The sequence below is a fragment of the Cnephaeus nilssonii genome (genome assembly GCF_951640355.1).
Source record: "Cnephaeus nilssonii genome assembly, chromosome: 6".
NCBI lineage: Eukaryota > Metazoa > Chordata > Mammalia > Chiroptera > Vespertilionidae > Cnephaeus > Cnephaeus nilssonii.
The window spans coordinates 47,742,383-47,882,616 of record NC_137077.1 but is presented as its reverse complement, the minus strand read 5'-3'; the positions used below and the strand labels follow the sequence as shown (position 1 = coordinate 47,882,616).

General features: G+C 51.3%; 5 protein-coding genes across 9 annotated transcripts; 2 read left to right on the top strand and 3 right to left on the bottom strand.

Annotated features, from left to right (window-relative positions):
• Positions 1–1,693: 1,693 nt before the first annotated feature.
• Positions 1,694–38,567, top strand: RACGAP1 (Rac GTPase activating protein 1). Of its 4 annotated transcripts, none has more exons than XM_079774998.1 (17): positions 1,694–1,769; positions 10,186–10,274; positions 22,162–22,364; positions 23,575–23,711; positions 24,655–24,724; positions 26,358–26,411; positions 28,716–28,796; positions 29,187–29,304; positions 30,973–31,103; positions 31,839–32,003; positions 33,224–33,319; positions 33,406–33,604; positions 35,026–35,131; positions 35,285–35,417; positions 35,527–35,662; positions 36,321–36,429; positions 36,708–38,567. In XM_079774998.1, exons 2-17 carry the CDS (start codon positions 10,190–10,192, stop codon positions 36,781–36,783), a joined length of 1,899 nt encoding a protein of 632 aa, XP_079631124.1. In that variant the 5' UTR covers positions 1,694–1,769; positions 10,186–10,189; the 3' UTR covers positions 36,784–38,567. The 4 variants fall into 4 exon arrangements, with proteins under 4 accessions (XP_079631124.1, XP_079631127.1, XP_079631126.1 ...); XM_079775001.1 differs by having other exon boundaries at positions 1,724–1,769; positions 10,190–10,274; XM_079775000.1 differs by having other exon boundaries at positions 1,757–1,773.
• A 9,423-nt stretch (positions 38,568–47,990) lies between these two features.
• AQP6 (aquaporin 6) lies at positions 47,991–51,302 on the bottom strand. Its single transcript, XM_079776008.1, has 4 exons — positions 50,818–51,302; positions 49,992–50,150; positions 49,690–49,770; positions 47,991–49,089 (listed from the first exon to the last, which is right to left on the bottom strand). The coding sequence occupies exons 1-4, from the start codon at positions 51,208–51,210 to the stop codon at positions 48,877–48,879; spliced, it is 846 nt and encodes a 281-aa protein (XP_079632134.1). The 5' UTR covers positions 51,211–51,302; the 3' UTR covers positions 47,991–48,876.
• Positions 51,303–58,075: 6,773 nt separating this feature from the next.
• On the bottom strand, positions 58,076–61,628 carry AQP5 (aquaporin 5). Its single transcript, XM_079775276.1, has 4 exons — positions 61,117–61,628; positions 60,024–60,188; positions 59,536–59,619; positions 58,076–58,793 (listed from the first exon to the last, which is right to left on the bottom strand). The coding sequence occupies exons 1-4, from the start codon at positions 61,477–61,479 to the stop codon at positions 58,608–58,610; spliced, it is 798 nt and encodes a 265-aa protein (XP_079631402.1). The 5' UTR covers positions 61,480–61,628; the 3' UTR covers positions 58,076–58,607.
• Positions 61,629–67,285: 5,657 nt separating this feature from the next.
• Positions 67,286–119,897, bottom strand: AQP2 (aquaporin 2). Of its 2 annotated transcripts, XM_079774330.1 has the most exons (5): positions 119,893–119,897; positions 73,855–74,288; positions 70,658–70,822; positions 70,223–70,303; positions 67,286–69,581 (listed from the first exon to the last, which is right to left on the bottom strand). In XM_079774330.1, the coding sequence occupies exons 2-5, from the start codon at positions 74,212–74,214 to the stop codon at positions 69,372–69,374; spliced, it is 816 nt and encodes a 271-aa protein (XP_079630456.1). In that variant the 5' UTR covers positions 74,215–74,288; positions 119,893–119,897; the 3' UTR covers positions 67,286–69,371. The 2 variants fall into 2 exon arrangements, with proteins under 2 accessions (XP_079630456.1, XP_079630455.1); XM_079774329.1 differs by lacking the exon at positions 119,893–119,897 and having other exon boundaries at positions 73,855–74,390.
• FAIM2 (Fas apoptotic inhibitory molecule 2) lies at positions 110,817–138,277 on the top strand (the record flags this gene model as incomplete). The annotated part of the gene is made up of 12 exons (XM_079775470.1): positions 110,817–110,831; positions 114,010–114,205; positions 116,886–116,989; positions 117,393–117,457; positions 117,854–117,907; positions 123,804–123,854; positions 124,193–124,232; positions 124,963–125,000; positions 125,526–125,613; positions 125,817–125,912; positions 127,540–127,593; positions 137,886–138,277. The coding sequence occupies 12 exons, from the start codon at positions 110,817–110,819 to the stop codon at positions 138,033–138,035; spliced, it is 951 nt and encodes a 316-aa protein (XP_079631596.1). The 3' UTR covers positions 138,036–138,277.
• Positions 138,278–140,234: the final 1,957 nt, after the last annotated feature.

Here is a 140,234-nt window from a genome sequence, read left to right as displayed (position 1 = left end):
GAGCCAAACCGGTTTCTGCAAAAATGTATTTTTATTGATTTCAGAGAGGAAAAGAGAGGGAGAGAGAGATAAAAACATCAATGATGAGAGGGAATCATTGATCAGCTGCCTCCTGCATGCCCCTACTAGGGATCGAGCCCACAACCACAGTCATGTGCCCTTGACTGGAATTGAACCTGGGACCCTTCAGTCTGCAGGCCGATGCTCTATCCACTGAACCAAACCGATGAGGCTTTAATTATGTTTTATACAGTCTCTTGTTTTATCTGGGAAAACACCTGCGCGATAGGGATGGTACTATTATTTCTGTTTTATAGTTGCAGGAAGTGAAGAACAGAGGGGGAAAGAGTGATAATGTAGATGGTTCAGTGGCATGCTTGCCACGCAAAAGTGCTCCATCAGTATTTGTTTGCATGGAATCAAGCTTTCTGGTTATAAAATCTGTAATCTTTCCACTAAAGCACACTGCTCTTTCTAAGCTGTAACCAGTATTTTCTCCAATTGTGGGTAGCCAATCATATTGACTAATAAACTCAATGAAGTAGGGACAACTGAAATGGGAGAGAAAAAGAGAATAGAAAGTTCAGAGTACAGGATAAGCAGAGTTCTGTGGTACTTGGTTGTAATGTATTTCTTACCGTGGGTCATGGAAGAAAAGAAAGTATGAAAGCCCCATACTAGCCCAATGCCAAGTTCAAAATGAACGTTTATTGAATGGAATTATAGCACTTTCACTTTGTATATATTTTTGTTAACCTGAGCTGTCTCCTTCATTGGTGGTTACTGGAAAGCAGAGATCATATCATCTTTATTTTCCCAATTCCTTGCTACTAGAGTGCTCGTTATGAATTCGGTACACTTAATAAATGGATGTCAAATTAAAACCTGTATGAATACATGAATAAATGAAGGTATTATATAGATCAATAAATATGGTTGCTAATGACTACTGTTATATCTCCTTCCAGATTTCTACCTCTTCAACAGCCAGACCCAACACTAAGTTGATAGTTTCTAAAAATCCTGTCCCTGCCTGGAGTAAACAGTGAGGCCAAGAATTTATACTCAAGGGGGGGGGGGGAGGGGGAGGTGGGCTAGAAGGGGTCAATGGGGGAAAAGAGGACATAAGTAATACTTTCAACAACAAAAAATTTTTTGTAGCCCCACGGGCATGGCTCAGTGATTGAGCTTCCACCTGTGAACCAGGAGGTCACGGTTTGATTCCCAGTCAGGACACTTGCCGGGGTTGCTGGCTCAACCCCCAGTGTGGGGGCAGCCAATCAATGATTCTTTCTCATCATTGATCTATTGCTCTCTCCTTCTCCCTATCTCTCTGAAATCAATAAAAAAATATTTTTAAAAAATTGTACTCAATAACTATCACTTGCCCTTAGTCAACATGGTATCCTAAATGGCTTTAGGAGAGGGCTTGGGGGGGGGTGGGGGGGGTCGGGGCGGGCATGGGGTGCAGAAGGGGAAAACTGAAACTGTTGACCTTAGTAAAAATGGCTGCCGTTGGCTTCTCTCTATGAGAATGCGCATGCTTAAATCTGTCCCCGCCCCTCCGCGGCCCTGCTGCGCATGCGTTGCAGCGTCGAGGGCCAGCGCGGGAGGAATAAATGTCTCTGTGATTGGTTGGTGCCGGATTTCAAACTAGAGCCGGCGGCGCGGTGCTGCTCTGCCGTTGGGTGCGGCGCCGAGGGAAGCGGAAGGCCGCCCAGGTGGGGCCCAGCGACCCGGCTGAGTGGGCTTGGGGTCTGCGAGGAGAGGTCGGTACGGCGCTGGGTTTGTGGCAGGAGGGAGGGCGTCGGCAGTGGTGAGCCGTGGCCGCCGCCGGTGCCGGTGAGAAGGCGGCGCCCACAGCCCCTCCGCTGGGACTCCGGCCGGGCCGGCAGCCGGAGCGGCCTGAAAGGGTGGCGGCTGGGGAGGCGGGGGGAGGCTTCGCTCCTGGCGCCGCGTTCTGTAGAAAGCCGGGGCGTCTTTTTGTCAAGGTGGTGGCTTGAACAAGGCAAGCGCCACCTCCAGGGTGTGGCTGCCACCTAGATAAGAGTTTTGGAGTTTTGGGGGTAGCACCCCCATCCTTTCCGAGGCAAGGACCCTGGTGTGGGAGGCCGCGGCGGCTGAGCGGGGAGTGCCTTTCCCTGGGGCGTCCAGGTAAGCTGGCGTCGGCAGTGACTTCTTGCCCTTCCCACCCTAATTAATTCTTAGTCTTAGTAACAGCGAGGCCTTACGTTTATTCTTTCACGTACATTCCTCTCCATAGGATTTCATTCGTAGGCGGAACGTGGGGTGGGTGGGAAGATAAGCCTTTTTTTTTTTTTTTTTTTTTTTTAAGAAATGTCATTATCATTCTCCTATAGCTTAATCATTCAACAATATTAAGTGCAAAATGTAGGTAAAAGACAGTCTTGGTTTTAAAGGAGCTTGCAGTTTATTTGGGGGTGATAGAACTTAAAAAGATAACTGTGGTGAATCTAGTAGGCTTGTACACTGTTGAAAGTAATGTGTATTAGTACAGCCCTTTTAGAAAATACTTTGGCAATATTTATCAAGAGCCACAAGAGGTTTTTACTCTCTGATATAGTAATCCCAGCCTTGGAAACCCAAGGAACACGGCCACCTGAAGAAAAACACTGTCCGTGGGATATTCAAGTCATTCCTTCAATGAATATTTATTACTCATTTGCCAAGTGTCAGGTACTGTTCTGGACACCAGGGGCTCCACCATGAACAAAACAGACAAAAATCTCTGCTTTCTTGGAACTTAAACTCCTGGGGAGACAGACAATAAGCCAAATAAATAAGTTAATATGTATATGTATGTTGTTAGATGGGGATAAGTGCTTTTGGAGCAAAATAAAGCAGAAACGTGTTGGAGGGGAAGCCTGCAGTTTAAAATAGGGTGGCTGGCCCTGGCCGTGTGGTTTAATTGTTTGGAGTATCGTCCCAAACACCAAAAGGTTGTGGGTTTGATTCCCGGGGTTCGATCCCTAGTTGGGGTGCAAACAGGAGGCAACCAATCAAAATCAATTAAGCCCAGCCGCCGTGCCTCAGTGGTTGACTGTTGACATATGAACTGGGAGCTCACGTCAGATTCCTGGGCAGATCCCCAATAGGGGGCAGCCGATCAATAATTCTCTCTCATCATTGATGTTTCTATCTCTCCCTCTCCCTTCCTCCCTCTGAAATCAATAAAAACACATTTTTTAAAAAAAATCAGTTAAGAAAACATATCTTTGGGTGAGGAATAAAATAGGGTGGCTAGGAAAGTCCTCACTGAGAAAAGGATGTTTGAATAAACACTTGAAGGAGGTAAGGGAGTGACTGCAAGAAGTTCCAGGCAGATGTAACTGAAAACTGGAAATTACCTAAACGTCCAAAGAAGAGAACGGCTAAACAAATAATTGTTCATCAACTTTTTGGAACTTAATGGAAACCTGGTAGGAAAAAAAGCAAAACAAAATTATGTACTATCTGTGATTGTAATTTTTATGAAATAAATTTGAGCATAATGGGCAAAGATTAGATAAGGAGGTACATATAGTTAGGGTGGTAAGGCTTTAGTTTCACTATTAAAAATTAAAAATTTTGAACATAGAAAATTAACAATATGAGGCAATGTTTTATATTTGCTAAATAAATATTGTAGATAAAGAAGAGATCATTTTGGACTGAAATGGTTAGGGAATGCTTTGGTGAATTGATAAGACTTATACTAGGTGTTGAAGAATGGAGCACTTCATAAAGGGAATTCACAGAAGAAAAAAAGGAGAACTTAATATATTGTACTGGTAATTTCTGAAAAATAATTCAACTCATCCCTTTCTTTGGTTTTCATTCATGTTGGCCTGAAGATGGTCTATTGTGCAATTGATTTGCTCATAAAAACATTTGTTTTCAAGATATTCCTTCTGCCTGCCAGTTGAATAGAGGCTTTTAAAAAACACATATTTTTTTATTGATTTCAGAGAGGAAGGGAGAGAGAAATATCAGTGATGAGAGAGAATCATTGATGGGCTGCCTCCCGCAGGCCCCCTACTGGGAATCGAGCTTGCTACCTGGGCATGTGCCCTGACTGGGAATGGAACCATGACCTCCTGGTTCATAGGTTGACGCTCAACCACTGAGCTATGCTGGCCGGGCTATATAGAGGCTTTTGATATGGTGAAGCAGAAACTGGACATTTGGGGAAAAGAAATGCTTTCATATAGAAGAATTCTATAGTATTGAGACTGTCTTGGGGGAATGGTTTTCCTTGGCAGCAGAGAACCTATACTGTTGATTTCTTGGGGATCTCCAGATTTAGTAATGTTTGTGAGAATGTTTTTCATTAAAACTCTTCCTGAAAAATTCAGGCAATCTTCCATTGCTTTGGCTTACAATATTTAACACCCTTGATGCATCTAAAACACATGATGTATAGGTCTCTTAATAATGTTATTTGTAGGGGGAGGAAGAAGAGGATAGAGACTTTCCCAGGATACTCTGCAGTAAAGATCTGTAGTAGTCTGTTATTCTGAAGGACAGACGATGTCTGTCTCTTGGCTGGGTGATTGAAATTAAATTGGGGACTCAAGGCAATCACATCAAGCTGAGACTCTTTCCCGGTGATGCAAAATTGCTCCCTTAGGGATACTCACAGATTGGGAATCTGTAACAATGACTTCTCCACCTCTGGGGCTTCTCATCAATAACAGCTGAGATTTTCTAGCACCTTTTTGCTTAAAGTGCTCTACAAACGGATTTCCTTGCTCCACACAGGGATCATTTCAGCTTTCCCAAAAGGCAGCCGCCTCTGTAGTGAAAAGTGACAGCTGTTGTACAGCTGCAAAGCAATGTACTACAATATGACATTGTTTTTGTTTCCTTTCACATTAGTGTATCTCATAGCTATGGAGCTAAATAATAAAGGGGGAGAAATAAAGAAGTACTCATGAGGGTGAAAATGTGACCCAGGAGGAAAATTAAGCCATTTTCAATGGACATTGAATAGGATGAGTAATTTTTAACTTTTCAAGTTACAATTTGGCTGCGATATCACAGTTAGAACTGATGCAAAAAGATATTTAGTCCTCTATAAAAGTTTTTAATTCCTGAGAGTCACTTCTATAGAACATTAGTAAAAGTGAATGATGGTCCCCTAGTGTCTAAAGAAAAGAGGATTGCCGAAACCGGTTTGGCTCAGTGGATAGAGCGTCGGCCCGTGGACTCAAGGGTCCCAGGTTTGATTCTGGTCAAGGGCATGTACCTTGGTTGCCGGCACATCCCCTTAGGGGGTGTGCAAGAGGCAGCTGATCAATGTTTCTCTCTCATCGATGTTTCTAACTCTCTATCCCTCTCTCTTCCTCTCTGTAAAAAATCAATCCTACCTAATAATAGACAAATATGCAAATTGACCGTACCTTCGCTATGCCCACGATTGGCCAGGAGGCACGGGGGGGGCGGGACTTGGGGTGGCCGGGGTGGCCGATTGGGCCGGCGGGACGCTGAGCTCGCCTCGCCAGCGGCGGCTCGAGCTCAGCGTCTGCGCCATGGCTGTGCTGCGGCACAGAAGGGGCCTCTGAGGCAGCGAGCTCACATCCCACTGTGGACCATCAAAAGCGGGGGAGCTGGGTGCCTGTCCGCTCAGGCACCAGGCCTTTCAGAAGCCTTCGCCGCGCCGGAGGCTTCTGAAAGGCCTGGTGCACCAGCGGATAGGCACCCAGCTCCCCTGCGATCGAAAGCAAAAGCGTGGGAGCTGGGTGCCTGTCCACTCGGGCACCAGGCCTTTCAGAAGCCTCTGCCGCGCTGAAGGCTTCTGTAAGGCCTGGTGCACCAGCGATCAAAAGCAAAAGCATGGGAGCTGGGTGCCTGTCCGCTCAGGCACCAGGCCTTTCAGAAGCCTCCGGAGGCTTCTGAAAGGCCTGGTGCACCAGCGGACAGGCACCCAGCTCCCCCGTGATCAAAAGCGAAAGCGTGTAGGGGACTCTACACGTGCATGATTCAATCATGCACTGGGCCTCTAGTAAAATATATTTTAAAAAAATAAAGAAAAGAGGATTATATTTTCCTAGTTCTGTTTTTTTTATTTTATTATTATCCTAAATAAACCTATGTTAGAGGAAAAACTAACTCTTAGACACTATAAGCCTCATTTAGAACAGCTTGTTTAAAAACGAGCCTAGAACTGGTCAGACTTTGCTATCCCCCATTCTTCTTGGTCTGGGGTCCAGCTATAATTTTGTAATCACTATAGTGTAAATAACAACTGTCAGACCAAAGCAAAAACAAAAATTTCATATCCACTATAATAACACCATGTATTTTTATGATAAGATTCAATTTATACATTATACAACTTTTATTTATTTTTATTAATTTCAGAGAGGAAGGGAGAAGGAGAGGAGATGGAAACATCAATGATGAGAGAGAATCATTGATCAGCTGCCTCCTGCATACCTTCCACTGGGGATCCAGCCCGTAACCCGGGTATATGCCCTGACCTACTGGTTCATAGGTTGATGCTCAACCACTGAGCCACACTGCTTGGGCTATACATTATAAAACTTTTAACTACATTAATTGATAATATTCTGTGAGGTAACTAGAACATGTATTATTGTTCCTATTTATAGATATGTCTCATAAATTAAGTGACTCACCTAAAGTTATACTACTGATAAATAGAAGAACTAAGACTTTATACCAGGGCTCTGCCCTGCTCCCTTTTAACATTAAAAAAAAAAAATCTAGATTATACATTGATGTTCACGTAGAATGGAAATTCTTTTGACAATAGAGTGATGACTGGATGTGTGTGTGTGTGTGTGTGTGTGTGTGTGTGTGTGTGTGTGTGTGTTATCTGACTTTTGTCAAATATTTTTAAATACTGAGTGTTTGTATGTACAATAGTGCCAAATGTAAGGTTTCTGTTCTCGAATTTACAGTTTACCTGGTATGGTACATACATGCTAGAGTGCAAGGTATATGTGTCTGAGTGCCAATTAAGTAAAGCAGTGGGGGAAAGATCAGGTGAAGTGAGTGATGATGACCTGCATGTGATGAGGGGATGGTTATAATACACATGAGAGAAGAATGCACAGGTTTGGTGATTATACTTATAAGAAAGGGACTAACTTTAGGTGATTCTGAGATTTGGAACTGAGTGAGTGGGAGAATGATAAAAATAAGGAATCAAAATTGGGAGTCAGTAGGGTAGGGTAGGTCAGTGGATAGGTAATTGATAATAAAGTTAAGCCTATACCACATGATCTGTACTGAATACTGTAGGCAATTGTAACACAATGGTAAATATATGTATATCTAAACAGAAAAGGTAACAGTAAAAATGTGGTGTGAAAGATAAAAATGGTACACCCATATAGGGCACTTATCATGAATGGGGCTTGCAGAACTGGAAGTTGCTCTGGGTGAGTCAGTGAGTGGGTGAATGTGAGGGCCTAGGACATTACTATACACTACTGTAGACTTTATAAACACTGGGCTACAGTAAATTTATAAATTTTTTTTCTTCAGTAACCTTAGCTTACTGTAATGTAACTTTTTTTTTTTAACTTTATGTATATGAGGGGATAAGATTGGGTAATATCTCAGCATCAAGTCCAGCATCTGGTGCATCCCAAGCAAATTGAGAGCTGCTGAGTTGGCATTAGGAGAGAGGGTAGGGCTGGTGAGATAAATGAGTGAGTAGTCTGTAGAGATGTAATGATTAAAGTGGAATAGTTTGATACATTTTTTGAGAGGTTGGAGGATTGAACTAAAGCAGTGGTTCTCAACCTGTGGGTCACGACCCACAGGTTGAGAACCGCTAGCAGGGTCGCCTAAGACCATCGGAAAACACAGATATTTACATTACGATTCATAACAGTAGCAAAATTACAGTTATGAAGTGGCAACGAAAATAATTTTATGGTTGGGGGTCACCACAACATGAGGAACTGTATTAAAGGGTCACGGCATTAGAAAGGTTGAGAACCTCTGAACTAAAGGAATGTCTGGTGTTGAGAGAGAAGAATAGAGAAAAATCCATAATCAAACTATTTGTAAAACTAAAATTCTAAATCTGGAGACTAATGGTCTGACAGAGTTAGGGTTACCTCTTCCGTTTTACAATACAGCACTGGAAGTTCAGTTATATAGCTAGTTTCTAGGCACTAGGCATCATATTAGGAGAACAATGTAGATTGAGGTAGTTACTAGTATATGAGATAACAGTTACTATGATGAGATGTCCCCAGGTAGGTTCTCTGTGTTCTTAGATTTTTCAGGAAGCAGGTTGTGTTTTCAAGAGAGTACCTCCCCTAAACCCTTGCTCTAGGAAGTGGTATGCACAAAAAAACATAGAAAAGAAGAATAATGGACTAGAGGAACTTGAGAAAATGTGATGATTTCTTATAAAGGGGCAAAGGATCAGGTTATTGTATTGCCATTTAAGACATAAAAACTTCCTGGAAAAAAAAAATGTTAACAACTAGTTTTTAGTACCCTAGTTGCACTGTGAAATACTCCTTTTTTTGCATTCTTGGTCAGTTTTCCTAGGTCTGAGCTTATAGTCTCAGAATAATACAGATGAATGCTGAAATGATAGAAGTCAATATCCCATATTAAAAGTGATCAGTATCTTCCATTTTCACAGGGAGCCAAAGGAAATCATTTGAGTAGGGTCTTGAATGCCCTATTCTTGCTTCTTTCCCATAGCATTTGAATGTATTTGCCTGCTTTGTCATATTGTTAAATCCATGGGCTTCTCCATAACTTCCAGATATCTTCCTGCCAGTTTCAATGCTATTATTTTAGTTTTGTTCTTAGTTTAGAGAAAGATCTTTGTAATAAATTTGTTGGTCTGGTTGCTTAGCAGCTAGCTGTGTTCATGTAGCTTGGAACAGATACATTGCCATTTGAAAATCTTGGTTTCCGGCCCTAGTTCAGGTATATATTGCATCCAAGCTTGGAATTGAAAGCTTTTTTTGCTATTAGAGCAATCATCATACAAATGATTAATTCTGTAGCATTTAATAGAAAATATCTTTATATATTCTTTTGTTTTTTGTGGTTTTCTTTTTCTTTTTGCCCTCATAGCATATGGCATAATCTTATAAACATTATAAAATCACTAAACCTTCATAAAAGAGTTCGTCAAATTTTATTTAGAGTATGAAATAAGGACCTGGACTAGAATGTTGAAACATAAGAATAATCCTTTAATGGTATTTCTTTAGATGTTCAGCTTTTATATGAATTTAATTTTTTTAATTTTCTTGATAGTTTATGTAATATCTAGTTGTTATCTTTCTTTCTTGACTGTTAAATGAAGAGCTTATTTTCTCAAAGTGTTCCCAGTTAAAGTCTATTTGGAGCAAAACTGCTAGTAAGTACACCATTTTTAATGTAATATCAGCAGGTCTTTGGGGGAAATACCAAGCTTGAAATTCACTATACAGAACACAGTAGCAAATGATTTTTCCTTTGCCCTTCTATCTGTGAAGGTGGTGTATTGTCTCCTTGATGCCAGAATGTGGTATAACATAAGCCTTTGCCTATACTTAGTATAAATTTATTAGACATAGTTCCTGCACGCAGTCTAGCAGAGAGCCCTGCATTACAGAAATAATTCTTGTGCTGCTGAGCTGGCGATTTCCCCACTTAATCACTTGTGTGACGTCATCTGTGCTGTTGGTAGGAAATGTGCTGACCATGTCCTGCATTTTAAAAGGCAGATGCAACAGGGGTACTAGCTAAAAATGAAATTAAAAATAAACCTTTAAGTTATCTTGAAGGTCTTAAGTGTCCAGAAGGATTAAAGTGGTAGAAGTGTTATTAATCAGTATGCTTGACTAAGAACCACATTTTGTATTTGGTCACCTAGTGATCAGTGGACATGCTTGTCCCTAATTGCTTTCCTCTCAGTTCTGTAGTGATTGCAGAGTGGAGGAAAAGCAGTAGGCAGGAAGAGGGTATTATAATCAGAGGTCTGAAATGCTTTTCTAATTTTCAAATGAGTATTAAACATTCCAACTTTGTTTTTATAATAAGGATTACACAAATTGTTGACTTGTGATTCTTATAATGGTAGCTACAAATGGAAGAGACCAGATGTTAGTCACTGATGACTGTACTGGATTGCGACTGAATCTTTTGTCTGGGGGAGAAGGCAGGACCCCTAATGTATATTTGATTTCTTGGCAGAAAGATGGATACTACGATGCTGAATTTGCGGAATCTGTTTGAGCAGCTTGTACGCCGGGTGGAGATTCTCAGTGAAGGAAATGAACTCCGTAAGTCATTCTGAGCTGGCCTGTGTGAAGAGAGAAAACATTTCAGACTTGGGTTTTCTACAGAGCTGAAGTACATTCCAATCTGAAACTTGTTTTTTATTTGGGTTTCCTAAAATAAAGTGATGGTCATTTATCCATGGTTAAAGCTTAATGGACACTTATTCTAAACTAGAGGCCCCATGCATGAAATTTGTGCAAGGGGGCGGGGGGTCCCTTCAGCCCAGCCTGCACCCTCTTCAATCCCCCTCTAGGGATGTCCGACTGCCCTCCCTTGCAGGCCTGGTCCCCCACCCAACTGCTCTCCCCTGCTGGCCCGGTCACCCCCAACTGCCCTCCCCTGCAGGCCTGGTCCCCCCCCAACTGCCCTCCTTTACAGTCCTGATCACCCACAACTGTCCTCCCTTGCAGGCCTGGTCGCCCCCAACTGCCCTCCCCTACAGGCCTGGTCCCCCCCAACTGCCCTCCCTTGTAGGCCTGATTGCCCCCAACTGCCCTCCCTTGCAGGCCTGGTCCCTCCCAATTGCCCTCCCTTGCAGGCCTGATCGCCCACAACTGCCCTCCCCTGCTGGCCATTTTGTGGTGGCCATCTTGTTTCCACATTGGGGCAGCCATATTTGACCATATGGGGGTGGCCATCTTGTGTGTTGTAGTGATGGTCAATTTGCATATTAATCTTTTATTAGATAGGATGGTCATGTTTTCTGTAGTTATTAAATGGGTTTATACAGATTTTTTTCCCACTAAGTAGTTGCCAATTTCATTTTTGTACCATGAACTGGGCAAAATCTGAATTTTCAAGGCTGTTGCTTTTTTCTTTAGAGAGTAGTTATCTACATTTTTTATCCTGGGCTTTCCCTGTGTTCTAAAGAACATTTTCAGTTGGAGAAGAGAAAAATGTTATAACATCTTTTTGGAGTAATTATTCATCTGCTTTTACCTACTTCATGTATTTGATGTTTAGTAATAAAGGATTGAGATTGGGTAGAGAGCTAGGGAGAAAAAGGAGGTGGTAATAAAACAATCATCTGTGAAGTAGATTAGTGAGAAAGGAAGGTGGGGCTGGTAGCACAGGCTTAAGTGATCTGGAAATAGTCTATACCAGCTTCTCTTTGTGTTGCCATCCTCTCCTATTTCAGATTTTTATTAATACTTAACTTAGTGTTTCTCTTAAGTCAGCCTCGTTGCTAAAAAGTAATGTAAGAACTATGTCTTAAACTTAAAAAAAAAACAACCCCTACTGTATTTAGTAATGGCATCTGCTTATGCCATTCAATATTTACTTCAATTTGATTGATGTTTTTAATAGCTCTTATCCACTTACAGGCCTTTCAAAACAGTATTCTATTTTCTCTCTTTAATAGCTGTTACACGACCCTATCATCTGGTACCAGCTCAGTAACCATGATGGCATACTAATTAGGCTTCTTTTTGAGATCACATCATCTCAGAAGATGGATAACTTTGGAGTCTAGTGGGGAGGAGTATTGAATAGATCTTAAAATTCAGCAAATATTTAGTGAGAACCTATCACAACCTCTAGCACCTGTTGAGTTGAGGGAAAGAGGTGACTAAAGGGCATAATGGAGAAAAGTAGGGTTTGAGTTGACCCTTAGATGTAGGGTAGGATCCCAACAGACAGAGATGAAATAGGGCATTTAGGTCAGGGGAATAGCCTGAATGGAGGCAAGAGGGTGTGGGGTTGAGGGGAATAGGAGTAAGGGGGAGTGATATACTCAGAGCTGTACTTTTGGAAGATTACCCGGCAGAGGTGGAGGCTGCCTTAGAGGTGGAGGCTGGGAGAATGATAAGACATGGTTGCCATTGTTCAGGAAAGAGGCAACGGGAGTCCTAACTGGGATAGTGTGAAGATGGAAATAAGGGGAAACGGGTAGAAGAGATTGTGAGAATTAAGATCTCTAGGAGGAGGCAGCTGGTAGATGTGGGGGCAGAGAGAGGAATCTGAGGTTTGGAGTCTCAATAACTATGCTGACTTTTAATGGTTATTTCTGTGTCTCTATCTGTAAAATATGAATTTAAATGTCTGTCTTCTTTGTGGGAGTTATGTGAAGATTGGGGATAAAATGAGATACTAGTTGTGAAAATACTTTGGAAGTAGTTATACCAAAAATATACAAGGTATTTATTTTTACAGATACCCTTATTTTATAAGCAAATTTATACCTTCCCATTGATTTCTGTTATAAAATAGAGGTATGTTTTGTCTCCCTCTTAAATCCCTAACTTGGAATGTTGGCTTTTGAGCAACTAAAGTGGCTCAGTGTTTTCTAGACTCTAGAATCTCTTTTCTGCAACCACCCTAGTCTCTGTCCTTTTCTTTGACACTAGGAATTCTTCCCACGCCCAGGTATCCCAACTCTTTATTCTTGAGTTTCATCATAACTTCATTCTTCTTTCTCCTTTTTGTATAGTCTTTTTTTTTTTAAGCTAAGTCCAAGGTTATTGAAAGATCAGAGTGAGGGTTAATCTATACTAATAAAAGGGTAACATGCTAATTAGACTGGGAGACCTTCCAGGAGACCTTCCGGACATTCTTCTGGACAAAGCCATGGTGGCGGGGCTGAGGTAGAGGTGGTTAGGGGCCAAGAGGGGAGGGCAGTTGTGGGTGATCAGGCCAGTGTGGAGGGGCCATTGGGGGTGAGCAGGCCGGCAGGAGGGCAGTTGGCAAGCAGGCTGGCGGAGGTGGGGGGCAGTTGGGAGTGAGTAAGCCATCAAGCAGGCTGGCGGAGGTGGGGGTCAGTTGGGGACGATCAGGCCGGCAGGGGGGCAGTTGGGGGTAATCAGGCTGGCGGGGGGGCATTTGGGGGCGAGCAGGCCGGCAAGCAGAGTGGTTAGGGCCAGTTGGGCAGGCGGGCAGGTGAGCAGTTAGGAGCCAGTAGTCCCAGATTGTGAGAGGGATGTCGGCAGTCAGACACCCCACAAGGGGTCCCAGATTGGAGGGGAGGGGGTGCAGGCCGGGCTGAGGGACACCCCGCTCTCGTGCACGAATTTCGTGCACCGGGCCACTAGTATTCAAATAAAATGACTTTAATGGCCTAGGTCAGTGGTCGGCAAACTCATTAGTCAACAGAGCCAAATATCAACAGTACAACGATTGAAATTTCTTTTGAGAGCCAAATTTTTTAAACTTAAACTTCTTCTAACGCCACTTCTTCAAAATATACTCGTCCAGGCCGTGGTATTTTGTGGAAGAGCCACACTCAAGGGGCCAAAGACCCCCATGTGGCTCTCGAGCTGCAGTTTGCTGACCACGGGTCTAGGTATTTTGTTATCTTTGTTTTCCCCAGTCACCATGATTTTTATCTTTATTTTATTATGAACTGCCTGAATTTTTAAAAAAATATATATTTTATTGATTTCAGAGAAGGGAGAAGGCGAGAGAGAAACATCAATGATGAGAGAGAATCATTGATCAGCTGCTTCCAGCATGCCCCACGCTGGGGTTTGAGCCCGCAACCCGGGCTTGTGCTCTGACAGAGAATCGAATGTGACCCCCTGGTTCATAGGTTGACACTCAACCACTGAGCCACACCAGCCGGGCTGCCTGAATTTTTTGATTTGTTGGTGTATAAATTAGGAATAAATATAACAGTGTTTATTAGGTACCTATTGTATTCCAATACCATGCTAGGTTTGTGCTATGCTATACAGTAGGTGATACTGAAGTGTATGTGATATGGTACCTGACTTCAAGAAGATTATGGTATTTAAGTTTCAGAGACAGGATTCTTTCTCATGAAATGAAGACAGTACAAGTATCAGAATATATGCTTGTGGGAAGTAGAGAAAAATTTACTGTGGAGCAAACAAATTAGGAAAGGACTCAGAGAGCAGATGGGACTAGAAAAATGGGTACATAAAGAAGAGTAGGTAGGGCATTTCATTTGGAGTGCATAGCTTCATCACAAGTGAGATGGCAGAAATGAGCATAGGTCTGTTCTGAGGACAGGGACAAACTGGGTTAGTTAGAAAGAGGGTGTTGTGCGTTGGGAGGTAAATTTGATTAGATTGGTAAGGTGGGCTTGGATCCCTGGAATTTAACTTTGATCTGAACAGCAATTCTTCATTCATTCATTCATTCAATCAATATTTAAATGCCTATTTTTTTTTGGTTTAAATTTCTTTATTGATTAAGGTGTCACATATTTGTCTTCATACCCCCATTGCCATCCCACAGCCCTCCCCTTGCATGCCCCCACCCCCCTGTTGTCCTTGACCACTGGTTAGGCTCATATGTATGCACACAATTCCTTTGGTTGATCTCTCCCCTTTATCCCCACCCTCCCTCTGAGGTCCGATAGTCTGATCCATGCCTCCTTGTCTCTGGGTCTGTTCTTGTTCATCAGTCTATGTTGTTCATCATTTCCCCTAGATGAATGAGATCATGTCCTACTAGAAATACACTTATAAGAACCGAAAATGAGACAAGTAACAATGCCTATGCTGAAAGGCAAATGAACCAGTCCGTAGTGAGTTTCTCTCTGGGCCATCAGTTCTTTTGAGACCCAATTTCAATGTCAAACAGTTCCTTATGTGTACATGTCAGCAATGATATTTCAGTTCTGGATGGGGGGAAATGGTGGCAATGCAGGTCCGACCCTCTCCAGTTTGGTCCCAGGCAATCTGCAGCAACGCACAGCTGCTGACCGCCAGCGTGGCAAGGCGACGTCAGCGTCTTCCACCTCTGGACTGCCTCTCCTCTGTCTTCATGGCTGGAGTAGTCCTGTCAATTCCTCTCTGTTGCCGGAATCCACATGGTCTCAGAGTTGTCTTCTGAAAATATACAAACACATTCTCGACCAAAAGTTAACAAAGGAATATTTTCCATAAATTTGACTTGGGATACTTTTTCATTTTTTGCCCAAATGATTTTCCTCTGGCTTGTTTTGACACCATGTGTGTTTTTCATGGGTGTCTTGCTGTTAGCATTACAATTAATTTTCTAAAGTACAAATTTTCTAGATGTAATTTACTTACAGGATATTTTTCCTTACATGATATTCTTCTACTATCCCCCCTTTTTTGATTTAAATATTGGAGGCTTTTGAAAATTTTATAATGTAGTCTTGATAGCTTTTAAAATTTAATTTTTTGCACTATAATATGACTGCTTTAGTTCATTACATGTTACTCAATTTTATCATGAGATGAACTACCAATAAAAATTTTAGTTAACACTAAATGCCTATTATGTATTAGGCAGAGTGCTAGGCACTAGTGATAAAAGAGCAAAAGAGACACTGGGTCATTGCCCTTAAGAAGCTTCAAAGGCCCTCACCAGTTTGGCTCAGTGGATAGAGCGTTGGCCTGTGGACTGAAGGGTCCCAGGTTCAATTCCAGTCAAGGGCACATGCCCGGGTTGCGGGCTCGATCCCCAGTAGGGGGGTGCCAGAGGCAGCCAATCAATGATTCTTTCTCATCATTGATGTTTCTATCTCTTCTTCCCTCTCCCTTCCTCTCTGAAATCAATAAAAATATATTTTTTAAAAAAGAAGCAGCAGCAGCTTTGAGGACAGTAGATAAGATACAGGGCCCAATAACAAAGGTCCCAAGAGCGGTGAACTGAGAAAAGATTTCTGAATTGCTTTTATCTGTTTGCTGAATTATGAACCAAACCCTAATTTTTTTTTTAATGAATCAAAGATTATCCTCAATTTGTTTTATGGAAATTTCTCTTTTCCTTTCTCCTTTTTGTTAATTGAATTTAATATGTCCTTGTGTGTGTTTTTTTTTTTAAGGAGATAGTTTGAATTTAATCATTTGAATGTGTATGTACTTCATGACGGGCTGGTATGAAGTCGAATTGTGATTCACAAACTAGGGGGCCAAGTTTGTTGATCTCCAACATCAGAATTTTTCCTGGTCTGTGGTCTAAAGGGCCTTTTTGACCCTTTATAACAAACTTAGTTTATAACAGAATTGTACTTAACAGTAATAACTTGGCCTGGCTGGAGTGACTCAGTTGGTTGAGTGTTCTGTGCACCAAAAGGTTGCTGCTTCAATTCCTAGTCAGGCACATACCTGGGTTGTGGGCTCAATCCCCCAGTTGGGGTGTATAGGGAAGGCAGCTGATCGATATTTCTCTCACATCGATGTTTTTCTCGCTCTCTCTCTCTCTCTCTCCTCCCCCTAATCACTTCCTCTCTCTAAGCATGTCCTCAGGTGAGGATTAAAAAAAAAAAGTAATCACTTAGTCATGTATCCACATGTTATGGTGTTGGTCTAACAAACTAAGTTGAACTACTAGTAATTTATTTTTATTTAAAAAATTTAAAAAAATATTTTATTGATTTTTTACAGAGAGGAAGGGAGAGGGATAGAAAGCTAGAAACATCGATAAGAGAGAAACATCGACCAGCTGCCTCCTGCACACCCCCTACTGGGGATGTGCCCACAACCAAGGTACATGCCCTTGACCAGAATCGAACCTGGGACCTTTCAGTCTGCAGGCCGACACTCCATCCACTGAGCCAAACTGGTTTGGGCGAATTACTAGTAATTTAATAATTTGTACTATTAAAATAGGAACTTTTTCCTTGAAATTAATTGATACTTTATTTGGAGTTCCATTGCAGTGAGACCTATAATGTATGCCAACTAACAATGAACAAGAATTAAGACCTAAATTTTATTAATTTATTACTTATTTTTATTAATATTTATTTTTTAAATCTTTATTGTTGGAAATCCTATATAATAAAAGCCTAGGTGGCATCATGCCCTTGCACGACGCCCTTGTGTGACGTCATCACAAGATGGCTGCATGCACAGTGGAGGCGGGGCCTGGTGTCCGCTCCACATGGTGAGGCCTGGGGGTCCCGTGTCTCTGCGCAGTGCGGAGGAGGCGGGTCCCAGCAGAGGAGGCGGGTCGCGGCAGGGGAGGACAGTTGTGGGCCATCAGGTCGGCAGGGGAGGGCAGTTGTGGGCGATCAGGTCAGCAGGGGAGGGCAGTTGGGGGCGATCAAGCCGACGGGGAGCAGTTAGGCGTCAATCAGGCCCTCTGGGGAGCGGTTAGGGGGCGATCAGGTCGGCAGGCAGAAGCGGTTAGGGGCAATCAGGCAGGCATGCAGGCAAGCGGTTAGGAGCCAGTGGTCCCGGATTGTGAGAGGGATGTCCGACTGGCAGACATCCCCCTAGGGGTCCCAGATTGGAGAGGGTGCAGGCCGGGTTGAGGGACACCCCCCCTTCATGAATTTTGTGCACCGGGCCTCTAGTATTACATAAGTCCCCTGTTTTTCCCCTATTGACCCCTTCTAGTCTGCTCCGCCCTCCTCCCCAGGCCTTTACCACCCTGTTGTCTGTGTCCATAGGTTATGCATATATGCATACAAGTTCTTTGGTTGATCACTTCATTATTTTTATTTTTAAAAATATTTTAATTGATTTTTAGAGAGAGCGATAGGGCGAGGGAGAGAGAAACATCTATGTTGAGAGTGAAACACTGACATGGCTGCCTCCTGCACGTCTCCTACCTGGGATCAAGCTTGCAACCCGGGCATGTGTCCTGACCTGAATTGAACCAGCACCCAAACAACAGAGCCACACTGGCTAGGGCTAAAAACCTAAATTTAATAAGACTTATTAAGGAATATCCCCCAAAAGGGGACATATGTAAATACTTCCAACAATAAAGAATTATAGAAAGAAAAAAAGGGAATATCCCAAAGAATAAACAAATAAGCAAAATTAGGTCAAATGAAAATCTTTTTGTTCTCAATTTGTTTTTCAATTTCTTAAATATTTGTGTGTGTATGTACAACTACATTTAGGAACATTTAATTGACTGCAGCATGGAGGTAGAAAGTTTTTAGACTGTGTAGTTGAAAAGTGTGTTTCTTATTCTTTATTTTTTGAAATTGAAGTATTACATACATCAGGAAAATACACAAATCATAAGTGTACTACTTAATGATTACTGGAGTGAACATGGCTAAGAACCAGCTTTGGTTTTTTTTGTGTGTGTTGTTTTTTTAAAATAAGTTTTTATTGATTTTTAGAGAGAGGAAGGAAGAGGGATAGAGAGATAGAAACATTGATGAGAGAGGAACATCATCAATCAGCTGCCTCCTACACACACTCCTACTGGGGATCGAGCCCGCCGCTCGGGCATGTGCCCTGACATGGGAATCAGTGATTTCTTGGTTCCTGGGTCAATGCTCAACCATTGAGCCATACAGGCTGGGCTCGTTTTTTTAATTTTCTTCTTTTTTAAAAAAAATATATTTTATTAATTTTTTACAGAGAGGAAGGGAGAGGGATAGAGAGCTAGAAACATCGATGAGAGAGAAACATCGACCAGCTGCCTCTTGCACACCTCCTACTGGGGATGTGCCCGCAACCAAGGTACATTCCCTTGACCGGAATCGAACCTGGGACCTTTCAGTCCGCAGACCATCGCTCTATCCACTGAGCCAAACCGGTTTCGGCAATTTTCTTCTTTGTAAATCTATAGTGTTGAAATTGTTAAATTTACAAAAGGATATATTGTTGTTTTTTAAATTAAGGAGGAAAATTAGCCCTTAGTAATGTTCCAAACTGTTAACCAAACCAGGGTATCTTTTAAAACTATTTGAATTGTAATAATGTATATATATATATGCACGCATATATACATATACTAGGTGTACCGGTTAATAATGCAGATTTTTTTCAATAGATGGAGTTACACATATGTTGATATATATGTGATTTGATATGTATGCTATTTTGTATTGACAGCAAGCTTCAAAACTTCATAATGTCAAATTTTCTGAATGTGTTAACATCATAGATATTTTTACACTTAAAAATGTCAAATTTCGTGCCAAGAAAAGAGCATTTATGGGAAGTTTTAATTCATTACTTTATTTTGAAGAAAGAGTTATCGTATACTTCGGGAAGTTTATGGTGAACATGCTCCATCTCAAGATACTTGTGAACACTGGTTTAAACGCTTTAAAGGTGATGAGATTGATGTGAGAGACAAAGGATGTCCAAGTCAACCGAAAAAGTTTGAAGACCAACAATTACAAGCATTATTGGATGAAGATGCATGTCAAACTCAAAAACAACTTGCAGAAAGATTAAACGTTGCTCAGCAAACAATTTCTGATCGTTTACAAGCAATGGAAAAGATTTTAAAGGAAGGAAAATGGGTGCCACATCAACTGAACGAAAGACAAATGGAAAACCGAAAAGTCATCAGTAAAATGTTGCTTCAACGGCACAAAAGAAAGTCTTTTTTGCATTGAATTGTGACTGGTGATGTAAAGTGGATTTATTTTGAGAATCCCAAATGCACAAAATCATGGGTTGATCCAGGTCAACCATCAACATCGATTGCAAGGTCAAATTGCTTCGGAAAGAAGACAATGCTCTGTGTTTGGTGGGATCAGGAAGGTGTGGTGTATTATGAGCTTCTAAAACCGGGTGAAACCGTTAATACTGATCACTACCAACAACAAATAATCAATTTGAACCACGCTTTTTAAAAAATATATTTTATTGATTTTTTACAGAGAGAAAGGGAGAGGGATAGAGAGTTAGAAACATCGATGAGAGAGAAACATCAATCAGCTGCATCCTGCACACCCCCAACTGGGGATGTGCCCACAACCAAGGTACATGCCCTTGACCAGAATGGAACCTGGGACCCTTCAGTCCGCAGGCCGACGCTCTATCCACTGAGCCAAACCGGTTAGGGCTGAACCACGCTTTGATCATGAAACGACCAGAATGTGCCAGAAGACACGGCAAAGTAGTTTTGCTTCATGATGACACACCATCACCCACTTCAAAACCCGTTAAAGACACATTAAAAGACCTTGGGAAGTATTAACCCACCCCCTATATTCACCAGACCTTGCTCCTTCAGATTACCACTTGTTCCGATCGATGGCACACGCACTTTCTGATCAGCACTTCAAAACATATGAAGAAGTGGAAAATTGGGTCTCTGAATGATTTGCCTCAAAACAAGAAAAGTTCTATTGGGACGGTATCCACAAATTACCTGAAAGATGGGGAAAATGTGTAGCTAGCGATGGACATTACTTTGAATAAAGCACTTTTGATGTTTCTTTTGAAATTATCATGTGTTTTTTTTATTACAAATCCACTATAATTAACTGGTACACCTAGTGTGTATGTGTATGTGTGTGTGTGTGTGTGTGTGTGTGTGTGTATATATATATATATATATATATATATATATATATATATATATAGTCCTTGTTATTTGCATTGTCTAAGATAACTAGGTCATAATACCTTGTTTTGCTAAAATCTTTTGTTGGCTAAAAACTATAGTTTCCTTATATATAAGACTTGATTTCTATAGATTGAATTGGTAGCCTAATTTTAATTTCAAGTTTGAAATTTAGTCAAATTATTAAGATTATTTTAAAAGGAGACTATATTGTTTCTATGCTCTTAAGTTAAATTCAAATAGGAAAAGTGCACCAAAAAAATCTGCTCTCCTTGTGTAAATTTGGCCTAGTTTCAGCTGTAAATTGGGTTAGTTTGACTAACAGATGTACACCTTTGAAACTTCCTCCATTGATACTGGTGAAAAGTGATGCTTAGAGATAGATTGAGGTTAACTGGAAATAGTAAGGCATTGTGGGGAAAAAAGTCTTTGCTGATAGCAGATGATAAGAATGAATGCCACTAGGGTTTTCTTGCTTTAAGGTGTGCTGCCTTGGAAGTGGTGCTGTCTTTGCAGACATTTGAAGAGAATCCACATTTGCTATCAATGACTCACCCAAACCTAGTAGGTCTTCTCTTTCTGTATCTTTCTAACTGGAATGTTTATATACCCTTCAAGGCAGTGTTAAACAGCAAATTGGCTCTTTACTTTCAAATCAATCCTATATAATAAAGAGGTAATATGCAAATTGACCCTCATGCCCTTGCATCACCAGATGGCCACCCCCACGTTGTCACAAGATGGCTGCCCCCACATCGTCATAAGATGGCCACTCCACATTGTCACAAGATGGCCAGCAGGGGAGGGCAGTTGCGGGCAACCAGACCTGCAGGGGAGGGCATTTGCGGGGGAAACCAGGCCTGCAGGGGAGGGTAGTTGGGGGTGATCGGGCCGGCAGGGGAGCAGTTAGGTGTCAATCATGCTGGCAGGGGAGCGGTTCGGTGTCAATCAGGCCGGCAGGGGAGCGGTTAGGGGGCTATCAGGCAGCCAGGCCGGCGAGTGGTTAGGAACCAGCAGTCCCGGATTGTGAGAGGGATGTTCGACTGCTGGCAGGGATCGAGGGGTCCCAGATTGGAGAGGGTGCAGGCTGGGCTGAGGGCCCTCCCCCCCCCCCCCAAGTGCACAAATTTCATGCACCAGGCCTTTAGTATTTGTATAATTATATAGCTGAATGGAATTGCAGGCTTAGACATCTGTAATATTAATCTACATCTACTGGAGCATACTACAACAGGTACATTTGAATTTGCTGTTTAACATCTCTCTGGCACAGCAATGAGTGACTCTAAAGGAGGCCACTTTTGTTTTATAGCTGTAACTGTCCTGGTGTGTGACAGCTGCCCCAAAGGTATCCCCCTTTGATTGCCTTCTGTTCAGGAGCTTTCAGTGTTGGTGTTACATCTGGAGCCAGGTGACTAATGAGTTACTTATTCCATAGCAGATGCTACTGGCTAAGCCAGAGTAAGTGGCCTGCTGAAACAGGAATTGCTCCCCACAAAGCCCTCATCTAGAGTGATGAACATATATCCAGAATCTGCTCTTGGTTGTTTTCAGCTGCTCATAGTTTAGCTGGGCTCTTAATTATGTATTTGGAGTAAAACTAACCAGAGGACTCATTTATGAGAGCATTTATAATTCAAGCATTTGGCGTTTGAATTATTAAACTTTCTCTCATTTCTTTAGAATTCATCCAGTTGGCAAAGGACTTCGAGGATTTCCGTAAAAAGTGGCAGAGAACAGACCAAGAGCTGGGGAAATACAAGGATCTTTTGATGAAAGCAGAGACTGAGCGTAGTGCTCTGGATGTTAAGCTGAAGCATGCACGCAATCAGGTGGATGTAGAGATCAAACGGAGACAGCGAGCTGAGGCTGACTGTGAAAAGCTGGTGTGTATTGTTTTCTATGCTAGTACTGTGACACTGGGGGAGGGGGAAGCATCTGATAATGTTGGTATTTTTTAAATGGATATTTTAGAGAGAGAGGAGTGGAGGTGAGGTGGAGAAGCATGGATTTGATGTTCTACTTATGCATTCATTGGTTGATTCTTATATGTGCCCTGACCAGGGATTGAATGCACAACCTTGGCATATCAGGATGATGCTCTGACCAACTGAGCTATCAGCCAGGGCCTGATAATGCTTCCACTTGCCAGATATACCCAGCTTCTTATTCTGTATTAAAGAACTAAAAGCAACCTGTCCATTGACAATTTGTCTGTGATTGGAACTGAAACTGCAGCTTAAGAACCCTGTTCTCCATAGCTTGAAATTTAAAATTTCTTCCATTTTTTGACTTGAAACTACTACTTAATATACAGATTTCAAATGAGAATTTAAAGAATTATAATTAGGGGGAAGGGCAGGGAAATCCTAGCATACTTGGTCTGTCACAAGACAGTTGGCCATCTCTCATGCCACCCAGAATATCCTTAGCCTTATATCAATAGCTAGTACTTTGATACAGGTAAGACAACTCTAAGTCTTTCCTTCACCACTGCTCCTGATTCAAGATAAAGGGCTAGATATATTCAACAAGTTGAGCAGTGTGGCTAACATAGAACACTTTAATTTTGGTGTACCAAGGTGGGTCATAGTACAAAGGAAAGCCTTTACTAGGAGGCACTAATATACCCTGGCACAGTGTTAGATGCCTCAAATTACCTGGTTCTAGTGTGTCATAGCTTTGTATCCATTTAATAACATTTTGCTCCACCATTTAGAAAGGTGGGTGGCTGTTTTCATCTGTGGAAGAAGCCAATAATTGTCCTGATAAAATGACAATAAAGTGTTTGTGCTATGCAAAATTTATTTTGGGACTCTCATTTTGCAATACTCTGTCCTCTTGGATTAGCAGTTTGATCCAAAAGTCTTGTAGAGAAACCCCAATTTGCTAGATGGAGTTTATTTTACCAGTCAGAAATCAGAGACACAATCTGGACTTGATGTGAATTAATATGCTATTGGTGTAACAGCTTTCCTGAAGACTCATTTGCATAATGCTGTATTTTAATGACTTTTGGTCTGCCCATCCCATAAATTTGAGGTGAAGCTTTCTCCCCTGGTTGGTTAGGATGTTTTATTCTGCTTTGGTCTGTAGGAAAGACAGATTCAGCTGATCCGAGAGATGCTCATGTGTGACACATCTGGCAGCATTCAACTAAGCGAGGAGCAAAAATCAGCTCTGGCTTTTCTCAACAGAGGCCAACCATCCACTGGCAATGCTGGGAACAAAAGGTGGGGGAACTGCATCTGTTGTTATCTGATCACGAGCAACACAGCTGTCAGAAGTTCTTGTTATCTGAACTCTTAAATAAACTGGTTCTGGAATGTGTGCTGAATAAAGCAGAAAAGACTTTGGAGGAAGGGTGGGTGAAAATAAAGGAACAGGGGCCTCCCTATTTCTTTTGTTTTTTTAATCTTTCCTTAAGATGTTGTTTCACCATGGGTAAAATTTTGATGTTAGTGCTAAATTGCACACCAATAACTAATCCTGCAGATTGCTAAGAAACCTAAAGGTGAAAGTGGCAGTTCAGCAATACTTTCAGTGTTTACTCTCCAGAGAGCTCTTGTAGCTCCTCTGGTTTAGAAAGGTCTTCTGTGAGCCAAGACCAGACAATAATTTTGGTTCCACTGCATCTCTCTTTAAAAAAGTCTCAACTAGGCTTTGAATTTAACACCCCCAATACGGTATGTAGGGAGAGGTCAGCACTCTTAGAGGCATTTATTTTGTTGCCTGATTGTTTTATGGGGAATCTTGATAACTAAGAAGATGTACGGGCTTAATTTCTTAAAAAGCTAATGCTGGGTAATACTCTCTCTTGTAGAAAGCAACCACAATTGGGATCAAATTAAACTTCACTCTCTACCTTGTAAATTTTTAGTAGCCTGTAGTACAGACTCAGTAGGGAATAGAACCCATACCCCTAACTGTAATTTTCAGCTGTAGTTATAAGGCTTTTGCTGAAAAAGCAACTGTATTGCATTCACACACTCCTCATGAAACCATAAAAAGCAACCCACCACAGCTAGGGTCTAAGCTTGGAGTTATCTTTAAAGGGAAGGGATTGCTGTGAAATTGCTGACATTATCTGACCTGCTAGGTAACTTGTTCTGGGTGTTGGTGGATTTTACTTTTCATAATATTCTTTGTCTAACTTTGTATTGTTTCACTCAATAGACTGTCAACCATTGATGAATCTGGTTCCATTTTATCAGATATCAGCTTTGACAAGACTGATGAATCGCTGGTAATGAACATTTGACCTCTGAGAATTATTTATATTTCTGCTCCCTCAGGAATATCTCTGCTGTCCTTCCGGAATTTCTTTATTACTGTTATTAATTGATGTGTTATAGATACTGAGGTAGCATTAAAAATATAAATCCACACAAACTATAAGAGACTTGCTTATATATTTTTTTAGTTTCTGGAAGTGGAGATATAGAATTCAGGATTTGACATGAGATTAAATTTGTTTAAAGGATTTGTGAGCTGCATGTATTAATTGATTATATCTTGACTTATTAAAGCCCCAGCTAGCAATAAAAATTTTTTTAGCAACGCTCTATTTGGTCAGGGCTTATTTGTTGCTCTTAGGGAGAATAGATTTGTGCCTTATTTCTGAATTAGTTTGGTTCTAGAGGGAAACTTAGTTTTACTTCACAGTTAGAAGGAAAACCAGTGCTCTGGAGCTTCAGCCAGAGGACTGATGAGTTTCCAGGTACTATATAATGCTTTGATCAACAATGGTTAGCATGTCTAAACTCTTTGTTACCCTGCTTTTATAGGACAGCACCCTTCTCTTAACTTCTGATGGTGTTTCTGCATGAAAGGTCATCTCATATTTCAATCTTTGATGTTAAGGAAACAGGAATCTGTTTTACTGACTGAAAGCTAACAAACAAAACAATAAATGAGGAGGTTATTGGAGATTTGTTTTCTGATGATAGCCAAACAAGTGACAACTACTTGTTACATGGGCTATGAGTTTTCTGTCCAAATTCAGTGTTTGACTAGGGAAATAATTGCCATTTTATAGATATAAATATTTGGTATCTCCTTTCTGGAATAAGGAATGATATAGAATAGGTCTGGGATATATAATAAAACTGAAACATACTATTTGCTGACTTTGGAGCTAGACCTCTGCTATGTTATCTGTTGTAACTGAAGCTACATCAAACAAGCAGTAGCTAAATTATTTGACCATGAATTGGAGAGATTAAATTTATGTAGCTAAGCTACAATTTGCTGCATACAACTGTTTGTGGATTTTGTGTTTTAAGGGATTATCAGGAGTAAGGAATTCACAGGTAGCTACTAAAAATGCATATGGTTAAAATAAGCGAAGGGAAGCTAGACCACAGTAAAAGACAAATAATTCTTCAGTGGCGAATGTCTTTTAGGGCCCAGGTGATTGAGAGAAGTAAAACCTAAACTAGAACTTTTTAAGTGGCTATATTGTACAGAACATATGATTAGACAGACAATAGCAGTCCGTTAAGAGGAAGAATCACATCTAACACGATCAGTATAGTGCCTAACATTCTCTAAGTTCTAAAGCCAATTACAAACATAATCAGAAACAAAGGACCAGGCACTGGAGATAATCACAACAGAAGTTGATTCTTTAACCTTTTCTTGCCTCTGTGGTATTGATTCCTGATTCTGTTATAATAGCTTCAATTTTGGAAAGAAAACATGTTAACTTACTATGGCTTTGTAGCTACAGTACTTGAGTTCTCCCCCCAGTTTTCTCAAATTGTAAGTTAAGGGAGTCTGACTTAAGAAGCCTTTAAAGTTCACTGTAAATTTATTTGCACAGGGTTTAGGGGAGGCCTAACCAAAGAAAGAAATTAATATAGTGTAATTGTCAACAGGATTGGGATTCTTCTGTAATAAAGACTTTCAAACTGAAGAAGAGAGAAAAGAGGGTATGTTATTTCTTTTTTTTTTTTTTAATTTATCTTTATTGTTGAAAGTATTACAAATGTCCCCCCTTTTTTTCCCATTGACTTCTCCACAGGCCTTCACCCCACTATTGTCTGTGTCCATGGGTTATGCATAGCCTACCTAATAAAAGAGTAATATGCAAATTGACCATACCTCCACTATACCTGCAAGCCACACCCACCGGCCAATCAGGAGCAAATATGCAAATAAACCCACCCAAGATGGCTGTGGCCACAGAGAGCAGGAGGGAGGCTTGGGTTTCCCCGGCGATGGAGGAAGCCAAGCTTTCCGCACACCCTGGCCGGCCCAGGCCTCCACTCAATGCTACAAAGTTTCAATTATAGAAGATACATAAATCCCAACAGAAATGGCTGCAGCCACGGAGCGAGCAGAAGGCTTGGCTCCGCTCCAGGCTACAAAGTTTCAATTGTAGAAGATAAACAAATCCCAGATACCAGGATCTTGGATCGCTGTGGGGGGCATGGCCGGCCTGCAAACCACCACAGGCCCCTCGCCCAGGCCGCCCCACGTCTCAAGGGAACTCCCACCCTGATCCGGGACACCCTTCAGGGCAAACCAGCCAGCCCCCACCCATGCACCAGGCCTCTATCCTATCTAATAAAAGAGTAATATGCAGATTGACCATCACTCCAACACACAAGATGGCTGCCCCCATGTGGTCAAAGATCCTGCCCCCATGTGGACACAAGATGGCCACCACAAGATGGCCAGCAGGGGAGGGCTGTTGGGAGGGACCAGGCCTGCAAGGGAGGGCAGTTGGGGGCGATCAAGCCTGCAGGGGAGGGCAGTTAGGGGTGACCAGGCTGGCAGAGGAGGAAAGTTGGGGGCGACCAGGATTGCAGGGAAGGGCATTTGGGGGGGACCCAGGCCTGCAGGGGAGAGCAGTTGGGGAGGACCAGGCCTGCAGGAGAGGGTAGTTATGGGTGACCAGGCCTGAAGGGGAGGGCAGTTAGGGGCAAACAGGTTGGCAGGGGAGCAGTTAGGCATCAATCAGGCTGGCAGGGGAGTGGTTAGGGGGTGATCAGGCTGGCAGGCAGAAGTGGTTAGGGGCAATCAGGAAGGCAGGCAGGTGAGCAGTTGGGAGCTAGCAGTCCTGGATTGTGAGAGGGATGTCCGACTGCCCGTTTAGGCCCAATCCTTGTAGGAGATAAACGGGCAGTCAGACATCCCTCGAGGGGTCCCAGATTGGAGAGGGTGCAGGCTGGACTGAGGGACACCACACCCCCCACCCCCGTGCACGAATTTCATGCACCGGGCCTCTAGTATATATATTTTTTCTTTGGTTGGTCTCTTCCCTCCCCCCAGCCCTTTCCCTCTGAGAGTCCTCAGTCTGTTGCATGCTTCCATGTCACTGGATCTGTTTCATTTGTCTGTCAATTTCTTTTGATCCTTATCTCTTTCTTTTAAAAAAATAAATAAAAGTAACAATAAAAGAGTTTCCTTGAAAGTCCTACCACAATATTGCATTTCTGACATGTTGCTCTAGCCCAGTGGTCAGCAAACCGCAGGTCGCGAGCCACATGCGGCTCTTTGGCCCCTTGAGGGTGGCTCTTCCACAAAATACCACGTGCAGGCGTGCCCGTAAAGTGCGATTGAAACTTCATGGCCCATGTGCAGAAGTCGGTTTTTGGCCTGGGCGAGTCTATTTTGAAGAAGTGGCATTAGAACACTCAAGGGGCCAAAGAGCCGCATGTGGCTCTCGAGCCGTGGTTTGCCAACCACTGCTCTAGCCATTGTTAAACACATTTTAATCCTTGCTGAGGGTGGTAACTCAGGATAGAATCCTGTCCCATTTTACTATTCTGGACTGCTCTCACTTCATTCATCATATGGAAAAGGATATGCTTAAGTTTGTTTTGAGTTGTCATATGACTTTTTATGCAGGACTTTTGTGCTCTAATAAAAGCTTCAGATGAAATGTGTGTATAATGGGATATGCAGAGATCTGTCTGTGTGTGCTTATTTAGAGTGCTTAATATGTTTCCAAAGACTTCACGTCCTTAGATAGGATTACAGCTCTACTTTCTCTGTGCTGTCATCTAAATTTTTCCAAAGCTTGCTTGTTTCTTCAAGGGAAGACATTTTTGTGTTGGTACAACTTAAGCTTCATGTGGAAATAGGCAGTGAGAGAGAGCACATTGTTTGTTATTTACCATAGCCTTGGATCCTAGGACTTGGATCCAAGTTGTCTAATGGAATAAGTTTATCTTCTGTGCTTCAGATCGGCTTGGCACTAAAGTTAATGGTGTTTGCCCCCTCTCTAGCGCTCCAATAGCCGACAGTTCATTGATGGCCCCCCGGGACCTATAAAGAAAACTCGTTCCATTGGCTCTACAGCAGACCAGGTAAGACTAGTCAGGCCAAGACAATTGTGGTCTTGAACACATCAAAGATTAGTGGCCCAAAACATTAAAAATTCTGTGTCAACATTGCAAGTGTTATTTTGAGAGAGATGTTGATGAGGGTTTTTTTTATGTAATAGGGTCCTTATCATCCATATGAATGGAATCAGTCTGATTAAACAGCTGTCGGTTTTATACTTGATTCTTAGTTGCTTGTATGTATACCCCTGTGGCCTATTTTTCTGTCCTAAAGTATGAGATTTCGACTAAATAGTGATTTGGGCCGTAAGTCCTGACAAAGACTCAGGACTTTTTCAAGCATTCCAAAATCCTGTAGTGGAGGGGAAATTAGATTTAAATGTTTGTCCTTCTCTCATTACAATTTTGTTTCAGGGGAATGAATCCATTGTTGCAAAAACTACAGTGACTGTTCCCAGTGATGGCGGGCCCATTGAAGCTACATCCACTATTGAAACTGTTCCATATTGGACGAGAAGTCGAAGGAAATCAGGTCTGCTGGGTTGTGGCTGACGTACAGAGCATTGTATCAAGCTCTACCTTAGATTGCTAGCTGGCCTATGTCATTAGTGCATAACTTGTTATTCTTGATACTGTGTGTGTGTGTGTGTGTGTGTGTGTGTAGGAGTAGCCATTACATTCACTTTTTTTTGTATGTTAATCCTCATTGGAGGATATTTTTTCCATTGATTTTAGAGAGTGTGAAAGGGACCGACCGGGATGGGGAAAGAGGAGAGAGAGAGAAACATTGATGTGAGAGACACATCAATTGGTTGCCTCCTGCTAGTGCCCCAACTGGACGGGGAACCTGCAACCCAGGTACTTTAGTTCACGGGCCAACACTCTAACCACTGAGCACACCAGCCAGGGCTCACTTTTTTTTTTTTTTTTTTTTTTAAGAGAGAGAGAGGAAGTTGGGGAAAGAGAGAGACGAAGAGAAAGAAACATCGATGTGAGAGAGAAATATCGGTTGCCTCCTGACTGGGGAATTGAACCTGCAACCTAGGTATGTCCCCTGACTGGGAATCAAACCCACAACCTTTTGGTGTGTGGGATGTCGCTCCAACCAGTTGAGCCACACCAGCCAGCAATGAAATAAAAGGCTATTCACTTCTGATTATGGTTACAGATTACTGGTTATCTATCAACTAGTGGCCTGATGCACGAAAATTCTTGCAAGAGTAGGCCTTCCTTCCCCTGGCTGCTGGCACCTGCTTCCCTCCAGGACCTGGGTTTCCCTCTTCGGGCTGCCGGCAGGCACTCGGGACCTGGGCTGCCTTCCCTCCTCCAGCCGCCCACAGGCCCGCAGGCACCCGGACCTGGGCTGGCTTCCCTCCGGCCCTGGCTTTGTCAGGAAGGACGTCCGGAAGATATCCAGTCTAATTATCGTATTACCCTTTTATTATTATAGACTAGTAGCCCGTTTGCACGAAGATTCGTGCAATAGACCTTCATTCACCTGGCTGCCTGCACCAGTTTTCTGCCGGCACCGGGGACCCAGGCCTTGGCTGTGGCCACCGCCTTCTGCCTTTTTCAGGGTCGGGGCTTGGCCCCGGGCAGTGGCCTTGGGCTCGGCCGCACCCAACATCCCTGCTAAGGATCGCAGGAGCCGACCCCCAGTGCTTTCCTGCGATCCGTGCAGGCTGCCTGCTGGTGCCCAAGGCCGGGAAAGCCTCCGCCCCAGGCTTTCCTGGCCTTGGGCTCCCCGCACCCAGCGTCCCTGCTAAGAATCGCAGGAGCCGACCCCCAGTGCTTTCCTGCTATCAGTGCAGGCTCCCAGCTGGTGCCCAAGGCCCGGAAAGCCTCCGCCCCAGGCTTTCCGGGCCTTGGGCTCGGCTGCACCCAGCGTCCCTGCTACCGATCGCAGGAGCCGACCCCCAGTTGTTTCCTGCAATCGGTGCAGGCTCCCCGCTGGTGCCCAAGGCCGGGAAAGCCTCGGGCGGCTTTCCCGGCCTTGGGCTCTGCCACACCCCAACGTCCCTGCAATGGTTTCCTGGTGGGCGTGGTTGGTGGGCGTGGCTCGGTTGGTGGGCGTGGCTTGGGCGTAGCGAAGGTGCGGTCAATTTGCATATTTGTCTATTATAAGGTAAGATTATATTGAAATTGGGGTTAAAATTCAGAAGGAGCAAAATACTTAAGGTTAAAGCTGCTTGCTTTCTAGGCACTTTACAGCCTTGGAATAGTGACTCTACCTTGAGCAGCAGGCCGCTGGAGCCAAGAACTGAGACAGACGGTTCCAACACTCCGCAGAGTACTGGGGGGATGCGTCTGCATGACTTTGTCTCTAAGACGGTAAATCCCTGATTGCTCCTCCTTTTGGGGGGCACCTATAATTTTTCTATTGTGAGAGTAATATGTACCAGGAACAAATTTTAATACTTCAACATAGCAGTTGCCAACCTTTCGGACCTCACAGACCACCAGTTGGCGACCGCTGCTCTAACATTATACAGTTAAATGTTGAATTTCCTTCCTCTTTCCAATCCCATTCTGCAGGGGTCACTACTGAATTACAAAAGGTGTGTAGCTTTCCATTCTGGGAGAACCACTAAAATTCGAAGAAAGCAACTTTTCAGTAGCATTTCGTGCTTCTTAGTGATATATATTTATGTTTTATGCTTATTAAATAGTAGCACATTTTAACTTTGTCCCATTTGATTTCCTCATAAAAACCCAAGCAACAGGCTCAGAGGAGTTAACTGACTTGTTTGAGCCACATGACAGTAAGTGGCATAGTTAACATGGAGGTTTTCTGAATCTTTGTAAACAAGTTCTTTCCACTGTTGTACACTCACTGTTCCCTTCCAGTGGGATGACTTTATGCAAGTTACTTAGCCTCTTTTTGCATGTTTCCTTAAATAAAAACACAACTATTTTATGGGATTATTGTGAGAATTATACAAACAGATAAGTGTAAAAAAGGACTAGAAAGCTGTTCAGCACATGCTAAGTGCTTTAAGTGGTTGATGATGTTGATAATTTTCTAATTCGTACCACTCTGTTCCTTCTGCCCCATTTCATCCTCAGGTTATTAAACCCGAATCTTGTGTTCCATGTGGAAAGCGGATAAAATTTGGCAAGCTGTCCCTGAAGTGTCGAGACTGTCGTGTCGTCTCTCATCCAGAATGTCGGGACCGCTGTCCCCTTCCCTGCATTCCTACCCTGATAGGAACACCTGTTAAGATTGGAGAGGTACGGCCTATGGGAAGCATCGTCTTAGGGCTTCTTAGCTTTTCCACAGTTGAATATCAGTTTTGTTCTAAATTAATGATGCCAAATATGTTTTCCATGAGTAATGAATACAAATTATAAAACGTTAACTTGCAGTCGAGTCCTGTATGGGTTAGTCTGTTTTATAACCTTTCTAGACAAAACTCTTCTTCCTTTACCTGCCCTCCCTCTCACCCTCCCTTCCCCTTTCTCCTTCCCTTTTTCCCTCCTCACACTTCTCCTTCTCTCCCTTGTTTCCATTCTCTCCTTTCCTTCCTCCCCTCTCTTTTCTCATCTTCTTTCCTCTTCCCTTCCCTCCCTTCCCCATCCTATCCTAGTTTGTAAAATTTGAAACATATGAAAGTATAGAGATTAGTATAACTAATTCCTGGTTTTTATCACTCAAATTTCACAATTACTAATTCATGTCCAGTCTTGCTTTATCAATATTCCTATCTCTCCCTCTTGGCCCTGTCCAGTGAATTATTTTGAATCAAATTCCAGACAACATATAAGTTCATCTGTGAATATCTTTTCTCTTATGTTAGAGATATCCCATACAAGGCTATTAATTTTAGGTTGCTTGTGTCTAAAAATCTATTCAATCCATTAAGAAAGTATTTATTGTACAAGCAACATTAGCAAGAATCAAAGCAAAATGACTAAGCTACTACCCAGCCCCCAGCAAATCAAATGTTATTTCCCTAATCTTAAGAATTCTTATCTGTGCAAAGATTTTTTTTTTAAACAAATTTTCTGTATTGTGATACAGTACCCTGGAGTTCTCCCTTAAAGGTAAGGTTGTATCACAAGCAATTGAGTTGTGTTTATTTTCCTTCCTAAGAATAATTTAAAAGGTTTTCTTTTTTAAAAGAACAAATTAGTTTATATTAAAGGCCTTACCTGTAATCTCATTATTGCTTGTTTTCTTGATGCCCTTGTGTAGAAGAAAAACAAGGACACAGTTGTAGCTATTGGTTTTATTACTTGTTCATGAAGAGTGTGGTATCTTTGACCATAAATCAGTCCTGGTGTGGAGGTAGGGAACATAATTGAGTGTCTCTGTTCTAATATATGCGTTGGGAATAGGAATTTAAAGGAGACATGATGTGCCAGCCTGAGTATTAGTTGGGAGATGGTTCTGCACACTGGTCTAGATCTGCTGGTCTAAGTGGTAAAAATGATAAAACGTTCCATTTCAGGGAATATTGGCAGATTATGTGTCCCAGACTTCTCCAATGATCCCCTCCATTATTGTCCACTGCGTAAATGAGATTGAACAGAGGGGGCTGACCGAGGTAAGCATGAACCTGGAAGAGGGTGAATTTGTTACTTGTGTTAACACTTAGGAGCTTCTTAACTGAGAGTGTCATCTCGATAATAGACAGGCCTATATCGGGTCTCGGGCTGCGACCGGACAGTAAAAGAGCTAAAAGAGAAATTTCTCAGAGTGAAAACTGTACCCCTCCTCAGCAAAGTGGATGACATCCATGCTATCTGTAGCTTCCTGAAAGACTTCCTTCGAAACCTTAAAGAACCCCTTCTGACCTTTCGGCTGAACAAGACCTTTATGGGAGCAGCAGGTAAGAGCAGATCTTTTTTTTTTTTTAAATATATTTTATTGATTTTTTACAGAGAGGAAGGGAGAGGGATAGAGAGTTAGAAACATCGATGAGAGAGAAACATCTATCAGCTGCCTCCTGCACACCTCCTACTGGGGATGTGCCCGCAACCAAGGTACATGCCCTTGACCGGAATCGAACCTGGGACCCTTGAGTCCGCAGGCCAACGCTCTGTCCACTGAGCCAAACCGGTCAGGGATAAGAGCAGATCTTAATACTTGAGTGTGAGTCCCACAAGGGGCAGGAATGTTTGAATTTTTTTGTTTGCAGTTTTATCCCCATCTAGTAAAGTGCCTGGAACATAGCAGATATTCAAATACTTTGATGGATAAATAACTATGTCATGTTGCCCATGCCTGTTCTCTTGTCTAAACAGTAGGGCTCTGATAGGTTTTTGTTGTTGTTTGGTCAAGTTTTAGGTTGGCCTTTTGAACTTAGAACCATCTTTAATTCCTTTTCCTCACATTTCACATTTAATCCATTGGCTGGCAAATCTTATCTGCAAAGATCTTATAAAATATAGGCTATATTTGAAAACTTATGGTCCTACTACCACTCTGAACATCTCTCACTCTGGAGTGAATGTAAGAACTTCCTGATTTTTTCCTGTTTCTACTCTTACCCTCTGTGGTAAAGTAGTTATTAGAGTGGTTCTTTTAAATTACATGATATTCTTTCTGTCCTCAGTGTCTTCCAATGGCTTCCCTTCATTCACAGGATAAAATCCAGTCCTTAGCATGGCCCAAAGATGCTGCATGATTTGGCTCCTGGTTTTGTATCCAATATCATTTCCTTTTATGCCCTTCCCTTCTTTCTTTCCTCTCCAGTTACAATGGAGTTCTCCTGGCCTTCACAGTAGTTGCAGAAATAATATTTTCATGGTTTGCTTCTTTAATTCTTTCATGTTTCTTTTTGAATATCTTGTCCTCAGAAACCCCTTTCCTGACCAGCTTTTCTAAAATAACAGCTTCCATTACTTTCTAGCTTCTTGCCTGCCTTATTTTATTACATGTGTTACTACCTAGTAGATATTTGCTTTTTTATTAACTCCTCCAATAGTACCTGGCACATAGTAGGCCCATAAATATGTTTTATGAACAAATACCTTCTTGATAATTGTAGTCATAGCAGTTGTATGTCTGCCTTCCTGCACAGGCTTTCCCTAACTGCAAGAGCTGGTTTTTTAAAAGTTCTGATTTCTAATATTGAACTGTTGGCCAGTATCCTGCTTGTTAATGAACCTAGAGTCTGATGTAGTCATGAACCTAATCAGAAGTTTCAGGAGCTTACTGTATAGATGAGACTTTGTGGTCGATAACTTGGACGCCTGCTGTCAAGGGAAAGCAGTCTTAGGCCTCTTGGTACTTTCTTTTCATTTATAGAAATCACAGATGAGGACAACAGCATAGCTGCCATGTACCAGGCTGTTGGTGAGCTGCCCCAGGCCAACAGAGACACATTAGCTTTCCTCATGATTCACTTGCAGAGGTCAGTACAGCAGAAAGTTGTTCCTGGGAGTTAGGGAATTTTCCACGGGAAGACAATGTGGGTCATGTGTCAGGGCGGTGAATTGTTTTCTTGTATTTTGGTCTGTGTTTAAGTGGAGGAGCAAGTCTTCTAATTTAATGTTCTTTTGCTTAGAGTGGCTCAGAGCCCAAACACTAAAATGGATGTTGCCAATCTGGCTAAAGTCTTTGGCCCTACAATAGTTGCCCACGCTGTGCCCAATCCAGATCCAGTGACAATGTTACAGGACATCAAGCGTCAACCCAAGGTGGGCAATCATATTTATATATGAACTTGTGTGATATGATAACTTGAGAGACTGGTGAGAGATAAGCCCTGAGATTTGGAAGCTTGCTAACGTATTTGGTGGCTTTTAGGTGGTAGAACGCTTGCTCTCACTGCCCCTGGAATACTGGAGTCAGTTCATGATGGTGGAACAAGAGAACATTGACCCCATGCATGTCATTGAAAACTCAAATGCCTTTTCAACACCACAGACACCAGATATTAAAGGTAAGGCCCCAGTTGTGCTTTTAAAAGACCTCTTCAGATTTGGTCATGGGCTCTCTCCCTGCCTTTGCTAGAGTTATTTGAAATTCATATTCTCCAATAAAAATTACAATAGTTTTGAGAATTCTAACATTGAAGGAGAATTTATACAGATCTCCTATCCTGATTTTCCCCACCTTTTTTATGTTCTTCTTTACCCATATGGAAAGTAAAAAATATATAGATACAATAATAATTTATATATAATTTATCCTTATGTTTCTTGATATGTTTTACCAATTTGATTTCTTAAAAGCTTTGCCAGTTTGTAGGAGGCTGGTTTTATTCCAACCTCAGTGGCACTGGCAACCTCACATGTTCTTTCATTAGAAGGTAGCATATTATTTTTCGTAATATAGGTAAAAATCAAGTGGTCAAATGTTAGATTTGTGAAGTTTGGAGTTTGAGGATGGCCTAAATCAGGAAGTGAATGTCAGCAATTCATAGTTCAGAAGATACACTGGTGTGTTACATGATGACAGACATGATCTCTGGGGCTTTGCTAGGTCTCTAGCCTTAGTTCTTAAGTACTTCACAGGGATTTCAGCTTAAAACTGGCCACCTACATGGGTGCTTTTTTTTTTCTCCCCTCCTTTAAAAATATGCTTAACTGTGATTGAAGTGAGTTTTCTGGGGCCTGTGACCACTCCTGAGCATCAGCTTCTCAAGACGCCTTCCTCCAGCTCCCTGTCGCAGCGAGTCCGCTCCACGCTCACCAGGAACACGCCCAGGTATGGGGATTGCCTGCTTAGATCTCTCTCCCACCATACTGAAGCTAATTGAAAGAAAGATTGAATTAGGTCTTAGCTAGTGACTAGACTTTAAAAAGAAACCTGGAGCCATAAGGATCCCTCTTTACAGTCTCCCCCTTCATCTCAGATGACTGAGTAGCTTACAGAGTAGTTTTTGAGGAGTTTCTACTTTTAGTTGATTACATCATCATGTTATAGTTGTTCATTTACTGTTTTTTCATAGAATACTTTTTCCAGTTTATTCTCCTTTTCTTCAGATTTGGGAGCAAAAGCAAGTCTGCCACAAACCTAGGACGTCAAGGCAACTTCTTTGCTTCTCCAATGCTCAAGTGAAGTCACGTCTCCAGTTACTTCCAGCATTTACTGACTGCAAAGGAAGGGCGCACCTGTACTCTCTGCTCGCAGCCTCCTGTACTCGTTACCACTTTTAGCATTCTCCAGGCTTTTAATCAAGTGTAATTGTGCATGGGGGTTTTATTAAAACTATATATATCTTCCTCTCTTTCTCTCCAAGTAATGTAACATCAACACCTTGTGCTGTCGTTGGGAGCTTTTAGATGGGAGCTCTTTGTAGGGGTAGAGGGCAGTATGAAATTCATTGTGATTGGGAGGGGCTGTGGTGGGGAGGGCCTCGTCCCTTTGCCTGAAAGCTAAATGCTGCTCATGGAATGACCTTTCTGTGGTGTTACTTAGAACTTATTTCTGTGAGGCGATGACAGAAGCCCTACCTTTTTAGTAAAATTGACTTGTCTCAGAGCGGGAGGTGGGAGGGCAGGGTAAAAACAGGTTTGGACAGAGGATTTAGGATGGCTCCTGAGAACTGGTTGGACATCCCTCTTTCTCCATGATGAACTGGAGCTGTAACATGGAGCCTTCATAAAAATGGGATAGGGTGAGGACAGAACTAGTGATGGGTGTATACTTAGCTTTAATTTGGATTGATTAGGTTTAATAGTGTTAAGTGGCACAACCTTGTAAAAGTGACACTTTGTGTATTTATCTCTAATGGGCCTCTGGCTGGACTTGGGCTTTGGTGGGGGGTCAAGGCCAGTTTGTTTATAAATTGAATTCATTCTGATGCTTGAGCCCTGCCAGTCTGTTGGAGCCGTAGAGGTCAGTATGCTGTCTATTTGGCATCCCACTAACAATTAAGAGTAGGCTACAGGGGAGATTGTCAATATTTTGTGTGGTAAGAAAAGCCACATTTTGTCTTTGCACTTTGGATGCTGAAATCTTCCTGTATAACATAGCTACATCTAGATAAATGAGAGTTTTCTTTTATTAAATTTATTTCCATTGTCTATAAAAATGTGTTTTTCTATAGAATGTTTATGACCCATATTGACCCTTGTCTGTACAATACATATTTGAAATAATATTTGGAAAAAAGTAAATAGTTTTTTTCAAAGTGAACATGAGGTTGGTTGTCTTGTCCTAGAAAGTAACCTTTAACATCTTTTTAAAGAAAATACTACTTTTTCCTCTTAAGTGTTTTGAGTCTGTTCGTCTCCGTTCCTTTACCACACAGTCTTTACCACCAGCAGTAGTTTGTTTCTGTTTCTCATTGTCTCTTTTGTTGTCCAAATTGAAGTCCTGGATTTGTCCCTTTGACTGTTACCCTCTAATTTGAAGAAACTACTTTAAACAAAAAACAAACAAACTTTAAACAAGTCTTCAGGGACCAGAATGGTGCAGATTTTTAAAAACCACGACGCTGGCTGGCTGTCTGGCTGGCTGCCTGGAAGGAACATCCTTCACTGCTGGAAGTGACTCTGGAGTGAGCTGGGATGATTAACTGAGGGCACCTGCACTCGGAACTCTGAAGCTGGTGAACAGAATGTATCTGAGATTGAACGTAAACAGTTGCAGGCTTAATATGTAACTGCAGAGAGAGGAGGCAACCTACTGGCTTTTTTCCCAGGAGGTGGCAGCTCTCACAGCAGGGCCATCTGCCTCAGCAAATTGACAGGATGGGTCCCTTCTCCCCTTCCTTGCCTTTGCACACACAAGCCTGTTAGGTTTTGTTTTTTTAAACTTTGTCCTAGGTGCCATCCCTTTTCTTATGTCTCTGCAAGCCTAGTGTTGGCCCGGCTCCATATTTGCTGTTCTGTAGTATCTCCCCAAGGTGCATTTTAAGTCACTAGTGCAGAGGAAGTAAATGGATTGTAGAACGTTAGTAAGGCAAGGCTTCCCTATGCAGGAACTGATGGCCCATTAACGAAAAAGAAAATGGTCCTGTGTGTCAGATGCTGGCAGCCAGTTGCTCAGTTTCGGGCTAGGCCACGAGACCTTGGCCATGAAAATAATTCTGATATTAGCAAAGGGAAATATGTACCCACCTTCAGCTTCTTTAACAGCACTTCATGTGGAACAGCTTGACTTTCCACTTTCAAGGGCTTTCTTAATTAAATTATACTTTCTGTGTGAGATCTGTGGAAAGGGGTCAGTGCTTTGGAGTGGCTGTCACCTCTATCTCCTGCTCCCAACCCTTTCTGCTACTCTCTCTTGCTCCTTCTTTAATGCAGTTGAACTTGACTGTCCCACTTGCTAATAACCAGAATCTTTAAATCTATTCTCCTATTATCAATCCGTGTAAGTCTCCTAAGTTTGCTATTTATTTACCTGGACAAGCATTACACAGTTTGGTTCAGCAGCAACAATTTGCATTTTTACTGGATGTTTAATGACTTCTTCCTTAAGAAGGTGAATTCATTGCTTGCAGAAATAGAAGGCAAGAAGGCATCTGGTTTTGATTCAAGGGCTATAGGGTGTTCAGGTGATTTACTGTGGTAAATATAGTCATTTTGGGGGCTATAAACTGACCCTGTGGTATTGAAAGGGGTCTGAATTCTTATAGTCATGGTTAAATTATTGGATAGCACAAAATGACAAGTAGTGCTGAGTGATTGCAAAGAACACAGCTATGAGGCTTGCTGTGTGTTTATTTTGTTACAGTAGGGCCTCCTTACCCACCTCAAGCTTCAGATAGACAGGCACGTATATATGCATATGCATACGGTATGTGATTTCCTATTGGAAAAGCATGTGGGAGACTCACCGCTGTGCCTGGTACACCAAGCAGTTTGCATAATCATGCATCACCTTTTCTCACTCTCATCATGAGCAGGGAGAGAGCCATTGTGCAGTCCAGATCTGAGAAGCGAGGGTGGCAGAGTTCAGTGTTCAAGTCGCTACAGCTCACACAGTAGGTTCTTGATCAATGTGCATTGATGATAGTCTTGGTCATGACTCTGAAGCTGAAGCCACTGATGCAAAAAGCTTTTTAAGCAAGCAGGTTTGGGGCATGTTTGTCATCGTGTTTCTAGTATAAACAGGGTTTGGAGAATGGCCACTTAACCTAAGAATTTAATAATTTAAAAAAATCTCCCTGTAGCTGGTATATTTTGTAAATAAGTGAAGGCCCTAGTCCAGGAGGTCCTTGTATGACTTATCAGACTCGGGTTCTGAGTCTGTATTTGTTGACGGTTTCTATTCACGAAGTCAGGCGGAAGACAGCTTGACATCACCAGGAATAACCTTGTAGTGTGTGGGAGCCGTCTCCTCTGCAGTCATGTGGGCTGGGAAAGGAGGCCACTTTTCAGGGACTCAGAGTTGGAAACAGGAATTTTCCCTTTTGTCTACCTTCTCTATAAGTCTTGCCCGCTGCACTTAAATGCATGTTTTTATATAGCATTACTCTCACATCTCACACAGTTGGATACCATCTGTGTGCTAGGCTCAGACACATGTAAATGGAGAGTTGAGACTTCTAATCAAGCACTTGCAAGTTCATACCTTCTCTGGTTATCAGTGAAGATGGACTTGGGAACTGATTCCCCACAGAGCCTCTAGGGAAAGTAATGTGATGGTTTACAGTGTGCAAAGTGCTTTCATTTATCATCTACTTGATCGCCACACCCACGTATGGTGGACAGGATTGGTGATATCATCCCAATTGACAAATTCAGAGAGGTGATGGCTCAAATTCCCACAAGTCTATAGCTTGGCTGGGATTAGACCCTGGGGATTGCAGCCCCACTCTGGAGGTCAACTTTGGTGCTTGCTACTTCAGATTCTTCAACATCATGGACTTGTTAATACTATCTATATCTATATCTATATCTATCTATCTCTATATATATATATGCCTAAGTGACCAACTGACCGGTCGCTATGACATGCACTGACCACCAGGGGGCAGGTGCTCAATGCAGGATCTGCCCGCTGGCGGTCAGTGTGCTCCCACAGCGGGAGCGCCACTCAGCGCCACTCCTGCTCCCACAGCGGGAGCGCCACTCACCATCCCAGTGGCCCACAAGCCCAGCGGCCCACAAGCCCAGCAGCAGCCACTCCCTCCCTCAGTCCTGCAGGTCCAATCTCTGGAAAATGGGCCAGGCACCGACAGACTGGCACTGCTGGCATGATCCCGACAGTGCCGCCCTCCTGGAAGTCGGCCTCAGGCACTGTGGCCCGCTTCCCCTCCCTAGACACTCCACAAAGAAGAAATGATATAAAAGTGGCTGCCAGGTGGCTCCTGACAACCGGAGCGAATGTCCGTGAGATGGATCTGGATCCCGGCTGGCAAGGGCATCCCACAGCCCTCCCGGAGGGCCGATCGCATCCCGGCTCCCCCCCTCAATCTCCATTGGGACAGGCGCCAGATGCAGGGCCCACGGCTGGTGAGTGCCACTGCGGCTGCTGCAGCAGTGTGAGCCTCTCCTGATTAGGACTGACTGGGCGCGAGCCTGCAGCAGGCCCAGTGGGGCCGGGATGAGCGGGAAAAGCAGGCAGGAGCGGAGCTGCAGGCGACGTTAGACTGCCAGTTTTGGCCCAATTCCCGCAGGCCACCCCGAGGGATCCCACCTGTGCGCGAATTCGGGCACCAGGCCTCTAGTTAGGTACATAAATGATGCCACTCAGTTCTGTATGTGGATCTGCTTATGTACTCTCAACAGATGACTCGGGAAGAGCAGGGAGGCCCAGGCCCCTGGGAAAGCGTTTGGGATGGGAATGTCTCATGGTTAGGGTTGTTGTCTGGTGGAATGGAAGACCTGTGCTTGGTGATCCAGGGCTGCATTCTGTGTGGGAGGAGGAGGAAGAGCTGGTGTGGGTTTGTGAGGTTACTCCTGGTGGGAGTGCATGTGCATCTTGTGTGCTCTGAAGCTCAGAGCCAAGAACAGGCAAGTCTCTGAACCAAAGCCATCAGCCTGCTTCTAGAAACGTGTCAGCGGATTAGCTTATTGGCTTTTCCCCTGAGTGGCATTAGCTCTCACCCCGACTCATGTTCACCATCTGGCTTTGAGAAGTCTTTGAGCGATCTCTCTCCAGCAGCCTGCTCTGTGCCAGGGCTTTCTGAGGGCTGTTCAGCTTCCTCCCTCACCAGCCCGAGGGCCCAGTGCTCTCCAAGAAGAGGTTATCAGTCTGTTGTGTCCACATGTGTGCATGCCTGAGATCAAAAGAATACTTAAGACCTCAGAGGGGGAAAATCAGCTTAAAGGAGAATGAGTCAGTATGGTTAATGGCCTAACGTCTTTAGGTTGTCAAAACTAACAGGTGAATCTCTCCTTAGGTAAGTTTTTGAAATGGAATTGTTCCTGCCACAGAGAAAGCTCCTTCTGCCTTCGAGATGATGCAGCTTGTCCAGATTTTAGTAGAGCGAGGGAGACGAAGGGGCTGGAATTTTTCTTCCTCATTGGAAAGCAAAGCCTGTGGGTGGAGGTTCTTAAATGAACCACCTCCCCTCCCAGGGAGCTGGCTGCTCTCCCCTCCTAGGTTAATATGCATTGACTGGGGCTAAACGCTTGATGCTTCTGGACAGAGTCCAGCCCCTCAGCAGAGCAGCCACACTGTGGAGATACAGCTGCTGGCATTAAAGGGCTAAGCCCCTTTCCAGCTGCTCTGCTCTAACGGGAACTGCCTGCAGTCGGCAGTTTAACAGAGCTGTTTTAGCCCGATTAGGAGGAAATGACTAATCTCGGCATCTTCTCATGGCATGGCCTGGAGGCTCTGGGGCAGATAACCCGGTTGGGTGGGAAGTGGTTGGATAAATGGTGGAGTGGTAGGCGATGATCTCAAAAATGGTGGTCCTGGCTTGTGCTTGGTTTTGTCTCCATGAGAAAAGGGGTTCTCTTTAGCGATTCCCTGGTACTGAGGGAGAGGAGATGTTCACAGCGAGGGGTGGCCTGGGTCTTTAAGAGCTGGGCTAGCAACAGTTAAGTAGATGAGTTGAGAGCATCTAAGGGCATTGGTATCCATCCCTTTAGAGCAGTGGTTCTCAACCTTTTTAATGCCTCGACCCTTTAAATTATATTTTATTGATTTTTTACAGAGAGGAAGAGAGAGGGATAGAGAGTTAGAAACATCCATGAGAGAGAAACATCGATCAGCTGCCTCTTGCACACCCCCTACTGGGGGTGTGCCCGCAACCAAGGTACATGCCCTTGACCGGAATCGAACCTGGGACCCTTGAGTCCGCAGGCCGACGCTCTATCCACTGAGCCAAACCGGTTTCGGCATGCCTCAACCCTTTAATACAGTTCCTCATGTTGTGGTGACCCCCAGCCATAAAATTATTTTCTTTGCTACTTCATAACTGTAATTTTGCTGTTGTTATGAATCATAATGTAAATATCTGTGTTTTCCGATGGTCTTAGGCTCTCCGACCCACAGGTTGAGAACCGCTATCAGGGTCGCCTAAGACCATCAGAAAACACAGATATTTACATTATGATTCATAACAACAGCAAAATTACAGTTATGAAGTAGCAAAGAAAATAATTTTATGGTTGGGGGTCACCACAACATGAGGAACTGTATTAAAGGGTCGAAGCATTAGGAAGGTTGAGAACCACTGCCTTAGAGGAAGGAGAAGACTTGAGACACCCCCCCCCCCCCCAGTGTGGTTCCCATTTGGCCTTCGGTTCCCCTTTTCTTTAAAATCTAACTTAAAAAGCCAAGATTTGAGAGAGAAATGATCATTCCTTGGTCGTAAGGTGCACTTAAAAAATATGTTTTAGTGTCTCTGAGAATTGAGATATCTCATAATCAATGGCATCTTACAAATATAATGCAGTGATTTTTCTTTCTTAGTGGCTCATAAAGTGGTAGTGCACCTTATTATCAATGTCATTTGGGTTGGAAGTGTTAGCTGTTTGTGGGAGATATGCTGTTGGCTAGACCAGATGTGGTAGGAACCTGCTACTTACTGTAGCTGTGCAGAGATTGAAACAGGGAGTTCCTTCAGCTCTGAGGGAACCTGAGGTATGGGAAAAGCAAGGCTCAGCTCCAGGACATCTGGCACGAAGCCTGTGTAGGGTAGGACCAACGTTTGTTCCAGTCATGACCCCCAGAGCCATTCCATGTGACCCCTGAGTCAGGGAAGGGGGCAAAAGCTGTTGTGAATCAGTGAGGCCAAGACCAAAATAATAGAACATGTCGGCGGAGTTCTGGAGTCACAGTGTAGGACGGAAACGTTCAGGTGCTTCAGCACAAAGGAGGTTAGATGGTTAGATGCTTGGGGCAGGGAGTTGGGAGTGTACTGCAATCCTCTGTCCCGTTTGCTCCCGTCCCACAGCGCCAGAGCAGAGCTTTTCTCCTCTGACACTGGAAGGCCATGGTTCGTGGACCAAGACAAGAGAAGGGACAGGAGTGAAGGAGACTGTTGCCCTGAGATGAGAAGTAGACTAAAAATATAATTTTGTTTAAGGTCTTCCTGGTTGGTAGGGAGAGGTGTTCAAGTAACTGAAGTAATGTGTTTGGTGCCAGGATGGAGGTGGGTGCTGAGTGCTGTGGGCGCTCGGAGGGAGGGAGCTGGAGGCTTAAGAGCCTGGAAAGTGATGCGTTAAAGCTGGATCTCAGGATGAACAGGCAGCTGGAGAGGGCCTGGAGCGTATTCCAGGCTAAGGAAGGCCCTCCAGCCCGGTGTTCCATAACCGGACTCCCCAACTCTGTCCGGCCTCTAAATTCAGTCTGGCCCGCCCGACTGGGCCTTGTTTGATCTGTCCACATGGGGCAGGTGGAGTTGTTGGTCCCTGCCTCTGTCTCTGGCCTCCTCCATCAGCTCTTGCAACAACTGCCCCTTTGTCTGACTTCATCAGAGCTCTGAAACAGTTTTTCATTTCCCTCTTCTGCCCATCGACTGCTGCCTATTAATTAGTGCCGTTGGGCTCCCCACCCTCCATTCCCCTTCACGAACCAAGCTGCCCCTCCCTGAGACATGATTACAGATCTTGGCTGTGTGGACCCCCTGCCCCAGCTGCCAGAGTGGCCACAACTTGGCCTGATGCTTCGTCTTGATTAGCCCTTCACGTCACCCCTCCCTCCTTCCCTCCTCTTCCCCATGACACTGCCGGGCCTGATACTGGCTGCAGGTTAACATCTCCTGTGATAGCAGCACTCTTCTCATGCTGCTTCAGATCTTGGAGAACAGGCTGGGGCTCAGGGAGACTGGGGTGATCCCCTCTCCTGACCCAGCAGAGTCTCCCATCAAAACCCCAGTCAGGCCCTGGCCAGTGTGGCTCAATTGGTTGGGCGTTGTCCTGTGCGCTGAAAGGTTGCCAGTTCAATTCTTGGTCAGGCACATGCCCGGGTTACTTGCTTGATTCCTGGTAGGGGGTGTGCAGGAGGCAACCACTCCATATGCTCTCACATCGATGTTTCTCTCCCCCTCTCTCTATAAATTAATAAACTATTCTTAAAAAAAAAAACATAAACAAAAACCCCAGTCAGCTTGTTCCAGATCACTTGACCTCATTATAGATCAGAGATCACAGATTTTGATCTGTGCTGCCTCTTAAACCCTCAGCTCTGGTGGCTGCTCCTTTTTTGTTTACTTAGCTGCCATATGAAATCCCAGATGCTCCAAGCCCTGCTTCTTTTCACCCCTTTATACCCACCCAGCTTCCTTACCCCCGTCCCCTGAATCTCCCCAAACCAGCTCCCAGCTGCCATCACTGCAGCCCTCCACGTCTGTTCCAAGGAGTCCTGTTTCTTTCTCGGGTTTGATTCTTGACTCCTCTTTCCTCTGGATCCTTCTCCCCTGACACACTCATACTTACAGACTCTCTCCTTTGCTCAAGCTAAGCCTGGGTTAAGCCTTCTTTACTGATAGCTGGGCTGCATTAGACACCACAGGAGAAACAGCCAGACTCTGGCAGAGGGAATGGCGGCCTCCTGCGATGGGTAAAACCCGCTACCATGATGGCACTAGGCACGGTGCGGGACACGCATACCCCACGCAGTTCTTCCAGGCCCTTAGGAACAAACTCCATTTCCCAGATGAGGAAAGCGAGGCTCGGGATCCTTAAGTAACGTGCTCAGGTGCACACAGCTGTAAGTGCCTGAGCCTGTATTTAAACTCAACCCTTCCAACCTCTAGTCTACTTAAGTAGTTCTTTTCTTTTAACCTTGGTGTACAGAATCCTTTAGGTCAAAATGATTTTCCTTGGAAAGGTAAGTCTCTGGATCATCATCCTGCTCCTCCTCTCCCCTCAGCCCAAGGGGCCCAAATGTGCCCCAGAACCTGGCCCCTTAGTGGGCCCTCCCCTTTCCACCGTGTGGCTCCAGATTAGACCTGTCCTCTACACCCGAGGGAGCAGTGGGGTGGGAAGCGGAGAGGGGCTTCCTGCCAACCAATGGGGAAGCGACAGCCTGGGCTCTGTGCCGGCATCATCTGCTCCCGCTAAGACAATCATCAACATAAAAGGCTAATTGTATTAATCACCACGGCACCCGTCCGGAGTCCCCCTCCCTTTGGGGAGAATTATGAATTGCAATTGCAGATGGCTCTGCTGATTGAAAGCAGTGCTCAGCAGGGAGAAGGGCCAGATCAGATTACACACCATTAATTAAAAACTTCCCCTGACAAACGGGAGGAAGGGAGTGTGCGCCAAGGGTCTGCCTGGCTAGGTCTCTGTCCTCCCTGAGCTCCCCACTCCCACCCGAGGCCGGGGGCTGCGGCCGCGGAGCCCACTGGCTGGACCTGCTGAGATTTGGCTCCCTGAAGGCCAGCCCTTCCCTCGGCCAAACAGATGGCTGGCTGTCCTATTAAAGGCTGCGGAGGAGAAGCTCGCCTTTGGTTCCTCTCTCCTGTCTGACTTGGGATGCTCTTCAGGTTGTAACCTAGTTCCTCACTTCTCAGGAAGCTGGTCTCTGCTCTAGCACAGCTCCACACAACTGTTTGTGAAAGTAGCCCCCGCTTTCTCCTCAGGCAGCTACCCTTGCTTACCCTTTTGGCCCAAAGTTCCTGGGACAGAGGTCACACAGTTGGCTCTGGGGTAAGGGTGGGGCTCAAGTGTGACTGCACCCTCTTCCAGCTACCCCTGCCGGCAAGCGCAGGCTCCCCTGCCTGCTGTCCTCTTGGCTCCTATGGAGCTGAGACTCCTGAATTCTCCTCTTGATCAATCACTACCTCCTCTCCCTCCCAGCTGCCCAGCTTCAGTCATTCGCTCACCAGACTTTTATTGAGCAGCGTGTGTCCTGGGCTCTGGGGATGTGGAGATAATTTGTCTGGGAGCCTAAGGGCCTGCTGCAGGAGCTCCACCCCCTGCCCTCTCCAACCTTCTCTTCCATCCCGGGCTGTGTGAGCCCCCAGGCGCACGATTTTGGAAAATTCTAAGCTGGAAGCTAGAGAGACCTAAGGGGGCTGTGGTACTGAGCCAAGTGACCTTTAGCAAGCCAATCACATCACACACACACACACACACACACACACACACACACACACACACACACGCCCAGCCATCCCTGCTCATAAAGGCACAAGAAGCCCTGGGCGCTTTTGTGATGGTGGATGAGAGCAGCCCAGCCTGGGGAGCTGTGAGCCGTACTCTGCACTGACAGCATCACAGGACCCTGACCTCGGCTGCTGTGGCCACGAGGACTGGGGACTGTTCGGGCACTGGTCACAGGCTGGGCCTTGTCACCCAGCCCTGGGAAGACTGGAGCCCCTCCCCCACCCCCAGCCCCTTTGGAGACCTATCCAAAGGGAAAGGCCTATCTATTTTATGGATTTGGTTGCTGCATCTCAGAATGCCATGGTGATGGGCGCCATAGAGATGAGAAGAACTAACTTTTATTGGCTTGTCTCTTCGTTCCAGGGTCCCTCCCCCAGCACCCCCCGCCCCCTTGAAAAGCTCCACAGAAACTCGCCCCACACATACTCACAAAGCTCCCAGGTCAGTAGCCTCAGCAGAAAAGGAGGCAGGGCTCCCGTGACGGGAGCAAATGAAGTGAGAAAAACGTCCTCTGTTTCTCCCTCTCAGTCATCTCCCTGTCTCCCTTCCTCCCTCCCATTATCAACAGCAATTGTATTCAAACCCAATAATTACAGTAATAGCAACAATAATCATCATTTATTGGCTTTGTTTTTCTAACATTTTTACTTCCAAAAACATTTTCCAATTTCTTACTTGTTTTCACAGCAGTCTCTAGGGGAGGCCTGTGCCCATTCAGTCGCTGGGGAAGCTGAGGTCCAGGCTGGCCCCCGGGCCATGGGCAGAATCGGTTTATAGCAGCTTGTAAATACTAACAAACCAGTCGGGACTCTGGCCGTCCTCCAGAGGCACTGAACGGAACATCTTGGTTGCCTGCATCATTCCAACCATCCTTGGGACTTATTCAACAGCTCTTGGGGGTCCTGGTGGATTTGAGACTGAGGCCGAGACAGCTCCTGTGGCCCAGGACATGGACCGAGGGCTGGGCTGGAGTCATCCCCTCTCAGAACTGTCCCTGTCAATGGGACGGGGTGGGAGGCAGGAAAACGCCCAGAAGAGCTAGCCCGAGAAAAGCTTCCTCTCCGTGTCAGCTCTTCCCAAGGGTGGGGTTCTCTCCTGAGCATTTGGGGGGAGTGAGGGATGAAGATCTATAGGGAGGGTAATCTCTGTCCGAAAGAAGCCCCCAGTCTGAGGGGGGAGCCATAGCCTCCTCCCTCCCCCTCTCCCCCCAAACCACACCGAAGGGCAGAGACCCCTCTGAGGAGCCCTGAGTCTTCTGGGAAGTCTGGCCTCTCCTCCCTAAGGGTGGGGTAAGAAGTTGGGGTTCCCTGAGGTCCCTTTAGCCCTCAGTCTTTAAGCAGACTGGCTCTCTGGGCTCTAATTCCCCTGTCCCCCCGCAAGACCTGGGGATCTGGAGTCCAGTTGGATGAGAGAAGGGGAGGGCAGGCGTGAATCCCCCTGCCTCCCTCTGCTCTGTTCCATTAGAGATGGAGGAGGAGGAAGGCCGACAGATTTGCTCCCCGAATTCTATCTAGAAATGGAATGCCCGGGAGAGGGATTGGTATCCCCTGCCCAACCTGTTAGGACAAGAGGCCAAGCCTTTCCTACACACCCTTAAACACCCCCCTTTCCTCTCAGAAAACCTCAAATCTGGTCACACGAGGCATACTGCCCGCGCACAGGCCTCTCCAAAGCCTGAGGCAAGGGCCGAGTTCTAGGCTATCTGAAACATATTCTCCATTTTGGTGTCCCCTGGATTGGACTGGGGTTCGTTTTTCTGGGGCTCCTCCCCTTCCACTTTCTCCATCTCCGAGGTGCCTGTGAGGATGGCCAGCCGCTGGGCCAGGGTCTTGGTGTCAGGGAACAGGATGAAGTTGTAGATCAGCGACGCCAGGACAGCCCCTGTCAGGGGTCCCACCCAGAAGATCTGAGGAGGCAGAGAGAAGTGGGCGCCGGCTTGTGAGCCATCGGGATCATAGGGTGGCTGTGGGACCCCTGCCTGCTTCCCCGGTGCTGACTTGGTCTCCCAGGAGCCCTGGAGCTGTCTAAAAGGTGGCAGATTTGAGAAGCAGGAGTCCTGTCCAGAACTCCCGCCGTGGGGGGATCTTGCCTCCCATGGGCGGCCCAGGCTCCTCACCACTCCTTTCTCCCTGCTCTCACCTCCCCTGTACCAGCCGGGAGCCCTGGCTAGTGCTGTTCCTATCTTTGCTGGTGTGTGTGCGTCTATTTCTGTTTGCCTTGTTCTTTATCCAAGTTTGGAAATCGGTCCAGCTGGAGAAAGTGAATAAGGAAACAGCCAGGACTTGAGGCTGCGGTTCCCGCCCTGGCCCATTTCTAGCCAGTCCCCTGGGCACCCTGGGCTATTGAAGCCAGAAAGAAAGGAAGTACAAGCCCCGGTCTTCTGAGCTCAGGGAAACCTCCATCAGGGGTCAAGATGGTCCGTGGCAGGGGGACTTGTCTGCCCGCCCCCCGGTGAAGCCTCGGGCCCTCATGCCCCCCACCCATGGCTGCCAGCAGAGGGTCTCACCCAGTGGACTTCGAACTTCCCAACGATGACAGCAGGACCGAAGGAGCGGGCCGGGTTCATGGAACAGCCAGTGAAGTAGACCTGGGGAGTGATTGTGGTTCAGGGTGCGAAGGGGCTTAAGGCAGGCCTGGGAGGGGACAGTCCCCGCGGCCTTGGTTCAGGCCCAGCTCCAGCCTTGGCCTCTGCAGCACGAAGCCTGGGCCTGGAGTATGGGGCTCCCTCCCCCTCCCCCCAGGGCATGAGGGACGCAGGGAGGGACGTTTCCTGGCCTTCGGGGCCCCTGCAGCCCCTCTGCCCCTTACCCCGATGAGGTGGCCCAAGGCCACGGAGGTCCCGATCATGGCGGCCGGGGAAGCCGACGTCTGCCGACTGTCGGTGGAAGCAAAGACACAGAGCACCAGCTGCAGGGTCAGAACCAGCTCCACCGCCACCGCCTGGCCCGCTGAGACTCTGCTCTGGACCTGGTGAGAGGGTTACCCTGGAGTCCGCCCATTTCCCGTGTCACATCTCACCTCTGCCAGGCCAGGCCGGAAGGACGGTGCAGGGGGTGGGGGCAGCCTGGCCACTTGCTCTCTCAGAAGTAGTGTCACCCTTCCCACCCCAAAGGTTGGTTGGGGCCAGTGATTCAGGGGGTGGTTGGGGCTCAGGACTGGTGGGAAAGGAGGCACAGAGAAGCTGGGGTGCATGTTTGCGAGCTGATTGGGAGGAGACCTGGGTGGGAGTGGAAGGAGATTTGGGGAGGTAGGTGGAACAGAGATGACTAGGGGGAGCTGGTTGGGGGTTGGTGAAACAGGCCTCAGGGTGCTGGGGGACCGTGGGGAGGGAGATGAAGTGCATGCAGGGTTCCTGCCGTCACCCACAGCCCCAGCCCTCCCTGGCTACCCCAGCCCCTGAATGCCTGGTCCTTCTCCGACTCCTGCCCCTTCGTGTGGCTGCTCCCACCTGTTCCTCAACCCACGACCCCATCCCTGCTCCGTCTGCACTAAAGCCACACACGGTCTGACTCCCTGGGTCCCAGGCCCAGCACAGCAGGGTGAAGCAGGTGCCTGTGTGGTTACCTCCCTGCCCCTCTCCTCTGCCTGGCCCTCCCCCCTCCTGGCCCTGCCAGGCGCCCCTCCCTGCACCTACCACGTTGACTGCGAGGGTCTCTCGGATGTCTCCCGGTGTGATCCCGTAGAGCAGAGCAGCCCCCACAATGGCCCCTGCCAGCTGGGCAGCCATATAGGCCACGGCGCGGGGCAGGGAGATTTGGGAGCCCACGAGGAAGGCCAGCGTCACCGCGGGGTTGACGTGAGCCCCGCTGGTCTTCCAGGTCACCTGCACCACCATGGCCGTGGCCAGGTTGAAGGTGATGGCGATCTGCAGCACAGAGGGAAGCGCCGAGGGCCAGCGCATGGCCGAGCCCACGCCGAAGAACACGTACAGCCCTGTGGCCAGGAACTCGGCAAACAGCGCCTTGCTGATGGCCATCCAGAGCCGGCACCCCAGCCTCCTGGCCAAGCCGCACCCCCCTGGCTCCATCCCTGCAGGTCCTGGAGTGTGGGCTGCCGCCCCCTCTGCTCCAGGTCCCTCTGCTCGCCTCTGGCCCGCGGTCTCGGCTGCTCTGGGGCCTCACTGAGCGGAGGCTTGGCTGGCCCACCTGTAGCTCCTCGGCTGCACCGCAGCCAGGCCTGTGCTGGCCGACTGGCAGGGACCGAGCTGGCGGGGTTATGTGTGTCTGGGTGGGCGGGAGGTGTGGGGCGGCGCTCACATGTCTGTCCGCCCGGAGCTCACCTGACAGCTGGGGGCGGGGCGGTCTCGGGGCGCTGACCTGGAACCTCCAGGGAGGTTTCCAAACTGGACAGGCCTAACGTGCTGCGGGCAGAGCCCAGCCTGAGGGCACAGGTGCCGCTCACACCCCTGATGTCAGCGTGGAGAGAGCGAGACCTCTCCATTCCCAAGCCCAAGGCCTGCCCCAGAGGGTCCTGTGCATTCGGGGTGGGGGGGGGGGAAGGGTCGGAGGAGGGACGACAGGGGGACTCCTGTTCTCCTAGCCCTCTGCCTCCAGATGGGCTCATACTACCTGTACCCCATAAATCCAGATGTGAAAGGAAGCTCTCTCCTCCACCCCCGCCTAAAACCCAGCTCACAGAAAGCAGCCGTAAACAGAGTTTCCTGGGGACGTGGCCGGTGGGGACGCAGAGGGGCAGGTGGGAGACGGGTTATTCCACAGCTGATCAGGTGACACGCACGGCAGTGGGCACCCTGCTGCTTGCCCGCGGAAATTTCCACTGGAGTCACACCCACTTCCCTGTCTCTTTCTGCTTCCCTCCCTCCCTCTCATTCCTTAGACCCCCACCCCCACCCCCGCTTCTCCGCTCTCCTTCTCAGGGGACAAAACAATACCTCTTCTGTCCCACACAGGGCAGCTGAGCCATTTTTGTGGCCATGCCGGCCCTAAAGTCACCCATACCCTAGGCTCTGCCCTTCTATCCTGTGCAGTATAGCGAGGTGTTGACCTAAACAAAGGTATTCCCTCCCTAAGAAGGATCTGTCGCGCTGTTAAAACAATCCTGTCTTCACCTCCTGACCACCTCTGGGTGCCAGGGCCTCGCCCCTGGACATACCTGCCTGCCCCGTGGATGCCCCCTGCTTGTCCTCAGACCCCTCAAACGAAACCTTTCCGGAAATGAGGTCCTCCTCCCCCATCCCCCAAACGCACCCCTCCTGTTCCTACCGCCCCCCCACCCCCCTGCCCATCAGTTGCAGGCACCAGGGAAGCATCCTGACCCTTCTCCCCCTCCGGCCTCATCCACTGAAGGCCTCCGTCCTGCTCTTTTGAGCCCTACGTGTTCCTTGACTGTGCTCTCCTCTTGCACCCCTGCTGCCCGGCTGCCTTTAAGCGTTCTGTCTGCTCCCTTGCTCTGCTCCAATCCATTATCCACACCGCAGCCCCAGTGATCTCTCTAAAATGCAAATCTGATCCTGCTGCTCCTCTGCTAAAGCACTTCAAAGCTTCCGTCCCTTCTGTGAGCCCCATGCGTGCATGTGCGTGCGTGGCCTCCAAGGCCCCCTGGGATCCTGCTCCTCCTCCTCCCCTCTCTCCACGCCTTGCCTTGCACTTTACCCTCTGGCCTCATCAAAAGGCCAGTGGTTCTGGAACGCTCGGAGCTGGTCTCTCCTTGGAAGATGCTCTCTCTTCTTGGAGAGCCCTTCCCACCTCCTCTGCTTGGGTAACCCCTATACCATCCCTACGGCTCAGCTTCGGTGTCACCTCCTCCTTCCCCAGGTGAGTCCCTCTGTGTGTTCCCACCACGCCTGGACATTTTTGTGCACTACAGTCAGCATAGGGTGTTGCCATGGTGTTAACGGTCTCCCTGTGAGGCGGCGAGCTCCTGAGGGAGGCAGGAGCCAAGGTTTGCTCATCCCTACATGCAGTACCTTGCACAGGGATTGATCATAGTAGGTACTCAATAAATAACTGTCGAGTGAATGAGTGAGTAAAACCTTCCCTTCTGCGTCTTGTGAGTCTGTGCTTTTGTCGGCTGTTTGAGGGGGATGGAGAGGCAGGAGGAGTGGGTGGCCCCAGTGCTGGGTTGGCTATGCTTCACCAGCTTTTTAAAAATGTTTATATTGATCTCAGAGAGAAAAGGAGAGGGAGGGAGAGATAGAAACATCAATGATGACAGAGAATCATCGATTGGCTGCCTCCTGCCCATCAGCGATTGAGCCAGCAACCTGGGCACGTGCCCTTGACCTGAATCGAACCCGGGACCCTTCAGTCCGAAGGCCGACACTCTATCCACTGAGCCGAACCAGCTAGGGCTTCACCGGCTTCTGGACCTCCTGGAGGCAGGAGACTTTCACATCTGCTTCCTGTCAGCTGCCTATTCTTAGTCTTACACCTTCTCTCACCTGGGACCGGGCCCTCTGAAACCTTCCAGTGAAACATCCCAGCTCTGATCACAGGCTCTGGCCACCCACCTTCCCCCATCTCAGTCACAGCGAAACTGCCCCCCGTTCTGTCCTCCCAGCCATCCTGGCGTGACCCTACCTTCTCCAGCCAGATGCCCTGGCATCTCACCTTAGTGCCCCACTGTCCCGGCTCTCTTTTCTCCCTCCCCCTCCCACACACCTGCAGCTCTCCATTCTCATTCTGCTCACACCCTCTGCCTACCATCTGCACTGCTGAGCGCTGCTGGAGACGCTGGCCCAGCCATGCAGGCCGCTGCCACGACAAGTCCATGGTTTCTGGCCTCAGCAGGGGCCGCTGCTCTATTCTGCAATCCTTACACCACCCCTGGACGGCTGTCTCCCCATTCTTCCAAGGCCCACTTCAACTTTCCCCACTCGGCTCAAGCACCCCGCTCTTCTAGCAGATCGACCGGCCTCCTGTCCCACCCAGACAGCCAAGCTAGCGGGCAGTGCTGCCACCCGCCCTCTGGCCACAAACGCGTGGTGGCTGCCCATGCCCTGACCAGCTGCCCTGTGCCCCGGAGCAGAGGCAACCTTCTCTCGTGTTGAATCGGGGGCCCCACCCGAGCATGGGGGGCCGTCTCTCTGCTGTTCCCAGTCTCATCCGTGGTGTGCACTTCGCCCTCTCCTGGCTTCTTTATAGCGCGCCTGGCAATCTCGGAGTAGTGGAGAGACCATGAATTTGGAATGCCTTTCCTCTTTGTCTCTTTTTAAAAGACTTTGTTCAAGTCTGATTCCTCCATGACGGCTGCCCTGATTTTCCTCTCCAGCAGAGGCAGGCAGGCTGCGTGGGGAAGACGTTGGGCTTGAGCAAAGCCAGTGGCTGCTTCGGGCTCCGGCGGCCTCACTGCCTCCACTGTTCCAGCACAGACTCTGGCGCTTTCCTGGCCCAGAGGATTCTTTCAATAATTACTCAAGGAATGGAGGCATGGGCAGCGTGAGGGACATTCCTCCGTGCCTGCCTCGGGGGGCTCTCTGCCTGGAGGCTGTCCCAAAGAACCTCAAGGGCATCTCTCTTCTTCCCTCCCTTGGGTTCAGACACGTGCCAGCCCCTCCGTCTTCCCGAGCCTCAGCTCTGTGCCTGTATACCAGGCACCAAACAACAGGGCAGCCTGTCTGCTGAGGCCTGTGATAAGAGAACACAAGCGAAAGCATTTGGGCCTTGCCGTGCACTGCACTCCTGACCAGTGCCTGACGCCTGGACTTCGGTTTCCCTCCTTATGAAATGGAGATTAAAATCCCCACCTCCCCACGTGTCATTAGGAGTCGATGTGCTAATTCCCGGGAGGGTGTTTCTGAGCGAGGAAGTGTTGGTTATTAGAACCGCCACTCCCCTCCCCTCCCCTCTCCGGTGAGACAGCTGTGAGCACCGGGCTGGTGGGAAGGGTCCTGGCTGCTGTGGCAGCTCCAGGACAAGCAGCACCGGCGGCCCCTGCCCTGGACCCTGGAGGCTGGGCATTAAGAGCCGTGGTAGCCTTTGTTCCTGGCTGGCCCAGAACAGAGCCTCCTGGGGCCCAGCCTGGCCCGGGACAAGGTCCTTCGTCCCCCGAGGCCAGCCAGGCATTGGCCAGGGCTTGCTCCGGCTCCAGCCAGTCCTGGGCTCTAGCGCCACGCTTTGAGGTCACTCATGCTCAGAGGCCTTTTGCCACGGCCCCCACCTGGCTGCCTACAGCTGCCTGGCTGTGTGCTCTTCACCTCCCAGAGGCCTGTCTCTGGGCTCCCCAGATCCCTGAGAAGGGAGGAACATGCATAAGAGAAGTGACTGAGGACCAGGGTTTCAGGGTTTGAGGGAGATGGGGCAGCAAGAAGGATGAAGGTATCAGGAGAGAAGAGGAGGGGCATTAAACACATGATAGAAGGGAAGAAGTCAAGATAGCTTCCCTCACATCATCTCACCAATCCCCACAAAATGTGACAGGCGAGGCAGTCTGATCTTATCTGCACAGACAGGGGAGGAAACTGAGAGGGGCCGAGAGAGCTGACCCTCCAGCCAACCCTCCTGTCCATCCATCTAGACAGCCAACCTCTTCCCATCCTCTCCTTCACCCCCAGTCCTCCATCTCTTCACCACGTCTACCTTTCCACCTGGTGAGACCTGGCAGGCCTGCGCAGATGGGGAGTGGAGGGGTAGGACGCCTCCTAGAGGAGAATCAAGGCGCTCCGTGGGCCCCATCTTCAGGTGGAGCAGAGGGTCACAGGGGTGACTGAGCATGTGTGCTTGGGTGTGACACACGTGCGCCTCTCGGTTACACATGGAGCCGGAACACGAGTGGAGGAGGACTGGCGAGGCTGTCACATGCACGGAGTGAGCTGCAGGTCGGTGTGGAGGTGCGGGGCTGGGCGTGTGCCGGCTCCTGCGGGTCTTTGTGAGCCCGGACCTAGCGGCACGTGGCGGATCAGCCACCACGGAGCACAGCGCCCTCTGCTGGCCACAGAGCCCGACTGCCGCAACTTGGCCGTCCAAAGCCTAGGATCCTCTCCCTCTGGCGGGGCCGGGAACTCCCTCGGACTGGGTGCCGCACCCCGCCCTGAGGGTCTGTCCCCCACAGGCCCAGTTGTCAGAGAAAGGAACGCAAGTTGCTGGGCTGGGGGAGAGGCCAGCCTCCCAGGCACGGCTGTGCCTGCACCTGAGTCTTCTGGAGGCTGAATGGGAAAGGACTCTCTCTCTTCTACATCCCATCTCGGATAGTGGCGTGGGGGTGGACCGAGAGTAGCTACTTCCTGATGGCCCCGGGGGACCCAGGCCTGAGAGACTCCCCGTGTCCTCCATCCCCCACGTCTGGAGCCCAGACCCAGAGTTCGCGGACGAGAAGCGCAGCAGTTGTGCATTCGGTGGACGAGGCCCCCCTCTGCTGGTCGGAGCTGGCACTTGCGGCCGGGACTGGGTGGAGGCCGAGCTGGCTGCCCCTTTCCACAGGTTCTCACACGCATAACTGCCTTTTGGTGTTAACTGCACGCTGGTGAGGCGGGCGGGGCGGGGCAGGGCAGGGCGGCTGCAGCTCCCACTCACAGATACTAGGCTCAGGTGTGGAGGAGGACTGGGGACTCTGCCGCCCTCACCCCCAACCCCTGCGACTGACCCTTGCCAGCAGGGCCTGTCGACTCTCCCACCTCTTCCCCGCCCAGATCCGAGCCCTACTGGCCCCTTGTCTTCTGAGGCAAAGCTGAAGACTGTGGAGCAAGGTTCCTGCCCAAGAGAAAAGCTGGAGCTCAGGTTCAAACACTCCCAGGAGAGCAGAGGCCCGGACATGGGGTGCGGCCAGGGTCCCAGATGTGTACATGCTGGCTTCTCTTCACACTTGTTTGTTTATTGAGCACTCACCCTGAAGTGCCTGGCCCTGTTTGCACCAGGGTTTTATTTCTATCCATTGTGTCATTTTAACCTCACAGCCACCCATGCGTACAACTAGCCCCATTTTACAGGTGAGGTCATTAAAGCTCGGAGGGTGTATGTTACCCAACGTTAGGCATCAAGACTTGGACCCCAAGCAGCCTCTTTAACTCTGATGCAGGGCCGTGTCCTGAGCTGCTCAGCTGCACCCCACTCTTTCCCACAGCGAGCAGCGGGTCCTAGGAATCTCATTCCTTCATCTCATCTGATCTCCACAGCAACCTGTGAGGGAAGCCGTTTTAACCCTCATTGTACAGCCTAACAGATGGAGGCTTGGCTGGTTAAGGGGGTTCCCTAAGGAGTGTCCGTGTCAAGGGGACAAGAGCGAGGGCAGAGCAGCGGGCCCAGCGAGGAAGATGGTGGGGACACTGGCCGGCAGCGGCAGGGAAGGGGAGACCAGAAAAGAGCTGGGCCAGTGCAGCATGTGCATGTGTGTGCGTGTGTGTGTGTGTGTCTGTGCGCGTGCATGTGTGTGCGTGCGTGTGCGTGCGTGTGTGTGTGTGCGTGTGTGTTTTTGTGTGTGTGTGTGGCGGGGCAGGGGAGTGCTGCTGTCCCTGAGCACAGGCTCCCAACACGGCTCCTTTTTAGAACACGGAGGGGCAGAGAGGGGAGTCCAGGCTGTGCCTCCTCCCTGATGACAGACCTGGCTGGTCACCCCCTTGGCATCTCAAGGGGCTGCAGGCTGGTTCATTTCTCTCCCACCCTGCCTGGCACACCCTCCTCGAGGGGCAGGGACTTGACATAGCTGAGGCGGGAGGGGTGTGTGGGCGGGAGGTTGAGTGAAGAGGATGCCTCCTTCTCTGCTCCCACTGCCTCCTCCTGACCTCCAGCTCGCTTTCTGTATTTGGTCTCGCTCCCTCTCCCACTCCCCTCTCTTGCTCTTCCCACCCCCATATCTGACTCTAGGCCCCCCTGCCCTCAGCTTCCCTGTCTTTCCACAGAGGCCTGCGGAGCCCGTGGGGAAGGTGTGGGATGGTGAGGAGGAGCAGTGATGAGCCAGCGCCCCAGGGAGAGGCTTTTGGGGAGAGAGGAGGCAGAACATGAACGTCAGCGGTTTATTGGGAAGCCCCACTCCACACACCAGCAGCCCTAGCCCATGCACCTAGAAGCAGAAATAAATAAGGCAGCGTTGAATGAACCAGTCTCTCCCCCTCCCCAGGAGCTCTGGGAGGGTCAGCCGCTGCCATCCTAGGGGCTGGGATCCTTCTGGCTCTTGAGGAGGGGCTGGGGAGAGTGGGGCGTGAAGAATGCAGGCCACTCCTTGCTGGCCTGCCCCTGGGGCGGCCGGTGAGCTCAGTGCTGTGTTCACACTCTCTGAGGTCTGACCTCAGAGAGACCCCCCTTTCCATCAGACCTCAGCCCCTGGCCCCCACCCCAAGAGTCCCATCATGGGTTCCTGCTCCCATTTCTAACTGCAGCCTGGGGGGCGAGTACCTCCTCCCTAGCCCAGGGGACCCAGCTGTGGGGGAAGGAAGCTTTGCTGTCATGGGTTTTTGTGTGTTTTTTTTTTTTTGGGGGGGGGGGTGTTCCCCTGCAATTCAGGGGTGAGGGGCTAGCCCCTGTCTGACGCTGGTCAGTGGGCGGTCAGCTCCATGGTCTTCTTCCGCTCCTCCCGCTGCTCCTCCCAGTCCTCCTCAGGCTCATACGTGCCCTTGACGACGGCCACACGCTCACTCAGGCTCAGGGAGTTGGGGAAGAGCAGGTAGAAGTAGAGGATGGCGGCCAGGGCAGCCCCCACGATGGGCCCCACCCAGAACACCTGACGGAGACAAGACGGCATCAGCGGGCTGAGCCCAGGCCTCAGAGACCCCCACTCCCCGCCTCCAGAGGACAGACTCATGGGCCCTCAGAAGAGACAGACATACGGACTCCCAGGCCCCCAGGAAGAAAGACTTTCTCCCTCCTCAGGGAGATGGGATCACAGACACCCACATCCTTAAAGGAGACAGACCAGGTCCCCAGAGGCCAGGGCTCCTGTCCCTAAAGAGACAGATGAACCTTCAGAGGGAACAGACACATCGATCCTCAGAGAGACGGACAGAACTCCTCTCCCTCACACATGGGGATGGGGTCAGACTCCGGAGGGAGACCATGAGCTCTCAAAGGATTGTCCAGACAGACAGACCCATGGGAAGGAAGACTGTCCCAACCCCTCAACAGGGACCGGTGAGTAAAACATCAGGGAGGACAGACACACAGACTCCCAGAGGCACAGACAAAATCCTCAGAGATCAACCTAGAGGTGGGGATCCCCTCGCTTACCTAGAGGACAGACAGACATAGTCCTCCCCCCCCCCCCCAAACAAGGGCCTCCTTGTCCATATAAATCTACCCCTGCCGGTGATCTGGCTGCACCCTATTCCCTACGGTGTCCCCTTCTCTCTCCAGCCACTGCTCCCCAGGCCCACCCCAAGCTCTGGGCCCACAGCACCCAGAAAGGCCAGGGCCGCAGCTGGTGTCCCGGCCCCCACTGCCAGGGATCAAGGGGCGCCCAGACTCACCCAGTGTGCAGAGCTGAACCGCTTCATGACCACTGCGGGGCCGAAAGAGCGGGCTGGGTTCATGGAGCAGCTGGTGAAATAGATCTGGACAGAGAGAGGGAGGTGGTGAGGAGGACAAAGGGCATGTCTGCTCCCACCGAGCCCCACCTCTCCCAGCGTCACCCAGCAGTCCAGGGGTTCAGCCAGATCTCCAAGCCAGGATCTCCAGTTCCCAGGCTGGTACCTCTCCCTCCACAGGTCCCTGTGCACACTCCTCTCCTCTCTGTCCTGAGCCTGGGCTTGGTTTCCTGCCCCACTTCAACTCCCACTTTTCCCATCTAACCTCGGGCTAGAGAAGGTGTGGGGGGCTCCAGTCTGGGACAGAGTATAGCAGCCCCACCCCAGGCCCAACTGCAGGGCTCACTGGTCCAGAGAGGTACTGCTCTAGGGCCCCATTATTTGCCCGGAGGGGCTCCCCATAACCCCATCCACATGGCAGCTCTGCTCACCCCCACAAGGTGGCCCAGGGTGACGGACAGGCCGATGGACAGGGCCGGGGAGCCCACAGGGCTGGTGCGGCGGGCGTCAGTAGAGGAGAAGATGCAGAGCGCCAGCTGGAAGGTCAGAATCAGCTCCACCACCATGGCCTGGCCGGGCGTCGTGTTGTTGTTGAGCTGCAAGGGGAGGGAGGGTTAGGCTTGCCTTCCGGCTCTATGGCCAGGGGCCTGGAGAAAGGGGTTTAGGGCCTCCGAGGACCCCACAGCCCAGTGGACGTCAAGGCAGGGAGGCCAGCTGCCAAAGAGACTACATACTTCACCGTGTGTACGAAGCCTGGGGCGCAGGCCATGGCCGAAGGGTGGTATGCGGGAGCTTCTATTGGACACAGCCCTGTCAACGGTTCTGCCCAGTCTCCAACCCCCACAAGCTGGCATTTCCCCTCCCTCCTGTGGGCAGCTGCCCAGTTTGCCTACTGCACCCCCAGCCCACCTCCCGCCCGTGCCTGAGCCACTGCCAGGGCCAACCTCAAACCCGTCTCTCCAGTGGGGCTGACTCACGGCCTGACAATGGCCGAGAAAATCCTCCTCTGTGTTTGACTAATGAACCCAGTTTGCATGGAACATGGGGGCTGAATCTGGGGCTTCGGGGAGGGGGAGGCAGCAGGGGGCCAGGAACAGGAGCCAGTGTTCAACAGGGACCCTCACATTAGAACGGAATTAGAGGTTCCCATGCATGATCTCTAAATGGGATCCCGTGACACCTGCTGTGGTAGGCGACCGCCATCCCCTGTAAAGGCTGAGGACAATGAGGCCCAGGGAGGCCAGGGCCAGCAGAAGCCCAGATTGCAACCCGTCTCTCTGATGGTCCATGAAACCACTCCACGGAGGAACAGACAGGAGCTGTGAGGGCGCAAGGGGAAGGCAGAGCTGGGGGGAGACAGGAGCAAAGGCAGGAGCTTCCGACAAAAAGGAGGGGCAGTAGGCACCAGGAGAGAGGCCGGGAAGGGGCAGCAAGAGGGGGGAAGGCTGAGCAGGCACCCCCCAGCCTGGGCAGCCTCTTCCTGGCCTCGGTGTGCAGGGCCCACCCCCGGTCCGGGGCACTCACCGCATTGACCGCCAGGCTGCCCCGCGCATTGGCCGGTGCCAGCCCGTAGAGGATGCCAGCACCCGCGATGGCGCCCACCAGCTGGGCCACCACGTAGAAGACAGCCCGCAGCAGGGAGATCTGGTTGCCCACCAAGAGGGCCAGCGTGACGGCAGGGTTGATGTGGCCGCCGCTCACGGGCCCCAGGGCCTGGGCCAGGGTGCCGATGGCCAGGCCGAAGGCCAGCGAGATCTGGAGGATGGAGGGCAGCGCCGACGGCCACTGAAGGGCCGAGCCGAGGCCGAAGAAGACGAAGATGAGGGTGGCCAGGAACTCGGTGAACACGGCCTTGACGAAGGCCACGGAGCACACCTCCTTCTTCATGGTGGCCGCGGGGGCCGAGCGGCGTTGGGGGGCGCCCGTCGGGGCGGCGGCGGCGGCGCGGGGGACGAGGGACTGGCTCGCGGGCGCGGCGCGCTCTCCCGGGCCGTGCGCGCGGCTGGCGGCCTGGCGCGGGCGCCGCAGGGGTGCGCTATATAGAGGGCGGGCGCCCCCCGCCGGGGCCCGCGCGGGGGGGCAGGGGGCGGCTCCCGCGCTCCGCGGCCAGCGCCGCTTGCAGGGAGGGAACTTTGCGGCCGCCCCGGGCTCGCCGCCGTCCCGGGCCCCGCGAGGTCTCCAGCCCGGGCAGCGTGCGACCTGTCGGGGCCAGGTGACCCGGGCGGCGGCGCAGACCGGCCCCGCGGCGGGGGGCCCGCGCATGGTGCGCTCCGGGCGGCTCCCCCGCTCAGCTCCGCGCCGTGCGCCCCGGGTCCCGCGGACACTTGGCTCGGCTCTCCCGTCCTACCGGCCGCGGGCTGGCTGCCTCCGCCGGGCTTTCCCCCCCGCCGTGGTCTTCCCTGCTCTCCTCCGCGGGCCCCGGGTCCAGCGCCTCCTGTGCCTCCCGCGACCCGGGCATCCTCACCCAGCCTCACCCCGGCGGGTTGGAGTGATGCGATCCCTGAGGACAGCGCACTCAGCTCCCTGCCGCCCGCTGGCGGGGGCGGCCGGCGGGCTGGGCCGCGCAGGGCCGTCCGTCCGGCCGTCGTGGGCCTCTCCCTGGCCTGGACCGGGCGGGCCTCGGGGCTGGAGCGGGGGCGTTTGGGGAAAAGCGAGCACCGTGCCGGTCTTCCCCGCGCCTGGCCGTCCTGGACCCCAGCAGCCACCGGGCAGCCCTGCGAGGAGCCGGTGGAGCCCGGAGGCGCCCTCTGCTCGGCAGCCGTCCCAACCCGTCCAGCATGGCCTCCTTGGGGGGTCACTTTGTACACGGGACGGGAGGGGGCATGTTCGGTTAGGGTTTCAGCCAGGGAAGAAGCCGTGGGACGTGGGTGCTGGAGTGGGGTGGGGTGGTGGGGCTGCAGGGCACCGCTGACCTCCCATGCCGGGACTGGGCCTCTCCCGCCTTCCTTCCCGAAGCCCCCACTCTAGACCCCAGCTTTTCCTTCTCCTCCAGCTTCCGCTCCCCTCCTCTCCTCCGTCTCTTTAGTCTCGTTGTCCTGCGAACTCTCACTCAGCCTTGGATTTCCTTCCTCTCCGCCTCTCCTTCAGTCTGTTTCTCCAAACCCTGCCCACCTCTCTTTTCAGACTTTTTGTATTTCTCCTTAGTCTCTCTCCCTCTCCTTCTCCTTTCCATTTCTGCTCCCCCCCCTCCCCGCTTCCTTTTACAGTCTTAGCCTTAGCCTCTCTAGCCTCTCTCTCTAGTTCACCTTTCTTCTGCCTCTTAGTTTCTGTGACTTTCTTGGTTTCTGTCTGTCTCTACCTCATTTCTATGTCTGTCTCTCTTCCATGTGGTCGTTTTCAATGCCCCCAAAGTCAGGTCCTCCCACCCCTGGTCTGGGTGACACTTTCTTCCAGTTCCCACGGCTCCTCCTGTCTTTGCACCTTCTCTCCCAGCGCCTAGCTGCTACCCACCATTCCTCCCACCTCCCCCTTTTCCTATCTCCGGGTCAGGCACGTGGGGAATGAGGCTGGAGCGCCCTCAGGGCTTGGAGGAGGGGCAGGGAATGACTCTCAGGATCCCGGGCGGGCGAGGAGCTGCACGAAAGACCTCCCTCCTCCAACCCCCCACCACTGTGTGTCCTAGGGAAGCACTTAGCATGGAGCCTAAGTCAAGTTTCCTCGTGTTGCAACTGTAATTTAAAAAGCCCCCTGAAGGCTCTGTGTGGAGCTAAGGTGGCGGGTGCAGCAGAGGGAAAGAACAGGTGCTCCTGTGTCCGTCTGTCAGGCAGGCAGGGGCTCAGGGGAGGGGCCGGGAGGAAAGCCAAGGGCCTAGAGGTCCGGGCTCTGGGCTCCGTGGCAGCGAAGAGGCCAAAGAAAACAGGGACCAAAGAAACCCTGCTATTGTTCCTCCTCCGCTCAGTGCTTCCTGCTGGAGCCGCTCCGCCCCCACCTCTCTCCTCTTAAGGCGGGAGGTCTGTCCGTCCTTTCTGCCTTGGGTCCTGGGGCCCTGCTCCTGGCAGAGCCTGGCAGCTGTGTGGAGGGTTTTTATCTGGGCTTGGGGCTCAGGGCTTGTGGTGGGCCTGGCCCAGACTGGAACAAGGACCCTGATAACCCCACAGGCTTCGAGGGCTGTTGAACTCGCCTCCTGTCTGCACCCTTCCACCTGCTTTCTTGTCTTCTCTCTCTGGGCCCTGTCTTCATGAGCCCACAGGTCTCTGGGAGTGGAAGGACTCAGCAGTGCTCACAGGAGACTGGCCACCAGGGGAAGCTCCTGCTTGAGGATTTGGCCCAATCCTTTTCATCTGTCCAAGGTCTTTGGCCTCCACTGTGTGATTCGATTCTGAGCTGCGTGTGAGGAAACCCAGGCTCAGAGGTCCAGAGTCACACCGCGACCTGAGAGGGGACCCACAGTGTCACCAGGAATGGGCCTGGTGTGGCTGAAGAAGGAGACCTGGCTGTTAAGATTGCTCAGATGGGGCAGCTGGTTATGTTTCCTAGGCCCGTGCTTGAAATCCTTCCCTCTCTTCCAACTCTCTATCAGGGTCACTCAGTCCCCAGGTTGTCACAAAGAACTACAGGAGCTCCTGTGTCCTGGACTTGTCTCTTCTCTGAGCACCAGGGCCCTGCCCTGCCAGCCCCAGAGGAGTGCTTCCCTGGGACCTTCGTGGGCTGGGAGATGGGTCTCCCCGTTTGTGGCAGAGAGAGTTAGAATATCTCAGGGAGGGCTCTTTCTCTCCTTGCCTGACATAGGGACCACTGTATTCTCTGGGGGGCTGGGGGTAACTGACAGGAGGTGATGCCCCTAGGGCTACACATATCCCCAGTGTTGGGAAATATTCATTCACTCCACAAAGAGTTATTGAGCACTTATTATGTACCAGACACTGTTCTAGGCACTGGGGATATAGCTATGAGCTAGCAGACAACATCTCTGCCTCATGGAGCTAATATTCTAGTGAAAAGAGACAGACAACAAATAATGGACATATGCAGATTATATAGTACAATAGAATCTGTTAAGTGCTATGGAAAAATAGGGTATGTGCTGGGGTGGGAGTGGAGTTTCTTTGAAATTGTAAAGGGGTGTCAGTGTAGGTCTTACGGAGAAGGTGACAGCTGAACAAAGACTTCAAAGAGGAGAGGGAGAGAACCATGCGTTTGTCCGAGGGAAGAGCATTCCAGGCAGAGGGAGCTGCCAGTGTTGCTGGAGCAGAGGGAGCAAGGGGAAGCTTAAGGAGGTGAGGACAGAGGTGGTGGAGGTGGGTAGACCTGTGCACCCCCCAAAGGACTGCTGGCTTCACTTGAGAGATCAAGGAAGTCACTGAGTCGAGGACTGATGTGATCTGACAAAGTGTGCAACACGACCCCTCTGCTGCGGTGTTGAGAAGAGACTGGAGGGGCAGGAATGGAAGCAGGGGGACTGATAGGGACCTATCCAGGGAGAGATGATGGTGGCCTGGACCTGAGGTGAGGATGATTGGATTCTGGGTCCCCTGTGAAGGTAGAACTGACAGGATTCTCTGATGGGGCTCATGTGGCATGTGAGAGCAAGGAGTCAAGGATAATGAGCTTTTTGACCTGAGCAGCTGGAAAAATTGAGTTGTTATCAGTTGAGATGAAAGGACTGTGGGAAGAGCAGGTGTTTTTTAAAAGTACATATTTTTATTGATTTCAGAGAGGAAGGGAGAGGGAGGGAGAGATAGAAACATCAATGATGAAAGGGAATCATTGATTGGCTGCCTCTTGCACCCCTCACACTGGGGATTGAGCCTGCAACCCGGGCATGTGCCCTGACCGGGAATCGAACCGCGACCTCCTGGTTTATAGGTCGACGCTCAACCACTGAGCCAGTGTGTCCGGGCATAGGAAGCACAGGTTTGGAGAGAAGAGCAGGTGGTCAGTTTTGAACTCGTGGAGCATTAGGTTTGTCCCAGACCCTGGAGGTTCCTGCTCTGATTTTCCAACACAGTGCTACAGCCAGCATGAGGGGACCAAAAGGGGCTGCTCTTGACTCTGTCTGCAGGCCACACAGCATACCCATGTCTCTGTGCCCTCTCCATGGTACCACCTGGGTCACAGAGCCCGGATGCTCATCTGGCCAGGTTGCCACCAATTAGTTGAGCATTGAAATCCTTGCTGCACCATTCCTAACAGCAGCTCTGGGGAGCCCAGGACGTGCCAGGGACCCCAGTCTGCCTGCTGGCCCTTTGGACTGTACTGACCATTTCTAAGTTGTGGAAGAAACAGCACTGGTTTGCAAATGAGCATTTATTGAGCTTACGATATGCAGGGTACTGTGCCAGACAACACAGATGAGTGAAGACAGACAGGAGAATGCCATCTGAGAGCTGGGAGGAGCCCTGTCCCTGTAGGGCGTACAGTCTAGCTGGGGGGGGGGGGGCATTGCATATGTACAGCTTAAAGATACAAAACATCAAAGCAACATTTGCAGGTGCAAAGTCTTTATCTGGCACAACGTGGGGCTATGGGAATGGATGCTGCTGGGACCCAGTGGTCAGCTACCTCCTCCCCTCAGCTCAGAGCCTTCTCTGTCCCCAGCCTGGGGACCTATGCACCTGCCTCTATGCTGCCCGGCCTCTGTCTGGTTTGAGGTGTGACTGACTTCCATCCTCCTCCACACTGAGTGCTCTTCAAGGGCAGAAACCAGCCCCGTGTTCTTCGTCATTTTACTCCTGCCCTGCCACAGCCCTCCCCCAGGCCCCGTGTCCACCACAAGCCAGTGGGTTGGGCTGAACAGGCTCAGTTGCGTGCTTTGGTGTCTGCCAGGGGCTTCCAAGAGGGGCCTGGGACTTGCCTCAGCCCGGACCTGGTCTCCTCTGACTTCTGACTGGAAAGATCATGGGGTTTTGAATAAAAGGCCTCAGTTCAAGTCTTGTGTCCGCGACTTTAGACCTGTTTCTTAGCTTCAGTTTATAAAAGAGGAAGACCAGTACAGGGATGGGCCACTTAATGAGGGGGATACATTCTGAGAAATGCATCGTTAGGCAATCTTGTCGTTGTGTGAACACATAGAGTGAACTTACACAAACCCGATGGAATAAACCCAGTAATTGTGTGTGCTATACATTTATACTACTGACGGCGCAGTAGGTTTGTTTGCACCAGCATCATCACAAACGTGTGAGTAATTGTTGTGCTATGATGTTACGATGCTCTGATGGCTACGATTGTCACTAGATGATAGGAATTTTCAGCTCCATTATAATCTTATGAGACCACCGTTGCATATGTGATGAGTTGTTGACCTAAATGTCATTTTATCCCGCAGGGTTGGGATAAGGGAGTACTGCGTTTTAGGAGGATTAAGTGAGATAACGCATGTAAAGCACCCAGCACAGAGGCTGGGACACAAGAGATGCTCAAAGGTGTCAGTTCTCTTCCAACCTCATCACTTTGAATTTTGCCTTGAACTCTGACCTTAGTAACCCCAATCTGGGCCATCAGGGCTAGAAGCGGTGGGGATCTCACGTTTAGTTCTGAGGGAGATGAAATCCAGGAAGGGAAAGAGGTATCGAGAGAAATTCTTGGTAACTTCTAAAGGGACAGGTTGAGATGAGGTGGAGGGGTGAAGAGCCTGGGACACATCCGGGCTTGGCCCACAGCTCAGTGCTCTGCTGTCCCTGAACTTCCAGAGAAGGACAGTCAGCTACCAGGAGTACTGCCCTGGAGGTCACTTTGGTCTCTGACTTGACTCTTCTCCCTGTAATGAGGTCAAGTGGCTGGTCCTGGGTGGGGTGGGGGGTGGGGGGGAGGAAGAATCGCCTCCAATGACCCAGAGCAGCCTTTTTCTGACCCCAAAGGGAGCTTTGGTCAAGGAAGACAAAAAAGACAGATGCAGAGTGGGCACAATTACAGAAATGTTCCTGGTACTCGGTCCATCTCTGAGGGAGAGGAGGGCAGGAAGGGGCTGGAGACTCGGGTGCACAGTGGGTGCTTGGCGCAGTGTGGTACAGATACATATCAACGCCCTGAAAGCATGCAGGCATCAGAGAGCACGCAGAAGGGGCTCAAGGCGTGATTCTTAAGTTAGCCATGCAGCAGGTTGGAGAGGAAGGAGAGAATGGATGGTCTGGGTGGCGGGAAGAAAGAAAGGAGAGAACAACCAGCGTGCACTCAGGTCAGGAGCGTTTAAGAGGCCGGACCAGGAAGGGGCCAGACCCCAGCCTAGCTCCTTCTGTCTGCACCTTGGGGTTCTCAGGGCTCTCCTTTGCTCTGACTACCAACTAAAAGAGGTAAAAAGAGGAGCGGGCCAGGCCCCTTCTTCATTCTAGCCCCAGGAAGCAGAAATGGTGAAGTGATTTCAATAATGAGTGATAATGGTATGAGGAACCACAGTGCACACAGCATCTTCACATGCACCATCTCACTTAATCCCAGTTAATCTCGTTTGAGAGCCGACGCACTGGCCTGGAAATGTAGAAGCCCAGGCTCTAGACACAAACCTGCCTCTGCCTGGGCAAGTCATGTCCCTCCTCTGGTCCTGGGAGTGCTAGGCTACTCTCTCCACAGTAACTGTCCTGTGGTGGGGCTGGAGGGAGGGAGCACTGGGAATGAGGAGGAGGGACGGAGAGGGGAAGAGCTGCTGCTGGGGGAGGGGGGCCTGTGGTGGGATGGGTGATGGAGGGGTGTTGCCTGGTGCCTGTGGTTTCATGCCTACGCGCCTTCCTTGCTCAGCCAGCCACAGGGTGTGCTGGGTGAGAGGGCTCACTTGCGAAATGGAGTGTCTCCTTTCAAGAAGTGTCTAGTTGCAAATTTCTCCCTCTTCCAAGACAAAAGCCAGGGGCCCACAAAGAACTTTTGTTTTCTCTGTCACAGTGGGAGGCTAATCTCTAGGTCTAGAGCCCCCTGGAGGTGGGGGCACATGCACACATGTTGGTCACATGCATACACACACACACACACACACACACACACACACACACACACCTGCTTCCTCCCTTGGAGAGATCCTTCCTCAGGGCAGAAGGAGGTCCTTGGCCACCCACTTTTCCTTTTTTCCAGAGGTCAGTTGTGGGGGAGCCATTCTCTGGTTGACTCCTTTCCGCCTCTAGCAATGGGTCCTGACAAGTCTTAGCCCAGCGTTGAGCTTGGGGAAATTTCCCAGGAGGGGCAGGGTAGGGAATTCAGGTGCTTGCCTCAGCCCTCTCCAAGTGGCCTCCAGACCCTCCCTTCTCCAGGGAGCACTCTTAGAGCGCCTGGGGGGGGGGGGGGGCGGGACCCCTGGCAAGGACTCATCCAGCAGAGGAAGTGGAGTTATTGCAGTAAGGGAGGAAGGGGTCAAAGGGAAGGTGAGAGAGAGGTCACCACCACAGGCACACTTGCTCACACTCAGGAGCATGCACAACCCTACACCTGGGGGCAGAGACGCATTCGGGAATGAACACACTTGCACACTAGCTAAACCCCATTCCCAGACCCCCATGATGGGGTCTACACACTCTCCCCCCAACCCCACCCACTACTGGAGACAGGCTCTCCAGAATCCTCCTCCGCCCGCTCACCCCCCTCCTTTCCCAGCGCGGTCCCCACGTCCCCAGCTCCCTGCAAGGGGCCAGAGAGAGTCCACTGCTCTCCAGCCTGCAGCCTCTAGACGGTCGGCCAGGCTCACCACCACCCCGCACCCCGGGAGTCGTGCAGGCCCTGGAAGCAGCTACTCTGCCCTGGGGGCCAACGTTGGACCCGGGACGGGGCGGGTGGGCTGGCAGGGGTGGCGGTGCCTCGGAGCCCCGGCAGGACCTGGGCCGCAGGAGCTGGGGCCGGCCGGCGGGCGGGCGGGGCGCCTAGGCCTTGCTGCCGCGCGGGAGGCTCTGCGGCGAGTGCAGCTCCACCGACTGCCGCCGCCGCACCTCGCGCTCCTCCCAGTCGGTGTCGGGCTCCAGCCCCTTCAGCACGGCCAGGCGCTCCGACAGGCTCTTGGAGGACGGGAACAGGACGTAGTTGTAGAGGAGGGAGCCCAGGATGGCGCCGACCAGGGGTCCGATCCAGAAGACCTGCGGGGCGAGCGGAGGGCGCTGGGGGCGGGGCGCGGGGCGCGGGGCGCTGGGGGCGGGGAGCGGGGCCTGCTCCTCTCCCGCCGCGGGTGCGGAGGGGCCTCACGCGGGTGTAAAGTGCGTGTCCTGTGATTAGAAATGACCACGCGGGCTGTGGGGGGAGACCTCGGAGTTGGGGTTCAGGGTGCGGATTCCCCAGCGGACTGCCTGCGTGAACCTGGACACCTTATTCACCCCCTCGGTGCCTCAGTTTCCTTTCATTATAACACCGCCCGGGGTTGTGAAAACTAAAGGAGTTAATATAGAATAAGGCCTGGCACACACTAAGCACCAGATAAGCGCCAAATAAAAATGCGTGTTCGCCAGCATAACTATTACCCTTGATCAAGACCGAAGGCACCGGGGGACCTGTTCACACCAGTGACCTCACCTAACCCTTCCCGAAGGCAGTGAGGCCAGGGCGCCATGGTCCGCACTTACAGACGGGGAAACCGAGTCTTTCAGCATCACACCTGCAGGGTGGGCCCCAGGGACCCGGGGGAAGGCGTGCAGCACCCCTCCCCGATCTGTTCCAGCCCTGGCTGAGCGGGCCCTGGAAGGTTTCTGGGGAGGGAGGAAGGGCGGGAGGGTTCTGCCATTACCCAGTGGTCATCAAATTTGCCGGTGACAACAGCCGGAGCCAGGGAGCGGGCAGGATTCATGGAGCAGCCCGTGTAGTGGATCTGCAGTGGGAGGCAGGGGAAAGGGAGAGAAAAGAGGGGAGGCCTGGGGGGGAGTCCTGTGCCCCTCTCCAGACCTTGAGCTCAACCTAAAGGGAGTCCACCCCCCGGGCAATTAAGTTCATGTTATGTTTACTGGGCTCTATTCCTTTGTGGCTGGAGTGAGATCTGTGCTTGGGTATCTGGCAGTCAGACCCTCTGGGGTGTGTCTGTCCTTCGTGGGAGTCTGTATCTGCCCCTCTGGGGTCTTTGTCTGCCATTTGGGGGGATTCTGTGTCTCTGTCTCTAGAGTGGTCTCTGGGTGTGTTTCTTTGGGGGAAAGTCTGTGTATACAGTGAGGCTGAGGCCATGACCTACCCCAAGGAGGTGGCCCAGGGCCACGGAGAAGCCGATGGACAGGGCGGGGGTGCCCAGGTTGTCTCCACGACGCTCATCGGTAGAGGCGAAGATGCAGAGCACCAGCTGCAGCGTCAGGAAGAGCTCCACAGTGACGGCCTGGCCACCTGTCGTGTTGTTGCTGAGCTGAGGACAGAGAGGGGGGAACAGTGAGCATGCTCCCTGCACTGGCTCCATCGTCCTGTCAAGACTCCAGAGCGGCTTGTGGGCTGGCTGGGAGCCAGAACACCTGGGCTCACCAGCCACCTTAGTCCAAACTACTGATGGCTTCTTCCTGGGCCCGTGGCCCGCAGGCAGAGGGATGGACTCAAAGACTGCCCGTGAGTCCCCGGTCAGAGGTAGGAAAAATGACTCCATAGCCCATGAGATTTGGGGGCTGGGATTGTGTGCCTACAATGTGAGCGGAAAAGGACGCGGAATCCAGAATTTCTGTTTCTTTTCTTTTTTTTCTTTTTTTTAATGTTTTTATTGATTTCAGAGAGGAAGGGAGAGGGAGAGCGAGATAGAAACATCAATGATGAGAGAGAATCATTGATTGGCTGCCTCCAGTACGCCTCTCACCCGGGACCAAGCCCACAACAACCCGGGCAAGTGCTGTGACCAGGAATTGAACCATGACCTCTTGGTTCATAGATCAATGCTCAACCACTGAGCCATATCGGACAGGCCAAAATTTCTGTTTCTTGAAGAGCAAGAAGATAAAAGGTTTTGAAAACAGCAGGAAGTTGAGGCCAGGTAACAGGAAGGCCTTCCTCTCTCCCTAGGCCATAAGATACTGGTGTAACCAGAGGCCTATGGTCAGAGGGCTCCCAGGGGCAGGGACTAGTGTCTGGGGATAGTCCTAGTGTGCCCCTTAACCGCCCCCCCCCCCAAGTCTAGCATACGACTCTTTCCTCTAACCTTTGACTGTTCCCTTTGACTTTGCCTGTTTCCCATTGTATTTCAGGCCTCAGTTTTGCCCTGTGATTTGCTCTCTGCACATACCATGGAAGTTGAGGTGAGGGTGCTGGAGTCCTGCATTGTGATGCCTCCATACCCATGTGGGATGCCTGTGACCCCATCAGACCCTGCCTTGGGCAATGAGAGAACTTGAGGCCAAGCAAAGAGGTAATTTCATAACTGGACCACACCCAGAACTGGATTTCTCTCTGGGTTTTGTCATTCTGTGCCCTACACCCTGCCCTTTGGGGCTGGGCACTGAACCAGGCAGACCTGTGACAGCTCTCACCTCCCATGCCCCTTCTTCAGGCCTTGAAACCCGACCCCTGGATCCTAGCCATTGGGCTGTCACTGTTGGGTCTCCTAGAGCCTATTCTCAATCCCCTGTGACCCAATGTCAAAGCCTGTAGTGGGGGACAGTGAAAGGCACTTTAAAGGCAGACGCTTTGGAGGCCTCGGACTTACCATGGGCCCCTATTTACTTCAGCCTCAGTTTGTCCTTCTGTAAAATGGGGATAACAAAATTCGGGAGGACTGTGTGAGGCCTGGAATCGACAGTGGCAGAGCCCCAGCCCCATTCCTGCTGGTAAATGGCTGCTCTAAGGGAGACGGTGTGGACATGGGTTTGGTGTCAGATGGCTCTGGGTCCATTTCCAGGTACTGACACTTACTGGTTCTGTGACTTGAATCAGTTGAATGCTGAGCCTCAATTTACCACTCACGGTAGAGGATCACAGAATTCACCTTACAGCATTATACCAAGAATGCAATGAAATCTGGCCTGGCACAGAGCAGGCGCACATCCATGGAAACTCCCTGGTGGCCAGGCTAGCCTTTCTAGGGACCTCTAGCCTCGGGGTAAGTCAGCGCCACGGCTGCCTCCCTCCAGCCAGGCGGGGTTCTCCTCAGTTCCTCAAGGCAGTGATAACCTTGGGGGAGACCTCCCAGACCCTCCCATTCTGAGGCTCCAGTCAACTGTGACATGATGGAGGAGCAGGACTGAGAGTCCCCCTGTCCCCTTAGCAGTCCCGTCGCCCTGCGATTAGAGGAGATTCCTCAGTCACATTCTGAGACTTTCTTGGCCCTGTTCTCAGGAAGTTGCTCTTTCAGTCTAAGTAAACCTCCCCTTGCTGCCAACTAAACCAATTTTGTCCTCAATGGAAATGGTCACATGCCTCAGTCTGTCCCCTGCCATGGCCATCCCAGCCTTTTCTCAGCCCTGAGCCCCCAGCCCCATCACATTGTCCACTCGGAAGGTAGCTCACGGGCTCCAGGTTCTGGAGAGACAGCGCCCCTCTGCTGCCCCCTGGTTCTGGTACTTTCTCTGGTATTGACACTCTGTAGAACTTTAGGCTTGTATTTCCCCTCTCTGAGCCTCAGTTTCCTTGTTTGCAAAACAAGACTTAGGTGATGGCTCAGGTTGGAAGATCGTGGGTTTTGCAGCCAAGCCTGGGTCTGAAGCCTGGCCGTGGCACTTGCCCTCTCTGAGCCTCAGTTCCATATTCTTTTTTTTTTTTTTTAATATATTTTATTGATTTTTTACAGAGAGGAAGGGAGAGGGACAGAGAGCTAGAAACATCGATGAGAGAGAAACATCGACCAGCTGCCTCCTGCACACCCCCTACCGGGGATGTGCCCGCAACCAAGGTACATGACCTTGACCGGAATCGAACCTGGGACCTTTCAGTCCGCAGGCCGAGGCTCTATCCACTGAGCCGAACCGGTTTCGGCTGTTCCATATTCTTAAGGAAGGACGTACCCGTCCCTACTGTGCAGCGCTGTTGCGAGGTGTCCGTGCGAGGCTCGTGAGGAGCCCCCCGCAGGAGGCCGGTACACGCTGAAGAAAAGGTGGGTCCTTCTCCCCTCAGAAGCCCCACGGGATTCACTCTGAGGTTCCTCCCAGCCCGGAAAGCACTTCTACTTTGGGTCCCTGTCCTCCACTGAGTCCTAGCCCAGGCCTTCCTCCACGAGGGAGGGCAGAAGGTACCAGCCGCGCCGGGGGTATCGTATCGGCTTCAGCGCTGGCCTGTTGCTCCTTCCACCTGGTTCTCCTGTGGGAGCTGTGTTCCTGGTTCCGGCACCTCTGCTCCCCCTCGCGCCCCCCTCACCCTCCCCCCCCCCCCCCCCGCAGCCTCTCTCCCTCTGTCTCTCTCCGCACCCAGACCTGTTCCCTCCATCCCATCTGCCCCTGGGGAGGAGGTGCAGCTCGGGCTACTCACCGCATTGATGGCCAGGTCCCCGCGGATGTCTTCTGGTGTGATCTGGTGCAGCAGAGCGGCTCCTGCCACGGCCCCCAGCAGCTGGGCAGCCACGTAGAAGGCCGCCCGGAGGAAGGAGACGTGGCAGCCCACCAGGCAGGCCACAGTCACGGCAGGGTTGATGTGGGCCCCGCTGACGTGGCCCAGCGCCTGCACCAGGGTGCCGATAGCCAGGCCAAAGGCCATGGCGATCTGCAGCCCCGAGGGCAGGGCCTGCGGCCAGTTGAGGGCCGAGCCCAGGCCGAAGAAGACGAAGAGGAGAGTGGCCAGGAACTCTGCAAACACGGCCCTGGAGAAGGCTATGGACCGGAGTTCCCACATGCTGCCGAGCTTTCCGTGGGCTGGCCCAGCTGTCTCGGGGCAGGAGGCTTGGGTCTCCCTCTCTCCCTCTCTCCCTCTCTCCCGCTCTCTCTCTCTCTCCCTCTCTCTCTCAGGGTTTCTGGGGAGGCTGGGTCATGGGCATTTACAGGGTCCTTCCATCCAGCATTTGGACACGTGGGGCGGAGGTGGAGTTTAGACTAATACTTCCTCACCCCTATGGCTTCCCCTGCCCCCACTCCCCACCCCTGCCCACCACATGCCTATCACCCCATCTTGGCCTTCACAGCTGACTAATGTTCCCCATTAATGAGCTCCAGATAAGGGCTGACGTCCCCTGGTTTTCCGTGTTTGTCCCCTCAGTTAACCCCAGGGCTGTTGCCCCAGGGCCTCCCCGGCCCCCATAGGCCCTGTAGGAGATTTGGGGGGATTCTGTAGGAGATTTGCCAAAACCCCTCTCTCTGACTCAAACTGTTGGCCAAGGCAGGGGCAATGCTTCACCCAAAACTGACCAGGGGAGAGGATGTCAGTGCTACCCCTTCTAGTGACTGGCAAGTTCTTCCTGCTGTCTGACCTCGTTATTTCTTCTTTAAGGGGATGGAAAACAACTGGTTGGCTGTACGCGGACCTTCCGAGACACAAAGGTTTTGTGTCCCTTCTGTGCTTGCTTTCTTGCAGCCAAGCACCGTAAGTCATTAAGCTTCACCCCCTCCCTGGAACCCCAGCCAAATAGCAAAATAGCAGCTCCCACGGCCTGGAGGCAGGGGGCGGTCCAGGGGCAGTGGGACCCTGGCCCTGGGTGACGGAGTGAACCTGGGGTTGACAGGCAGCTGCGGGCTTCCATTCCAGCACCCGCCTTGTCCCTCTTTGTGAACCCCTTCTCATCCAGCTCTGTAAAAAGAGGACAATAATGACCTCATCGGATTGGGGTTTGGATTAAATAAAATAATATACATACGGTGCTCAAAGCAGTGCCTGGCCCACAGTAAGCCATCAATTAATACCAGCTATTATTAATAGTATTACTTATACTCCGAGGAGAATAAGTCTCCCCAAACTCACATGTTAGGGTTCCAGAAGCTGGGACAGAATCTGGGTACCCCCTGGAGCTCAGAGCCACACGGGGCTCTGGGGAGGACATTTCTGAGAGGCAGTGAGCTGTGCAGGCTTATGGAGGCCGCAGCGCTCGGTAGGCGGCTCTCCAGCCTGGGTGCCCACGCAACCCAGCACCGGGCAATGCCGCTTCCTGCCATCAATGCTGCTCCCGCCCAGGGTCTAGGAAGCATTTGGGTCTGGGAAGTCCCCCCTGCCCCCCCTGCCCCCCCCCTGCCTGACACCCTGCTCTTCCCAATCCCCCCAGCCCTGTTCCCTTTCCTGGGGATGAAAAAGCGGGGTCAGTCTTGGAGTGTGGTCAGGAGGACTAGCTTTGGGGCCCTGCTCTGCCTCCTGACCAGCAGTCCCAGTCGCAGGCCCAGGAATGGAAGTCTGGGCGGGTGGGAGACTGTAGAGTAGAAGCCCTTGTATTGTATCACATGGGGTCATTGAGGTCCAGGGAGGGCGAGTGACTCATCTGAGGTGGCCCAGCAAGTTGGTGGCTGAGCTGGGACCGGAGCCTAACCTGGGGAGCCTTCTGCCACACCCTGCCCTGCCCGTCACTCCGAGCCTCAGTTTCCTTGTTCAGAAAATGGGAGCAATGCGGCCCACCCCACAGTTGTTTTGAGGATGGAGCAAGACAATGAATGGGAAATATTTGCAATTGAGAATGCACCACCCAAATATATAGAGGGACTAGTGAACCCTACTAGCGAGGAGGCGGAGGGAGAGAAGGAGGAGGGGAAGGAAGAAAGAAGAAAATGACCGCCCCCCAAAAAAAATCAGGAATTCTCATGGGGCTTGTCCTCTGGTGTATTTCCAGGGCCTAGAATGGTGCCTGACACACAGGTGGGTGCTCAACTGTGTCCTGAATGAAGATACCCCCCTCCGCCCCTGCCTCCTGCTGAGACAGGCTGCGATGAATCCAGCTGGGCTGAGGACTGGGTGGACGCGAGCTCCATACTCCCCACGTCCACTGCCCACTCTGAGTCCAGCACCCAGTAGTTTTCCAGTATCTCCAGGTAAAGCTCCCCCCTCCCTTGACCTGCCGGCCCCCCTCTCCTTTTCCAGGGCACAGCTCTTACTTGGCACCCTGCTTCTCTGCTCTCAGCCATCCCTTCCCAACCTCAGGCATTCCTCCTGCTCAAGGAAGAGATTCAGAGGGAGGGACAGATGGTGACTTGCCCTCATCCTTGCCTGGGCCCAAGGCTGGGAGGAGGGGAGGGTGCCCGTCTTGCCCGGGGCCTTATCATTGCCTTTGAGCCAGGGAGACAGAAGGTGTTCCCGTCAAGCCACGGGTTCGAGCCCTGCGTCCTGGCAGGCAGTGGAGCACCCCAAGGGGAGGGCTACCTTTTGTCTCCAGTGACCACTATGCGGTGTCTTTGTGACGTCCAGGATGCCATCAATTGTAGGATGCCTGCTAACGCGGTATGGCCGAAATGCTCTTTGGGAGATGGTGGTGGTCATGGTTGCACAACAGTGTGGCTGTACTTAATCCCATGGAGCTGTGCACTTAAACATGGGGAGGATGGAACTTTGTAGCAATGAAAAATAATTTTAGAAAGCGAGTAAAGGAACATGACCTGAAAAGGCTTTTTTTAAACCCATTTTTATTTGGTGTATTTATTGGAAGAAATCTTTTTTTTTAATTTATACCTGCGTTTTTAAGTCAAAATCTCTCTTGTGCATGCATAAAAGAGGAAATTATAGGCAAAAGAAATTGGCTGAAATTCACTTGAGCCTTGAACAACAGGGTTTGAACTGCACGAGTCCACTTATATATGGGTATTTTTTTTTTTAAAATGCTGTAAATGTATTTTCTCTTCCATGTGATTTTCTTAATAACATTCTCTTTTCTCTAACTTCCTTTATTGTAAGGATATAGTATATAATACATATAACATACAAAATATGTGTTAACTGACTGATTATGTTATTAGTAAGGCTATTTGTTGTTAATAGTAGGCTATTTGTCGTTAAGTTTCGGGGGAGCAAAAAGTTGTGGATTTTGACTGCACAGGGGGTTGGCACCCCTAATCCTCGTGTTATTCAAGCGTCCACTGTCGCCCTAGATCTCCTTCACAGTCAGAGTCCACATTTCCTAAGCCCTGCGTGGATCCCGCGCCCCCGAGTGTTTCTCTCAGCGTCCTCTGTGTGTCGGGAGTGTCTTTAGGCGCCGTTTCTACGAGACTGTCCACTGCTGTTTCCAGAATTCCTCTCCACGCCTCGGCTACTCCTTCTGTAAACTTGATCGCATGTGTTTTCCTGCTTCACATGTGGCTGGCCATCATGTTGCCCTTTTCTCAGTAATAAAACATACCACAGCCCCGTCTACTTGTGAGGCCGTTCCTGTCTTAGGTTTCATAAAACACTTGGCTGTTGTTTTGCAAAGAAACATGGAACCGCTCTTCAATGGTAACTATGTGCTTCACTAATATTACATTCTTGCTGCGCTCCTGTTTCCGTCTTTGTGTACACAATAACGCGGTGTTTAACTGCGAAACCACAGTGTAACCTCCTTGAAGACATTTAAATAGCAATTAGGTTGAACGGATGTAGGCCTGAGAGGCGGGGAACTTACCTGACCAAGTTTAAGTACGCACAGGTGGCGGCAACCACTCCCAGAAGCTCTGACACAACACGATTGAGAGAGACGTTAACATGAGGAAAAAGAGTACACCTTAGAGAGGATGAGATGTAGCAGTTATGATATTAGCATGCACTTCGCGCTCGCTCGGCCGTGCCCTGCTCTCCACATTCTACATGTATTAACTCTCTTACTCTTCACAGCAGTCCTGTGAGCTAAACATCCCATTTTTTAGAAATGAGGAAAATGAGGCAGAGAGGGGTTCAGTAACTTTCCGGAGGCCACACAGCTGTAAGTGGGGAGGCAGAATTAGAACCCCAGAAGTCTGGCTTCAAGAGGACTTTTGGATTGTGACAGTGAATCACCACCTCACCTTCAGAAATAATCGAGATGGAAAAGAAGTGAGAAAGAATGCTAAAGGACACACACACACACACACACACACACACACACACACACACACACGGATGATTTGGGTGATGTTTGCTGGTGACCTGAAGGAGGGGGCTGAGCCCCCGGAAAAGTGGGGGCAGAAAGAGGGTGTCTGCGGGGAGCTGTGCCAGTGAGGATGCCACATGTGGGAGCAGGACGGAATTCAGGGCCCATGCCGTCTGACCGCTGGTGTGCGGTGTTTCCTGCTCTGAGCTGAGCTGCAAATGCCCTCCATTCTCCCCACAAGGTCAGAAAAAGTGGGTCACCCATCACAGCCTGGAGGCTGGACCACTGGGGAATGAGGGAGAAGGGACGGGGCCGTCCACAGTCCGGTGAAGTGGGACGTTGTGGAGAGCAGACCCAGCCAGCAGCTGGCGGGAGGGGTGGGAGGCTGGGGCTCGGGCCCCTCAGGAAGCCTGGGAATGTTGCAGGGTGTCGGATCCATGCAGTTCTGGGACACAGTGCAAGCCCTTGGATGTCTTGTCAGGTGGCCAATAAAATACAGGATGCCCAGGTAATTTGAATTTCAGATAAATAATAAAATGTTTAGCATAAGTAATTCCAAGCCCTATGTGGGACATACGTATACTGAAAAATTATTTGTTATTTGAAATGGAACTGGGTGCCCTGCATTTTTATCTGGCAGCCCTGTTCTATGTGGAAGCAAAGGAGGAACCCAGAGTGCTGAAGGCCTGGGGACATCTGGGTCTCAACCTAAATCCTCACAGGACTTTTGGGGATGCGTTGTTTTCGCTCCATTTCAACAGGAGGAAACTGAGGCACAGAGAGGTTATAAAGGTTTCCCAAGACACAGGGCTGGTTAGTATGAATGTAAGCTATGAATACAGGTCTGTCTGCTCCAGAAATTCATGCTCCCCCCCTCCTCCCAGGGACTGGCTGACTTCGTCCTCTAAACGCAGCTCAAGGACAGGCAGTTCTGACCGTGGAGGCCCAGGGGGAGGAGGGGAGGTTGAAGGTCCAGGCTCCTGGAGGGACACAAAGACAGCTTCATGCCATCTCCTCCTACCCACGGGGTGGGGCGCAGGCCTAAAGAAGATGGGAGCTCACCTAACCTCACGTAGCTCCCGACTGCCCACAGGTCAGCGCAGGCCTTGGGCTTGGCGTGTCCGCCTTCCACCCCTTCCCCTCTGGGCTCTGATGTGTGTTGTTTTCTCAGCCTGGTATATGTGTCACCATCATTTTCTCGTGACTAATTCTTCCTCCAACTCCAGGCCAGTGACTATCAAACATTTTTGATCAAGACCTGCAAGAGGAAATACATTTAATATCCTAATTCATAACATTATCTGGATAGAATGATAGAGATCAAGATATAACTAAAACTAACATTTCACAAATCAGTATTTCCTAAAGGTGATGTTTGAAATTCCTCTATTCCGTTGCCCTAAAAGACTTTTTCAGGTCACAACTATTAAGTCTATTTCATGACTCACGAATGGGTTGCCACTCACAGTTTGAAAAACACCACTTTCAATCCTGGCTTAAAAATGGCCTTTTCTCCTTATTGCTCCCAGAGGACTAAGACACGAAGCAGTTTAAATTTTAAAGTTGTTTTCTTACTGGAGAGGCCTTCCTGCAGCCTCCATATCACACCCTCCCAGCAGCACCACCAGCGGTGCCTCGACCTTTTGTCTCCCTCAGAGGCTGATAATTATCTCCTCGGCGTCTCGCTCCTCCTCTGGGCTGTGCACAGAGGGCAGGGCCGTTTCTGGGTTTGCTCACCATGGCACCTCCACCCCGTGCCTCGCACAGGGTCTGGCACACCAAGGTGCTCGATAAATGTTTGTCAAGTGAATAAATGAACAAAACCGCCAGCTCGTGTCCCCCCAAGCCTGCCTGCACCCTGCCCTGCGAGCTCCAGGCTGCAGCCACAGGGCATCAGGCCTCAGGGACCTGGCTCAGGAGAGAAGCTGATGTTCAGAGCTTGGGCAGAGAGAGGGAGTGTGTATTTGTGCATTGGTGGGCGAGGAGGGGTCAGGGACACTTTGTCTTCATTTGAAAGGATTAGGTGTGAGTAAGCGGGTGGGGGCGGGGCCACCTTTCTAACAGCCCTGCCTTGTGGATAGAGAGCTCCCTGTTGCCCGGAGGGGTCCAAAAAAGGCTGTGCAAGCAGCGGGGAAGCTGTGGCAAGAGTCTGTGCACAGGGGGAGGGTTGGACACGTTGACGAATGGGGTCCCATAGAGCTCTGCACATGGAGAAGCCCCGGCTGCAGGTCAAGAAAGCCTCCTTACAGAGGGCAACTGGGAGCCATTGTGGAATCTGGCAGGAGAGGAGACCAGCTGGCAGGAAGAGGCTGCAGGAGGGCAGACTGCTCCCCGCTTAACTGAGCGCCTTCCAGCCCCCGGCTTCCTCCCTCGTCACATCTGGGGGAGGAGGACCAGCCTGGGGGCCCCGAAGAGCTGAGGGTGACTTGGTGGCCCCCTTGGCTTCCACCCACCCTGGAAACAGGCCTGGAGGGCAGAGAGGAAAGTGTTTGCCAGCCGGCCCAGGAGAGCTGGGGACTCCGCCGTAGAGGGAGAGAGAGGAGTGTGAACACCAGGGCCAGGCCAACCCAGGTCCTACCAGAGAAGGGGTGGCAACGAACTGGAGGGTTGTGAGCAGCGCCCCACCACCTTGCTCACAAAGGTCACCTAAACCTGTTTGACTCCCCACTTAGGACAGTTGCAGCTGAACTGCCCCGGCTCCCCAGCCTTTGCCTCCGGCATCTGTGGGCTCCAGCAACAGGGGGGCCTGCAGGACCCCTTTCAGACTGCGCAGGGTCCCTCTCTCCTCCCCATGCCACACACTCACCTTCCTCCCACCCTGGAGCCCCCTCCTGCCCTCCCAGGCCTCTGTCCCTGTCAGCCTCAGGCTTCTTCCTGCCTGTGCTTTGTGTGAGGCACCGAGCTAGGCTCCTGTCCTTTCTCCCCCCGGCATTTCAACTCCGTGGTGAAGTGGGTACCAAACAACCCCGTTTTATGGAGTAGGGTAAGGAGGCTAAAGCACCTTAATCTGGCCACCTCCTCTTGCCCTCTATGCCACAGCACCCTGCCTCACCTCCGTAATAGCATGGATCATGCTGTCCTGGGTGATTTGTTTAAGCTCTGAGGACAGGAACTGTATTGAATTCAACGTTGTAGTCCCAAAACTTAACACGTGATTGGCATGGAGTAGGTGCTTAAACAAAAGAGTTTGTAGAATGAACTGTTTGCCCAAGGTTCAACAGCTAAGAAGTACCTAAGCCATAATTCACACTCAGATCTTCCTGGATCCCTTGCCCTAACCGGTTTGGCTCTGTGGATAGAGCGCCGGCCTGCGGACTGAAAGGTCCTAGGTTCGATTCCGGTCAAGGGCATGTACCTTGCTTGCAGGCACATCCCCAGTAGGGGGTGTGCAGGAGGCAGCTGATTGATGTTTCTAACTCTCTATCCCTCTCCCTTCCTCTCTGTAAAAAAATCAATAAAATATATTTAAAAAAAAAAAAAGATCTTCCTGGATCCCAATCGAGCCCCACAGCCTTCACCCGCCTCCAGGCAGCCTTCCCTGACTTACTCAGAATCCTGGGTGTTTAGGTGCGTTCCTATCCCCCCTCTCCTTGAAAATGGGGCCTGGGACAGTGTCTCAGCCTGGCTCTGATCCCCAGCCAGCTCTGCCCCCAGAACCCAGGAGGAGCTCTGTGGAACGTGAATGCCCAGGCCAGGGATGGAGGGCCCAGGAGGTGAAGGCCTCAGTCAAACCAATGGTGTCTTCCTGCCTGAGCGCCCAGCCACCTGCCTCCTGACCCCTGCTCACTCAACCGTGATTCCGCCTGGGCCGGGGCCTGCCAGCTTCCCGTGAGAGCCGGCCCAGGCCTTGGTATTCTCTGGGGTGGGTCCAGGTGGGGCACCTGATCCTCTGCTCATTTTGCTGCAATTCAATATCAGCCTCCAATTTGCACGCTCTGCTGCCATCGTCCCTCCTCCCTCCGGCCTCTGCTGGGGGAAGGGAGAACACAGCACTCTCCACAGCGCTTCGAGGGCCCCTGGGAATCCCTCGGGCGGACTTCACCCCAGGCCTCGGTGTGGAGGGACTGCTGTGCCCACCAAGGGAGCAAGACCTGCATGTCCAGAGGGTTGGGGCAGACCTTGATGCCACCTCTTAGGCTTCCTGGCTGTGGAATCCAAAGCCACTCGGGCTCTCCAAGCTTCCGGGTGAACAAATGTAAGAGGACCTGCCCATGGCGAGTGTTCAGAAACGTGAGTCCAGGCTTCCCCAAGGGCTGAGGGCCCGTGGCTCTGGGAAACCCTTGCTTCTCTAACCACCCCCATTCTGGCTGGAATGGCGGCCATTCTCTCTGGTTCCACCTGCTGGATGTCTGTTTTCTTGGGATTTTTTAGGGCACTTGAAATAGTTCATTGTATTTTTCTATTCATGCAACAAATAGTTATTGAGCACCAGCTGTGTGCCAAGTACTGCTCTAGGCCTTTAGCTACGTCAGGGAACAAAACTGACCAAGCTCCCTGGCCTGGCGGGCTGACGTGTGGGCAGTTTATTCAGTCTGTGGGGAAGTTTGTTAAATGACCCTTCTCAGCCTGGTCTCCTCCACTTTAAATAACCGGAATGAAAAGAAATGGTAAATTGTAGAAAGTAGTGTTTACTCGCAGTTGTCATCTTTACCCCCATCTTATCACCGCAGCTTGAAGTTATGTATGTCACACGAATGCAACAGAAAGTGTGTGCTGTTCCTCAAAAAGTTAAACACGGAGCTACGCGACCCTGCAATTCTACTCCTAGGTGTGTATCCAAAGAGCTGAAATCAGGTGTTCAAACAAAAGCTTGTACACACATGCTCACAGCAGCACTCTTCACAATAGACAGAAGGTGGAGACAACCCAAGTGTCCATCAACTGATGAATGGATAAACAAAATGCAGTATGTCCATACAATGGAATAGGATTCAGCCTTAAAAAGGAATGAAGTACTGATACCTGCTATAACATCGCTACACCTCAAAAACATGCTGAGTGAAACAACTCAGTCACAAAAGGCCACAAGTTGTGTGATTTCATTTATCTGAAATGTCCAGAATGGGCAAATCCATCGAGACAGAAAGTGGAGGAGTGGTTGCCAAGGGTTGGGGAAAGAGGAATGGGGAGTGACTGCTTAATGGGCACAGGGTTTCCTTTTGGGGTGTGAAATGTTCTGGAACTGGATAGTGGTAGTGGTTGCACAACATTGTGATTTTACTAAATGCCACGGAGTTAACGCGCTTTGAGATGGGTGAAGGGGTGAATTTTGTGTTCTCTTCCTTTAAAATTTTAAAAAGTGTGAGTTGTGTGGTCCTACCCGCACTGGACTTCCTGTCTCATGTATTTCTTCTGCTTCCCTCAGGGCCTTTGCACATGCTGGTCCTTCTATCTGGGATGCTTGTCTCTCCTCTCTTCTCTCACTTAAAACATCATGGGTGTTTGGATCTCAGCTTAACCGTCACTTTCTCAGAGAGGACCAAGCCTCCCTATTACATGCTCAAGTGCCATGTGCCATTCCAGTGGAGTACATGTCTTGGTTATAATTACAACATGTATATGATGACTGCCTCCCCTTCTAAATTATAAGCTCCTGGAAAGAAAGGGGAGCCTGTATATTTTTTTCATCCCTGAAGTACCCCTAGCGTCTACCTCAGTGCCTGGCATAGGCACTCCATAAATATTTATTGTGTGCATAAATTAATAATCCCTAAGGGAATTCTAATAGATTCACTACCTCCACCAGCCCCATCCCACATGGTTTCCCTGTCACTGCTGCTGCTGCCATCGAGTCTTCAGAGCTGCCACGACTCCTCATCATAATTGCCACTAACAGGTCCGCATAAAGCCAACAGGAGCTAGAGATGGCCTGAGGAGGAACAGCCAAATTCCCAGGCAGTGTAGGTGGTGAGACAGAGTTGGACAATAGGGAGGCGTTGAGGGCAGTGGTTGGTATTAGGATGAGAGAAGTCGAGTGCCAAGTGGGGCAACGGCCTGAGTTGGAATTGTGAACGAGAGTCAAGTCAATGCTGCCCAGGATGGCCTTTCTAAGGAATGCTTGTTGAACGAATACCTGAAAGAAGAACATGCCAAGAATGCGCAGGGTAAGTGCCTGGCGCCTAACAAGCATGATGATGGATTCCGGGGATACTAAAGAGAAGCCTCGGTGAGTGGTGGGGGGTGGGATGTGGAAAATCGAGGAAGGGGGCGTACAGAATGACTCTGGTGTGTAGTTGGGCCCTGCTGCCCTTTACTGAGATGGGGTGCACTGGAGGAGGAGCAGGTTGGGGGAGGAATGCCGAGATGAGCTCTGATGTTCGGATGTTGAGGTGCTTCTGGCTGGGTCAGAGCAGGTTCTGGGGAGTTGCAGAAGCCAGAAACAGACGATGGGAGGTGAGGACAGGGGGTTTCAATGATCATGGGAGGTGCTGAGGAAGAATGTGTTGGGAACAGGGGCGTGACGGAGGAGAACAGGTGGTGCTCCATGTCCAAGAAAGAGAGAGGAGCTGGGGTCCAGACCCCAGGTTGGTCCCAGTCAGGAGGAGAGCGAGCCGTGGTAAGAAGGAAGAAAGGTGGGATATGGATGATATGAAAATGTGAAGGAATCTGAGGGAATGTCCCTCTTACGGCTCCTGTTTTCTTTGTGAAGAAGGAGCAAGATCAGCTGCCCAGAGAGACTGGAGAGCTGGGGGCTGAGGGCACGGGGGAGGGTTTGAAAGAGCGGCAGTGAAGCACCGAGAGGGAGCCAGCCGGAGCGGGGGAAGAGCCTGCTGAGGGAAGAGGCCAGGATTCCAGTGGCTGCTGCTCTCTATGGGTGGGTGCAGCAGCCCAGGTGGAAACCAGGGTGGCGGCGGCTCCATCAGGGGTGCTGGGTGGGTACAAGGGGAAACTGGGCGGGGTGGCAGGCAGGGAAGACTGTGCAGGCCAGAGGGCCTTGGGGTGTGGGGAAAAGGGGGCTGGAGGTCTGGGTGAGTGAGACTCCAGGACCGACAGATGGGAGCCAGGAAGTCAGAATCAGAAGCACAGAGGGATGTGTCCATCGAGTAGAATGTTTCATTCAAGCTTTAAGAAGATCAGATGTTTTAGGAAAGACAAGCTCCAGGGTGTGGCCATGGGAGGGAGACTAAAATGGAGATGGGAAGGCCTTTGGAATTGAGAATGTTAATGAACAGAGCAGATGAGGGCCATCACCACCCCGGAGGAGAGGTGGGCTTCCAGGGCACTGAGGAGGGAGGGAGGGGGGTTAACAGAGACGCTGAAGAAATCGGAAGGCTTGTCAGAGGGCACTGGGAAGACTGGGGAGGGAAAGAGGGAACAGGAAGCAGAGGACAAAAAGCAGGGAAGAGCTGGACGGCCACACAAACTCACAGCTCAGATGGGGAAGGCCGGACAAGGTTTCCCAAACAATCCCCTCTGCGGCCTCTCAGCAGGGGTCAGCATACTGGGGTGCAACTCTGAGGAATCCAGTCCCATGGACACTCTCTTCATTCAGGCTTCAGTATCTCCTGCTGAGGTCCCCAGAGCAGCCGACTGATCCACAACCTGACTCCAGGGACCCCTCTCTCCAGACCTGCCTAGTCCCCAGAGTAACCACATCTCAGCGGACAACTCCTCAGACTCAGACACCGCCCCCTGCTCCCGCTCTCCCAACCCCCTCTCTCCCGCCCGCAGGATGGACCCTTGACCCCCTGGTCTCTCCAGCCACCTCTTTCTACACAGGCCACTTGCACTTCCCTGAATTGTCTGTTCTCTCATGCCTCCGGGCTGTGCACAGGTGGTTCTTCTCCCTGAAAGGGCTTCTCCACCCTCCTGCTGGCTCCTGGCCCTGATCTACTCTTCCTTCGGGAAGCCTTCCCTCATGACCCAAGATGGCCCTTCCTGGGCGTTCCTAGAGCACTAGGACTGTCCTTGTCCCAGGCTGACAGCACCGCCATGTCTGCTCCGGCCTGCCTCCCCTGCACGGATGGTGTAGAGCTGGGTTTGGGGTCTCCAGCACCTGGTCCAGGGCCAGGCCCATCGTTGACACTCACTAAAAGTGTGTGAATGAATGAGCTAGTTGGTTGAATCGGGCTGGGTTGAGCTGCTGGTGGTCTAATTAGTTCAGAGGAACAGTGTCTTGTTCCTTTTCAATGACCTTTCTGGGCAGTTGTTCTGGGGGAGAAAGACAAAGTGCTGGGACCGGAAGCACCTGGAAGGCTTTCCATAACGCAGTTGCCCACCTTCTCGGAGGCCATATTGTCTGAGTTAGGCAAGGGTGAGGATGGGGAGGGGGTGACACCTTCACTTTGAGAAAGCTCCCGGGGGGAATGCTGACCCTCCCCATCCCCATCCCTCAGAAGCCACTGCTGAAGGCTGAGTTCCAGGTCATCTCTGAGGTGATAACAACCACCCCTGGAGCTCAAACATCTGAAACCAATGCGCTCGACCTCCCCACGGCACTGCCTTCACCAGGACCACCTTCATGATCCAAACCTCCACCAGCTACCATCGCAGGTGTTCACCACCATCGCCTTCCTCGCCTGGTCCCTCATCCCACAGCCACCTCAGCCACACCCTCAGCACAGCTGGGTCTCAGGGAAGTCGCTCCTGCTGAAGCCCACCTCCCTCTCCCACCAGCGGCCTAGCCATGTCACGAGAGTCACACTTTTGCAACCACTACCCATGGGCAGGCTGTGCCCTGGCTGGGGTCCTTGTCCTTGAGATTCATCTTTGCCCCAGAATTCAATGTCCTTAATTATTGCCATACCTGAGAAGCACGTGCGTGTGTGTGTGTGTGTGTGTGTGTGTGTGTGTATGTGTGTGTGTGTGTTTCTGAGAGAGCCCATAACTTTCATCGGATTCTCACAGGATCTTTAAGCCTCTGGGTATGTGCCCCTACTTCATCCCTTAGAAAACTCTTAAAATGTCAAAATGCAATTCAGACACAACTGGTATTAGACACTTCTTCACCCCCACGTCATAGCCTTTCTAAGTTCTATGTCTTTACAGTTTTCCATGGTCTGTCTTCTCCACAACGTCAGCTCCGTGGGGGCAGGGATCACAACTCTTCACCCTTATTTTCTAGAGCTGCCCCGGCCATAGCTCATGCTTGTACGGGGTTTCCTATAACCAGACAAGCACTTCTTTACCACGAGGTGACACCTCAGGCCACACCTCTCAGTTCCCACTGTGCCTCACTGTACAAAAGCCCAGAGCTTACCTTGAAGACAGTGGAAATGGATCATCTACACTGACCATCCAACTACCTGCTCCAGGCATGTTCACATGTCCAACCAAGGCTTCTAGATGTCTATATCGAGTTCCAGGCTCTCAGCAGACTCATTGCACACTTCCCCCATCTCCCACTGGTTGCACCCCTCTGCCCTCCCCAACTCATCATTCCAGAGGATTCCCAGTTACTTCATTCCTCTAGAATGGATGCCCTGCACAAGCTCATACTGCCCAGAATACCACATGGAGACTGTCCCAGATGCAACGCCCCTGCCCCAGAACACCTTGTTCCATACAGCTCTGCCTACACTCCATGTCCATGCTTGAGTCCCCTTTGCCAAGAAGTTCTCTTTGACCAAATCCATTCCCTCCCTCCCTGCCCCCAGCAGCAAGCACAATTCCTGTCCTCAAGCAGACTTCATCCCATCCTTGGGTCATAGACAGAAATGGGGTCGGGGCTGGAAAGTAGAGAGCTCGTAGGGGTGCAAAGAGGGAACACTGGCCTCCTCTCCCAGGATGGTGAGGACTGCCTGGAGTTGCAATTATCACAGTGCTCTAGGAATTCAAGTGCCATCAGCAGGTTCCAAGTAGCCTCATGAAGCAATAGGAGACAGCCCTGGGCCTCCAGGATTTGTCCAGCAGGGCTGGGCAGGGCTCTGCTCCCTCAAGGTAAAGGGCACAAAGTGGGGTTGGGGGCTGAGGTCAGGTTGAGAAGGGAGAGGTCTATATTTCACAACTCTTCGGTCAATTCCAGGGGGAGCAGACAACCCTCAGACTCTTGGCTTACCAGAGCTGGAAAGAAAGTTAGTGATTGCCTGTCTGTCGGTGGTTCTGGGCTTGGGGCTGCATGAAGGCTGGAATGGGGGTTCTCAAGCTGTTTGTTATGATTCATTGGGTGCACCGGGCTCTGAGCATTTCCCTGACATGAGGCTGCAATCGAGTAACTCAGCCATAAAGAGCCTCTGCTTTTCCTGGAATTCTATCAACCCAGGGTGGCACTGCTCGCTATCTGCAGCAGATCTGAGTCGGCTTCATACATCTTCCGTTAACAAGAAATGGGGAAACAAATTAATCATTACTTACATGCAGTCTGCTCAGTCGGCAACATTTTTCAAAGCATGACCTCCATGGCAGCGGTGGGGGTGGGAATAGATAACAGAAGGTGCCGGAGCTGGTGAAAAGGTAGGAAACGATTAACCACTCCAACCCTGCAGAGAATGCAGCTGAGGTCCAGAGAGGCAAAGAGATTTTTCAAGGTTACACAGCAAACTGTGAACAGATATAAAACTTGAACACAAGCGTCCGACTCCTAGACCAGAGCACTTTCCACGAGGCCACCTGCCCTCCCCACCTTCCCGGGGACCTCAGAGACGCTCATTTTACATTTGTGGGTCCCTAATCTTCATGGGACCCAGTCTTTTTTTATTTAAATTTTTATTGATTGATTAATTTTAGAGAAAAAGAGAGAGAGAAACGTAGACTTGTTGTTCCACTTATGTATGCATCCATTATGTTGGTTCTTGTATGTGCCCTGACCAGAGATCGAACCTGCAACCCTGGCGGATTGGGACAAGGCTCCAACCGAGCTATCCAGCCAGGCCGAGAGCCAGTCTTTCAAACACCCTCTCGTTTTCTCTCTTGAGTCTTTGACCAACTATTTGTTCAAGGGTAAGTGCCAAGAGAGTCCGTACTATATCATTCTATTTTTATGAAGTACAAAACCAGATAAAATTGATCTATGCTGTCACAAGCCAGGACAGCAGTTGCCCTTGAGGGAGGTGGGGATTGGGAGGGGGACGAGAAGAGTTCTTGAGTGCTGGTCACATTCTGTCTCTTGATCTGGGTTCTGGCTACACGGGTGTGTTTAGTTGGTGACAATGTCTCAGGCCGTATGTTTGTAATACGTCCTAATGTATGTTTGTAATACTCCAATTAAAAGATTTTAAAGGTACATGATTTATAAATACTTATCATTGATTGATGAAAGCACACTGAGAATGTTTCTAAGAAATGTTTTAAATATTGGACAAAGCTGCACCCCAGTCAGTGGCCTGCAGTGCTGTGGAGGTTCTCCCTGCCCCCACCACTTGGCTGGTCAGTCAAAGGACCCATTGGGGGTAGGAGCTTCATCATGACCCATGACCTCTGGCCAGTTCACACCCAGCCTCCTGGGATTAGTACCACAGTTTGCAGTGAATAAGGACCCTGAGGGGATGCCCAGCCTGGTGGCAAAGATAGGGCCTGTCCCGATGGGAAGGAAAGCAAAGAATGGCAGACATTAAATGCCCTCTTGAGAAAAGGACAGCTAGAACCCATGGCCTGGTGGGGCTTGATCTGTGGGCTGACCCAGGCAGACACAATGACATCATCTTCCAGATAGTATCTGAGTGGCCCTCGTGGGAGAAGGATGCATCTGTGCACCTGGGAACATGTCTTTGCTCTCGGTGGTCCATCTGCCTGGAACACTGTGCCCTCCCCTCGTCTCTCCCTGGCAACATCCTAGGTAGGCTCCTAGGCTGGGCTCAAAGGTCTCATGTGGCCTGATACCTCCCTGCCTCCCAGGCAGAATTACTCCTGCCCTCCAGCTCTGGGCCCACTGTTCGACCTTGCACTTGGCCCCAGACTCAGAAGAGTGGTGTGTGTGCTGTCTCCATGCCTGGACTGAGGGCAAGAACTCAAACCCCAGCTCTCCCTGGATTATTTTATGGACAAATATGTGCATGGAGCTCTGGGATTGGAGTTAATTCCTCTAAACAACAAAAAATCATTAGCAGATTAATTAAGAGCCCTGTTTAGAGTGCTAATTCAAAGGCTAATAATCTTTTCATTTAAGCAAGGTCTGATGCTTTGATACGACCTGTCTGTCATTGTGTTACAGTATTGATTGCAGCTGGGCCCTGGCTGTGGAATTGTCTGAGTATGCAATTCACACATAATTCCTCCAATAACTCAGGCACATTTTTTCCTTCTTACTGACAAGCGTTATAATGGCTATAATAAGCTAAGGAAACCTCAGATGAAACAAAACATGACTACACTTGTCTATAGAGGTATAGCCATGAATTTCATGAATGCATTTCCTAAGATTTTTTTTTTGTGTGTGGATGTTTGCCCAGGTTTTGATCAGAATATGACCTATATGATTGACTTAATAGCATTCATTTATTGATTTATTCATCCAGCATGTATATCAGCCCTATCATAATACTAGACTCTATGCCAGAAGCCCTGGGAAATACTTTCAAGTAAATAAGACATGATCCCTGCCTTCAAAGAGTTTGTCTTTGAGATTGGTGATCCCAGCAACCCCAGGAGAATACAAGATGCTATAAGAGAAGTACTAACAAGACTGTCAGAGGAAGGCAGATCCTGAATGGAGAGTCTGAGGAAGTTCCCTGGAGGAGGTAGCATTTGGGTGATAATGAATTGAAAATGTAGGATTTTGTTCATAGTAATATGTATTTTTCCTTCTATAAGAGTAATCCATGCTTCAGAATGGCCAAAACAAATCTTACCTTATAATAGAGAAACATGCAAATTGACCGCACCTCCGCTATGCCCACGATTGGGCCGGCAGGAGGCTGGGGGCGGGACTCTGGGTGGCATATCCGCCATTGAGAAGTTCAAGATGGCGGTACCAAGTGGGCCCATGCCGCCGCTCCCGGGGGTGCCTGGGGCGATCGGCACCCCGGGGGGGCGTGGCCGGGCCCATGCCTCCGCTCCTGGGGGGTGCCTGGGGCGATCGGCCACCTAGGGGGGCGTGTCCGGGCCCCTCCCGCCCCTTCCGCCCCTCCCGGGGGTCTCGGGGTTGATCGTCCACCTGGGAGGGCGTGGTCCTGCCCCTCCCGCCCCTCCCGGGGGTCCGGGGGTCAATCGGCCACATGGGGGTCGTGGCCCGGCCCCTCCCGCCCCTCCCGGGGGTCCCAGGGGCCGAGGCTTTCCGGGCCTTGGGCACCAGTGGGCAGCCTGCACGGATCGCAGGAAACCACTGGGGGTCGGCTCCTGCGATCCTTAGCAAGGATGTTGGGTGCCGCCGAGCCCAAGGCCACCGCCCGGGGCCAAGCCCCGACCCTGAAAAAGGCAGAAGGCGGTGGCCACAGCCAAGGCCTGGGTCCCTGGTGCCGGCAGAAAACTGGTGCAGGCAGCCAGGTGAATGAAGGTCTATTGCACGAATCTTCGTGCAAACGGGCTACTAGTCTTTAAATAAAAGAACAAAGTTGGAGGAGTCACACTTCCTGATTTACACTTGATGCAGTGCACTTTGTATCAAGTATCAGGACTGTGTGGTGTTGGCATTGGATACGTATAACAGATCAAGGGAAGAGACTGACGGTCCAGAAAAAAATCCATATGTTTATGGGTAATAGATTTTCAGCAAAGATGCCAAGACAATCAATGAGGAAAGACTAATCTTTTCAATAAGCAATGCTGGGACAACTGGATATCTACATGCAACCAAATGAATTTGGACCCTTAAACTAAAATTAAGTCAAGATGATCAAAGACCTAAATGTATGGGGTAAAACTATAAAACTCTCTTTGACATTGCGGTAGGCAATGGCTTCTTAGATATGACATCTGCAGCACAAACAACCAAAAAAATTGGAAATCATCAGAATTTTAAAAATTTGTGCTTCAAAGGACACCATCAAGAACATGAAAAAAGCAACCAATAGGATAAAAGACAATATTTGCAAATCATCCTATCTAATAAAAGTCTAGCATCCAAAGCATATAAAGAACATTTATAACTCAACAATTCAACAATAAAAAAGACAACCTAATTTTAAAAATGACAATGGATTTGAATAGATATTTCTCATATATATATATATAGTGTGTGTGTGTGTGTGTGTGTATACAAATGGCCAATAGGCACTTAAAAATGCAAATGGATACCACTTCATACCCAAGAGTTTGGCTATAATAAAAAACACAGACAATAACAAGTATTGACAAGGATGTGAAGGAACTGAAACCCTCATACATGACAATGTAACTCTCATACGTAGCAATGTAAAATGGTGCAGCCACATCACACCGTAGAGAACAGTGTGGTGTTTTCTCAAAAAGTAAACATAGAATTACCAGATGATCCAGCAATTCCACTCCTATTCCTCAGCTTCTCCTAGGTCAGCTGGCCCTTGGGTGGTGTCTTAGAGGACGGGTCAGTACCTACCTGGCTCGGGTGGGGGGCAGAGATCCCGGGTGCAGCTCGGAGGAGGCGATAGGGATTGGAACACTAAGGACACCAGGGACCAAGCCTGTGTTACCTCAGGTCATCCTCACAATGCCCCCAAGAGCTGGGTCTTGTTATTGTCTTCATTTTGCATATGAGCACACGGAGGCTAAGGGAGGTTAAGCAACTTTGCCTGAGGTCACTGAGCCAGTAGGTGGTAGAGCCAGGAGTCTAACCCACCCTGACTCCACTTTGGGTACAGAAAGACCAGGAAGCAGGGTACTGAGGAGGCAGATGATGCTGGGATTCTCCAGGTGGCAAAGGGAGGGGGCATTTCCGGCAGAAAGAACAGTTTGTGCAAAGGTGCGGAGGCGTAAAAGGGTATGTCCTGTTCAGGGTGGTGACTAACTCTATGGCCAGAGTGAAGGGTGTGTAGGGAGGAGTGGCAGTAGATGGAGTGGGAAAGTGGTGCTGGAGCCAAGGTAGAAAGAGTGTGGCTTCCAGACCAAGGAGCTGGGGGGTTGAGAGGCCATAGGAGGCATTAAGCAAGCGGGTAGATGACAGTGATAAACTTGGGTTTGCATGACGATCTGTGGTTTACCCGGGGCTCCCAGAGGTACGTCATCAGGTGGAAGCCTCATGCCGATCCTGGGAGCCAGCCCATTTTACAGATTAGCAAACAGGCTCAGAATGGTTATGAGACCTGCTCAGGCCACAGAGCAATTAACAATTGGCCCCAAACCCAATGCTGTAGCCCCCATAGGACATTGATCCAAAACTCAGGGCGTAATGAAATAAAGAGGAAGGCAGAGTCCTGCGTGAGCTCCTGATTTCTCCAGCTCTGCTCCTGCTCAGCCTTGTTGGAGACTGTGAGGAGAAGATCAGCTGGGCCTAGATGTGTGATGTTGGATGAGTACTAGCCTACTGGGTGATCACCTCATACGGATATAAATGTCTAATCACTATGCTGTATACCTGAATTTAATGCAATGTTGTATGTCAACTGTAAATGGAAAAAAAGATCACCTAGGCCAGGGTCCCATCTCTGCTTACCAAGACTGTGACAGTAACTAATAAGAACAAACATTCCTTGACTGCAACTATGTGCTAGGCCAGTGATCAGCAAACCACGGCTCGCGAGCCACATGCGGCTCTTTGGCCCCTTGAGTGTGGCTCTTCACAAAATACCACGTGCGGGCGTGCACATACAGTGCGATTGAAACTTCGTGGCCCATGCGCAGAAGTCGGTTTTCGGCCTGGGTGAGTCTATTTTGAAGAAGTGGTTCTAACGCCGAGCCACACTCAAGGGGCCAAAGAGCCGCATGTGGCTTGCGAGCCGTGGTTTGCCGACCACTGTGCTAGGCTAACTGAGCTAGGAGAAAACTAGACAGAGTTTTCTAGCACCAGGCACTCTGTCTGATAACTACTATTCCGGACCGAGGGTCCCCTGCGCTGCACTAGGAGGTGCCCCAGATCTTCCTGAAGAACTAGCAAGGGGCCGAAACCGGTTTGGCTCAGTGGATAGAGTGTCGGCCTGCGGACTCAAGGGTCCCAGGTTCGATTCCGGTCAAGGGCATGTACCTTGGTTGTGGGCACATCCCCAGTAGGAGGTGTGCAAGAGGCAGCTGATCGATGTTTCTAACTCTCTATCCCTCTCTCTTCCTCTCTGTAAAAAATCAATAAAATATATTAAAAAAAAAAAAAAAAGAACTAGCAAGGGCCCTGGAGGGAGAGGACTGCGGGGTTGCTGGCTCAGGTTGCCCGAACCACGCTATGATCTTGAGCAAGGCAGCCCTTCCGGGAGCCTGGGTAAACCCCGCTAAGTGAGGGACTGCACCAGAGGAGGGGTTTTAGATGTCAGGAACCTCGGGGAGCCTCTCAAGCCTCTCAGGAGGCCCAGGGAAGGGCCTCTGATCGGGGTAGTTCCCAGCTCCAGGCTCTGAAAGCACAGCTGAGTAGGAACAACTAGATGATCAAGGTTCCTTCCAGATCCAGCTCAACAAGTTCACTGCAGCACGTGCCCACTGAGCACCCACCGTGCCAGGCTCTATTCTGCAGGCTTGGGTATATCATTGAACAAAACAAGATAAATAAGGAACATTTCTAGGGAAGATGAACGTAGCGTCGGGCAAGGGCGATGAGGAGTGCCGGCTTGGGGGGGAAATTAGAGCATTCAATAGTGTGGACAAGGGCCAGCCTTGCTGAGACGGTGACTTGAAGGAGGCGAGGGAGTAGCTGAGTGGATATCTGGGCGACGGGTGTTCCAAGCAGTCACCAGCTAGAGAAAGGCCCTGACATAGGAGTGTGCATGCAAGGTGGCCTGTGTGACTCCAGCTGAGTGGGCAAGAGGTGGGGCGGGGGGTGGGAGGGCACAGCCATAGATGGCACTGCCTAAGGACCTTGATCCTGAGCTCAATCCTGCCCTGATGCCTCCTCCACTGAACTTTCATTTTAGGGACCTCCCATCGTAGTGAATGGCAGACCTGAACAGGTGTGCACTTTGCCTCCTTAATCCTAAGTGTCTTCAACCTCTCCTACTCCTCTGCTCCACCCAGGTATCGGCCCTTCTTTTCTTACTCCTTCCAGGGTTCCCAGGTGTTGGTGGCCTGGAGGAAGGGGAGCAGGGCCGCTGGAGAGCAGGTGGCCAGGGAAGCAGTAGCTTAGAGTACAGCATCCAGGAAAGAGAGGCCCCCCATGAATCACTGTCCCTGGAATCCACATTACTGAGCACCCCCTCTCTGAGCTTCTGCCTGGGACTCCCAAGGGGAATGAGACTATACCTGCTCTCTGGAGATCCCAGCCAGGGGTGAGGTGTGAGGGTAGAGTTGGGTACACATACACAGAAAATTCTAACACATGGACAACGTATTGTTTGGAATTGCCCAGCAGCTGACATTGTGAGAGGGAGGAGAGGTACATAACCCGCAGGGATGCAGAGTTCAGCTGGCCACTAGCTACCAGTTGGGGACTCTGTGCAAATCAGTTAACCTGTCCCTTCAGGCCCTGAAAAGCACTGGGGTCAATACATATTTTTAAATGAATGCTGCATGTTAAGCGGAAGTAATAGTAATACTGTTGACTGAGGGCTCCCCAGAGCCAGCCTCCACCCACTTCCAAGCTCACTGTCCTGTCCTCAGACACCGACATCCCCCGCCCAGCAGCCCTGGCACGTCCCCCCACTGCAGTGTCAATTGTGCCACCAAATCATATCTTGAAAGGAGGGTTATACCTGCTAGTGGATGGATGAAGCAAGTAGTAGGATGAGAACCGCGACGGCAGCGGAAATAGAACGCACGAACAACAGTGCACTCTTAGGCGAGAGGTCTGCGTCTCAGCAGGTGAGGGGAAGCCCGGGGAGGAGGAGACCACCGCTGCAACAGGAGTTTCTCCACTCGACCCCCATGGGCCAGACCTGATCATGCTCCCTTTCTGAGGGGAAGTGCCAAGGACAGCCGTGCTCACACTCTGGACCCTGGACGGATCTTCCCATCGTTAGGGCCTGCCCTTTTCCTGGCTAGCTTAGTGCCCCATCCCACACTCCCACAGTGGTTACTTATACAACCACCCAAGCATGTCAAACTCGCGCCCCGCGGGCCGCATGCGGCCCACAATGAATGTTTTTGCGGCACAGCCTATATAACGGTATGTAAGAAATGTTTTTTAAATTTTTCATAACTTAATTTTTACAATATCCTGTTATACATAATTATTAATAACAAACTACAATGTTCACTAATGACTGACTACTATCATCGTGTTGCATTCATTTCCCTTACGTGCCTTACGCGCAGGCGCACCATTTCTCTCCACTAATACTACCGGCAAATATTTTAGCAGCCGATTGCCACGTCATTAGTCTTGGACTGACTTGTTTGGTGTCCATAACAGGAAATATTTTGCTTTCAGAGAACAAGAAAAATAGGTTTCTTTGCGTTACGCTTCTTAATTTGTGCAGTTATTCAGTGTCTGGTAAGTAAATGTTCAAGAAAAAATGTTAATGTTTATTAAAATGTTCTATTATTTTATGTTAACGATTACTCATTTATTTCAGCCCTTTGTATTCAGCATGTCTCTATCGAAATAAACCTACGTTTCTGTGAAAATTGAAGATTTTTGTTTTTTTGCGGCCCACATAAACTTCAACCTTGTTCATTTGGCCCGTGTTAGCCTTTGAGTTTGACATGCTTGCAACCACCGACAATTCTCACTAATGCACCCACTCTAGGCCAGTACTGGCTAAAAGCGTGGCTTTTGGAGTTAGGCCAAGTGCCTGGCATGATGCCTGGTATATAGTAGACATACAATGATTGATCATCACCATCTCAAGTCTTCACAATAACCACTGGACGGCAGCGAGCTTTGGCGTTTGCTGTCGTGGGTTCAAGTCTCGGCTCCACCACTTTCTAGGTGTGTAACCTTGACAAATTGCTCAAGAACTCTATGCTTCAGTTTCCTCCTCATCGCTAAAGTGGGGATGATGACAACAGCTCCCACCTCATGGAGCTGACATGCAGACTACATATCGTCATCATGTCACTAAAGCACTTAGCACAATGCTTGGAAGATGGTAAACACTCGATAAATGTTAGCTATTGCCAACCATTTCCCTATGTTAGAGACGAGGAAACAGAAGGAGGGAGAAGTTAAGTAACTTGACCCAGGTCACTGAGCTTAGTGGTGGAACCAGGACTCCACCCCTGGGCAGTTAGTTTGACTCCAAAGTCAGAGTTCTCTCAGCTTTTCCATGTGGCCCCTCGTCTCCTAAATTTAAGCCAGAAATACATTGTTTAGAAATATCCTAAGTGTAACAGCAGTGGGCTGTGAAACTTCAAATATATTTAAATCTATAAGTTCATGATTTTAAAAGAATCATTTATTTCTTCCGGAGATGCTAAGGAAGTAACTCATTATTGTGAAATTGTAAATAAAGGGGAAAGAATCAAGCACCGATCTACTTTTTTTTTTTTATAATATAGCTTATAAAAGTTAACTCCGGTTAACCAAATAGTTGAGGAAGGAAGTTTCTCTTAGTAAAAGTATTTCAGTTATTTCTTTTTTTTTCCCAATTACAGCTGACATTCAATATTATTTTATATTAGTTTCAGGTGTACGGCATGTGGTTAGACAATTATATAATTTATGAAGTGATCCTTCCGAAAATTCTAGCACCCAGCTGGCATCATACACAGTTAAAAGTATTTCAGCTATTTCATGCAGAAAGAAATGATAGAACGTCACTATTTTGCAACGCTTAATGAAATAATGTGTCCAGGGGTTTTCCATTCGTAGCTGCTTTCACTGTGTGTCTCCGCACAGGAGAGAAACCAGCCCCTGGGAGTAACTTCCCAAATGTTGAACCTGGATCATATCGAGCCTCTGGATACAGGGACACGGCCGAACTTCAGACTGTGGGAAACTCTACGGGACAAATGGCCTGTGTGTGTTTCTTCCAACAAATACATTGTAAGGGGCGGGGAAGAAAAGGGGGCATCTATAGTTCAAAGTTGAGAGAGAGGCATCAATAATTTATAATACATAGACTTTATTTGAACCCCGATTTAAACAAATATTTCAGAAATGGGACAACTGGAGAATTGGAACAGTTATTGGATACTTGATGATATTAGTACATTACTGTTCATTTTTTAGGTACACTAATGGTAGTGTGGCTATTTTTAAAAATCCTTTTCTCTTGGAGATACATACTGAAATGTTTACAGATGAAATTATATAATGTCTGATAGTTGCTTCAAAAGAGCCCAGGAGCATAGAAGGACTTGGTAGGACATAAGTCTATAGTCAATGAGGTGGGGTAACGAGCACATGGGAGTTCATTATATTATTTCTCTCCATTTTTGTATGTGTAAAACTTTCCATAATAAAAACCAAAAGGAGGAGCTGAGTGATATAAAACCATTTTGTCTTTATAACCTGTCTCCCCAGCAGTAAGTGAGGGAACTAGACTCCTAACATTGAGTGTTGACCACATGGCGGGCACAGTTCAAAGTCCTTGGTTTGCTTTCAGTCATTGACTCTCTAAACCGTCCTATGGGCAGGGACTCTGTCTCATGCCCATCTGAGAAGCGAAGAAACTAAGGTGTAAAGAGGTTAGTAACTTGGCCAAGATCCAGCCCCAGAGCCCCCTTGCGGCTTAAGTTCTATGATAGGCTGCTTCTCAACACGCAGCACTCGCCGCCGTCCAGCTGAGCTCCTCTGGGATCCTTTCCATGTTCACAGGCCCTCCCTGGCCCTGCTGCCTCCCTACTTGCCCGCTGCTGGGCGAAGAGGCTTGCTGAGGGTGGGGACTGTGGGAACCTACCAGTGGGACCCCACCTTGAGAGTTGAGGTGTGTGAGACGGGTGCTCTTGAGAGTCACTGACCCATGAGTTGGGCAAGGGTGGGGCCCCGGTTTGAAGTGGGAGCAGAGCTGTGCCAGGCAGGAGTAGCTGAATGTTTCCTCCCTCCCAGGCTGCACCAGCTGCCTTCACCATCTTGACCCGAGGAGGGAGACCTGCTGAACTCTCCCCAAGGTGCGTGTGTGCCTGTGAGGAAGGGCAGGCCGGAGCTAGCCGGCAGGCTGCAGGAGTGGGGAGAATCCGCTCCTTTGGAGGGGGCAGAGAGGCAGGAGGTGAAGACAATGGCCTCGGGGTGTCCCCACTGCCTGTTCCCAGTTGTCTGCCGGCTACCGGCTACAGATATAGATATATATGAGTTTGGCCTCCCTGCTCTCCGAAGGTCATAATATAAAGGATTTAAGATTAAAATCTCCAAACATTGTGAGTGCTGTAGCCACCCAGGCAGACCCATCTCCCCACAGGTCTCTGCTGTCTAGATCCTCTCCCCATCCTATCCCTCACCTGATTCATTAATTCAGTCCGTATTTTCAAGCACTTTCTCTATGGCAGGCACCGTGGTTGGCAATGAGGACATAAAGATGACTAGAACAAGGCCTTATTTACCTCAGGGAGGCAGACGTGAACTATGAGGAATATGAGGGTGAAAGAGAAGATGCCTGCTCCTCCATCCCCTCTTCCCAGGCCCCTGGTCAAATGTCCCTCCCCATCTCCAGCCTCGTCTGGATGCATCAAGCTCCATCTGAATCTCCCCCATAATATCTGCCCGTGGCTTTCCCTCAGAAGATCAGGGGGAAGGGAAGGTTCCATCTAGGTCAGCAAAGTTCAGCATAAAGTAACACATGAGACACAAATCATGTGGTATGTAATTTGAGTTGTTTTAATACATGAAAAAAAGCAAAAAGGACAAGTAGAAGTATTTTTAATAATATGTTTTATTTAACCCACTATGCCCAAAATATTGTCACTTCGACATGTAATCAATATTTAAAAAATCACCAATAGCATGTTTTACATTCACTCTTCCTACTATCGGGGAAACCCAGTGTGTGCCTTCCACTTACAGGGCACCTCAACCTGGACTACCCACGTACCAGGCGCTCAGCAGCCACGTGTGGCGAGTGGCCACCACACTGGACCGCGCAGGTCTGGATGATCAGCCTTGGGGCTCGGCCTGCTTTACTTCCCTTTGGAGCTGGAAACTCAACTCCATTACCCCGGGAACAGGCTCCATCTCTTTGAGAGACTTGGCCAGGAAGAAGGGCGGCTGCTACCGCATGTCCTTGCCCAGAGCCCAGCCCAGGGTGTCAGGCAGGAAAGTGGGCTGAGGCTGGGCCAAGGGTGTGGCCCAGTAATCAGAGAGCTGAGGACTGGGGCCCAGGGATCGCAAGGGTCCAGCTCACCCGTGGGCTCCGAGGACCCCAGTGTGGGCACATGAAGAGTCCAGAGATGCCACATCCTCACTCTGCCCTCTCCTCCTTCCTGCGTGCCTTTTCTCTTCCTCCAACTGCATCTGCCAAAATGCTACGTTCAAAATGCTTAAGCTACAAAATGAAGGGAGAAAAGAAAGTGTAACAAAGCAAAGAGACCAGAAGAAGGCACACCTATATTTGAACCATACGGTTTTCTCTGGATTTTAGAACTAGGAAACCATTTTCTTCTTCCTACTCTTCTTTAAAACTTTTTTTTCCTTATGAATTAATTACTTAAATAATCTGAAAAAGCAATCTGTGTTAATAGATGTTGTTAAAAATCCTGCCTGGTCTTCAAAGGCCTGTTAAAATGCCAGTTCCCTGAGGGCTCCCCGGCCTTGCTCCACATCACTGTCCTCTGTTGTGGTTCTAACGACGGCCTGGCCTGTACTGAGTTTAACTGTGGGCCTGTCTTCTCTCCAGACCCTTGAGGGTGGGGTCTGCATCTCCACATCACCCGAGGGCCTGCCACGTGCCTGCCACCTAGGGGCTCTCTGCACTCTGTGGGATGGAAGATGGAGGCAAGCTAGAGCTCAAAGGCTCCAACTAGAAAGTAGGACCAGATCAAACTAAAAAGCTTTTGCACAGCAAAGAGAACAATTAACAGAGTGGAAAGGCAATATATAGAACGGAGTAGAAGTCTGCAAACCATACATCTGATAAGAGATCAATATTCAAAAAATATATAAGGAACTCCTCTGATTCGATAGCAAATAAAACCACCCAAAATGATCTGATTACAAAACAGGCAGAGAACTTGAATAGACATTTCTCAAAAAAACAAACAAACAAAAAAAAAACAAAGACATACAAATGGCCAACAGGGATAGACATACCTCAGAGAATTGCAGGTTTGATTCCAGACCATCGTAGTAAAGCCAGTACCACAATAAAGCAAGTTGTAATCTTTTTGCTGGTGCAGTGTCTTGCCTTCAATTTACAAAAAATACAACATCTGTGAAGCTCAATAAAGCAAAGCGCAATGCAACAAGGTCTGCCTGTATATGAAAATGTGCTCAGCGTCACTCATCGCCAGGGAAAGGCAAATCAAAACTACAGCGAGAGCTCTGGCTGGTTTTGCTCTGTGGTTGGAGTGCAAGCCTCCGAACGGAAGGGTCAAAGGGTTGAAGGGTCGCGGGTTCAATTCCCAGTCAAGGGCACATATATGGATTGCAGGTTCAATCCTAATGTGATCTCTCTCTCTCTCTCCTTTTCTCTCCCTCTTTCTCTCTCCTTCCTGCCCTCCCTCCCTTCCACTCTCTCTAAAAAATTAATGGAAAAAAATATCCTCGGGTGAGGATTCACAACAACAACAACAAAAACCCTACAGTAAGATACCACATGACATCTGTTAGTATGGCTATTATATTTAAATATATTTTATTGAATTTTTACAGAGAGGAAGGGAGAGGGATAGAGAGCTAGAAACATCGATGAGAGAGAAACATCGACTAGCTGCCTCCTGCACACCCCCCACCGGGGATGTGCCCGCAACCAATGTACATGCCCTTGACCGGAATCGAACCTGGGACCCCTCAGTCCGCAGACCGACGCTCCATCCACTGAGCCAAACCGGTTTCGGCAGTATGGCTATTATAAAAAAATAATAACAAATATTGATGAGGAAGTGAAGAACCCGGAACCCTGGTGTGCTGTGGTAGAAATGTGAAGTGGGGCGCCGTTGTGGAAAACAGCATGGCAGTGACAGTTCCTCAAAAAAATTAAAACTAGAACTCCCACTTCTGGGTATTTACCCAAAAGAGTTGAAACCAGGATCTCAAAGAGATATTTAGACTTCCATTTTCATTGAAGCATTATTCACAATAGCCAAAATGTGCAAACAACCTAACTGTTCTTCGGTGGATGATTAGGGAGAGAAAATGTGGTGCATACATACAATGAAATATCATTCAGCCTTAAAAAAGGAAATCCTGCCGTAGATGACAACATGGATGGACTCTAAGGACTTTATGTTAATGCTGAAGGATTCTACTCTTATGAGGTAGAAACAGTCAACCTCAGAGAAGCAGAGTGTCAAATGGCGGTTGCCAGGAGCTGGGGGGAGGGGAAATGGAGAGTTGCTATTTAACGGGTATAAAGTTTCAGTTATGCAAGATGAATAAATTCTAGAGATCTGCTGTACCACACCGTGACTATAGTTAAAGAACATTGTATTGTACACTTAAAATTTAAGAGCGTAGATCTCATGTTAAATGTTCTTACCACAAAACATTTTTTTAAAAAAGAATTCAAAGTTCTCGAGAGGCACCGGCCCAGGTAAACTTGCCCTCAGTTCTAGCTTCAGCCCCTGCTGTAGGGGTGCAGCCTGAGTCTCTTGTTTTCTGGGCTCCCTCCAGCCGTCCTGGGACCCCTTGGCACAGTCTTTAAGTTGGGTGGGAGTGTGGGGGGTGGAGGAGCCCATGATGGTGGCTGGGCCTTGGCGGTGGTCTTGTTTGGGAAATGGGACCCTGGGCCAGCTCATGTTCTGGCCTCTTTCCAGAAAAAGTCTACAGATCTGTCTCATGCCCATGACTATCAACTGTTCTAGGAAAAGATCTTTTTTTTTTTTTTTTTTTTTTTAAATAAAGCTGAGCAACCCAGCCCGTGTGGCTCAGTGGTTGAGTGTCGACCTATGGAGGTCACGGTTCGATTCCCAGTCAGGGCATATGTCTGGGTTGCAGGCTCGATCCCCAGTGTGGGGCGTGCAGAAGGCAGCCAATCAATGATTCTCTCTCATTGTTGATCTCCCTCTCCCTTCCTCTCTGAAATCAATTAAAATATATATATATATATTATTTTTATTATTTTTATTTTTTTTTAAAGCTGAGCAAACACTTGCACCAGGCCTGGGACGTCCCCCAGACCTCACTGTCAAAGTGCTACAGAGAACAGGCTTCACAGCCTCGGCCACAGACACCACTGAAATATTTACGAGGTTCCTGGCTCGTGAAACAGAGCATTGCGCTCAGGAGAAAGGAAAGGGCCGTGCACGCGTGAGGTACCTACAACATATCACACACTCATGGGTTTTACTCTCATTAAAGCCTCGCGGCCCAGTGAAGGAGCTGACATTCCCCCACTTAACTGGCTTGAAGACTGAGTGTCTGAGGCAGGACTGCATGGAGGACTCCAGCTGTGGGAGACATTGGCCAAGTCACTTCACCTCTCTAAGTCTCCGTTTCCTCATCTGTACCATGAAGATCATGTGAGGACCTACCTCCATTGTCAGGACTAAATGAAACAATCCACGTAGCACACTTAGCTCAGAGCCTGGCATATAAGTGCTCAATAAATGTTAACTTCTATTATTATTGCTCAGTCACATCCCTGCTCTGCACTGCTCTGAGGTTTCTTTCCCCACCTCTCTCTCCTTGGCCAGGAACCGTGCTTCCATGTTATTCTTCTGGGGATGGCTTGGCCCCTGCCAACGACCACCTGGAGACTGAATACTTACCCAAGGAAATACATTTCTAATGGTGAAATTTTGAGCCTGGTGTGGGGTTGGCCAAGGGTAGAAAGCTGGTAAGGGAGTCCCTCAAATCCTACCTCTTGGACAATTGTCTCTTGTGTCTTGCCTCGCTCATCCTCCAACCTCACACTGGGCCAGGCCATCTTGGGATAAGCACAAAATTGGTGTCTCACATTTTCCTTTCTCCATGCCTTTATTTGTGTGCCATTCTGGTTTCCTGAAGGGCCTCCCTCCCTATCTCTGCCACCCTGTCCCTGTGGAGTCCTACTCTTTTCTTCAAGATGCAGTTCAAAAGCTGCCTCCCGCCGAAACTGGTTTGGCTCAGTGGATAGAGCGTCGGCCTGCGGACTCAAGGGTCCCAGGTTCGATTCCGGTCAAGGGCATGTACCTTGGTTGCGGGCACATCCCCCCCAGTGGGGAGTGTGCAAGAGGCAGCTGATCGATGTTTCTCTCTCATCGATGTTTCTAACTCTCTATCCCTCTCTCTTCCTCTCTGTAAAAAATCAATAAAATATATTAACCTTTAAAAAAAAAAAAGCTGCCTCCCCCCAATCTTTTCTGATCTTCCAACCAAATATGACCATCCTTTTTTTTGAACTTCCCAAAAACCACACATGATTTATTTTCATGGCTTTGTCTGAGGGATACTGGGGGACACAGAGCTATATCTCTGCTACACTTGACATTCCGGAATTTTTGTGTTTTTTTGTAGCCTGCAATACAAGTCAGTGCTGGTTATAAGCTTCTGAACAATGATGAAGATCGTGTCCATTCAACACACAGTGGGTGCCTTAGACTGCTAGCTCCTTGAGGGCGTGGATGGGTGTTGTGCATTTTGCCTTCCTAGCATTGAGCACCGCGCTGGCACATAGTAAGTTCTCCATGAATGGTTCCGAATGAGTGTTCACAACAACAGCTCTCAGGCCTCCCATGTCAGGCACTGCATATGGGAGCTCACCGAGTGCTCACCGTCACCCTCTGAGACAGGCACCAATATTCCCCGGTAAAAAGCAAGCCCCACAGGGCAGGGATTTGCGTCGTTTGTGTTCACTGCTATACATACATCAATGCTTGCGATGTAGCAGGCTTTCACTAAATAGTGGTTGAATGAGGGAATTAATGAGTTTCCATTTTACAGCTGAGGAAACTAAGCTCAGAGAGGGCCACTCACATAGCAAGTGGCGAGGTCACCTCTTTGCACCAGATGGACCTGAATCTAAAACCTTTGTTCTTCACCACTGAACTCTACCAGGTGGAAGAGATGGGGTGGGGCTGGCAGGATTGAGATATACAGTCCTCTCTTTAAGGAGCTTTCCACCTGGTGGAGAAGCAGAAGTGCACATACTCATAGTACAACATGTGACTGGAGCGGAACCTGTGACTGTTTCAGGAATCAGGGAGGGCAGGCCCAACACCACGCCCAGGGGAGGGAAGTGACTTCTGAAGGGCCTGGATACTGCGAGGCCAGCGGAGGAGGTGGGGATATTGACTCTACACTCTGCTCCCCTGCCCCAGCTCCTAGCAAGGGCCCAGGAATGGTGGGCTGGAAGGAGGGGGTGGGGGGGGGAGAGGAGAGACAGGAATGTGGTTCCACACCTTAAGCAATCCTGCAGCTGAGAAGAGGGGGGTTGATGCTTGCCAAAGGCTTCTGTCCCTGTGCCTTGGAGACTGTATCTGGGCAGGCAGTGCATCATGGCGTGAGGGGGGCGGGAGGCAGGAATGGACGCCTTGAGTAGAGGGGTTGTGTAACCAGGCTTTGGCTGGCCAGCACAGGATGTCTGGTTCTTTGCTGTAGGGCCGTTAGGAGGAGGGGGAGGTAGGAAAGGAGAGTCATAGGGGGCCAGGGACCTGCACGGCAATGACAGGCTTTGAAACTTGTGGAGGCAGCCACGCCGAGGCACAGGTTACACTCAGCATGCACTGGGATGCCCGGGCTCAGCTAGCCCACTACCTCGGGCAGAAACTTGCCTGCTGGGAGCAACCTGGGCTCTAGCGCCTGCCTCGGCCCCACCCCATCACTGGCCTCAAATGGGCAGGTTCTCTCTTTACCCTGGGGAGACGCGGGGCCGGGGGATGGAATAGAGGCTGGTGCAGGCTGGTGTACAGGTCCGTGGTTGGGGTGAGGATCTGGGGAGAGGTGCCTGGATAGCTCTGATTCTGCCCACTTAGGACCCCTGAAAACCTCCCAACTCACCCCTCACGCTCAGTCTAAGTGTCACTGGCACAGTCTTGGGCTGATGGGCTTTTCTCACCTTGGCTTGGCCCCCAAAATGTCATGTAACTTTGGAAAAGTCACCATCTTTGGCTTTGGCTCCTATGGCTTTTATAAAATGAGAAGTGTTGCCTCTGTCCGCACCTTCAGCTCTTTCCTCTCCCTGGCACTTGCCCCAAACAGAGCTGGCTGGCAACCGGAGCAGAACGGTGGAACGGGATGGGCCGCCACAGTGTAGGCCTGAAAGGAAGAGAGCGGATATGGCTGGGCCCACAACCTCCCTGCCCCCCAGCAGCAGCCCTGAAAACACTGGCTTAGGTCTTTGAATCCCTCCACTCTCACCACAGCCTAGTGGAGGTGTTGAAGGGAAATTCTGGAGGAGGAAAGAACTTCCGTCTGTCCCCTCCAACCCCAGGTGCTGCCTTGGGTCTACTCTCCCCACTCTTCTCTCCTTGGCCCCACTCTCCAAGGAGCCCCACACCCCCCAATCCAGTCCAGTCCCCGGTAGCCACACTACTCAACTCCTTGAAGCCCAGGGTTGGGCTGCTGGGTGGGAAGGGAAGTGAAATTCCCCTAAAACAAAGGGCACGGTGCCGCGGAGGTGAGCAAGGCCCCAGACTTCGGGAGCCTCCACCTGATTGCCCACAGGACATCTCCACCTGGTTGTCCCAAAGGCACTGCAAATTCAACCCGAGCCCTGAACATGTCAGCTCCTTCCTCCCTTTTAATAACGACACCATTCTCCCAGGGACTCAGGCTCCAAACCTCCGTCCCTTCTGACATCTCTTGTCCCTTTGTCCCATGTCCAGCCTCTTCCTAAGTCCCATCAGTCCTGCCCCAAGCTGTCTGCCTCTCTCCATCTTTCCTGCCCCTGGACCACCGGTCTTACTTTTAGACTACCAAACGCACATGGAACACTTGGTGTGTCTGGCTCTGTGCTTTACCAATGTGAATGCACCACCGTCGTGTTACAGGCGAGGAAACTGAGGCACAGAGCAGTGAAGCATCTGGAGTGCCGGGATGACAGCCCAGGCGGCCTGCTCAGAGTCTGGGCTGCGAGCCTCTGTCTCTTGTACCGTCACGAAGTCTCCATGCTCGTCCCTGCACCTTTAATCGTGCCCTCACTCAATCCCTCCCGTACGATGGTCACAGGCTGGTCCTTATTCCCTTCGTGCTTAAGAAAACACTTTATTGGCAAAAATCGCTACAGCAGCTGGGTCTTTCTGAAGCATGTCTTTGAACACATTATTCCTGCTCAAAGCACCTAGAAATTCCCCCGCTGCCCCACCTCGTGCAAACAGAATAGAGCCCATCCCTGGGCTAGGAATTCAAGGGTGTGACCCCAACAAGTTCCCCTGGGCCACCCCTCACCGTTGCCCTTGGGCACCCCTTCCTCTAGCCATCCCGGGTCACCTGCTCCCACGCCAGCACATCACCGGGTGAGCTCTGAATGGACCTCCCCTCCTCAGACAGAGGTTGTAACATCTGATTCCTCTTTGACTCACCAAAGCGTCCACCACAGTGTGTCACACCGAGGTAGGCACAGTACACGTGATGAGTGAGTAACAGTGAAACCTAGCTGCTGATGAGGGTGGGAATGAATTATTTCACTAAACAACATTTGGGGAACTCTTAGGGCCAATACTAATACTGGGCGCTACGTGAAACTCTTTATGTACGTCATCATTTAATCCACTCTACAATCTCGGTCAGTACGATCCCTCTCCCTCGTTTTACAGAGGAGCAAACTGAGGCTCTGAGAGGGGAACTAACCTGTCCAGAGTCACAGAGCTTTGAAGCAGAGAGGCTGGAACCGCAACCAAGCCCGCCTGACTCTGAAGCTTGCCTTGGACCGTCATATCTTGCCGCCTCCAGCGGCCAGAGGGGTGTTAGACAAACATTCCAATATTTGGGTAATGTCCAAAGACCACGCACTGGGGACATAGCAGTGATGCCATGGTAATAGGGTCCAGTGCTGAGACACATCCTAGCGCTGACCGTGTCAAAATGTCTGAGGAATATAAGGATTTTGTATCATGCTGTACTTTAGTCATTCAAACATGTACCAAGCATCTACTACTATTTTAACTGATGGGTGCAGAGCAATGGCAACTTCCCCCAAAACTCCTCCTCTCATGTAGCTGATACGCTAGTGAGAGATGGGGGCGGGGGAGGGGAGGGACGCACTAAGCAAAAAATATATGTCAGAGGTGACAACTGCCATGGAAAAAAATTAAGCTGGGTTAGGACAAAGGGACTGTCCAATGGCTGGTGGGGGTATGCTGGGGTCATTGCTGCCTGTATAGGATCAGGAAGCCCTTCCCAATAAAAGGCGATGTCTGAGCAGAGGCATGCCAGGCCGAGGACACAGCGAGTGCGAAGGCCCTGAACTAAGAGCACGCGTGGCCCAGTCAAGGAGCAGTCAGGAGGGCTGTGTGGCAGGAGCAGAATGAATGGGGAGAGAAGGAGCAGGTGAGATGTACAAACACATGAAAATGCTGAGGCCTCCGTAAAGGCAGGCTCTGTGTAACACCACATGCTGGGTAACAGTGAGAGCTGGGATGTACTGAGTGTGTTCCACATGCCTTATACTCACAGGCTTCCTTAGAGTCCAATGGGGAGACAGATAAAGAAACCCCACAGTGCTATGTGGCAGGTGTTATGTCAGGGTGGAACTACAGAAAAAAAAGCATCTAATCCAGACTAGGGACCAAGGAGGCGTCCCGGAGGAGGTAGCCTTGAGCTGTCAAACAGGAGAAGGAAAACACTCCAAAACGGGCGCGGAGAGGGAGGGCAGGCAGAGCTCAAGGGGCAGTGCAGGGGGTGGAGGTAGAGGTGCAGGGCCAGTTTTTGGGAAGAGGAGCTCCAGGAGCAGGGCTGGGAGAAGGCGAGAGGGGGCAGGGAGGGGGCAGGGAGGGGGACAGGTTTACAGGGGCTTAGAAAGCCTCCAGAATGGGAGGCTCAGGCTTAAGTGTGTGGTTATGGAGTGGGGGACAAAGGGCAAGTAGAGGTGGAATAAAGCCTTCCATTATTTACCTGCCTACCCAGGGCCCTGCTTTCTCACGGGTCATGAGGTGGTCTGGCTGGTTGTTGACAGGGAAGCAGAAGGAGCCTGCCTTTACGTAGGCCTCAGCATTTTCATGTGTTTGTACATCTCACCTGCTCCTTCTCTCCCCATTCATTCTGCTCCTGCCACACAGCCCTCTTCACTGCTCCTTGACTGGGCCACGCGTGCTCTTAGTTCAGGGCCTTCGCACTCACTGTGTCCTCTGCCTGGCATGCCTCTGCTGAGACATCACCTTTTATTGGGAAGGGCTTCCTGATCCTATACCAGCACTTGCACCAGGCCTTGGCTTCTCAGCCCATCCTGTGATGTTCAGACCCTTCTTTTAGACAGCTCTCTGAGTCTTCACACTGGGGCAGCCCAGGATGCTCTGCTAGGAGGCATAAACCCTGTGTCTCCCCCCCGCCCCGCCCCCCCCCCCCCCCCCCCCGCCCACACACACACTATAAACTGTGCATCTTACGGTTAATCTAGGATGGACAGAGCTCTGCTGTCGTCCTCCTTTCCATCGGAGATGGTGCAGCTCAGGGGTTAAGGCCTTGCCAAAGTCACACCGCCAGTGGGTGTCTAAATTGGGACTTGAGCCCAGCTCTTGAGATTGCAAGCCCCACAGTAACACTGCAGCAGCTGCGGACAGCAGGGCCTGGTGGTGGCCAAGTCCCAAGGACAAGCCTGGGAAAGGGGACGGGGCTGGCTCTGGAATGGGGGGCGGGGGGGGGGGGGTGGAGAAGAGTGAAGGGCGCTGAGAGGAGGAGCAGCACAGAGGGTTGGAGAAGCTTTGAGACAGAATTAGCGGTGCTCCCAGAAAGACGTGGTAAAATGTCCCAGCAGGCTATAAAAACGGAGGCTGCATCTTCCCTGTTTCTGTGACAGGGCAGTAAGGGACCTCTTGCTCCCATTTCACAGGTGAGAAAACGGAGGCAAGGAGAGGCGCACACCTGGCTTGCCCCAAAGCCCATATGAACTTAGGGCCCTGTTAGAAGCTGAGGAAGACTTTTCCCAACCTACCGGGGATGATGAAATGGAGATGATGAGAGGGGAAACGGAGAAGGAGACAGAAATCAGGGCTTCATCCAAAGAGGGAGGGAAAAGGGGGCAGAGGCAAGGGTAGAGCCTATCAGTGGCGGAGACGGAGACGGCGGAGAAATGAGGCCCTGACACCCAGCTCCAGTTACCCGCCGGCTGCATCACCTGCCCGGCGTCACGGAGTCCCCGCGCCTCCTCCCGCCCGCACAGACCCATCCACTGGAGCTGCTCGGGGCACGGCACGCTCGCCCGGGCCCCGGGGTGAGGGAGGAGGGAAGAGGGGGCCGAAGCGGGGGCGGCGCACGCCTCCTCCCCTAGGCGCGCGAATCCGCAGAGGCCTCCTCCGCAGCCTTCCGGCCCGCCCCCGCCCCCTCCTCCCCCCGCGCCCCGGTGGTACGTTCCGGTCCGCCTGGCACGGCTGCAGTGGAGGTTGCTAGAACCCACGCGGAGGAAGGAAGAGACGCAGGCAGGCTTCGGGGACCCCTTCCCCGAGAGACGGCACCATGACCCAGGGAAAGGTACCGGCATCTCCCCCGCCTGCACCATCCTCCATCCTCGGGCTCCCGGCTCCCCACCATCCTGAGCAAGCTCTCTGGACCACTCTAGCATCCTCCCCTGGCCCTGTGGGAAGGTCCTCTGTGGTCCTTGCTGAAGTCAGGGGACCAAAAGGCCCATTTCAGGGATTGGGCCGGGGCCTCTTCCTGCCCACCAGGCTCACCTCTCCTCCCCTGTCCCCCTTCCACCCCTTGCTCTGACGTCCCAGAACCCTGCACAGATGCCCAGCCCCCCTTAAGGAGTCAGCCTGGTGTCATGTCCGTGTGTGTGCGTGTATGTATGTGTGTATGTGTGTGTGTGTGTGTGAGTGCCTGTGTGTTCACCAGGGTGAGCCCTGAGGGGCAGTTCCCATCCAGCATCCCCTTCTGGTCCAATCCCAACCCTAACATTAGCTCATCTTTCGCACCCTCCACAAAAACACCCCCCACCCAAACCCCTGTCATTACTCTACATCTGGACACATCAACTGTGATTAGAGGGTTACTATGGCAGCCCAGCATCAGGATGCTCTAATTCTTGTTTTGGGTTGGGCAGGGCATGGGACTAGATGAGACCAGATGAAACGTCTTTTCTTTTTTTCCAGTTCTAGGCCTACAATGTAGGGGAAGGGCTTGGGCAGAGACTCGGCTGGCCCAGGAGGGTTATGTAACATCGGCAGCCTGTGGAATTATACAGCCACCAGGCCTAGGGCAAAGGGGGAGGGTCCCCTGGCCTTCTGCTTGGGGGTACTGAGGATTGCGCTGAGAAAACAGATAGCGACCTCCCTTACACTCCCCTTCTTCTTCCTGAGATGAGCCTCAGAGCCAATGGCAACCTTCCCTGGCTCCTCAGACCCTCCTCTCCCTGTTTTTAAGCTCATAAGGCCTCAAATGATGTCATTGGGTGATACCACCTCCTGCCATTGGGCAGACCTCACTTGGGAATGCCGGATGTGTGTGTGTGTGTGTGTGTGTGTGTGTGTGTGTGTGTGTGTGTGTGTGTATGGGGGGCAAGGCCCAGGAGGCTCCAGGTGATTGCGTGCCTGGGTAGGGGCTGGTGAGGGGACCAGCTTGGACAGAGTTGAAGTCGGAGGTGATCGTCCTTTTCCCAGGCATGAGCCCTGGGTCTGGGCTCAGAGGACCTCCTTCTGGGGCTGAAAGGGATTTTCCTGCGCATGACTTTTCTGATCTGGCTGGTCATGGAGGCTGGGGAGTGGGAGGGAAGCAGATGAGCCAGGACCCCATTCCCACAGGCCTAGGCTTGGACGCCCTTCCCCTGGGGGGTATTCACTGTGGGGAAAATGAAAACTCCTCCCTCTCCAGACCCTCCCCCTCCACTCCCTACCCTCACCTGCACCAGGCACTTTGCTGACCCTGCTTCCTGTTCTGGGCTAACTGCGTTCCCCCGCCTCCTCTGCTGCTCACCCCCAGCTTACTCACGGGCTTTCTAGTGACGGAATAGACCCTTCCAGTTCAGTGGTGTTCGGGGCTGGATGAGGACAGAGATCTGGTGCTTGCCCGACTCTGGCTGCCTCAGCTGGACCCTGCAAAGAAGGGACTCTGCGTCCTTCCTCAGTAGACCTTGAGGTTTAACACATTCTTTTTGGAGGCAGATCTAGAGTTCAGTCCTTTTTTGCTGTTCCGGTTCTCATACCACCCCTCCACCCCAATCTGCCCTTCTCGGCGGCGTCATTCAGGCCCTCACAGCTCACATCCTCTCTCCAAAGCTAAATGTGTACATTGTGGGGCAGGGGGCACATCGGAGTTAAATGCACTTGAGGTTTCAACCTGCCATGGACACGTTTTCCTCTGGGCCTCCGTTTCCTCGTCTGTAAAATGAAAAGGGGTTGGATTCGATGCCTTCTGAGCTCCCTTTCAGCAGTGACATTCTGTGATTCTGTTCTGACTCGGGGGCAAGGCTGAGATTCCGATAGGACAAGGCCAGAACGGGGCCCTCAGCCAGGGCCTCGTGCCCTTTCTCTGCCCTGCAGTCCCCATTCCTCTTCCTCTTTCCCTCCTCTCCTCCCCGCTTCTGTTTCCCGGCTTTCCCACCCTCACTGTCCTTGGTTGTCTTCAGCCCGGCAGAAGCCGCCAGTCCCAGTGGATGGTGCCTGGGCTCTGTAGCCCAGTGGGCCACGTGTGGTGCTGTGACCTTGGACGAGTTATTCTTCTCCCTGATCCTCCGTTCCCTCGTTTTAAAACAGAGGTCAACATACAACCAGCAAGGTAGCAGGGAGATTAAATAAGAGAACCATTCATTCAATAATACTTTAAAGGGTTTACTGTGTTCCAGACCCCTCATTAGACCCCACAGAAACAGTGGAACCATACAAACCCAATCCTGCCATGGGAACAGTGACCACCAACGGGGAGGGTCTCTCCTAAGAATTTTCTCCTTTCTCAGTTCTTATCCCAGCTCCAGTGTGTGCCTGGCCATCCCTGACCTTCCTGGAGCTCCGTTCTCCCATCTATAAAATAGGGAGACACCCCCCCCCCCCCAGCTTATTGGTGTATAAGAGGCAAATAGAAATTGTACAGATTTAAGGTGTACAACTTGATGTTTTGATATACATTGTGAAATGATCACCAAAATCAAGCTGTTCAACATATCCATCACTCCACATCGCTCCTTCTTTTTTTGTGTGGCAAGCACTTAGATCTACCCTCTCAGCAGATTTTAAGTCCAACATACAGTATTGTTAAGTACAGTCACCACGCTGTGCATTAGATCCCCGACCTTCTTCATCCTGCTAACTGACACTTTGTACCCCTTGACCAACATCTCATTTCCCCCATCTCCCAGCCACTGGCAACCACTGTTCAACTCTGTGCTTCCACGAGTTCGACATTTTAGCACCCACATATCCCTGGGAGCATGCAGATTTTGCCTTTCTGTGTGTGGCTTATTTCACTTAGCATAATGTCCTCCAGGTTCATCCGGGTTGTCACATAGGGAAGGATTTCCTTCTTTTTTAAGGCTGAGTAATGTTTCATTGCAGACGTATACAACAAAAACAGGGAGGTTCTTATCTTCACCCCGCCCTTCCTAGTGCGGGGGACAAAGCACCCATAAAACTCCCAAAATTGAAGGGAAGGCTGGGTGAGGAGGGCTTGGAAGGCACCCTTTCCCTGGTAACCATCTCTCTCTGCCTCCACTCCACAGCTCTCCGTGGCTAACAAGGCCCCCGGGACCGAGGGCCAGCAGCAGGCGAACGGTGAGAAGAAGGAGGCTCCAGCAGTGCCATCGGCCCCGCCCTCCTATGAGGAGGCCACCTCAGCGGAGGGGCTGAAGGCAGGGGCCTTCCCTCCAGCCCCTGCAGCTGTGCCTCTCCACCCCAGCTGGGCCTATGTGGACCCTAGTAAGTCTCTCAGCTCCCGAAGGCTGGCGCATCAGGGGGAGAGGTGGACTCACATGGAAACCTGGGGAGGGAGGAAGTTGCCCAGAAAGAGATGCACTGTGTGGTTGTTGTAGGAGGCTCTGTGGTCAAAGGTTTGGTGTTTGGAGGACTGTTCTGAGGACGGTCAAGGAGGACTCCATGAAAAGGGAGACGTACAATGTCTGCAGTCAGAGTGCTGTTGGATGGGGATGTGGGGAATTTTTTCCAACGCACCATGCTAGGCAGAGGGGACAGATGCAGGAAGGACAACCAGGGGCTGGTCTAGAGAGGCCCTCCTAGAAGAAAGGGATACGGGAAAGGAATGAGGAGAGGACAGAGTCAGTGCAGGGAGGAGCCGTGTGATGCTGCGGCTGGCCACAGCCTTAGCTGGGGTGGCTCCCTGGGAGTGGGGTGCAGCCTGTTTACTTGTTAGCTGATATGAAACCTCAGTGGGGACACATCACCAAGGAGGCCCTAGGAGTGTTGGGGGCCAGAGACCTGAGGACCCACGGCACCCATTACTCTCCTGTCTCTCTCCCTTTCCCCAGGCCCTTGTTGGGGGCATGATGTGGGCGGGTGTGTGGGTGACGGCCTCAGTGCCCCTCACAACCAGGCATAATTCATAGGCACACTCACCAGGCCAGAGCCCAGAATGGTAGCAGGTGGGAGCCCCTTTGTTAAGTGGAGCAGCCTGTAGGAGCTTTGCCTCAGGGCTGGGAACATATAGCTCCCACACGCTGTAAGGAAAGGCCCCTTCTGAAATCTTCCTCAGCCCCCTCAGCCTCCTCAGTAGCCCCTCAACCTCCCTCCCCCACTCTGGCAGCTCCCCACCCCCACCCCCAGCAGGATTCTAGAAGGGATCCCAGGGACAATGCCTCAGACAGACTCTACTCACAAGGAGTAGTCACCATGGTCCACACCGCTCGCCACAAAACCCCTCGTCCTAGACCCAAGCAGAACTACGTGCTTGTGTCCAACTGGAAGGCCAATGAAGGTCTGGTGTTTGGGGATCCCTTCTCACCGCCTCAGATACCCACAGGGTGCTTTCTCTCTTCTTTTCTCCCCCTCCATGGCCTGGCTAGTGGCACCTTGGTGGGGGGATGCAGACAGAAAGAACATGAAGAAGACGTGAAGGATGAGAGAGTGAGAGTCTCCAGGCCCCAGGCCTGCAATAGGCCCACCTCTCTCCCCTTCCTCTTTGCCCATTTCCTGGTGGCCAGGACTGGCTGCCTTAAAGAACGTTTTCCAAGCAGTTGTCGGGACAGGAAGGCAGGTCATTTCAGTCAACATGTGACAAACAGTTACTAAGTGTGTGCCAGGCACTGTGTCTGGCACTGAGCTCGTTTCTGGGGATGCATCCATTTGCAAGACCTGCCCTCACAGAGCTCAGACAAGTAAACGGACAACTACCATACAGTGAAACAGACGCAGTGATAGGGGCCTGGGCACTCACCTAGCCTGCCTGGAGGAAAGGGTATCTGCCTTGAGTCCCGAAGAACAGCATGAGTTTTCCTAGTAAAGAGGCAGGGAAATGAGTGTTCCAAGCTGAAGGAAGGGGCTGTGCAGAGGCCCAGTAGCAAGAGAACACGTGGCTGAGAAAAACAGGCTGAAGAAAAGGAGGAGGGAATAATGTGCGGTGGAGGGCGCTGGGGGCTCATGGGCGGCTGTGGGCCTTTGTTAAGGAACTTGAACTTAAGTAAAAAGCTGCTGTGGTCACCTTTGAAAGACCAAGACGGAGGCTATTCCTGTGGAGGGAACAACGTGGAGAACTGATGGAGACAGTGAAGGGGAACACAGCGGGCACGTGAGGCCTCAGGAATGGCCCAGACGAGGGGTGTAAGGGAGAGGGTGGCGTAGTCCCCATCAGGGGACACATTTCCCTGCCTCTTTACTAGAATAACTCATGCCATTCTTCAGGACTCGAGGCAGATACCCTTTCCTCTCGTGATGCCAGAGCCGTAGGCGGTCACTTTTATCTCGTTTCACCCCCATGAGGTGGCTTCACGGACCCATTTCATGGAAGGGACTTGGAAAGGATGGTCATTTGCTCAAGGCCACACAGTCAGTCTTAGAGGAGGAGCCACATGGGGGTCTGTTTGAAGGTGGAGTCCACGCTCTTCTCAAAGTCTGAGCTCTGGGACCAGCCTGCAAAGCTTCATTCCCACCCACACCCCACCTCTTGCCCTGTCCTGGCTTTATTTCCCCTCCAGGATTCCCCCAGCCCTGGTTCCCAGCTGGACCACCAGCGGGTTCAGCCATCCAACTGGTCCCAGTTTCCACCCCAAGGACCTCAGAGCAAGCTGGGGTCAGGACCCTTGACCCCGAGATGTGCTAGATAGTCCTGAGATTATGTCTGTCCCTCTCTGATTCTTTGCCACCAGGAAGCCCGAACGTCCAGGGAGCGGTGGGGAGACACAGAGGGAAGGGTCGAATTTGTATGGCACAGCTTCATAGTTCATTCTCAGGACTCCGAACAAGAAGTCTGAGAAGCAGCTAGGGAGAGAGATCTGACGATGGGGTGCAAGGCCTGAGCATGGGGCTGGAGAGAAAGGTTTTGGCTGGTCCAGAGAGCCAGTTTGACAAACGGCAGCTCTGAGCAGGTGGCTGTTGGGGCCAGTGTTTGTGCGTATGGGAGCCCTCATGGCCCTCCCCTGCCCACCAGGCAGCAACTCGAGCTATGAGAGCGGTTTCCCCACCGGAGACCATGAGCTCTTCACCACCTTCAGTTGGGATGACCAGCAAGTTCGCCGAGTCTTCATCAGAAAGGTAACTGCCTCTCCCCAGCTCTCCAGGAGGGACTGGGGGTAGGGGTGGGGGTGGGGGTGGGGAGCTCTCTGCGGCGGAGGCCACAGTCTTTCCCTCTCTCGTGATGCCAGCTGTTGGGAAGTGCTTCCTTAGGCCCCCCCACTGGCCCTGCCACCCCTAAACATGTCGTCTCTTCTCTCCAGATACTGAGAGGCCCCTTTGCCTATGGGTGTGGGTTCTGGGCCATCTTTACTCCTTTTACTGGGTCCTGGATCTGTTCCCATGACCCTCAAGAAGGAGGACGGAGGGCACAGGATGCGGGTCTGGAGAGGAGATTGAGTCACAGGGCATCTCGGGCCTCCCTGAGCTCCGCTGGGGACCTGAGCCTCCCTGGCCTCGAACAAGGAACCCCTCTCACCCCCAGGTCTATACTATCCTGCTGATCCAGCTGCTGGTGACCTTGAGTGTCGTGGCTCTCTTTACCTTCTGGTGAGTTGGCATGGGAAACCAGCACCTGTTGGGGGCTGGCCGAGGCCAGGCCTGGGGTGGGGGGCACCCGGACCGACGTTGTGGGGCCGTGGGCCTCCTCACACCTCGAGAGAGCCTTAGAGAGTGCACACGCAGGAGTCCTCCATTCGGGCGGGGGGGGGGGGGGGGGCTGGTGCTTTCTGGGTCTCTCTCCGATCCTCTTGCCCCACACCCAGCACTTCTGAGTCCCAGCCTGGGACTGTGGCTGGGGCTTCCTGAGCCACCAGGGGTGCATGCCTCCTTTCTTTCTCTCAGGTCCTGTGAACTGGGGTGGGGGTGGGGGGCCAGTGCAGATGTTGAACCAGAAATAGAGACAGAGGGTAAATGTGTGTGCTTCTTCCCTCCCTCCCTCTGCAGTGACCCCGTTAAGGACTATATCCAGGCTAACCCAGGCTGGTACTGGGCATCCTAGTGAGTATATCCCAGACCCCCGGTCCCCAGGCCCCTTCCCAGAGAACCCTCAGTGGCACGGAGTGGGAAATCTCTGCTGCTGACAGAACACAAGCCCATGGCCTCGTCCCACCCCATAGGATGTGTTCCCTCACGTGTGAGGCCAGAAGGGCCCTTCTGAGGTGTTTAGGTCTTAGGAGAAGGGGAGGAGGTGGGCATAGGTTGTGATGCCCGCACAAGGAGGGAGGGGTGGGGCTGGCGCCATGCTGGAGAGACTCAGACCTTGGCTCCGTAGAGAAGGAGGAGTGGGACACCTTTGCTCACACTAATAATAATGTTGCTACTCTTACTGATGTTATTAAATCTTACTAATTGAATTGTTAATTATAGGGTGCCTAATAAGGGGTGAGCATTGTTCTGTGTGCTTGATGTATGGTATTGAATCCATTCCTCGAATCTACAGGGTATGATTACCTCAGAAAACCAAGGCTCAGAGAGGTTGAGTAATTTGTCCAAGGTCACACAGCTAGTTCGTGGTTGAGCTGGGATTCAAACCCAAACATCAGGTTGAGGCTTGTGCTCTTAATCCCTCTGCTTGGCAGACTCCCTTCCTTTCAAGCCACTCAGCTCCTGGCTGTACTCTTTAAGGAATGTGGCAGGTAACCTGAGAGAAGACGTTTGACAGTATAGGTGATCCTGACCCTCCTGTCTGGGCGATGAAGGCGTTATCCAACACAGTCCTCTCGCCAGAGTTTCCTTCAGCACCTGCTCTGAGCCCAGCTCTGTCCTGGGGCTGCTGGGGAGGGCAGTGGGCAGCTGAAGGCAACATGTGGAAAACTGGCGGGCAGAGGAGGGGACGAGGGAAGGTGTGAGCCTGGTACACTGACCCTCAGTCCACAGTGGGGCTGCACCTCGAAGAATGGAGACTGGAGGGCTTAAGCAACAGCATGGCAGTGGGACTGCGCTGATCCGTTTGGTAAATTGGAAACTGGATTGTCAGAGGGCTAGAGGCTCCAGGTGGGGGGATCCAGGGTATCTCAGAGACGGGGGGGGCTTACGGGGTAGAGGCCCCCAACGCCTGGCCAAGAAGCTCACACACCAGGGCTGTGCCAGGCCTGTTTCCGGAAAGGGATCAGGTGGGGATGTGGGCTCAGCTGAGCCTGCTGGATCAACCAAGCCAAGAACAGTCCCAGAGTGGACCTAGAGTTTATGCAAGCCAGCCAAAGGCTGACCGGAGGGGGCTCCTTCTGGCCTATGGGGCTCCTCAGAGGAGCAGAGGCGTGAAGGGATGTCTCCATCAAGTTGGGGGTCCCAGGGGAGGGGGCATTCGCACCCAGAGCCTTTCCGGGGGCACAGGAGAGAGGGCCTGTCTGCAGACCGGGCAGGAGGCATGCGTCCCGGGGAACTGGGAGGCCCTGTGTGGTAAAGCTAATGAGGCCCCAGGGACGGCCGCCCGGCCGGCTCACGCAGCAGGTTGGCATGGCTCCCAGCACGTCAGCACTGCCAGGCAGCCTCGGGTGTCCCGAGAAAGGGAATGGAGTCCCCAGGTCCTTGGCCAGGCCTTCCGCGGGAGGGTCTGCAGGACACTGTGCCCTGCGCAGAGGGTGGCAGGGGGACAGCCCAAACACGAGCAGCCTCGGGAGTGGAGTCAGAGCCCGCCCACTGAGCGTGGGCACGTGAACCTGGCCTCTGGGTGGTGAGCTTCACCAAGGCCGCCTCAACAGCTCAGGGCAGACAACAGAGACGTTCTCCCTGGCTCGGGGTGGAGGGGTGGGGAGAAATAGGAAGCGGGCATGGGCCCTGTGCTTCTCAGGATGTCACAGTGCCTTCGAGATACTTGAGCATCCCACCACATGGTGTGCCCTTCTCTCCAGAACAGCAGCCTGCCCTGCCCCTCCTCACCCTTCAACACCACTCACCTGCCCCCTGACCTGCCTCCGGGTCTGAGACCTAGTAATCTCACCTCCTGCAACATACTAAGCCCTTAATAGCAGTAAAACTAAAACAGCGCTCTCTCTCTCTCTCTCTCTCTCTCTCTCTCTCTCTCTCTCTCTGAGGCTCTGTGCTAAGTACTTTACAGATATTTTCATTTGATTCTTACACCAAACCCGCCAAGGCAGACAATATCGTTATCCGCATTTACAGAGGAGGAAATCGAGGTTCGGAGAGAGTTATTGCTTCTGAAGCCACATAGCCACGTTTTTCTGATTGCAAAGCTCCGGCACTTCCCGCTCTGCTGCCCCCCTCCACCCCCACCCCTCCACCCCCTCACCCCCACCCACTCCCCACTCGTGGCTCAGGACAGGGGAGGGGAGGACACTGGTGTTAGAGCTGGCCTCCACCTGAGCTGCACTCCTCTGTCCTGACACTCTGTAAACAGACCGTGGCGCCAGGCCAGGCCCTGGGGCCCAGGCTCTGACACACAAGCCAGTCTTTCTCTCACTCCTGTGACTCATTTTCTGCCCCCTGGGAGGGCAGCCTTCTAGCACTCCCTCCCCCCCCCCCCCCCCCGCCCCCCGCTCCGCCCCAACTTTCTGGAGGCCCGAGTGATCTCAGTGAGCTCTTGCCTTATTGTCTGATTGCTCCCTCCGAGCCATGGCAGTGGGAATAGTGAGAGCTGTGGGTGGGGATAGGGGAACCAGGCAGAGGAGGAAGAGGCAGAGACCAGAGCTTGGGAGCTGTCAATCATATTACAATAATAACAACTCCTATCCTCGAGGCCTCATTCGTGCCAGGCCCAGTGCTAAATGCTCGATGTGCATCCTCTCATTGGATCCTCGCAGCCCAGGGAGTTGGTACCGATATTCCTGTTTCCAAAGGACGAAATGGGGGCTCTGCCGTTCACTTGTTCAAGGTCACATGATCGTAGTGGCAGAGCAGGGATGTGAATGTGACTATCAGGCTCCAGAGTTGCACCTTCTCCCCTTCTTCCTGACCACTGGTCTTCAGGGTTGAGGAGCTGTGGACCAGAGCAGAAGAAGACTGGGCCCTTGCCCTCAGGAGGCTTCCATTCTGGCCAGGGGACAGGACCCACACCCAGGAGGCACGTAGACAAGGCATTACTACGTGTGTTGCTGAAGCAACTGACTAATGACTGAAGGGAGTCCCAGAGAGAGCAGACGCTGGCGTGTTTCTCAACTGGGGCAGGAGATTCAACTATCCTTCACGAAGCAGGATGTGTTCACCAAATCCAGTAGGCGTGTCTCAACCCTACATTCCCTGTCCTGCATTTCACCCACAAATCCTTAAAGATCGCCTAACCAGTGCCAGGCCCGGGGTTAGAAGGGCCTCTCAGATGAGCAGGCCCGTGGGAAGTGGGGGTGCGGGCTTCGGTTGAGGTATGCCCGTGGCACACAGAGGAAGCCCCTCCAACCCAGACCTCCAGTGTCCTTGCCAGTTGGTCCTTTCCAGCAGCAGAGAGTGAGGTGCAGAGCGGGGTGAGAGGGGAAAGGCGGGGGTGGAGCGTGCTGAGGGGTGGGCTGGAGAGGTAGGCAGGGGTGGATCAGGCAGGGCACTGCCAGGTCTTCGGGAATTTTAAACAGGGAAGTCCCATGATGGGATCAGCCAGTAGCTTGGAGGGTAGAAGGCAGGGCTGGAGGCAGGAGGACCAGAGGCAGAGAGGGGCCCACCGAAAGGAATGGGAGTGGGACTGGAGAGAAGGGGACAGATTGGAGAGCTGCCTGGGTAGGAGGATCAACAGGTCCAGGTGATTATCGGGCATGGCAGTGAGAGTCGGGGATGATGCTGAGGCCTCTGGTTGGGAAACCTGGAGGGGGCATGTCTTCTACACTAGGGGATGCAGAAGAGCAGGGAAGAGAGCGCGTTCGGGTCTGACCTGTTGAGTTTGGCGCGTTTCGGGGTAGCCAGGTCTGCCCAGTAAGCAGTTGGGTATTCAGGTCTTAGGTGAGAAGGAAAATCTAGATCAGAAATATAGGTCTGTGAGTCATGAGCATTTGTCTAATAAAGGAAGTCTTGAGGGTGAGTGAGCCCACCGGGAAGAGCGTGAAGGGACCCTATGCACGGGAGGAAGGAGCCATGGTTAGAGATACTCTGAAGGAGACTGAGGGGCGGCCAGGGAGGCAGGAAGGGAGCAAGTGTGGATCATCGTGGAACCAGGGAAACGACGAAGAGAGCAGATGCTGTGGAGAGGTCAGGGAAGAGGTAGACTGACGAGTGTCAGTTGGACTCAACAAAGTCCTAGTATTAGGTGACGCGGGGGCTGGGTTTGCTGGGCTGGGCAGTAATTGGGAGATGGAGAAGAAGACAGTGAGTAGGAGTAACTTTTTCAAGAAGCTTGGCTGTGAGTTGGCTAAGGTGGCAGCAGCTAAAACTAGGGAAGATGTTGATTAAAGATGGGAAACAGCGGAGGAGGTTTGTGTGGGCGGAGAGGTGGCAGTAGAAAGGTTTAAGTAATAGAGATGGCAGGGCAGTGGAGGGTGTGGGACCCAGAGCCCAGGCCAGAGGGATTGGCCTGGGGTGGGAGGAGGGACAGGAGGAAGGGCACATGGACGCAGGACGTGATGGTTGCAGGTGGCAGGCAGGGAGCTAAGGGAGCCCCACCTCATCTTAAATCTTCCTGGGACATATCAGGCCAGACCAGGCCAAGAGTGAGGGGGCCTGAGAGGTTTGGGGATGGGGGAGAATGGTTGGAATTGCTGCTGTGGGGGATGAGTGAGAGAACCCAGGAGGGAGATGGGAAGGATGGCAGGAGCCTTGTTGAGAGCCTTCTGGGTGCTGGAGACCACACATTGGTGGTGGCACCGATCTAGGTGGGTGTGAGCATGCCCTACCCTTGGGTTCTCAGCCCTCTTCTCCTACCTCCTGGACTGGCCTCCACTTCCACAGCTTTCCAGGAAATCCTCAATCCCCAATCCCTGTCTCTGGGTTGTGCCTGAGCTCCCCGCCAGTCTCCCACTGGACTTAGCCACCTGTTCCAGAAATCCATGCCGCAGGTACCTCCTGCTTGTGCCAGGCACTGGAGGACAGACAAGGGCCCTGCCCCTGCTGTTGCCCCTGCTGCTGCCCCTGCTGGTAGGGTAGACCAACAATAAAGTACCTCACAAGGTCATTATGGGTAGTGCCAGGGCTGGGAAGGGCCTGAAGGAGGCAGCATGGAGCTGGGACTCTGGAGTCAGAGAGCCTGGGTTCTAATCCTGCCTTTGCCAGGTGGTAGCTGCATGACCTTGGACAAGTCACTTGACCTCACTGTGCCTCAGCTGTTCAATGAAAAGCATGCTGCCCTGGCCGGCATGGCTCAGTGGTCACAGCATCAGCCCATGCACCGAAGGGTCGAGGTTTCAATTCCCAGTCAAGGGCACGTACTTGGGTTGCAGGTTCAATCCCCGGCCCAGTCCGGGCACGTGCCAGAGGCAACCAGTCGATGTGTGTCTCTCACATCAATGTTTTTCTCTCTCTCTCTCCTCCCTTTCTCTTCCCCCTTCCCCTTTTCCTTCCCCTCGCTCTGAAAATCAATGGGAAAAATTCTTGCCTGAGGATTAACTAAAAAAAAAAAGCATGCTTCATAGAGAAGATATGAGATTACTTCATTTTCATAAAGCACATAGCACTCTGCCTGGCACACAGAAAACAGCATAGATGAGCTTTTCCTTTGAAGTAATAAGCTAGTGTCCAGGGAGACCACTTTGGATTGATTGGGTATTGATCAGCTGTCCCATGGCACCCAAGTATTTATAGAGGCAGGCTCATTCAATTCCCCTTCCTCTCCTTTAGAATTGAACCACCATCCTGCCCATTGCTAAGTTCTAGGATGACTGTAGCTTCCCCCAGTCCCCGTCACCCTGACTGGTGCCTTGTGGGGGTATAGAGTGGGATGAGCCGGGGACTGAACGAGAGGCCTGGGGGGGTGGAGGTGGGGGTGGGGAGGGCCGCTAACTCACCCTTCATCTGTCTCTCACAGCGTTGTATTCTTTGCGACCTACCTGACCCTGGCCTGCTGTTCTGGACCTAGGTATGATGATGGCTTGAAGAGCAACTTGTGGGAACATGAGCGGGATCTTGGGCATTCTGACCCCAGGCCTGCCTACCACCAATGTGCTGTGCACCCCTAAGAAGGACCCATCCCTCTCTGGGCTCCTTCATGTAGGGCTGCACCTCCTTCCTTTACTCTGAGGTAGGAGGAGGGTGGACAGACAGATGGCACATGGAAATGTGGCTAAAGAAAGAGCCTCCAAAGAGTGAAGATGGGGCTGGGCAGAGACCCCCCTCCCTGCAGGGGTGACCCAGCCTGCAGCTGCTAGCGCCCCCCCCCCCCCGCCATTCCTCTGAATTCAGTGGCTTGCCTTACAGGAGATATTTCCCCTGGAACCTGATTCTTCTGACCATCTTTGTAAGTGATCTGGGGGGCTAAGGGCAGATGCTGAGTGGGAATGGAGGGAGGTGGGCTTCAAGGCCAGGATGTCTAGATTGGGGATGTCTAATGTGAGGCCACTGGGGGAGAGGGGTATTTTCACCCCACTTCTTTTTTTTAAAATATATTTTTATTTATTTCAGAGAGGAAGTGAGAGGGAGAGAAAGATCGAAACACCAATGATAAGAGAGAATCATTGATCGGCTGCCTCCTGCATGCCCCACACTGGGGATCGAGCCTACAACCCAGGCATGTGCCCTGACTGGGAACTGAACTGTGACCTCCTGGGTCATAGGTCAGCGCTCAACCACTGAGCCACACTGGACGGGCCCCACTTCTCCCACAAAGATATCCCACCCCCTTTCCAAATGGGCTTAGTCTCTCCCTCCCCCCACTCCATCCACTGTCTCTTTTCATTGCAATTTTGTGTTTAAGAGGTTTGCATGGGCCATCCACGAGCTCTGGATAATGAAGAGTGGGAGGTCTTAGAAAGGGGGGCAGAGCAGGGCTGCAAATGAAAGAAAGGTACAGCTGGCATGAGGCCTGTTGGGATGCTATGTTGCCAGGCCCGACTCCTAGAGGTAACGTGCGTGAGTGAAGTCGACTCAGAGTTGAGGGGTATGTGCAAGGGGTGGAGACCCAGGCTGGACCTGGAAGGTGTCTGGGCCCCGAAGTCTGAGTCGTGGAACATTTCTGCTTTTCCTTTCAGACCCTGTCCATGGCCTACCTCACTGGGATGTTGTCCAGGTAAAGGGGACAGGGGGTAGGAAGGGGCCCATAGGGGCCAGGCTTAGAGCCCAGGACTCGCCACACTGTGGGTGGAAATGCCCCCAACTCCATCCTCCTGGGAGCATTGGGAGGGGGAGGAGCTTAGGCAGGAAACGCTGGCCTAGAGCCTCTCCCTGTGCGCTCCCACGGACGGTGCCCCTAGGACCTGGCTAGGCTGGTGGGGTGGGGCGGGGATAGAGGAGACCAAGGTGACCCCTGTCAGGCTGCAGCTTAAAAGACCCCAAACTTGAGATTATGGAAGTTCCCACCTACAGGCAATAGCACAAACCCCTCCACCCCCATTCCCATCTCTCCAAGATCCTTCTAACACGTTGGGGAGGTCAGGGCCCAGGAGAAAGGCCAGGAAGCAGGGAGAAGGAAAACCCTCGGAAAGGAGAGAGGGTGGGGGCAAGAGCTCACGGGGCAGGTCTGGAGAGGAGAGTGGGCCTGGGCGGAAGGCCAGGGGAGTCGAAGACCTGCTGACCCCTGGCCTGTGCCCTGCAGTTACTACAACACCACCTCGGTGCTGCTGTGCCTGAGCATCACGGCCCTCGTCTGCCTCTCCGTCACCATCTTCAGCTTCCAGACCAAGGTCAGCTCCGGGGCCTGTGGGAGGAGGTGGGGTGGGCGGCTCCAAGCCCAGCCCCCATCTGGTGAGAGAGAAAGGGGATGAGTGGGGTCTGGGGAGGCCACCTGGGAGAGGTGGTGGGGAAGGCATGCTGGTTCTGCTTGAGCACGAGGTGGGGGCCTGCCGGACAGGCCTCAGCCCGCAGCTGACCTCTCCCATCCTTGCAGTTTGACTTCACCTCCTGCCAGGGCGTACTCTTCGTGCTGCTCATGACTCTCTTCTTCAGTGGACTCATCCTGGCCATCCTCCTGCCCTTCCAATATGTGAGTCTGGGGGCTCCCAGCGGGCCCCACAGGGAGGGAGGGAGCCTGCTGGCCAGAGGGTGCTGTTTCCTCCCACACCCTCCAGGGAAGGCCCAGAGCCAGAGGCTCACAGCCTGCCACCCTATCCGGCCCCTCCTGGCACCTGCCCTGGGCTTGTTGGCAGGGTAAGCACACCAACAAGGAGGCCTTTCTCAGCAGGCCTGGGCCCCTGCCTGCTCCATGAGCCACATCCGGCTTCACCTTTCCCAGCCTCCCCTCTAGGGGGGAGGGGAGGCTGAAGGGGAGGGTGCCACGGAGCATTTCAACCCTTGGCAGGGAAGGGCGCTCTGGAGCTCCGTGGGGCCACCAGGCCCCGAGGGGTCCTGAGGAAGAGCCTCCTGGGACTCTGGGAGGATCAGCCGAGTCCAGAGGGACAGACTCGGGGCAGCCAGGCAGGTGGGGGTCCGGCAAGCAGCTGTCCCCACCCCAATGGGACATCCACGGGGCAGCCAAGTCTCAGCTCTTGGACAGGGCCCAGCCTGCCCTGGGAAATCCAACGAGGACTTCCAGGGCTCAGGGACCCATTTGGGGAACTAAGGCCTCTGCTGATGGAAAAGAGGGCAGGTTGAGGGCATCACATGAGGGGTTTGAGGTTCTGATCCTGGGAACTCAAGAGATGAAGCTGAATTATTGGACCCCTGCGGGAGGCTCAGTCTTATTATACCCACCCCTGCTCCTCTTGGTCCTTGGTCAGCCCCACCCCTTTTCTGATAGGTTGGGAGCAGCATTCCTCACCCCCATTTCCCCAGCCCCCAGCGCTTTGCTCCTCGGACAGCGGGATTGGTTCTAGCATTTCCTGGGCTCTTCCCAGGATCCGGTTGACGAAGGGAGGGGCCGGGAGCTGGCCTGGGGCCCTCTGTGTATCTAAAATCGGGGGTACAGGGAGGGGCCCCAGAGCTTCAAAGAACCCTTTATTGACCCTGTCAGGTGGCTGGGATGCCTGTGCTTCCAGGAATCTTCTGGGGGAAGGCCCCACAGGGGGCACAGCTGATGGGGTGCCGCTCATAGGGTTTCCACGGGGTGCCCCTGCGACCTCAGGGGCTGAGACTGGGAAGGAGCGCAGTACCAGCCTCTGCAGGCAGCCTCCTCCTGCACAGCCGGCAGGAATTCCACATGGACCCCACCTCACCCCTGAGTTCAAGTCTTTGTCCCCTTCCACTCCAGCCCCTTACCAGCACAGGCAGAGCCTGGGAACTCCCCACAGAGAGACAGACAGACTCTGCAGGGCAGGGAGGGAGGAGCTGGGAGAATGACAGGCCAACGGGAAGTCACTCTGGTGCTGCCTGAGCCTGGGGCTGTGTGGAGGGAACAGGTGCAGGTCAGGTGGGGCGCTCCCTGCCAGGCCCTCCAGGATCACTGTTAGCTTGGGGTTCCCCCACCCACCCTGGACACACAGAGAATCGGGGATCCCTGTTGGGGACCTGGCATTTCTTAGGAACATCTGGGGAGGGTTGGGGGCAGTGAGGGAGGGTCCCACTAGGAAGGTCTGTCCCACATCCTCCATTCTCTAGACCGAGCCCTCCTCCCTGCCCCACCGCCCCACCGCCCCATCTGCCATCCCTTAGCCCACTTTTCTTCTGCCCCGTAGGTGCCCTGGCTCCATGCAGTGTATGCCGTGCTGGGAGCAGGCGTGTTTACATTGGTAAGTGTGGCTCCCTAAGGGCCCCGCCTTTGATCATCTCCCCAGGCCCTCCACCATCTCTGCCTTTCTCATGGTCCTCCCTGAACCTGTGTGACGTATCTGGGGCAGAGCAGGGCGCAGTGCTAAGGTCAAGGAATTCTCTCTGGTCTCCAAGACAGACCAGCTCATCTGGGCAGAGGGGGAAGGGAGGTTGGAACAGCAGGATGGAAGCTTTATACAGAGCTGGGAAGAGGTGCCCCTCACATCTGGGGAGAACCAGGGCTGCTTATGGGGGTGGGAGAGTGAAGGTCCTGGCTACATGGACTAAGTTAGTTGCTGCTCTCCTCGGGTAATCTGGGAAGGCTTCTTGGAGCAAAGGAGATTCTGAGCACCCTGTGAGAGAGAGGCACTTAGGCTGAGCTTGTTCTTGACTGTTCCCACCAAAGGGGGAGTGTTGATGACCACGGTTGAGATTCTGATAACAATAACAGCTAAAGTTTATTGAGCACTGGCTCCCCTCTCCTCTGAAAGCTCCCAGGGTATACACTTCATCCTCACCGTAACTCTGTAAAATAAGTTCTGTTGTTAACAAACGAAGGTAAGGAACCCGAAGCTCAGAGACGGTAAATAACTTGTCCAAGGTCATCCAGCATGCGAGGAAGTGGGAGGGCCAGATTGGGAACTGGATGGTCTGGTTGCAAAGCCCCGCCGGCCAGGTGGGGAAGGGAGTGGGTGGCTGGAAGCAGATGTCCAGGGGACAGAAGGTGACCAGGGGCAGACATTCCCCTGGAGCAACCTGTGTGTTGGCCCTTTGCTCAGATAATGAGCTCCAAGGGTGACGGTGATGGTGCTCCAGGGCCCACCATGGGGACAAACTCACTGGTGACCTCTCCTGGGTGGCGGTACCCAAGGTGAACTTCCACTGCCAGCAGGAGCAGCCACGGGACTGTCCTCGCCCTCACTGGCGTGTTCAGCTCAACTCCGTCTGGCCAGAGTTCTGGGCGTAGTCACAGGTCCCAGAGGCTTGTGGGTGATAGACCGGGAAAGCAGAAACGGGGAGTGAAGGGGTCAGATATGTGAGCAGAGGTTTTGGATAGATTGGCAAAGCAGGAATGGGGGTGTGGTCAGTTCGTTCATTCATCCCCACAGGTCTTTACTGAGCACCTACTATGTGTGATGTGCTGTGTGCCCAGGATGCCACCGTTAACAGGAAGAGCGGGGGGGTGTGGCACATGGTAGCATTCAGTAAATATCTGTGCAATGAGTAAAGGACCTCCGGGCTCAAAACTTGACATTCCCACTTCTTGGGGAGCCTCGTAAATCTTGGGCAAACCAAGATGGTTGGTCACCCTCTTCCAGGCAGTATATGCTAAAGACAAGTTTAGACTAGGAGGATGGGGCGGGGAGTCTGCAAGGAGGAAAGAAAGAGGGAGGGTCACACTGGGAGGAGTGAGCTGCTGGGGCCTCAGAGGGGAGCCAGGGTTTGCCAGAGACAAATGGAAGAAGAGGGGTCAGTGCAGGGAGGGGGGGGCGGGGCCGAGCATGATGGGTAGAGGATAGGGGAGTTCACTTGGCTTCAAGAGGATCAGGTCACAAGTGTGTCAGCTTCGTGGGGAGGCTGTTGGTACAAGTAGAGTTGGATGAACATTAATCCGTTAAATTTTTTTACTAATCCCTGTGTTATTAGAATAATCAGAATAACCCAACCATCTGTTCCACCCTTTACCTTTCAACAAAGCACTTTCACACCTGTTACCTCATTGGGTTTTCACCTCCACCAGGCAGAGAGGCATTGCTAATCTTATAAGGCCTGATTTCATACCTGGGGCCCTGGGTGTTAAAGGGCTGGCACTGAGTCCCAGTGCCAGGAATAGGCAGATTTAGGACGGGACCCAGGTGTCCTGTGCCCAGGCTGGTGCCATTTCCAGTGCCCCTTGGTCCCCCTCAAAGAAGACAACTCCAAGAAGAAGGAGGAGGAGGAGGAGGAGGAGGAGGAGGAGGAGGAGGAGGAGGAGGAGGAGGAAGGAGGAGGACGAGGAGGTGGAGGTGGAGGAGGAGGAGAAGAGGAGGAGGGGGGAGGAGGAGGAGGAGAAGAGGAGGAAGAGGAAAGGAGGAGGGAGGAGGAGAAGAGAAGGAGGAGGAGAGGAGGAGGGAGGAGGAGGACAAGGAGGAGGGAGGAGGAGGACGACGAGGAGGAGGACGAGGAGGAGGACGAGGAGGAGAAGAGGAGGACAAGGAGGAGGAAGGAGGAGGACGAGGAGGAGGAGAAGAGGAGGAGGAGAAGAGGAGGAGGAGGAGACAACTCCTATTGTCTTGGAGTTGGGGGAGGCTGGGAGGTCTCTCCAGTAACTGCTGCCCCCTCCCCATCATCAGTAGTATTGCCCTTTCTACTGGATTATTCCCATCAGCCTAGAAACAGGTTCTCCCCTCCCCCCCCCCGCCCCCACATACACACTGCTCCCTACTCCTTGCCCTGCTGTATTTCTCTCCATAGCTCTTCTTATCCTCTGACAGACTCCGTATCTTTCTGATTTGTTTGTTTCTCATTTGTCTCCCTCCGGCAGAATGTAAATTCTTCCATGGCAGGGACTTGTGTCTGGCTTGTGTATCGCTGCCTCCCAGTGCTTAGAACAGTGTCTGGCACACAGTAGGCGCCCTTGACGTTGTGGAATGAAGGGATGCCCGAGAGGCATGGCTGAGGTGCTGTCGGCGGGCAAAGGAAGCGGCTGCACAGTTGACTTAAGTGCTGCACCAGCTTCTGTGAGTCACAGGAGAGGAGGAACCACAGGACTAATTAATTGCCCGTTAATGTCTCCTGGGAGACAACACACCAAAAGGCCCTGATAGGGCTCATCCTTCAGGTTATGTAAACAATGGTCAGGAACCTGGTGCGTGCGTCCCCCTGTCCCCCTGCTCCTCGCCCTGCCCTCGGTTGTTGGGTCAAAGGAAGGAGGACATACAGCAGGTCCCCTGGGTTCCATGGGGTAAAGGAGGGTTGAGGCGGGGTGGGGCAGCGGGGGGAGAGCCACTCACTGGCTTCATTCCCTCCCTCCCTCCCCTCAGTTTCAGGTGGACAGAGGCCCAGTCCCACAAGAACTAAGGTCCCCGGCCTTCCCATTAACTCCCAACTCAGAAGGCCCTTGGCCTCATTCTGACCTCCATCCAGCTTCAGTTCTGTCCTGTGGAATCTGCGGTCACCATCCCCAGAACCAGCGCCCAGCACCCCTTCTCTCTCCAGCTGCCCATCCTGGCATCCCCTACCCTAGCGTGGGGCATTCTCAGCACCATGAGGGGCCCTCCCTGCACTGCAGCTGGAAAAATTAAAGCACTTAGCGCGTCCCTGCCTTGCTCGCTGTCTCAGGGAAGATGCTGAGGGAGGGGTGAAGAGAAGTGTCAGAGGAGGTCCAGACCCCCTGTGAGAACCAGCCCCCTCCCACCAGCCTGAGCCTTGGCAAAGTTACGAGAAGCAAATGGTTTTCTCTCCTAGAGATCACAGCCCCTCCCCATTTCTGAGGGCAGGGCCACCAGCTGGACTGGGCTGAGACTGGGGGGTTGGGAGCCCAGGTGTTTAGGGTTGTGGCCCAGCCTTGAGAGGCAGCCCCTCCTAGGCCTCACCCCATCAGCTTTGGTGCATTCTCAAGAGGCCTTGGGTTCTCTGCCTCACCCCACCCACCCCCACTGGGCGCCAGACCCTAATGCCAGTAGAAGTGGGTGAGTCAGCCGAAAGGTACTCACCGCAGGGTGGCCCCATCCTCCTCTCCCCTCTAGTGCCCTCTCAGGTGCTTTCTGTAGAAGCTCGTGGAAAATCAGGCAGGACAGCTGGAGGGCTGGGCTGGGCTGATGGGCACGGCGGAGGGGCTGAGACCGAGCAGGAGGGCTGGGCTGGGAAAGGAGGGCGGGTGGGGCCGAGGGCCTGGCCAGCAGGTTTGCGGCTGTGGAGCCACGGCGCCTAATGAATTATGCCGCCATGCCCACATGACTTTGGGCAGGTTGCTCTGCCTCAGTTAGTTCTTCTTTGGGGACTCCCAAAAGCTACTGAGGGTCCCCAGCCACCTAAATCAGAAGCCAAGCCGAAGGTCAAAGGAAGAAACTCGGCAAAGGGTTTTAGAAATTAGGTGAGGGGCCTAATGAGATGAGAACTCTCTCCGCCTGCCCAGCCTGGCCAGTTGGAGGCCCTCGGGAAACATCCCAGTCTCCCTGCTTTAAGGAAGATGAATGAGAAGCTGTGTGGATAGGCCAGAGGCTGGGAGACCGGTTAGGAGGCCGCTGAAGCGTCCCGGCGTCAGGGACAGGGGGCAGGGAGAACGTGCGGGCCAGCACCAGATGCCTCGGAGTCTGATGTGCTGGGACATTACCCTTTAACGCCGGGAAGTTGAGCAGATTCCTCCAGGGCAGCAGGGAGGCTGGATTGACCAGTAATGGTTCCTTTGGGGAAACGTCCGTCCGCTCAAAGGTGCCTCCCTCCCCGGCCTCACCTCCGTTCACTTCCTGGAGTCTCACCTCTCAGGAACCAGACCCAGAGCCCCCTCTCCCCAGCCCAGGGGTGGAGGACTGAGGGAGATGGTGATTCAGAGGCCCCGTGGGGAGCAGGGCAGGGGCAGGGGCTGGGCAGGGCAGGGCAGGGAGGGAGGATCACTGCTCTCACATGCAGGGGCAGTCTCCAGCGCAGAGCCAGGGGAGGCACTATCAGAAGGGGCAGGGAGCCTGCAGCGTGGGAGGCAGCTCTCCCGCTGGCCACACATCCCACCCAAACCACGTTCACGGCCTGGCTCCTCTTCTTACCACTATGACCTTGGGCAACTTACTTGACCTCTTTGCCCCAGATGCCTCATCTTTAAAATGGGGCTAATATGAACTCTCTCACAAGACTGGGTAATGATTACATACGATAACATGCACAGAGAACATGGTAGTTTCTCGTCTCCTGTGGTAGCTTGTACCCTTACTGTAAATGTTAACCTTGCCATCCGGAGCCCTGGATTTGGGAGCCAGGGTACCTGGGCTCAGATCCATTCTCTGCCACATTTTAGCTGTCAGGTCTCTGTGCTTCGTTTTTTAAATCTATAAAATGCAGATAGTAATAGTACCCACTCCATAGGTCGTTGTAACTTTAAAATGAATTAATATATGCAAAGCACTTAGAGCGTGCCCCGCACATCATCGGTGATTAATAAGTATTACCTATTAGTAGTAGTCAGTTGCCTAAGGTCAGAGGCAAGATTTGAACCCAGGTCTGTGTGCCTTCCCGATCCGTGTGCTTGAACACTGTATCACACTCCTGCCCTTCCTCCTCAGACCGCCCTCCGTTCTCTCACATACTTTGTTCACTGCTCCCCTTTGATCCTGGGCCAGGCTTTCTGGCTCACGTGCCTGCCAGACCCTGCCCCCACAGTGGCCCATCTGGAGATGCATCCCAGGACCCAGGGCTACGTGCAGTTGTGTGTGTCATTAACATTTTTGACACTGAGGTCAGTGAAGACAGGAGAAGTATGTAACACTGGCCCCAGGCAACTAGTGGGCTCAGCACCTCTCCTCCCTCACCCTGACCCACATCTCAATGTGGTGCACGAGGCTTAAGGCTCATTGTTTCTTCCTGAAGAATCCCCAAAGCCCAGGCTCACTCTCTAGCCCGGAAGGTGGTGGCAGGGTCAGCTGGGCCCAGCTCTCTACATCCCCCAGGAAGCCTGCAGTGCTCTTGGCCATGAGCTCTGTTTGCACATCTCGTCCCACCTCTTCTGTCCTTACACACACGTGCACGCACATGTGCACATAACACACACATGTGTGCCATGACCCAAGGAGTGTCACATGGTGGAAAGCGTGGGATTTGGGGTCAGGGACTCGAGCTGCCCTCTTGGCTGTGTGGCGTGGGCACCTCACTCACGCTCCCTGTGCCTCAGTCTCCTCAGCTGCACGACGGGCTCGATCATGCAGCACCTGCCACAGGGGCTTGTGCTGAGAGGTCACCACGTCTTCTTTTGTGTAACATTAATCTTTCTTTTTAAATTTCCTAACTACATAATATGTGAATACGCTTATTCATACATTTCCTTTTTTTAAAAATATATTTTATTGATTTTTTACAGAGAGGAAGGGAGAGGGATAGAGAGTCAGAAACATTGATGAGAGAGGAACATCAATCAGCTGCCTCCTGCACACACCCTACTGGGGATGTGCCCGCAACCAAGGTACATGCCCTTGACCAGAACCGAACCTGGGACCCTTGAGTCCGCAGGCCGACGCTCTATCCACTGAGTCAAACCGGTTAGGGCTATTTCATTTTATTTAATCTTAAATAATATAGGTAAGGCTAACATTGTTTTGACCATGTCCCTCACTGCCTCCCCCAGTGGTAACCGCTGAGATCAATATCCTTCCAGGCCTTTCTATATGTGTTTTATAGATATTTGCTACATAGGCTCCTGTGAGGTTTGTCTGCTAACGTAAAAGGGATCATCTGATATGGATTTGTCTGCAACTTGTTTTTTTCTTGTAATAGCACATGTCAGAGATGTCTGCCCCAGAACTGCTACCCACAGCTTCTCACCCGGTCCTCGCTGAGGGAATCGGGTGTTTTCAGTGTCTCGCTGTTGGAACCAACGCCGCAGGGACGGCCTGGGGCGTGCCGCTTTGTGCCCGCCTGCTGGCATTTCTGTAGGATGGACGCGGTCCGCGAGTTATTTTTTATGCTGATTCAACGCATTGCAGCCTCAGCGTTTTGTATTCAGTGCCTGTTTGTTGGTGGCTCTGAGCTGGCCTGTCCCTGGCATGCTCCCTCGCTGCCTCACGCCTGGGAGAACAACAGACCTAAGCCTAAGCCCTGGACACAGCAGGGTCAGCCCGAGTGTGTGGCCAGGGGCCCTGGCCAGGTCCAACGCTAGCCAGTTGGGTGAACCAGGAAAGTTTGCTTTGGATCCTCTGCCTCTGTGCATGCCCCCTCCCTCCCTGCCCCCTCCCTCCACTCCCATCTCCATCAGAATGAGACAGGTCACCTGGCTGCGGCACTAGATAAATGACTGCCAGCAAGCCAGTCACCTGCTCTGGGACTCCTTCCCTCATATGTAAAATAGTGACAGTAACACGCACCTCCTAGGGCAAATTGGGTGCGTGAGATGAGATAAAAGAATAGTGTGTTAAAGAACTATTCAGACATCAGCCTAATCCTCCTGCCTCTTGCCCATATCCCACTTGCTCTTGTCTTCAGCTGGCTACCAACTCAAGTACCTGCTACCCTTTCTGTGGTTGGCCCGTTGTTTAGCTCTCAGCTGAGATCTTGGCTGCCAGCTAAGATGTTAACTGTAACCAAGATACCTGCTCTCCACCGAGATGTTAGTTAGCAATGCTTACTGTCACCCAGGGGGCATTATTAGTAGGTAACTTTCCCCTATGATGAATGCTTGCTAATAATACAATCTCTGATGATGTCTTTTGCTCTCATTCGATTATTAGTTCTCTGAAGGCAGGTTCCCTGAAACATAGTCGATGCTCAATAACTATTGCTGGGAATCAATGAATGAAAAGCCTTCGGTTGCTTCACAGGCATGAGGTTGCCGTGAAGGGGGCTGCCAGGCAGTGGGGTGGGATTTGGGGCAGGCTATCCCAACACAGATAAGCATCCGTGGCCACAGGCCAGTGGCAGCGGCAGGAATCGTTTCATTCCTCTTTTCTCCGAGAGAAGAGCCAGCTGGCTGCTCTGAGGGGCCTCCCGGGTGAGTGCTCCTTGGAGGGGCCTCCGCCAACCCTGGTCAGGTCCCAGCCTTCGGAGTTGAGAGATTGATTTTCATTAGCTCACCCAGGGGTGACCAGGCTCTGGGCAATCAACCAAGCGAGCTACTGATTGATAAGTCAGATCAGCAGTTTATTAACTTCTGCTGGCAGGCGTGACTGCTTAGCAGCTTGTAGCACTGGATTGGCCCCTCTCCTGGCTTGTTCTCTCTGCAGAAGGAAAATGTTTTGGGGAACCCAAATCAAATTCAGGAGCGTGGAATGGAGCGAGATGATTCTAAAGAATAATAATAGTTGGTGCTACATACATTGCCGTATATGGACCCTCAAAACCACACGGAGATGGGGTCATTGCTACTGTCCCGTTTTGTAGATAAGGGTGCTGAGGTCACGTGGGTGATGGCTACTGAGGGACGAACCAGCACTCAAACCCAGGTGGTCCCGCTCCAGCCCTGTGCTCTCATAGGCCCTTTCCTCAGTGCCGCTGAGCCCGGGAAGGCCGACACACCGTGAACAGGGCCTTCTCGGCCCTGGTCATGGCTCCCCATTTTTCTTCTGTGGGGGCCACACAGCTTCCCTGGTAACATACCTGCCTCCTCAGTGAGCCGCGGGAGACGCTGGAGGCTCAGCAGCAGCGTACACATGTTCTCAAGAGGGCACCTCTCCTGCAGATAATAACAATAAACCCACATTAATAGCTACCATTCATTAAGCGCTTACCATGGTTCAGGCGCCGTGCCAGGCGCTTTGCACGCATTATCTTTCTGTCACAACAACCTCAGGAAAGTTGTTTAGCTCTCATCTGTCTCAGAGAGAAATGCCTTGCCCGGGGCCCACCACTAGTGGAACTAAGACTAGAATCCAGTCAGTCTGATTTTCAAGCCTGCATTCTTAACCGGCCCCCACTCCACACCTTCGAGGGTGACGCTCCTCCAGGGCCCACTTGCTGGACTTGCTCCCTGTTGGAGCCTCTGCCCCCTGTGCCCTGGGGTCATTGGCACTGAGACGGGGTCCACACAGGCCTCCGTGGGGCTGCACCTAACGCAACTCCAAGGAGCCTGGGTCCTGGAGTCAGGGAGTCAGTGTCTGGGGTGAAGGAAATGGAGCTGGGCCCAGTTTCCAGGGTAAAGTGTAAGCTGGCCCCTCCCTCCGTCTCCTTCCCCCCTGCTCTTCCCATGCTGAATTTCCTCACCCATCACACCATGCCTTCTCAGTCTAGCAAACTCCTACTCATCCTTCAAAGCCCAGGTGAAGTGTCACCTCTCCTGGAACACCTTCCTCCTACCCAATCAGCCCTAATTATGGCATTTGCTGGTTTTTATGGTACTCCGCTCAGACTCCCCACTAAGCCGGGAGCCCCCAAAGGCAGGTGTTTGTGTCCCCCGTTGGCTGCAGCTCTCAGCAAGTCGCTGGCACCCGCCCTTGCCCCATGCATAGGTATCGTATAATGAATGTTTCAGAGAGTCCAAGGAATACAGGGCCATGCACAAGTGACGGAAGAGCCGGGCACAGCCCAGTTAACAAGAATGTGAATCGATTTAAAGAATTCCAATCCCATGTGGATCAGTGGTTCATAACCTTTGAGACACGGGTGGAACTTTTTGGCTTCTTTCTCCCAGAAAAGTACAGCATGCCTGTCAGATTTCATATGCTACTTCTTGCGGGGTTCTGCTCCGTAGGCAGGGACCCCCGAGAAAAGCTGTTTGGAGGGGTCACTGTGGACAGTGGGAAGGCCTGGTAGGGGGCAGCAGGGTGGCCAAGAGGAGCCATCTCTCAGGGAATAGCTACTCATAGTCCAGGAGGCCAAAAAGGCGCCCTGGGGAGAGCCTGCTTCCCGGCAGGAGGCACACACCCGCGTGCTGTCCGCATGCAGCAGAGCTGAATGGTGAAGCGTGGGGGCTGTGGAGGAGGCCTGCTCAGGTTCAAGTCCTGGCTTGGCCATTTCCTAATTGTATAACCTTAGGCACATACTTAGCATCTCTGGGCTGTGGTTTTCTCTGGGAGTAATAGAACCCCTACCCAGTAGGGATGTTATTAGGTCTAAGCAGGCTAATGTCTGGAAAACACCTAATAAATTTCCATTCTCTGCTCACTATTACTTGAAGCATTCATTTGTCTTCTAAGAGCAGGGCCCTGGGGGGAATGGCCAGAAGACTAGGACTCAGCTTGAAGGTCCCGCAAGGCCCCCTCCTCCAGGAAGCCTTCCTGGCTCCCTGCCACACCCACACAGGGCCAGGGTCCTGTGATCCGCACCGGGTGCTTTGCTTACACTCGTACTATCACCTACTTCCCACTAGACTTGAATCTCTATGAGGTAAGGGATCTTGTCTGTTCTGTTCTTTACTGTATCCCTGTGCCTGGCACACAGTAGGTGCTCAGTGAATAGGTGTTAAACTAGGGACAGAGGTGTTGGGAAAGTTCCAGGTTCTGGGAAAGTTCCAGATGCTGGGCTGGAAGGTCACTGAGCAGTCAGGCAGCAAGTGATAGTAACAACATCAGGGTGGGCCTGGGTGGGGACTCTGGGCCCCTTGGTCAGTGTGGCAGTGACTGAACCTTCTGACTTCTCCCCTCTCTTCCCCTTCCCTCAGTTCCTGGCATTTGACACTCAGTTGCTGATGGGTAACCGACGCCACACGCTGAGCCCCGAGGAGTATGTGTTTGGAGCCCTCAACATTTACCTAGACATCATCTACATCTTCACCTTCCTCCTGCAGATTTTTGGCACCAGCCGGGAATGAGGAGCCCTTCCCACCACCTCTCCCTTCCGAGAATGCCCCCTCGCTGGCCCTCCACCTCCCTGTGCTCCTGTAAGCCCAGATATAAACTAGCTGCCAGCCCAGCCTGGGGCCAGCCTGCTCACTCCCTCCGCCCACCCCTCATCCTCACCCTCTGCAGCTTGTACCCATGCCCCGAGGGGCCCTGCGGAACCAAGGTCACCCCATGCCCTGTGCCGCCCTTTCCCCCAGTTACATCTCCCAGACTGAGACAGGCCAGGCTGGAGGCTCCTCTGGGTTTGAGGACCCAAGGGACAAGTGAGAGGAGAGCAGCAGGATCTCAGAGGGAGAGACCCTAGGAAGCCTGGCTGAGGCCTGCACCCCACCGAGATTCCTCCCCAGGCTGCCACAGTGGTGTGACCAGGGGCACACAGTCCTGTGTCCAGGACACCCTCCTCTCTCTCTTTCCAGGTCAGGCTTTGTAAGGAAGGGGGTCGGGCATGGCTGGGAGTTGAGGTGAGGGTGCTCTGCAGGGGGTGGGGGGTGGGGGGTGGGGAGGCGGTATGGCTGTCCCAGGCTGCCCATCTTCTCTCAGCTCTGAGACGAATGGCTTGTTCTAGGGACTGGAGCCCTGGGGCCAAGAGCACCCAGAGAGGCGTAGGAGGGCAGTGCCATCTACCTCCTGGGTCATGACAGAGCAGTGGGGGCAGGAGGTGGGCCCCAAGGGAGGTGGGCGCAGGGCAGCCAACTGGGAGGTCTGGGCTCTGCAGTCCTGCCAGGTCACCCCGACCTGCACCCACCCGGGAGGCCTGTGGGGCTGGCAGGACTGAGATCTATTCCTCTCACCCTCTTCTCTCGGCCCCCAGGATGCTCCCACGGGCCTGGGGCGAGTGCTCTGCCCTAGAGCAGTGGATGTTCTGAGGGAGGGAGGGTCATTCTAACTGATCCAGCCCCATCTGGAGAGAATCCTACCCTGCCCCCAGCCCTTCCACAAGGCCTTTCCACACGTCCCATTTCTTAAACCCTCCCCCATCTCATGCCATTTGCTGGCTTATCCCTAGCCAGGCCTCCCGAGGCCTCAGTTGGTTGTGCCTATGTCTCTTTCCCTAGCTTCTCTGGCCACTCAGCGCGGAGTCCCTACGCCCCCTCCACTCCTTATCTCCTCATCTCCCTAATTTGGAAGCTATCCAGCCAGGGCCAGTCCCACGTGATGAGGCCAGGGCTCCTTATCAGCCTCCAGGCGGCTGAGATCTCCGGCAGGGAATGCGTCAGCCACCCAGCCCCCTGCAGGCCCTGTGGGGAGGGGACCAGGGGGCCACGCCTGGGGGAAGCGTGCAGCCAGTGCAGCCAGCACGTGCGAGCAGCCAACCCTAGGCCAGTGGAAAGTTACTGGGTGGGGTCAGGGAGGTTCAGAGTGGATTCCTCTCCCTCTGGATACCTCTTACCCCTGTGTGAGGGGCCCGTTTGCCCGTGGGGAGGATGACTACGGATGCTCTCTGTGTTCCCAACCCCTCCCTCCCCACCCTTCCTATTTTCAGCTTTCAATAAATATTGCAGAAGTTTTATTGCACCTTGGGTATTTGAGGGAATAAGGAACCAAGAAATGATGGTGGTGTTTGTGTGGGAGATAAAGGCAATCGTGAGCATGGGTGAGATGCCTACTGTGTGTTGTCCTAAATTAATCCATTTCAGCCATCCTACAAAGGTGGTACTTCACCCGTTCCCAGGGCAGAGGTGGTCAGGGGGCTTGGAGATGAGCCCAGGGGAGTAGAGCTAACAGGCTGGGAGGGCTGCAATGAGGTTGCATGGTGGTCAGGCCCTGGGCGTTATTAGGGATTTGTCATCTTGGTTCAACCCTGGCCTTGCATCTCGCCTCCCACTGCTACTACCAGTTTTCCACTCCGTGGTTTCCACCTCTGGACACACGCTGGGAGGCCGGGTTCGTGGCACTAGGCGAGTGTTTCTTGCTCTCTGTGATTCACAATTGCTATCAGCAAGAAGTAAGACCATGAGCAGGGTGGCACAGGGGAGGCACCAGAACATGCATCTCCACTAATACCCTCATCCAGTTGCCCCTTCATGCCTCTCCTAATCTCTTGCCCCTGGTCTGAGGGGTCAGAATTGCCCCCACCCCCCACCCACCCCCCCCTTTAGCCCTGCCACTCTCGGGCTAGGCCTTGGTCTTGCTTCTCAGAATCCCTTCCCCAAGCCCTTCTCTTCCCA

Coding starts and splice junctions, on each gene's coding strand:
- RACGAP1 (XM_079774998.1), top strand. CDS start 10,190: ATGGATACTACGATGCTGAATTTGCGGAATCTGTTTGAGCAGCTTGTA. Junction 22,365..23,574: donor AGGCTGACTGTGAAAAGCTG/GTGTGTATTGTT, acceptor TTTGGTCTGTAG/GAAAGACAGATTCAGCTGAT. Junction 26,412..28,715: donor TGAAGAAGAGAGAAAAGAGG/GTATGTTATTTC, acceptor CCCCCTCTCTAG/CGCTCCAATAGCCGACAGTT.
- AQP6 (XM_079776008.1), bottom strand. CDS start 51,210: ATGGAGCCAGGGGGGTGCGGCTTGGCCAGGAGGCTGGGGTGCCGGCTC. Junction 50,151..50,817: donor AGACCCTCGCAGTCAACGTG/GTAGGTGCAGGG, acceptor CCCTCTCACCAG/GTCCAGAGCAGAGTCTCAGC. Junction 49,090..49,689: donor GGAAGTTCGAAGTCCACTGG/GTGAGACCCTCT, acceptor CTGCCTCCTCAG/ATCTTCTGGGTGGGACCCCT.
- AQP5 (XM_079775276.1), bottom strand. CDS start 61,479: ATGAAGAAGGAGGTGTGCTCCGTGGCCTTCGTCAAGGCCGTGTTCACC. Junction 60,189..61,116: donor GCAGCCTGGCGGTCAATGCG/GTGAGTGCCCCG, acceptor CTCCCCTTGCAG/CTCAACAACAACACGACGCC. Junction 58,794..59,535: donor GGTTCAGCTCTGCACACTGG/GTGAGTCTGGGC, acceptor TGTCTCCGTCAG/GTGTTCTGGGTGGGGCCCAT.
- AQP2 (XM_079774330.1), bottom strand. CDS start 74,214: ATGTGGGAACTCCGGTCCATAGCCTTCTCCAGGGCCGTGTTTGCAGAG. Junction 70,304..70,657: donor CCCTGGGCCACCTCCTTGGG/GTAGGTCATGGC, acceptor CTCCCACTGCAG/ATCCACTACACGGGCTGCTC. Junction 69,582..70,222: donor GCAAATTTGATGACCACTGG/GTAATGGCAGAA, acceptor CTCGCCCCGCAG/GTCTTCTGGATCGGACCCCT.